General features: G+C 42.2%; 2 protein-coding genes across 2 annotated transcripts; one reads left to right on the top strand and one right to left on the bottom strand.

Annotated features, from left to right (window-relative positions):
• The first annotated feature begins 57,671 nt into the window (after positions 1 to 57,671).
• On the top strand, positions 57,672 to 140,427 carry nav2a (neuron navigator 2a). The gene is made up of 39 exons (XM_029497427.1): positions 57,672 to 57,808; positions 69,656 to 69,773; positions 72,430 to 72,482; positions 80,226 to 80,298; positions 80,962 to 81,205; positions 83,943 to 84,076; positions 90,270 to 91,527; positions 92,974 to 93,083; positions 93,166 to 93,274; positions 94,225 to 94,647; positions 100,918 to 101,040; positions 113,478 to 113,607; positions 115,677 to 115,995; positions 116,766 to 117,465; positions 118,547 to 118,766; positions 119,606 to 119,892; positions 120,991 to 121,056; positions 121,703 to 121,747; positions 122,228 to 122,388; positions 122,822 to 123,004; positions 125,811 to 125,863; positions 128,199 to 128,222; positions 128,573 to 128,647; positions 130,192 to 130,275; positions 130,366 to 130,489; positions 130,643 to 130,815; positions 132,760 to 132,932; positions 133,035 to 133,188; positions 133,333 to 133,513; positions 133,686 to 133,786; positions 133,901 to 133,996; positions 134,088 to 134,265; positions 134,428 to 134,663; positions 135,171 to 135,322; positions 135,534 to 135,605; positions 135,733 to 135,929; positions 136,010 to 136,128; positions 137,044 to 137,244; positions 137,540 to 140,427. The coding sequence occupies exons 1-39, from the start codon at positions 57,758 to 57,760 to the stop codon at positions 137,663 to 137,665; spliced, it is 7,326 nt and encodes a 2,441-aa protein (XP_029353287.1). The 5' UTR covers positions 57,672 to 57,757; the 3' UTR covers positions 137,666 to 140,427.
• Positions 140,428 to 140,896: 469 nt separating this feature from the next.
• dbx1a (developing brain homeobox 1a) lies at positions 140,897 to 143,726 on the bottom strand. Its single transcript, XM_029498898.1, has 4 exons — positions 143,314 to 143,726; positions 143,127 to 143,228; positions 141,362 to 141,564; positions 140,897 to 141,196 (listed from the first exon to the last, which is right to left on the bottom strand). The coding sequence occupies exons 1-4, from the start codon at positions 143,678 to 143,680 to the stop codon at positions 140,897 to 140,899; spliced, it is 972 nt and encodes a 323-aa protein (XP_029354758.1). The 5' UTR covers positions 143,681 to 143,726.
• Between the last annotated feature and the right edge of the window lie 453 nt (positions 143,727 to 144,179).

The following is a 144,179-nucleotide window of genomic DNA, read 5'->3' as shown; positions in this document are numbered from 1 at the left end:
GGAGGCTGTGCTTTTTTCCCTTCTGATTGGCTTTTGGAGTGGGGGGATTTTACTTCAATTGAGCTTTGCTTGAGGTGCAGCGTTTGTGTGATCTTGAATATAAATCAGTCCCCTCCCCTGTGGGGCGCCCCTTCCCTGTCCCATTCTCCACATTCTGCCTGCCTAGCTGGGACCCCTGGCAAAGCTTATAAAGAAATTCAGCATGCAAGGCAACTTCAAAGGTGAAAGTGTGCAACATGATGAGTGAATCTGAGGGTAGATAGGGCTGATAAAGTTAAAAGTGGGGGTCGCATTGAGACTTTACAAATGGGTAGCAGCAGTCACATTAATTCTGTCTGCTTTCCCTTTGTCTCTGTGTGTCGTCAGATTTCTTTGCCTAGCATCAGTGCTCTCATGTCCTCTATAAGTCACATTTGATCTTTTCAGAAAAGGAGGGGCAGTCTTTTATCTTACCCTGTTTCCGCTTTCCATTTCTTTCCTCATGCCACGCTCTCCCTGACATTCAGCCCCACGGCTGCTTCCCTGTGTAACCTCAACATCTCCTGTTGGGAGGGAGGTGTTCTCTGTGCTGTGTAGATGAAATAATGGAAGAGCATGTCTTCCTGTCTTTGTAGACTCTGCACTATTGTTGTCAAATGTCATGGGCTTGCCGACTTGGTTGTCCTTGCTTTTGGAGGGGGCAGGCGACACGTAGCTGGAGCTGTCATGTGGAACAGCCTCAGTGAAATGGTGAGGGAGACTGACTTCACTTCTTGGAATGAGGAGTCTTGACACTGCCGTTTGCTCCCACCATCCACCATCCACCCATCATCCATCAACTCTGCTTTCATCTGTCGCTCTCTTTGTGTCTCTCTTGCTTATATACCTTCTCTCTTTGTCTCTGAACACAATTTTACCAGAAAAATTAACTGTTTTATTTCCATTAAATTAATGAATTTCTCTTTTACACCAAATTTTAAGTCAAGTCATTTTGGATTAAATTTGATGGATTCATCTTTCATGGCCATGCCTATTCCAAAATTTGCTGCCTGTTGGTAATAAAAATAATATGAGAGCAAAAGAATGAATCTGAGGTTTACACTGTTAAATGTATGCATTGGATTTCAGCTAATGGTCCAACGGCTATAAACCAAAGGCCTTGAAACGTCAGGTTTTTGTGGAGTAACAGTTCAACGTTTTCCAGAATTTACAAAGGAAGGATAAGCACAGGAACGGCTCATGACACAGCATAGAAATCCTCTGTAGGCCAGACCATGTCATTTTCATTCACCCTGTTAACAGTCCCTACAGACACCTATATCCTGCAAAGGATGCAGCCCAGTTTTAGATTGTCATAAAGCTGGATTGAATCCTGAAACTTGTTGACTCAGTAATCTGACAGGATGATGGCCAAAGAAAAAAAACAAACAACCAAATTTTCCCTTTGAAGTAATCAAATGTCACAACAGACTCTTCTCCCAGCGCCTGTTGGCCATAGCAGCACAATAGCAGCTGTGTACAGTAAATGAGCTTTAGTGTTTACCCAATGTATAGTCCAATTACAGAGCCAAGACACGGCTGCCACTAAAGCTCAGATTCTTGTGCAGAAACCCTGAAAAAGAGGAAGCTCCCTGACAGTGATGCAACTGCTTCCTCTTGGCTTCTCTGCCAGCCTGTCTAACTCCTGTAACAATATAACTGCCATGGATACTTAGCTGGTTGCTTAAAGTTGATCATTAATGCCACGACAAGTGTGGAACTAGAGAGGGCAGGCAAGTAGGATACTGATGATTATATCTCCTAACAGTTACTAGATGATCTGCCGTGGTGTGTGTCTCGTGCTCCTGCAGTGTGGTGACAGTTTGCGTCTCTGCTCTCAGGGTGAAGAGGGACTAATACTGCCAGGAAGGCTTTTTTTAATAAATCCTCAATATGTCCAGAGAGCCTGGTCTCTATGGTAACTGGGGGTTGTATTGTGTATCTGTGTGTGGTAAAACTGTGCTTTGTCTTCTGTGTGTATTTTCTTGAGAGGCCTGTGTTTGAGGGATTTTTCAATACCAATTTTTGTGTGCACTGTAAATTGAGTGTTTATGCTTGAACAGAACACAGCATTACTTTGAAAATAGACATAAAAAAGAATGAAATGTTTTCATAGTAATCCAGAAATAACAAAACACATAAAATGCAGTGCAGCATTATTACTTTTTTATTCCTTCATTGCCGCGAGGTGTCTGAGTTAAACATTATTGTAATTTCATGTGCCTTCACCCCAGGAGGGGCCTTAATGGCTAATCAAAGTTCATGTGTGCTGTTTACAACACACAGCGAGCTGAAGTGTTATTCTAGGCTGTCACAAAATGCCACATTATGAACACATGAAATTAGGATGAACAGAGGTGTGAAAGCAGATCGCAGCATCAGCTTAATCTTGTTAGTGTTACTGTGAGTAAAGTGAAGAACTGCTTCCACATTCACAGCCAATACTTCAATGCCCATAATGTTGTGTTGCTAGGTGTGTAGTGATCTGTCTGAATCTGTATGAATGCAGAGGTGTTGAGTTTCATCCCTCTTGTTCTGTCATGGCTGCATTTTTTCTTGCATTTTCTTATTCATTCTTCCTTACAAGCCCAAAATATTTTTCTTGCATTGTATGTGACGTGTTAATGTCCACAAGATGATATATTTAAGTACTACAAAAATGTGGTTTCAGGTCTCCTACCTTAGATTTCTCTCTGGAGCTGTGGTAGCCACAGGTCAGTTACCCAATCAGAAGAAACTGTTTTTCTACAATATAAAATATAGCAGGATTCAGGAAATGCTCCAGCAGTTCAGCAGTATGGCTATGGGTGTAGGTGGGCTGGACTTAAGGCACGGCTGCTTGGTTGCGATGTCACGAAGTTACAGAAGCCTTGATTGCTGATTTTAAGGCTCAGTTTCTGAATAGAGCCTATAAATCTTTCTCTATGTACTGGCCACTATAATATAGAAACTAGACCTATTTTATAATGAAAAACCACGGGGACATCTCCCTTTAAGACCTTGAAGAAATTTGATCTAGTTGACTCATTCTACATTTCCTATAGCTGCTGTACCATAGAAAACATGCAGGTGGGAAGCTTTTAGTGTTAAGTACTAATGGATCCAGTTCCAAGTCAAAAGATTGACGATCGCAAAGAGAAAGTGTATGTGGCTGAGTTTTATTAATAGATCTGCCCACTGCTCAATATGATAAAAAGGGTCTGACACTTTTGATCTCAATAAAGAAATTGAAAGTTGTACAAGCGCCAAAACAGAAATCTAAGCTTTCAGGAAATAGATACAGAATCTTTGAAAAATGCTGCTTCCTTTTCAGCTCCCTGCTTGACCAAAGTTGCTGAAGCAGTTACTTTACATTTTATTCAGCTTGTTTGCAGACACACATACACACATAGCGCCATAGTCACCATGTAAACTGATGTCTATCATGCCCTATTGTAGTCCAGAAGAGGTCCAGAATTAATTAGAAGTCAATATGTTTTGACTGGGAAGGGCCACAGTTTTATTGAAAGTAATCAGTATGTATAGTGATAAACAGCGCACATACACACACAGTGATAAAGTTTTAATGCTTTTCATAAACAGGACAAAGTATGCACAGCATCAAATAAAGGACTAAATGAATGTTTAATTTACAAATGATTCCCATCTGTGCTATATATATATATATTTTTTTTTTTTATTTATTATTTATTTTTTTTAATCTCCATCATTGGAAGGAAAACCATGTGCTGTTTTCATTAATACATCACCATGAAAATACATTTCCATCGTGTTTTACACACAGTCAGAATAATGTGATACTCTGCAAAACAAACTGTCCAGTTCCAAGAGACTGGCACAAACACTGCAGGTTTTAGATCCCCTGAACATTGCTGTAATCGCTGTGAAAAAGGCCTGATTATCTCTTTGACAATAACAAAAAGAGACTACCAAATCAAATTTAAGATCAATTGTCAGCAGACATTTTGTAACTAGCTCTTTTACCCATCCATTGATGGGTAAAGTGTTTATCTGAAAATATATATATCCTTCTACATTAAAAACATACTCACCAAATGTGTATTTAAAAAATTACTTAATGTTTAAGCTTACTGGAAATTATTTTGCTAAGTCAGCACACTGGAACATGGACGGTTGTCATTTTTCTACTTGTACAGATGTGACTTTAAAAGGAGCATGCCTTTGGTTGTGTTATAAAATGAGATGAGATAAAAAAAAAACAAACAAATAAGATTAGATTACATAGGTACACTTACTCATCCCTCAAGGAGGAAATTCTGTTTATATTATTGTTATATTGTTATACCTTCCCCTAATAAACAGAATCTAAAGTAAAATGAATAAGATAAGTAAGATATAATGGCAAAATTGTATACGAAAACATCGTCATTTTGTTTTTGAGTTTTAAACTGAATTTGCATCACAAAAATAAGATGTGCACAATGTTGGGGCATGGTTTGAACTGTGCTTCACTTCCAGTTGTGGTGTATTTAATACAAAAAATACCAAATGATAAAAGCCAAAATTTAAACAGTGTGGTCAGACAGTGGCAAAGCTTTCTTTTTAAGTATGTGAATTAAGTTACACAAAAAGAAGCAGCATATCTGATCATGTGAAATCCATTTATGAAGGAGCTCGTACATCAGAGCGAGTCACATTCATCAATGAACAGTTGCAGAAATAATTGACAGGTGGCATAGCCTTTAGCTGATGTTTGTTTTGTAATTGTAAGGTAATCAGTCATTTTTCTGTTTGATGCTCCAGTGTTATCAGCCTACAGCATTCAGAATACTCACTGTTCGTTGTCAATGTCACAAAGAAAGAAACACAAGAAATGGAAATGTAAAAACTTGACAGTTCACATAATGAATAGCGAGGTGTGTCTGCTGTCGTGTCAGCTTTTTCCAAAATGTGTCACAAACCAGCAGAATGATTGCGAATCGATTGCGAATGCACTAACAATGTATTACCATTGTTCTTATAAAAAACAAATCAGTGTTTCACAAACAAACAAATCAGCAGAGACATTACAGTCTCTGCTGGTCAGACACCATACTTCCACATGCTAGCTACTTTAATAATGATCAGGATAATTTTACATTCAGGACACTCAAAGACGTGTGAGTGCAGGTTATATACAGCCAATTGCAGTGAACTATCACTGTTTGGGGCCACTGGGGCAGAGTGGATCATATGGTAATCAGGACGTCAGGAGTAGGATCAAACTGTTGCTGTTCCAGTGCATGTGTCAAAGTGTCCTTCGACATGATACCAAGACCCAAATGCCTCTTGATGTCTCTGTTCAGTTCGGCTCGAAAATCTCCATATAAGCAGCACTTCATAATGATATCAATATATTTGGCCTTATTTATTCAGAACAGGCTGTAAAACACTTGCAATTGGTTACTTAATGAAGATGCATTAAGCAAAGCAGCAGGCACATATTTTGGAGGGAGCAATCAAAGTCACATGTCATGAGTCATTTCTGGCAAGTGTTGAGTGTTGAGTGAGAGAAATTCACACACAACACCAGTGATTGAATATATGATTAGAGATTGGTACCTATACTGTACCGTCCATGACCAGCACAACTGTGAACTCACTGGCACCTCTGTTGTTTATCTAAACAAGGCTAAACAGGGCTCAGGTTCTGCCCTGATAGACATGGAAACAGTGTACCATGACGAGAAAACCACATCACATGACATGCTGGGTTCCTCTAATCCTGTAAACAGAAGTGTGTGTGTGTCCAGTGGGAGGAAGGTGCATGCAGACAGTGACTGACTCTCTGAAACCATGATGTTCTTACTGGTGTGTGACAGAGAGGGCTTGACAGACAGGACGCATCAGACTGTACACAACGTCTCAGATATGGATGAGAGCGTTGGCGCGCTGTTCTGTGTCTACACATGCACAAACACACGCACACACTTAAAGCTTTTTGTCTTTTCTTTTTTGTTTGCTCTCTTTCAGCTCCATTATCTCCCGTTTGTTCTGTGATGATGCTGTATGGCTCACAGAGATTCAAGAGGCTGAGCAGCAACAGTGATGACAGAGCAGAGCTGAATTTACTGAGGAGGACACCTCACTAGGCAGGAACTGAGGGGTATACTGTAGCTAACAGCTTTCTGCATACCAGGACCTTCAGTGTGCGAGTGTGCGTCTGTGAGGATTAATGATGATACAAGGAGGAAAAAAGAGCCATTAGTTATTGAATGTCTTCCGGTGCAGAAGCCATCGGCTCCACCCAAGGTGACTCGTCTCCTTTCAGCAGCCAGGTGATTTATCAGTGGAGGTATTAATACTTGGCTAACCCACTGCCAGCTTGAGACTCCAGCTGTAGCAGCAGTGATGTAGCCCCCTGGGTCCTCTCTGACTGGCTCTCTGCTCCCAAGGGAGCAGTGCTGTCATCAGGGTGCTGCCAGAGTGCCACCACATCTCATCCCATTTGAAGCTAATCCGTACATTATGAGGCTGTTAGTGCTGTTGTCACTGTGGCCTCTGCTCCATAAAAGCTCCATTAGTACACATGTGCCCGTTGTCTCGCAGTGCCGCCTGCCTGTCTGCATGTTTACTGCCAATTTTATTTCACTTTAGCCAATTTCAAATGTGTCCGCACTCTTTCTCCATGCACCGGCAAGGCTGCTCTGATGCACCAGTGCATCATGTAAAATGAGAAAAACCAGAGTACCTCTCAATGAAAAGTTCAGTGTGGGTGGACGGTGCACACTGTAAGAGACAGTCTTTAATGACGTGCAGCTTTTAACGCAAGAGATTTACAATAGGAAAATAGGTCACAATGTTCCTTTAAACATCTTTAGATCACCAAGACCTTGTTGCTTTTAGATCCACCCTAATTTCTCCATGATAGTTTGAGCCAGAGACATACTGTTTATGCCCATTAAATAAGGGAATTCGGACTTAAAAGACCAAATTTTTACTTCGTTCAGCAAATTCATGACGAAAATCAGGAGAGATTTGGATCAGTCCGACCCTTAAACTGGAGCATCGCTGCTTTACTTCCTGGAAGACAACAGATGGTTCAGATGGTTATCTCACAGTGCCTATTGTCACAGATGTGTCTCATCCCCGTAGTTAGAGTTAGCAAAGCACTCACTGTCTGTAGGAACCTACAGATTCATTTGTCACGCTGAACAACAGCTGTCTTCAGCGTCACTCTTTTTCATTGAGGTAGAGCATCAATGAATAATGGAATGGATCTTTCACATCTAATTTCTGGGTTGGTGCTCCCCTGAAAGTGTTGAAAGTGTTTCACTCTCCACCAGCAATCAATAAACAGCAGCTTTGACAAATTATGGTCAAATTCTTTCTTTTTTCAGTATAACTTTAAATGTTTAACGCATCCAAATGCAGACTGATAAGATGTAGCATCATTTTAGACTGCTGCAATAGATAGGACAGAGGCAAAAGTTAGGGGGCTGGAACTCAGTTTGTATTTCATGGTGTCAGAGGCAGACCTTTCATATCCAATAAAAGTGGAGATGTTGCTTTGAAGAGCATAGGGAAAAAAATTTGACTGATGTTGCAGCCAGAGAAATCTGCAATTCATTATGCATTATGTAAATTCACATTCACAGTCTGGTAAAAACACCACAGTGTTATTTTACTTGGTGTGACCACCATAAGAAGTGTCCGGGGACAACTTAGGGCAATTCAGAGGAAATAACAAGCTGAATCTGCTGTCATAACCCATTTGAATTCTCGTCTCAGCAGCGTGCTCCCGCATGTCCCTCTAAATAGACATTCCTGCTCTGACTGAGCTCAGCACATCGCCTGTGGAATGGCATCAGTGTGTTAGATCTAGCACAGCTCTCTGCCTCGGTCTAACTTCTCCTCTCGCACTTTGTTGCTCAGTCACATCGGTTCTTACCTCGTATTTCTCTTACAGATACAAAATGACAGTGGCTGCTTTCGAACAGCACTTGTCACTATTCCTGAAAGAGGTTCACTAGTGAAAGGTACAATTTTGAAGATGGCTGCCATCATTGCTTTCACCTCTTTAGGGGAGGTGGGGTGGGATAATCAAAGGCAGTGGAAGTTTCTCATTGTATAAGTTCTGGCTTGTCTGCAGAACTGCTGACAGTGCAGTCCTCAATGAGCCAGCACTTTGAGAACAATGGCTTGACCGTGTACAGTATATTAACTATTATGCTGCCTGCTTACTGTACCTTTTCAGATGGCCACCCCCCCGTTGTTCCTTTTGGCCAGTATTACTCCTTACAGATCAGCAGTGTTGTGTTTGGTTCAGCCCAAAGGGACTGTGCTGCTCTAAATGGTGCTGTGACATTAATGCCGCTTAAGGTCAGTGAGCTCAAGACTGATGTGAACTCCATGACTCGATGACTCAGATGCAGATTATTGTATAGACAGCACACACATAAACAGAATGAGCTTAAGAATGTGTGCATTTGGATCTAAAGGTTAGATTCGGTGTGAAATAAAAAACTTTTGATGGTGAAATTCATGTGAATAAACTTTTCCCTTAAATTCTTGACAGCATTTTAGCAGATTGGCAGTAGCAGGCAATTTGTGTCTCAGCCACAAATATATGGTGAACAATCAGTATTTAGTTAGTTACAGTGGTTAGTACTGGTCCAACACAAGTGTCTCTTGAATGCTTTATTACTAACCTTAATATTGATTTATCTAGCAATTTAAAAATAGTCCCAGTGGCTCACGTGGTATAATGGAGGTAGGGGTGTGCAATATTGTATCGTTCACGATTAAGCATGTATAATTTTTCATCCAGAGGCAAAATTGAATATCACTTCAATAGAAGTCAGCGATTAATGACATAACACAATTCGCAGTGCAGACATAGCAGTGCAACTGAACTACAATAAGCATGTTAGAGGGGGCCAGCAGCTCGCCTTTTCTGATAGAACTAATAATCAAACTTATATGTGTCAGGTTTTCCATCAAATTGATCAATGTGGCGTGGCTGGTAGCACATGCGACCCATAAACAGGAGGCTGCAGCGTGCTCGAATGCAACGCTGGCTCTGTTCCAGCCGGTGTTATTTGCCACATGTCATTCCCCACTCTCTCTTTCTGCCCTATTTCCTGTCACTCTTAAAGCTGTTCTAACTAATAAAGCCAGAAATCTCCCAAAAGATTTCTGGAAATTTTTGTATCACTCTTTAAGGTATTTATAAACAATTAATGCACTTAGCTGAATATTATTAGCTGAATAGTAAATAGTCAAATTGAACATTTTAAGTTTTCAATGACTGTTCATGCTCTCCTGTTTAACTAGCATGTTGTTAAAATGAATAACAATTCATTAGTAAATGAATGAAGGGTGATTCATAATGTACCCTGTAGTCTGTTTTGGTGTCCAACTCATGGCCCTTGGCTGCATGTGATCTTTTCTCTCTAATAGCCCCTGTTTTTCACTATAAAACTGTGAAAATGTCTTGTCCAGTAGCATTATTAGCAGACATGAGGGTATGATATACTGCTTAATCTCTGCATGCAATTCCTTTGTCTACAAAACAATATGATCATTTCTGCAAAGAACTACATAATTAGGTTGCATGGGTTTAAAAAATACACGTTTAAAGGCAACTTAGTTGATATCTTTACACTGGCAGAATGAATATTCACTCATTATTAGGTTTATCTTGTTTTGTCTTTTAAAAGAAAAGACAAAATGTCTGGAAATGACAAATGGCCTGAATGTCAGCCTCTGATCTTGGAGGAATGCATTGAAGCTAAAGATGTAGGCCAGGGTCATGGCCATGATATGGGTCCAACATCAGAGAGAAAGGACTTCGCTCGTTCACTTTTCTCCGCCTCTGTTTGCCCAGCTAGCTACACTCATGTGGTGAGTACTGGTGATGGTTAGTCTGGTTTTTTTTTTTGTTTGTTTGTTTGTTTTTTATTTCTGGGCTACATAGAACTCTGGCTCTGAGTGTCTGAACAATGTCCCAGCTTCCATACGTCATTGGTCTCATTGAGCTCCGCAGCCCCTACAGGTGTAAACACCCCAACTACCAGAGTGACCTCATTTGTCCTTATTATGTCCACCATCATTTCACACACATGAACCTGCACACATGCTTAGTTCACACATGTACAGATATTAAACTAGGCCAGAATATCTCAAAGGTTTTTCCTCTCTGAAGAACTTAGACTGTATGATTTCTTTCCCTTCTTTCTCTTCTTCCGCTGTTTCACTCTCCTCCAAACCTGCCGCCATCACTCCAGCTCTTCACCCTGCTCTCGCTCCTTCTACTGCCTGTTCTTGGGCCAGGCAGGGTCATCCATCTGGGGTCACTGAGTCAGTGTGGCTACTCTCCCATTTACTGCTTCTTGTGTTATTATAGCTAAATAGGCCAAAGAATCAATTGTGTGCATTTAAGGCTGGTAGACTGTCAGTGGGCTGGAGCAGGGGGAGCATGAGGTTCGAAGAGGGCTGCCCTGTCAGCTGGAGAAATTGAATTTTATTGGGATAAATTGCCAGACCGTTCACCATGAATGGGAAGAATAAGATCAGATGTCGCCACTCATAGAATTAATGACAAAAAGTAGCCAGATTAAATCAATGGGTAAGGTGTGATTGTTTTTGTGCTCGCTGTCAGGAAGCAAAAAAGGAATCCCTGCTCTATTCCAACTCTAGCAAGATTTTTTTAATACTCCACTTTTGGATGTTGTGGTATTTCCCAGAGGGGACAAGATGGGAGGATGGGTGGTAGAAGGAGACGATTGGCAGTGTGAATTTTATGTAATCCCATTTGGGATGGCAGGGAAGCTTCCAGGGAAATCCTCAATGGCATAAACAGGAACGACGTCTGCAGGGACAGCAGACAATAAGGAAGCAGCAAGTCAGAACTCTGAGAGAAGAGAAGCCTTGAGAAACAGATGGAACAAAGTGTGTCTTAACTAAAGAAAAATGAGAGAAAGGGGAAGATTTTTATTTTAATGTGCCACATATAGCCTCAGGTTCCAGCACCGCAGCAAATGTAGGGATAATATATTTTGAATTTGTTTATAGTCTGAGGTACGTAGATGTTTGTAAATGTGGATGTAGGTGTGCTTGAGGTGAATGTCCAACAAAAGATCCTCAGATAGGTCCTTTGTTGGGAATGCCGCCTTCTCTTCCCGACTGCTTGATGAGTTATTAATGAGGGCCAGGGAGGAACAGAGAACAGAGAGACTGACCAGAACAAAACCAAAAGAGGAATGAGAAAGGAGAAGATAAGGGAAGAGGTGAAAGGATTGGTGGAGTTCAAGAGAGAAGACAGGAAGAAGACAATGAAAGGGTGGGGACTGGCAAAATGAGATGACTGGGAGAGAGATTTGGTTCTTGGCTCAGAGCATCAAACTCTGATTTCTCTCCAACAAGTCACCATGAAAGCTGCGGATCTGCACCACGCCAGAATCTCTTGTGCTTTCTTTGTGGTTCCAGGTTTATTTTGTGGAACAAAAAGGCATTTCTCTGACAATCACTCCATTAACAGTTATGGAGTGGAGTTTGTATGTTCGCCCTGTGCTTTTGTGGGTCCCTTCCTGGTACACCAGCTTTTGCCACAGACCAACAGTGAGCTACTTGGGTGTAACTTGTGCAATGTCAGATCTCCTCACCCCGATGAGGATAAATGGTTTGGGTGATTTATGGATAGAATCAGAAGTGTCTGTTTGAAAGGTTTGCTACTGTCCGTTGATCTAATGTGTTCGTGAGCAATAGATTTTAGCGACAACAGACATGATTTCAGTCATGGATAATAATCATGACATCGACTAGAACTCAAATTAGATATTGTCTCAGTAAATGGCTTCAGTGAAGATGGCTGTGTATCCATATCTGCCCAGCTCATTTTCATCTTCCATTTTTTCCATCATATAATTAGCCAATAAAACTTTTCAATTAATTAATGGTCCAATAGACAAATGAGGTGCATCGCTTTCCACTTTTACAGTTCAGTTGTCTGCAAAAAAGGAAATGTAGAAGTACCTTGGTTCTGATAAATTATTTTCTCCAATGCCTACGTATACACATGCGAATAAGTGTATATAATTCACATGAGGTTAGCGTGTCTGCATTTTTCACAGATGAGCCAGGTTTTCCGTTCATACAGCTGGTATCTGCAGACGTGAACACCGTATTCTCATGGTGTGTTATTATAGTTGCAGGTGTTATGCTGTTAGAATATTACATCAAAATCAAGACATTTCATCGTGTCAGTAGTCTTTCTCTTATCTTTCCAGTCTTCATTGTTAGCAAGTTAACACTGAGAACATAAAGTAAGATGTAATGACATGTCACTGCACCTGTAAGGATCAAAGAAACATAAGCATGTTTGCTTCTTTTCTCTGGAGCTGCTTGGATAATTTTGCCATCGCATCTTACTGTGGCTCTGAATACCTGGTATCACAGATGTGTGTGTGTGTGTGTGTGTGTGCGCGTGCGGGTGCTTGTGTGTGTGTGTGCGCGTGCGGGTGCTTGTGCGTGCGTACGTGCGTCCCAGCTGTGTGCTCTGTTCACCACCGGTATGGAGCTGTCACAGCAGCCTGAGACAGCAGACAGATGGGGAAGGATCAGATGCTCAGGTGCTTCATGTAGCGGGGAGATTCTGTTGTCATGGAGGGGAATAAAAACAATACACCCAGACTAGTCGGATTTTAGTTCACAGCTCACATGAATTCTAATATGGCTCAGGTGGTCTCTGATGTTATACTTGACCTTTGCATTTACCTGTCTGGGATTTTGTGACCACTGTAAAACTGAACAAATGCACATTTATGCAGGCAACAGAACTGGAGAAGGATTATTATAATAATATTTCTACTGTTCAGTGGGCATCCTAAAGATAGTGTCTGAATCAGAGTCTGCCTGGGATTTAATCTGTCCTTTGTTGCTTTCAGGGATGTGTTGGAATTCACAGAGCATCATTTGTTCACCTGTCGACCTTCAAATATGGTTTAGATAATCCCTACCTCATACCCTATTCAGAGAGTGCTGTTATTTCATTTGTCTGATGTCCAGATACAATTTAAATGCACTTATATTTACTCTTTGTCACATCTTCCATTCATATGGTAATAAATCTTAATAGGTGTGTCTTGGGTAGGTTCTATGTCCCAGAGTGTTTCTGGTTAAAAGTCTTCTCCTGTGTTTTTATCTGGAGTGTTGATGTCGGAAGAACCAAAAACCATCTCAGCGCTGTTTCACATCTCCTTCCTCAGGCTTCCACCTGGAGCTCTACTAACAAGGGGTCATTGAGCCAATCTGAGCCTTATGGTTTTCTGAGTGATCCAATAATAATACAGCAGATTTCAGGTAATGACTCAGAGAAATCAAATCCTGCAAGATTGGATGTGGCGTCCAAATGGTCTGTGGTTGGGGCATGGCTAACTGGGGCCACTGTTTTGTTGTGACATCACAAAGTTACACAAGTCCTGCTGGCTGGTTTTAAGGGTTTTTAGTGCATTCACAAATTGTGTGTGTGTATGTATATACACACAGTATTTTGAACATTGAGTCTTCACTTACTACCCAACGTGGCACATATTTTCCATAGCGGATTTGTTTGAGCAGTCCAAGTATTTGCTAATAACACTGACAAACAACACATCTGTTCACACTGTTGAGTGTGTGATCCACAGTGACCTGTGCACTGAGGAGCTTCACTCTTCACAGGCAATGAAAAATGGGAGAGAGAGTTGAGATAAAAAGAAGAAAATGAAAAATTATAGGAATGAATTGAAGAGATGTAATGAAAGGAAAGGAAAGCACAAAACAACAGTGGAGATAAGCAGTGTAGAGAGGAGTGGATGGGGGCTTGAACGCTGAAGAAAGGGTAGTAAAAAGCTTTAATCATTAAACAATAATTTAGGCGCTCCTTTTCCAACAGTTTGGTCCCTGATTCTGAGGTACAATAAAACTTAATTATCCCTGTGTATGTGCCTGTGTATTTGGTGTTGCTCCACTACCCTGAGGCGCTGAGGGCTAGTAATAGTCTCATTAGATCAGCCTTATGTGCCTTCGTATTCCCAAAGGTGAGGCAGTAGCAGTGGTCAGCTAACCTGCTGTACTGTACTCTGCTGTTACAGCCCCCACATAAACCCCCTGTGTCTGTCCATTTCTGCAGTCATTCCTAAAATTCGACACCACTGCACTGATTTTGCAACACTAAAACGCAATACAACAGGTGATGCAAGGGTGTAAAAGTCATTAGAGTCATTTCTGGGCAGCCTGAAGCTTGACTCTTTGACACATGCAGGAGAATACTGAAAACCTAAAAATACATTTAACCTTACCCACACTGTGTGTATAAACCAGATCTGTTGAATGGCACAGGAGCCAACTGTGCATGCCTTCATGTTGTCTAGCGCCACCATAAACTCAAGGACCATGTGTTCCTGTCACAGCAGAGTAGCTGCTCTAATTTTTAACGTGACTCTTGGTCTATTAACATTCATTTGTTATCACCAGCAGTAATCACAGGTGTCATCAAATTGGGCAGGAGTACCATAACATGGGAGACATTTCCCATACACCCACCCCGAGTCCACCCCGTCATTCATGACCATTGAAAAAGGAGGCTAACAAGGGTTCACACTGAGTCATTTGGTGGTTAGTGCCCTCAGAAACCCTTCTGCCCTTCTGTCAGGTTTCCAAGACTACCTTGAATGCCCTCCCCTCCTCTGTTTCATTCTTATCTGAGCCTAGTGGTGCTAAAACATCACCCGGGCTCTTTAATTGGCCCTGCCCTGCAGAAGAAAACCGATCTATCTGTGAACACTGACACAAGAGGTGGAGGGGGCACTGGTGGGGTTGAGTACATGTCTGTGTGCATATTTTGATGAGGTAATGGGCTGCTTGAACAACTCTCCTCTGGAAGCCCTTTTTATTAGCTGTGCTTCCCACAGACCTCCTAATGGATCGAGCTATTTTTCTGTGGACTCTGCTGTCCTACTTCTCAACACAGAGAAGGACACTTCACCCTGTTCTATGGTCGCTCTGTATTTGTGTGTGTGTTTATGCTATTCAGTCCTGAGTGCCCGCTGCTTCTTCTGTGTGCTCTGCTGCTGAGGCTGGATGCTCTGAGATGTCTTGGGAGTGGGCGTGGGTTTGAGTATAGCAACCTTCTTTACTTGCTACATTGTTTGTCCCTTTTTACTACAAACGTTTACTCCACGACATTCCTCCCTGTGGTGATGCTGTGCAGAGGCAGGAGAAACAGAAGCATCTGTCCATCAGTCAGTTCTCCAACAACCCAGGCATCAGTTATGTTGCTGTTTTCTGTTTGTGTCTTTGCCGTCACTTCAATACATTCATTAACTGGAGTGAAAGTGTTTCTTTGCTTTGAGTTGCAAAAAAGGGTTATTTTCTGCTCATATTGGTTAGCTAAATGGTTACTCATGTGTCAGACTGTTGTCTTTGCTCCCACCTAGTGGTGATCTATGCTCAGCACATTTAATGTCACTGAGAGCAGGTGAACCCCCCCACCTTTTTCAAATTAAAAGCCAGATGTTCCTAATGAAGAAAATGGCTTTTTTGTTTATTTTCATAATGGGAAAGATGTCCGCAGCACATGCACAAGTTGTGTTTCTAATTCATTGTCAAATTCAGGTACTATTATTTGCGTGGTGTTTCATGATTCTTTGTGCAAGAAATTGAAATTAAGTCACCTGTGAACGTTTTTGGCGATTAGATTGTTAAAGGTGATGCTGAGACTTGATATGCTAAAAAAAGCTCATACGATTTCCCCTTTCATTTTAAGAGTCCCCACATGAAGTGTTGGTTTTGGGCCTAAGAATGTGAAAATAGCAGCGTAGTTGCTAAGTAGATATAAGATTGAAGATACAGTTGTTATTTATTTTATTTTTTTACTGAGTTTCCAGTAATTCCTGAAATGCATATAGGATATTTTGATGATGTAAATTTCTGAATGATCTTTGTTTGTTCCATCTACCTAAGGATTTAATAATGGATATAGATGTACAGCAGGCTCAGTGGATGTGTCATGTTAGGCTGTTCCATGCCTGGTCCCTGTTCAGCTCTGCTCAACGCTCTAAGCTGTTGAATTTTCTGTTTGTGCTTAGTACACCACTGAGACGAGCCTGACTTGGTTGCGTTTAATCCTTTTTGTCAGCAAAAACAATGGGTGTGAAATCACGCTGTACATGGGTGTCTTCAGGCAGACCTTAATCGTGTTATGGGCCCACATGCTCAAGGGGGAATTTGAATGCGTGTGTGCTCTGTGTGTGTCTGTGGCAGAAGATCATATTTAATGTCTTAATTAAGGGGAGATTCATGCAAATGAGGCTATTATATTCTCTTCACTACTGTATCTATTTTCCGGTAAGGCTGTTTTTCTGTCCAATCTAGGTATATGCAGAGAGATTTCAAGGCGTTTCCCAGTGAATAAAAAAAAATTAATTAGGAATTGCTGAGATAAGGGTTAAATTAATCAAAGTGGCACTCTGGGCAAGATCTACTTAAATAAGATGTGTTCTGTGTGATTGAAATCAATCTCTAGATCTGCTAATCTGCGTCTCGTCTTACATTTTTCTACATCGTCTCAGATCTTTTGATACTGCTGCCTTTCCTGTAAACTAAGAAAAGAATGGAGGGTTGTGTTGTTTTTTTTTTCAGGACTTGTTGAAAGGTCTTCTGGGAAATGTAGTAGTTTACTAATTCACATAGAGATTGATGATGCTAATGAGGTGTGAAGGGAAAATACACCCCCTCATAAATTGCAGTCGTTTTTTGCTGCTTTCTTTTCAGTCCTGACTCGTACTCATTGTAAGGTGTAGATTATATGTATTTTCTGTGAAACAACTTAATTCACAAGCTGCGAAGAGACATCTTTGTCTTTTAACTGAGAGTGCTCACAGATCTCGCTCTTTCTACCTTTTCACACACTGCATGTTGTTTCAGGGGCTGCTGGTTGTTTGAACAGCTCCAGTCAAAAGGTGAAACTCAAGCTTAAAAATTTCAGCGCTATAGACCTTCACATACTATAGATTGTTTGGTTTGGACTGTAGCTCAACCGAATCCACTCTGAGTTGGATGAAACTGGCAGAAGTCGTGTAAAACAAACAATTTTAAACATGTTTCATTCCATTATTAGTTCGTGCAGCAATTTTCAACTGATGTCCCTGGTCCATTTTCAACCTTGCATGTATAAAAGTATCTACTGTTGGATGTTTGCATGAAGCATGTGCAATTGTTTTAACTAACCACCAGAGGCCACTGCAACCCAGTTCTATTTGTCTGTTTCCCCCGACCCTCTGAGTTGGGAGGACTCATAAATGAACTGTGGCTGTTCCCAACTCAAGAGAAAATTTGGTCAAAAATGTAAACTGAAAAATCTCTTAAAACTGATGACCTTACTGAAAAGACTTTCTGGGACGTATTGCCATGATTGTTTTTGTTCAGTCTTTCTTCGATATACTGACACTTGACGTGATGGCAGTGGAAACTTTTGACCTTGTGAATGTAGAGGAGTTGTGTTTTGCTGCAATTTTTTCACAATTCCATCGATATAATCCTTAGTGCTGACTCCTTCTACTGAAGCAACTAATGTCTCTTAAGGGGCATGAGCGAGTTTACATTTTACTGAATAACTTCTGTGTGCAATGTCATCTCCAACATGACTTCTTTCCCTTTACGTGTAGCTAAAATCTAGCCCAATTCCATGTGAGCAAATTAAAGCAAGCGAATAGCATGTGAAAACACAACAGGCTGTGGATTAGAAGCCAAGGCCTTGTGATTAAACCCCCCTCCCTGGCCACTGAGAGCAGGTTAGTGTCCAAAAAAGTTTAAGGCAGAGATACAGACATGGAGGTGATTGTGTGTGTTAGTGTGTGTATCCAGGCTACCATCACACATGCTTGCTAAATCATTTCAATCTCAGGTAACGTCTTTCTCTAGAGGAACTAAAAAATAGCTCCTTTTGGTGTTTAAAGAGTGATCAAGGTCTGCTGCAGTTCATGTCTTTGAAGTAGTGAGGGAAAGAATTAGCGTGTGTGTGTGTGTGTGTGTTTGTTTATGTGGGTCTGCCTGTGAATGTGGGAGTTGAACCATCCCTGTAATTGCCAGAAAGTGGCTTAGTGGTATCTCCACCCTGTTCTTCCTGATAAGGCTGCACTCTGTCTACCGTTTCATGTAAGACTGATAAAAACGCTCTGGGTCCACCACCCGAACATAATCAGCGCAGAGCACCCAAAACAAATCACACCATCATAACAGCAAACCAGTCAATTTAGTCAAGCAAAGATAAACTTCATCTTCATCATCGACTTTATCTTTGCATTTTGCATGTCACCATAGTTTAACCTCCTTATCTCTTTTGTTGAAGCTGACAAGAAGCTTCACTAATGGAATCTGAGTTTTAGGGTAGAAAAAGAAGATGACCACACACCCACCTAAGTCCCGTCAGTATGATCTTTTTATGAAACCTGAAGAAACCATATTTCAATGAGAGGGTTGATCTGAAAAAGGGGTGGCCATTTTCCTATAGATTTCAATTCAATCTGATTTGTTTCAGTCACCAACAGACTTGCCACCTGATGGTAAATAGGTAGAATTCAGAAGAATGAGGCATTAACTTCACGTTTCAGTCTACATCAGTTTAGTTGGTTATAGCATAGTGAACGTTCCATAGTCAGGAAACTTGGCGTTGCTTAAATGTATAAACATAGCCTAGTTTAGTTGCTCATTTTTGCAGCTGAAGTTGAGTTGCATTCTTCTTTATTTAGCCTTTAAAACTTCACTCATCAACTTTATATCAACGTACATTCAAAACTTGAAATTAATAATGCAATAATGCAATGATTAATTTTCAGCTGTACTAAGCACTCTGTGCTTTCAGTCCATGACTAAAGAGCCAGATATTTTTGATGGAAACTCATCAGAGCTAAAAGGAGCGCTACACTGAGATAGTTTTAGCAGGTGGAAACAAACACGAGTCCAAGCAGAAGATAATTTCTGCCTGAAAAGCCTACTTGTCCCAAGCATGCGGGCTATAGCAGCATAGAAGTGTGTGTGTGTGTTGTCCCCCCCCCCCCCCTTTTATTTTTTCAGCTCGTCATGAAGACTGTTGATGCAGCTTTTGACATGTCCAACTCTGGACTTCTGCATCAGTCAGCCTGTGTAACTTTGCTGACTGAGACAGACTGTCATGTCCACCAGCCAACACATGCCTCATTCAAATGCTCCTCTGTCACTCTTGCTGACACTTCAGTCGCCCTGTGGGCTCCAGCTTGAACACAATTGCGTTGCAGAAGTCGAGCATGTCAGATGTGACATGGGAGTGTTCTTGCTGCAGTCTCTAATAAAAACTCTCATCTCGATTTCTGCTAATGCCCAGTCAAATTTAGTGCACTGCAGCCATTCAGGGACTTCCTGTCACCCCTGTGGTGACGCCTTTGCCTGACAGAGCCTTATATTAAAATGTATGCATTGAAATGCTAATGAATAGAGATACCATAACTCGGCTTAACCCTATTGCATCATCTTATAGTTATTTTATTTTAGTCCCTATACACAACAGACACACACAAAGATGAAGTAAACATCAATACAGGACAAAAAGGTAAAAGCTGAAGCCACAGTTTGTCATACCTGCCTTCTCTACATACTGTTACCCTCGTACTACAGGTGAAACCTTCAGTATATCACGCTCAGAGAAAGAAATGCATTGTTTATGGTCATATCTCAGTTTTATGTTTATTTATTACAGCATTTTTACCCTTATTTTTTAAATTGCTAAGTGAAGCGCACTGTTAATTTATTATCAGGTAGTCACAGGTTTACCCCTTTGACAGATGTTTTCCTATTTCAAATTTTTCTTTCTTTAATATACTTGTTCACCTAAGCTCATATCTGCCACAGATACTTTGATTTCACAGCTCTATTCAGAAATCTTCAGATCTTTTGTCTCTGAAGTTTGCCTCCCTCTCTCACCTTTCTTCATTATTCATGACCAGCTCCATCTTCTCCTCTGCACTCGTCTTTTATTTGGGTGCGCTGGCATATGTGTTGTGCAAGTCTTTGCTGGTGGTCCCAAAAACCCCCTAGGTGTCAGCCTTCATGACCTCATGTTTACCCAGTGGCCCGCCGCCCTCCACTTTTAATCAACAGGTAATGCGACAAAATGTTGCGTCCAGTACTTTTCTCACTCACTTCCTTACCGCTGCCATTTATTTGCACTTAGCCTCTCAAGTGATGACAGTTTGCCAGAGCATTAACTCTTTGTGTTGGTATATTGCTTTTGTTGGCAAGTGCAGGTAGCACTCGAACAACCAAATAAGTCTACTGCAGAATGCTGTGAAGAGCGGCAGCCGCCAAACAAAGCACGGCCTTGGATTTCATGGCAGGAGTAAGTTCTGTAGAGTAGATGTAGTTCACTGTGTTCAGTTTATGTTTTTCATTTCAGGAGAATCATGAGAGGCTCAATTTACTCAGCTTGGCTGCATACATGACACCTGACGTCCTTTTGCCGTGCCTGTCTTGTCTCTTCTGTGCCTCTTAGCCCCGATTCCTCACCCACTGCTCTATTTATACGCCTTGTTATCTGTAAGTGAAGCTTTCCCGGTAGGAGTTGCTGAGTGGTGCCAGCCCAGGAAAGAATGCCCAACCTGGGCCTCCGCGTTTACTGCCATGGCTCCTGGAAGAATCACTCAATGCCATATCTTCCACAATTGCATATGTAAGCAGCTGACACAGTGAGATGAACTGAATGTGAACACGTTGGGAAATAGAAACAGTCGAGCAGTGATCTTCATTTAGACAAGAAGATGAGCAGAAAGCTGTCGAGATTTGGCTTACGATGAACTCTGCTGGCTCCAGATTTTCCTGTTAAATGTGTGACCTGTGAACACGTGGGCCCTTTTTGAAATAAGTCCAGCCAAGTGTGAGTGGAAACCCGTGTGACGTCACCTGTTGGCTTGTGAACTGCCAATTTAAAGCCTACAGTTTGTAATTTAGCCATTGCCGTCTTGGATTTGAACATCATGTTGTACTGAAGAGGACTTGAAACTACAGACTGAGAATTCATGAGAAAACAATTACTGAGGTAATAAATGAAGTGAGAAATAGGACCATTTTCACATAGACTTTAGTACAAATGGACTTATTTTTACCAAGCAGTGCAGGTTTGACATCACTTCTCAGACCTGGAACAAGCAGCCACTTTTGAAGACAGTTACAGCTCAAGTTACATTTTTTCCCTCTCTGTCACTTTCTTATGTTTTCTATCGTGTTTGCTTTGTCGAAGAAATAGTGTTCCATTGTTCATCATCGTGGAAACTACTGTTTCACTGTCTCAGCAGCTTGAGTTCATTGAACTACATTTGTCCATATGACAACTTCTTCAAGTGATTGGGTAACTTTAGTTCTTTGCATTCACAGTAGCTTCATCAACACTGAATAAATCTCAGCGGGGATGAAAGAACGACCCCCACTGTAGTGTGTGATGTGGTCAGTACATTGTAATTGTGACTGGTGGGCATGTTGAAAATCCAACACATCCTGGAATTTCAATCACAAGAGAGCTGTGAAAAAATTTTCAGCCTGGTATGAAGTTATCTTTTTTAAAGATTCAGGCTGTAGGCGGTGCATCATTCAAATCAACAACTGCTTGGGCAGAACTCTGATTTTGAGACACTGCTTGAATCCTCCTCTGCGCAAGTGTCTCCTATACTCCACAATATACATATTCCCTCCAACCAGTCAGTGGTCTTTGTGTGTTTACTAAATTGTGGTTCACAGTGCTTTTACATAAAAATTTCCACGATAATCTTACCCTCTGAAGTCTGAGAAGAAGAACTCACATTGATGGAAACTTACTGAGAGAAGAAACTGGTTTAAGGCTTCGCTGAATCTCAGTAAGCAGGTCAGGCCGAGGGGTGAAAGAGAAACCAGAAGCTCTCCACTGCTGTCGAAGTGACATGGTGCGGGGGGAGGCAGGCTAATTGGAGGAGGATAAGGGTGTTGAACGCCAGATGTTTAGCTATATGGTGCAAACGGAAAATAGCCCAAATGGAACCAAAGCTGTGACGCTGGTTGAGTCCCTTTATGTGGCTTCCCTCCCTCCTACCTCACAGTCTTCCAGTAGAGGTTGTGGGGACATTTCACTAGGAAATTAAGACTATTTTGCGTCACGGGCACAATATAAACAAGTTACTGTCTCGGTCTCTGACTTTGCAACATCAATAGACTGCTTTGTGCGTGTGGGTGTCTGCTTTTTAGGTTTTACACTTTGTTTGATCCCATGGCACAGTTCCAGGAGCATCTTCCTCTCTGACTCAAAGCCACCGCTCCACCAATCATTGTGTCACATCTATAGTGCCAGCTGTTGTACACATATGGCTCCCTGGTGTATGATAAATGAAACAAAATGTTAATACAGTAGTAACTGACTTTCAATAAAGTGAAATAGACTATGACTAACTGCTACGAATGCACACAACACAACTCTCAAAAGTGACAGTCTTCGGTTAGACCAACAGGAATGGTTAGTTTTTAAGGAACATCAACACATTGTGTAGAAACCAAATTACATTATGAGGAAATGGAGTGAATTAAACTCTTTAATCACTTTATTCGAAACTATCGTGCCCTCTTATTCCAAGCCAATTATTTTCATTTATTTATTATTCACTAATAAACATATGGCAATACTATAACATTATAATGTATAAATATTCTAAAATAAGAAAATCTTGAAATCTAAATTATAGTTACAATTACAGAGACAAGAATCATCAATGATGGCAGTTTTGAAACATTCATTTGAAAACACGAACAGCCATTTGAACAACAAGAAAAACTTCACTGACCAAGTTCACATTAGACATTTCAACAATGTTCAATATTGAACAATTATCACCTCATACCACAACAAATACTCACAGTGTGGATAGTAGTTAACCCGAGCAATTCTAAAGTCCAGTCGCTCTGAAGAACTCCACTTCCACTATGAGCTGATGCATACACATTCACAGCATCACCCCGAGGAGGGAGTTTCCTGAAATGTTACTGGAAATATACCTGTAAAACAGAAACTGACCATCTTCCATGAAGTATGTAAATTTGTCTATATTCCAAAGCACGTTTGCTTTGGAATATGTTCATTTAAATGTTCGTTTAAATCCAGGGATTATTCTCCTCACTGAAGCATTTTAGTTTTCAGGCTTTGGGCCTTTCTTGACAGTCCAGCTGCATCCAAATCCATCAGTACCTTTGGAATAAACTCTAGGGTGTAGCGTAGCTTTGATGGGTACCTCATGCTTAAAGCATATGAGTCCAAACAGCATCGCTGCTGCGAAGGGCCACGCTCTGCAGGTCATGCAGCTCCACCAGTCGTTGCTGCTCAGTGTCTCTCTTGTTATTTAAATTCCCACAGTCATGACCTGGATGGCACTCAGAGAACTTAAAAATGGCATTTTTCAACCTCAGAACACCCACTTATAAAACTATATCAAACCTTTGACAATTATGAGAACCATCATTTGCTGTAATAGCACAGCAGCCCTTTTGTGATTTCGCTTCTTCCCTCCCCAGATGAGTGTGCCATGCTCATATTCAATGCAAAAATATGACTAAACAAAGAAATTTCTCTTTTCTTTACAGAATGTACTGTTATGAAATTGCAGATCATAGGAAGGCATACATGCTTGCAAGATAAAAAGCATGTTGAATGCAAGATTGAGTGTTAAACTCAGAGGAAGCATTTGCTCGTCCCCTTTTTAATAAATGTAATTTAATATTATCCTTAATTTTATTCGGGGACCCCTCTCTGGGATCATTGGTGGTCCCTGAACTCCCCCCTAGTCTGGCAGCTGCTGCAGCACCTCAGACCACAACATCACCAGCATGTGCGTCACTAAGCCTCTAATAAAACATGACAGCCGCTCCTTTTCTCTGTTTCTGGCCTGTGTTTGTGTCACTATGTGTGCGATTTTGTAAGAGTGAAAACTGTCAGTGCGACTGTGTTCAAGACTGTGTACCCTCGTACTGAGGGTAAAAAAAAATGCAAATATGTTATGTATGTTTTGTGTGTACATATATCTATATATATAACAGTGATAAACTTTACATGGATTATCTGATTTCTCCAAAAGACTGTGTATAAATGCAAAATAAGCTTTTCAGAAAAGGTTTTGCCTTTTTGCTGTGATCCTATTGATTCTTTGAATTTCCATAAAAAGACAGAATGACAGTTTTATTAAAAAGCCCAATTAACCCCACAAGGGGACTATGGCTGCCACTACTCATGGTAAAGCACATTTTTATTTTACATCACACCTCATTAAGGCTTCTTTCCTGTATTCTCAGAATTATTGCCATAGTCAGTATGGAAATGTGCAGGTGCAGACGTAACGGGGTGCTGTTGGAGCTGAGGTTTTGTTTTACAGCATATTTATATTTATTAGAGTATATTTCCAGTGCTGTCACTGCAGTAATTGAAGATATGACCACTGACTTTAATTACAGCGCGTTTGAGAGTTTTTACTGCAGCTTTCTGACCTGCAGTCCTGTCTGAACAGTTTTTTTTGGCGGTTGTTGCCACACTGAGCACCTAATGAGCAGAAATAGTTCTCCTTGCTATTTTCTATGCTCTTCAGCCCGTTTCATTGATACACTGTGGAGTGAGGCAGCATGTTTCCATGGAGACAGCAGGCTAAGACGATGAACAGGGGGTGGGAGCAGGAGCAAGGCCTTCCTCAAGTATTGATGTATGTGTGTTTTTGTGCATGTTTGCTTTGTGAATCTTGAGCTTCATATCACAAAAACCGAACTGATGTTTGCTCCTTTCATGAGACATGCACCTTTGAGGACGCTGGCTTTTATTTGGTGACACAATATAGAGGTAAAATATATAGCAACATTTGTGTATCAGGGCATTGCAGGACGGAACAAGCCATCCGTCAGTTTTATTCTCCTGGTGGGATGTTTTGAAAAGACCACTGCGTTTACGAGATAGGGCCATCTTATGTATGGCAGTGGTTTTCCCATCACACCGCTGACGCATTTCTCTGTTGGGCAGCAACATGTCAATGAAGACAACGCTTTGAATCTTAAAATTGTGAAAAAGCTGTTGATGGCTGTGCTTGGCAAGTCATTATTAGACTATATCCTGTCTGCTCTTAACAGGATTGATATTGCGCGACTATACTCTTGCGCTGGTGGTTTGAACATAAACACGACGCAAACATGGCATCGCAGATTTCACAACTGTAAATGCACTCTCCTCCCAATGACTTGTAAGCAATAATCCTCTGCACAATTCTAGATTATTATTTCAATCGCTGCTAATGCTTTGGCCCCTCAATACTTTGCCAGAGGGCAGAATGGGAGCTTTCTGTTCCTTGTGCAGGGAAAATGAATCACTCTATATACTGTACAAAACGCTTGTTTGTTTACTTCATTTCTACTTCTCTTCGACTAAGGGAGGAGATCCCAGGCTGTTTGGTTTGTGTGTCTAATCAGAGCACCTTTAATGTAGCCAGTGACTTCCCTTTTTTAAACTGAGACTTGAAAAGCTAATGAGTGAAAAACAGCACTGAAGGTCACATATGGATTTACTGTGTAAGACTGTCAAGTCCATTAAGAAAAGAAAAGCATATAAAATACCGATTAGGCACAGATATCTGAAAAACCTGCATGCCTGTGTGATGGCACAGTTTTGTTCAACTATTTGAATTTGGTCCAGTGATTTTTCCAAATATGGACTGTTGATGTTTCAGTCAGCAGACTGACATACATCCATTTTTGATGAAAAGATCTATCTTCCTTATTCAAACACCTCACAATAAAGCAATTCATTTCATATCATTTCATACAGTAAAAACAGTTTTCAGCATCATGTGACATATAGCAAGCGTCACAGCTGACATAGACTTCCCTACACATTAAATGTGTTTCACACGTATTACATTACCACAGGAGGTGAGGCGGAAAAATAAGTATTGTTTGATTGAAATCATCATGGTCATATCTCACATTTATGCTGCAACACTTTTTGTGTCTGAGACTTAAAAACATCAAAGCAAGATTTTCAAATTCAGACATTAACACAAGTAAAAACTGTTTGGGAAAAGATTACTTTGAGGCAATTTTTCAAAAAGAAAGAGAAATCTACAAACAAAGGCAGACACTGGGAGGTAAATGTGTGAACACGGTTTCTTCCCTGTTTTCTTTGAGTCTTCCCAATAGAAGATCATCCACTGTGGCTCCACATTCAGGCTTGGAAACTGTCGTATTTCATGTTGACGGAATTCTTCTGGAATTCTTTTTAATTGGTTCCCATCTTCAAGTTCAGTAGTTTCTCTTTATTCTGAGGCTACTGTGATCGTCTTCCCAGACAATTATCAGCAGGGGGGCCCAGAGAGGTTTGAAAGAACGACCTCACAGTCTTGTTGAAAGAAATTAATCCAATGAAGAAAAAATGGAGGCGAGAGAAGATAGTTCATGTCAAGTCAGAAGTGCAAGAGTGAAACGTCAGTGGATCCTGATCTGTTGGACCAGGTACAGATGTGCATCTTTTGCATTCTGACCAGAGAATAACTCTTTAGTCACCTGAACAGTTCACCACATCGCTGTCACCCTCTTTGTCCTCATCCTCCTCTCAGCCATGTCCTGCATGATGAAGATGCATACTGACTGCATCGTGTCAACCTGTCTCCATGTTGATCAATGTGATTGCCCTGTTCTATCTTCATGAGACCTGGCTGTAGAAGGAGATGTCAGGAGGCACGGAGCCCAGCTGATTATAATTGAATTGAGTCACGCCTCTCAGCTGTTTTAGCATGTGCCCGTTGGCCTGATGGCCACATGACACAATGGTGACATCTTGATCAAGGAGCTTTTCCGATTTGATAATCTTATTTCAATTGGGGTCGGCCTAATTGAATTTTCCAGATGGTTTCAATCGGAGGAAAAAAAAAAATTGAATATCAGGTCTGGAGTCACAGGAGCAGTTTGTAAAGTGATGGTTGATTGTTTGACCAATAAGAATATCTTTCAAGGACATTATACTGTTCAGTACACCACATTCCTTAAATGCTGCACTGTAAACTTAACTGTCTTATCTCTGTACTTTAAAGAAATATTATACAAATCTTGTTACTGGCGACCTCTTCCAATGTGAGCTGGGATTGGCTCCAGCATCCCCCCGACCTGGAAACGGATAAGTGGTGGAAGATCAATGAATGAATGAATGTTACTGACAGCAGGAGGTTAAATGTTTAAATCTGAGACCTCTTCAAGTTCAGCCCAAATTCTCTTATGTTTTCATGCAGCAGCTATAAATCAACCTCTCACTGCTGCTGTGAACTTGCTGCACAATGTGCTGCGTTTAACTCTCAGAAAGACTTCTGATTGTTTAAAATGCACAGTAGGTCCGGAGTTGGGTTTCCCCCCAACAACTGACCGTCTCCCAGCATGGACTGAATTAAAGGCAACCCTGAAGGCTTTCGGAGAGCAATTTAGTCAGCCTCCCCTGGTCTGCATCTGTGTCTGTCAGCTTTAAACGTTTTCTGTGCAACTTAGCAGAGTCCAGTGAAGCTGTGCCAGCTAAGCAGAGGTAGAGCTGGGAGGAGGCCAGCCGCAGACTGGGACCAACTCCAGAGTCGGCCATCAGACCTCCTTGAAGCTGTATGGAAACCTCCTGGTGAGCCTTGGAGCTCACACTTAACTCCTAAAGTGGATTTATCCTTTATTTTTTGATAACGTGCGTAATCTACTGTTTCCTTTAGTTATGTCATTCACAACATTTCCCACAATGCCTTTTCAGAGATTGGCTGCTGTTGATGTGTAGTGAATTGCATTCGCGCTACCCTCAAACTGCTTTGACACCACTTCCTGCTAACAATTCTCACAATGCAATCCATCACATTTCACAGATGTTAAAAGTGACATGTTGTCAAATTTGGTAAAGCAGTGAACAAGGCACTATCTTTGGTACAATTGTTTTTTTGTTTTTGTTAATTTAAACAGATGTTACCACAGATTTTAATTAATCCAGACAACAAACAAATTGTTGGCAAATTATCTGAGGTTTAACTGGAATTGTGTAATAATGATATATTGTTTGTTTATGATACCATACTGGTGAATTGAAGGATTTAGACTCTCATTAAAATTTGTAAAATATGTGAATCCAGATCGACCGTGAGAACTATAGCACCATTAGAGAATAATCTGGTGGCGTGAGCTGAAGTCATACCGTTCCACAGATGTCTATAAAAGTGAATGTAGAGATGTGAAAGCTGAAGCCAAACTTGAAGAGTCTTGAACCTTCATCCTAACTAAACACCGTAAGGGAACGACTCCACTGGCCGTAAAAGAAATCAGATTCTATTGAAGTCGATGTGAAAATCTTCCTTCTTCTCACTTGATTTATTACATCAGTTAAAGTTTTCCTAATGATAGCTAGCTCACTGACAACTGCCCACAGCACCAGCTAGCCTAATAAAATGACATCAGTTTTTGTGAAATGGTGACTAAAGAGTAACTACACATTATGTCCTTGTTTGCCAATTCAAATTGTAAAACACCACAGCAGGTCTCCTTTGCGCCTTTGTTAAATGCCAGCCAATGGTGTGTGATTCTGGTGAACTGATGCCAGAATTTTACATTCTCTCCAACAAAACATCTTCCGAGAACAATCAATAGAGGCGACAGACCATCAAGGCGCAGATTAAAGCCTCAAGTCAGCTTCTCTGTGTATCTTTGAAGTCATTCCCTTTTCTTCTTTGTGTCTCTTTGGCGATATAAAATCTCGAGGTCAGCAGAAGCAGAGGGTCACGCTGTTGTCACCCTCACTTGGCCTTAAGGCATGAGCAGAAAGATGACCCGCCTCCAGCCTGGTAGTAATATCCTGGGGTTTCCAGGGGTTAGCATGGACCAATGAGTCAACAGGATCTGCAGCATCTATACTTTATGATCTTATATACACAGAGATATATACCTGATATGGCTTCTTCCAATAGATGCGGGGTAAACTCACATTAACTCCTGTCATTTTGGATTTCCAGTCAGCAGGGCCATGCTGTCCCGAGGGCCATGTAGGTAATAAGTCTCATAACCATGAGCCGTTAACCATCCTGTGGGGCCTCACATAAACTCAGTGAGTGTAGTTTGTGTTGAGCCAGCTCAATTGTAAAGTACAATTTGACCACATTGGAGCTACAATTCATTCTTCCCTTTTTTCCACACGCTTAATCCCATTTAAGGTTATCAGAGAAAGGGGAGAGGTGTGGGGAGGCAGCTGGAGCCCATCCTAGCATGCACTAGGCAGAAGTCAGAGATACACAGCTGATAGCTTCCCAATCCATTGCATTGACCCAAAACGACAATACAATTACAGCATGCCTTTTCCCAGGTTTTAACTCCATGTAGGAAACAGTCGACAAGATGATTCTGCTGTGTGTTAAATTCATAAGACAGTTTGCCCCACTGGTTAAATAATCAACCTTTTCCATTGTAATAATCTCTCAACTTTCCAGACCTTGACAAGTGGAAAAGTTCTGAGTCTGATGAATCTTCTATCAGGAAAATATACAGAGCAAAGAGTCCTTTCCTTCCTATCAAGCCCTCTAGGAATACTCTTCTCTTCTCCAGTGAAACCAATTATTCCAGACAGCGCTGCTCAACAAGAAAAAGAGAGTGAGGGAGGGAGAGAGCATGTCCCCAGCCTCCCTTTCTTTGAATGAACCAATATCTAATTGGCCCATGTGATTTAGCCTTGTATTGAGATAGGGAAATGTTATTGTCCAAATAAATTCATTCAGGCTTCACAGGGCCAAGAATGGTTTCTCGAAAGACTTCATTTAAAACCACTGCACGCTCCTCTGCTGCTGCCACTGTTGCCAACAGATGCCAGCTGAATAGTTTCTGATGAGCTGCCTTGGGGTGACTACCAGTGGTTGTCTCAGACCACAGATAGGCATTTGACAAGGAGCAGCCCCTTTGCTGTTTCATTGAAACTATTGCAACACTCATCACAAAGTTGTGCATCGCTATGGCTGCTTGGAGTTAACTGTCTGCTCTGAATGCTACAAGGCATATCCACTTTGTGTGGTCGTACTGCTACGCCCTTGTACTGACAATGCTGCAAAAATAAGGAGTTCTTCAGATGAGCTCTTTGTCTTTGGATCAGTTCGGGCATCCATGTATCTGACAGGTTTTACTCATTCTCGTCAGACCTTTGAATGCTTTGATTATGCCATTTCACAGGCAGAATCAAATCAGCTACATTAGTTGGAAAGGTCACTATGTTTTTATGGACAGATGTTTATGTCGCAGCATATCAACAACCAGTTTAAATAAAATGCAGAATATCTATTCAGATGTTTCGATCCATACATGGTAGCATTCAAGTGCCTATGTAACATGAATTCCTATCAGAAACTAACGTGATTCAACACTATTTGGGGGGAGGGATCAGTATCTAGGATAAACTTTTACAGTGTTCCAACTTTTCACTTGCTTTCATCGAGGGCTTTAGCAGCAGGGCCTGAACGCTGATGCTTTCTGTCCCAGACCTCCTCCTGTTACTGATGTGGGGCAGGAGGATGTCAAACATTGCAGACTAAAAAATAAATTGCCATTGGACCTAATGAAGGCAGCAATTGCATTTTCGCCAAATAATAATTTTTACTGCAATGATTCACACTGCGGTTTTGAGTTCAGGCCCTGGGGCTGGAGCCTTTCTATGGGGAGTTTGCATGTCCTCCCTGTGCCTCTGGGCGCTCTGGCTTCTTCCCGCATGGTTGTTAGTCCTGTGATAAAGGCAGAATAGGCGGCCTGTCAAGCGTGAACCCTGCCCTTACCCAGTGTCAGCAGGGTTTGGCCCCGCCCCCAGTGGCTCTGTCCTTGGGAGTGGTGTGGCTAATGAATGCATTAAATTTGCTAGTTGTAGCAGTATACTCACCAGGTTAGCCTAATCTCTATCCTCTATAACCATCCTAAATCTCCCCCCAACAACAGATAGATAGTTTTCCCTTCCATTGGTTTAAGCTTAATTTATTTGCAGCTTTTGATTATGTTTTATTCCAGTTTTTTACTTTATTCTTCTCGCTAAACCGCCTGTTCTGTTTCATCATACAGCCATTTGTGGCTGTCTCTCGCAATGTGTTGAATTTGCACCGATTGTCTGCTGTAATAGAAGTGTTACTGGTTAGTGTGAAGATGATTTACTGTTCTAAAATTCTATGTGAAATAGTTCAAATGTCAAAACTCTATGATCACAACTGATGTTCACTTGACGCAGATAAAACCCCTGACATTTGATGAACACAGCTAATTTGATTTTCCTGCATTCAGCTTTGAAACCGTTACAAATCGTGACTTGCTTCCATGACCTGGAGACTCTTAGTCACTGTGTTACACTGCAGTCATTCTCAGGCATTACTTGGGTCTGCAGCTCCACTAATACGCTCCTCCTCTGGAAAGTTTAGCCCTTACTCTTAGAAAATGATGGTGGTGAACTGGGTCACACATGATACTGAAGGAGGGAGCAAGAGGGAGGAGTAGAAAGTAATGAGACGATGGTTATAGAGGGTATCAGTGACTTAATCCTCAGGGAGATCAGGGAATGCGCTACCTGTCAGTGTCTGCATCACACAAATGATTCATCCACCAGTAATGCTTACCTCCTAATAGCCCTGTTTAACATGGCTGGACTGTGTGAGTGTGTGTGTGTGAAGGGATAAAAAGGGAGATGAGTTTTGGTTTGAGGGGAGCATCTTGCAGAGACATTTTCCAAGGTTTCATTGTGCATGTGAGTCCAATGCAAATGTTTTGTGTGTTTGTATGTGGTCCGTAAGTGTGTAGGGAGAGGAAGGAGCTGGCAGCAACGCTGATGTGATCTGACACGGTTAAGGCTTGTAAAAGGGACCTCTGTGGCTCCCAGTGCAAACCAGTGAGAACGCCCCCCGTTGTTTCCTCTCTCTCTGCCTTTCCATCCTCTCCTCCTTCCCCTTGCAGCATCCTTCTGTCTGCTCTGTCCTCTCCCCCCTCTGTGTGTTTAGGCACTTTGCCTCTCAGACTTTTGCACGATCATTTCATGGCTATTTAAAGCAAAGGCCTTTATCACTTCAGACATCTGTGAGCTTTTCTCTTCTGCTGCTGACTCTGTGTTTCATGACATTGCAATGATCACACTGTGTGGCTGCCTGCCCTCTTTGACTATCAGTGGCTGAGAGCAGAGGCAAGCCAAAGATATAAACCATCAAACACATTCACATCCTCATTTTCTAGTTGCACTCTGATTTACCCAACAAATACATTTTATTTAAAGGTACATTCCACTGTTTTTGCCTTTTTAAAATGTCAACGCTTCAGCTAACGAACCCACGCGTTTCTTATTTTGGGGAAACAGTGCTAACCACTACAGTATGCTGCTGTGCAGCCCCCAGTGTAGCTGATATACTCCAGTCTGCTTTGAAAGACAGAATAACAAATGGATTTATTAAGTTTGAAACATATCCATGCTGAGATTGAATTGTTGCATAAAGGTAATATCACATACTGTTTAAAGAACAAAAATAAAAATGGGTTCCTCATTTTGCAAACCTTGCACACTGTGAAGCTCATGTTAAGTTTGGTGTTTCCGGGCTTTTGGTAAATAGGGCCCTATAAAATCAGCAATCACAGAATTAGACATTAGAAATGGAATTCATTACAAACACATAACAGAATGACAGAACTGGCTGATACTTTACATAAACGCTTTTTTGTTGGGGGTTTTTTTCCCGAAGTAAAAAGGAACATATCTGTCTGGAAAATGCTCCGAGGGAGTCGCTAATAATGCACGCCCCCCTACCCGTGAATAAATAAATAAATGAATGAATGTGGTAACGTGAGTGTTCGATTCCCAGTGGGGGCACCTAAACATGTCTAAGTTAATTGGTTAATCTGTGACGAGTAATGGACTGGGCTACAGCAAGGAATGGCGATAACCCCCCCGCTCCTAGACCAGACCAGACCAGACCAGACCAGACTAGAGATGAGACCCCTCCAGAGACCGAACCTCCCAGAAACCCTGAAGAGACTCGACCAGACCAGAGACCAGACCAGAGACCTGACCCCTGCAGAGAGTAGAGACTAGACCAGATCAGACTAGGAAAGACACCAAACCTATGTCTTTTTTTTTTTTTTTTTTTCAGAATAAAAAGGAATGTATCTGTCAAGAAAATGCATTGCGTAAAATACTAAAAACAGAATTCCCAAAAATTAAACCCCCCCCAAAAAAAACAAATATGGGAAAAATTAAAAAGAATTTGGGAAACAATAAAACAGATTTTTATAGGGCTCTAGGTAAAAACCAAAATGAGTCCAAATCTTTGCCTTCAACAAGGACGGGGCAGGTTGAAGCTCTCTTTCCTCCATTATTGTAGTTCCCTCCTTGTTTTGGTGCTGACTGCACATGTGTATGTTCCAGAACCGGCTCCGTGGTGACGTCAGGACGTCCCGCATATAAAATGAAGGCAGACAGCCTGCAGATTTGTTTGTTTTGTTTTGTTTTGTTTTTTTTTTATCGATTTTGGGACATTTTAAATCGATTCTGAATCCTGATTCTTAAATGAATTGATTTTTTTGGCACACCCCCACTTTCTAGGGTGGTAAAATTGTTCTTTCATCACCTTGTTGGTGTTGGGACATTGAAGCTCAGATCTGAATCCAAGATTACACCAAGATGTAATCTGGGGAGTTGGTTCTCCCAATTTATTCAACCTTTCTCCTTAGTTTTCGGAACTTTCTGAAAGATCCTAGTTGTAACGATTGTTTGCAAGCGGGGAACTTGTGATTATGGCTCCATAATGACAAAAATATGGATGACTACAAACTGCTTTAACTGGGGTTCAAGACATGTGGCCATTCACCAGGCTTATTTTTCTTCCAAGGGACATTATCAGGTTGTGACCATAAAGTCTAGGGTCTTAAAATTTGACCCTTACGAAGAGCAAAAATATGATAATTTCCTCCTCTCTTGGATTGATTTGTTGTAATTTTCCCGTCATTAGTACAACAAGTAAAGACTGCAACACTAAAGTGTAAAATGCTTAATGGATTAGATCAACCATTGAGTTTTACAGCAAACATAGACGAAGGGAAACGCACTGCAAAACAGGCAGTTGACGACATGAAAAAAAAAAAAAAAAACCCCTAACTGAAGTTTAAACACAAGTTTTATCTGCTCTGTGGGGTTTTATTTCAGCAATAAAAGCGAGAAACCTTGAAAACATGTTGCAACCTTCTGCATTCATTCAGAGTTCTACGGAGGGATTTTGTGCTGTCAGAAAATAAAGAATGGATGTTGCTGCTCCACTGCCTTCAGCATGTCTCTTCAGCTCATTTCTGTCCAATGCCATGTCCTTTGTTGTCATCACAAGGATAAACACACTGATCCTTTGTGTTTTGCTTTTCCCTCCCTTCCCCTGCGCCTGCTTCCTGTATCTGTGGCTGAATGTTTGGCTCTGGGTTGGCATGAATACTCTGCAGAAAACAGGATTAGCACAGAGCGCAGAGTGGGTGACGCCAAGCTGCATGCCTTCTTGACCCAGCACGCTGTCGGAGGCAGACCAGGCCCACTCACTAAGCTCTTTAAGGGATTGCTTACTGATAAAGAGCACACCTTCTAATCTGATCTCCAGATTGCTACTGTCAGAAACAGTAGATGTGCATTTCAAGTGGCATCTGCTGCCAGGTGCCACTGGCAAGCTCCACAGCAAAGGAGTTGTTATTACTATCAGCTGAATGAGTCAAGGACAACGTTGTTAGGATTTGAATGTGAATGATGCAGGGTGTGATTTTTAAATGCAATAATTCAGTTAGTCAGGTTTAGATGATTCAATTTTCATAATCTGGTTTTATGAAAATGAAAATAACTGCTGAGAGGTTTGGACATTTGGCACCAAACACATCACATTGAATAGGATTTTAGGATGAAATTCTAATCTGTATTTGATCATTTCTTAGTGTTCACACAGCATGTCACACCAATACTTTTTACCATCCCCAGTCTGTCTTGGATACAACATCAGCTCCTGGAGTTCAGTTGACTTTTTATTGTGTTAGCCGGAAAATTTTCTGTTACATAATAATTTTTTTTTTAATCTACTTTCAATCCAAAATGCTGTGGATGAAAGCAGATTTAAAGTAGACTCTTTCTGAATATATAAAAATGTATTGTATCCTATAAGAACGGGAGAGTATTTCATATTCATCTGTCATCGTCTTCATCTTCGAAATGTAAATCCTGAACAGTATCAGCATCACCAAGCTTTCATTTGAAGGCAAAGAATGTTATTTCTTTAGGTGCATGGTTGAATTAGCTTCTTGCCGCATGTGTTACTGAATAGAGCTTCCTCTGGAGTACATCAATGTGACAAAGGGTGGTGAAAAACATCCACATTGAAACGGAGTAACCTTCGCCCAGAATCCCTCACACAGCATGAGAACGGGGAGGCACATTGGGCCTCGGTCCTTCCGTGTGGAGTCGGTCTCATCACCGCCAAATTGGCTCACGTTGAGCTGTGGCGAGGATGCCGCAGACCTTTTTGCTTTTATTCCAGGGGCTTTCCGCCCCACTCCAACAGTAGAGTTTGGCCAATTAGCTGCTCCGGGTAGTGATGTCGATGCTCGAATGCCAAGTGTTGCTGTGCGTGTTTGTTTTCATTTCCATCTGAGCCCTTCGCAAACTGAACACATAGAAACACATGCAGCGACATGTGCATGCACTTAACACATGCAAACAAGAATTTGTTTCATTCTGTCCGTTGCATCAATAAAGTGTGTGTGGAGCAGTGCTTTCTTTACAAGTGTGTGAGCAGGCTGCTGCTCTTTGCTTTATTCACCAGCTTGTGGTGCAGCCTGTCTATTAGAAACATCCCTGCCAACCTCCGCCAAATTAGAGCCTTTAATTGCAATCCATTTTGTGGCTTGGCGTCCTTGTGTTTCCTTTTCCCAAGCTGTTTGACTTTGAACATTTTAAAACCCCTGCTCTCAAACTTATTTGTTTTTTTTGTTTGTTTGGTTTTGTGTGTGTGTGTGTGTCATTTGTAACCCTTGAGTTTCCATCAAAGTCTTGAGGGAGGAAATGAGACCTCACGTTCATTTCCTCTTTCTATCGCACAACTTGTCGGTTGTAAGTTTGTCCTTGTAAAAGCAGGTGTGTGAGCCCTTCACATTTCGTTTGAATTTGCCTGCTGTAAAACAGTCTTTATTGGCTTTACATCATTGTGGCAACAGCATTACATATCGAATGGGAGCTGGGAGTAAGTGGGGCAATAAGCTGGGTGGGCAGCATTTGGCAGCAAATTTCCGTCCTGACGCCCTGCAGGCAGAAACTGGCTGTAAACCTGACAGGTGGCTCCCTCAACCATTTCAGCTGGTCGAGGGCCAAACACAGCTCCTTACCTACTGATCGAAACTCTCAGGTTTGCCACCTTTCCTGTCAGTTGATGGATGAAATCAGACTTGTTTCAGCACATTGATTGCAAGCTTTTGTTTGTTCATTCAAAGTTGCGAAAGAATAGTTGTTTAAATGTGCAATTCTGCAAAATCAGACATTCTTCGTAATTGTTTTTTGGGTCTTTTTTACGTGTTTCAGTTGTTTTATGGCTTGCTTGTGCCTACATCATTAAAAGCATTTAAGGTTTAACAGGGGTATGGGAACATGAGTCGATAAAAATGTCTTATAACCGTCTCAGGTTTTTTCTGATTTCATGAGCACACTGCATTCTTTCATGAAAAGACCTTGTGTAGAGTAAAATAATGGATATTACAGATTCAAAATGTAAAATACTTTTTGGAAATAATTTGCTGTTAATATGTAAAGTGCTTCTGTATCTCTGCCTAATGCTCATGGGGTTTTTTTTCTTTTCTCCTGCTCCCATTTATCCTCCCTTTGTGGCACCGTGACCTTCTCATCACAGGTAAGAAATGTTTTTGTTTGTGTGTCTGTTTCCGTGTTGTCTCTTCAGCAGCGCACTGCTTTTTAGATTCAGCTGAGTGTGAGTTTCTGTCAAGCACTGGGTCTCTCGACAGAGCTCACATATGCATACCAGATGGAGGTTTGAGCACTGTAAGACGCTGCTGTGAGATGAATCTTAAAATGTGTGCGTGCACTGGATGTGCATGCAGAGTGATGCACTCATCTTTGTGTCTCTGTGTGGTAGAATAGCAAAGTAATTGCAAACTTAGTTTGTAAAGTCACAATCTTTGACTTTAGATTCAAGGAAGGCTAAAAATTTGGTGCAGATTTGGTGAGATCAAAATGGGCTTTAAACAATGTACATAATCTTTGTTTTGTTTATTGTGGAATATTCAAAGGTTTGCTGACAGTGAGAACAAGTTCAACAAATTCAGTTACAATCACAAACACTGTAAATCACATCCATTGTGGCCCCTCTTTAACTTTTCTGGCTTAACAATTTTAGTCTCCTTTGTGCTTTTTTGTTTTACCTCCTGCAGTTGTGGGTTTACAAAAGTGAGGTGAGCAACACTTAGCACAATGATGACAATGATCTGGATTTGACCTAAAACTTTTCAATCCTTGCAATAAGAGGCCTTGTGCTCTGCCTGGTCTGATTACCAGTCAAATCGAAGTGGTTATTACAGGGAAAACATTGGAGAGGTTCAGTGATACACGTTTGAGCCTCAGTCAGAACCAGAATCTGATCAGAACGAAGTCTGAAGTCTGTTCTTCACAAATTCAGCCACAAGCAAACAAATCAACATCTAATTTGTGTCTATTGTTCACTCTGCAGTGGAGGTTGGATTTTCTTTCCTTGACTCTCTCAAATTGGCAGGATTGGTTCTTTAGGTTTGTGACGATGAGTCCGTGGCTGCTTAAATAGATTTTTTTTTTTTTTTTTACTTTTCCTTTTTTTTTTTATTTCAATACTTAACAGTAGTTCCAAGATGGAAATACTCAGTAATGTCATTGACTGCTTAGTGCACACATTATGTGCCTTGTGTCCTATAAAAAATAACATATGGACATGATTAAAACCCAGAACCCAGAAAAAGCCATTGCCCTTTGGTCGAAACCATGAAGCACAGTGGAGTCACAGGCTTTGACAACTCAAACTAGCTTTCTCACTATGAAGCCTGTCGTCACCATGTAAGTCCCTGACAGTCAAGAGTCAGAATTTAGACAGCTGCCGGAAGCACGCTGGTTTTACACACTGTAATAAAGGACTGTCACTGTTAATCTTCTTTAAGAGACAAACTTAAAAAGAGTGCCTTGAGGTTTTATAGTGTTTGGTCATTGACACTGTGATTCAAGGTCAATTTTCAAAAGATTTACAAAGACTCACATCTGATACTGCGCATGTTGCTCGCACATTTAAGAACTGATAACTGTGGATTATAGGCACTTAAACCATACAGGAGCACGTAGTTGAGGCTAAACGAACTCCAGCTTGGTGCTGGGTTAGAACAGCCCACCTCTCCCAGTACATGCTGTGGATGCACAGCATTGCTTATCCTTTTGATCATCTTGTGTATCTCAGAACTTATGATCATTCATGAAAAGTGGATATTGGGCATGTAATTGTTAGAGCAACCATTGGCAGAGACATAAATCAGTGTCTGATCATACAGATGAAAAGTAAAGAAACCTAAGGTTGAAATGAATCCTTGATGCTGTTACGCAGGAAGAGAGTGGTCAGCACTTTCCAGGCGTTCAGTCTATTTTTTCTTTTTTCTTTTTGTTTTACTTCAAGCCCAAAGGGTACAAGTGTTTGATATTAGAAAGATTATTTGTGTAGTATAACTTCAAATTTTACTGCCCTTTTAAAACACCTCAGCTGTGAGGGAACCATTCATTCTCTTTCGCTTTATACCTGGAACAACAAAATTGGATGCATTTGTTGAATTTGACAAATGGCATTACGTTACTTTGAAAAGATAAAAATACCTGACTGCAGGCTAATGCACACAGAGCAAAATTACTTTGACATTTCAAAGGGAAAGGATAAAGCCCAGATTGTCCATAAACCGTAGAGCAATATAGCAGTCCGTGACTGCCGTAAATATGGTCAGTTATCCATTTTCTTAAATTACACACAATGGTACTTACAAATTACTTCAACTAATACTAAAGCATCTTTTCAATCGAATAAAATAAAGACCAGTACGCATGCAGCCTGACTGAGCGTTGACTCTTCTAGTAAGCAGTGGAGCAGTCATTGTGTTGCAGGGCTGAGGAATATCTTACACAAATACCAACTACTTTGGGGTGTCACATAAATAATGCATCAGTGAAAACAGTCAGCTCAATAAACCCAGATGAAATTTCCTACACTTTCTCTGGTGATTCCCTGCAGCATTTTTAATCCATGATCTCCTCTCTCCTCAGTTTGTGATTTTGGTCTGTAACCAACCTTGTGTTGCCTTTAAAAAATGAATTGAAATGCCCCATACAGTACATGGGGATTTAAAATGTTGATTTATTCTGTGCACACAGTTGTTAAAAGGTTTTCGCTTGCATGCATCAACACACATTCTATTAATAAGACTTTGTTAGGTATACTATATTAGTTCTGTCCTGCATGACTGGCCTTAATGCTTGTGTAAACTTTGGAAGCTCCAGTTTGGATCGAAGATTGTCTGCTTTATTTTTTCCATAGCCCTGCATCCAAACGGCTGCACTAATGAGCAATCCGCTACATAAATGTGATAGAGAAAGTTGGATATAGCTCAGTGTGAATGTATGGACTTCATAATTAGCTCTATATTCCTGTGTGGATACACAGGAAAGAAATGTTTTATCAAGTGGAGATACATTCTATGTCTCCTAATTGGCATTTTGTTTTTGTCAAATGGCAAATAACATATGTTTAAAAAAAAAAAAAAAAGCTGCCCTGCCCTTCCACACCCTGAGGAATACCCCGCTGTTGTCAAAACCTGTCAGCGCCCTTTTCCTTTTACATTACATTTTAATGTAGGCCATAGTTGTTTTGGACCAAAGTAACAGATCCTCATTTAATCCATGTTATCACACATCCTTTTTTTAGATAGACACCTGTCCTGACACTGAATCTATATGACACACCTGTTCCTATCCATACTATCAAACCTGGGCAGGTACACAACAGAATGACTGGCTGTATCTGTGATTCTTTTCTCTGTCATGTGTTGTTCATCTCCTCCTCTTCCATCTTTTTTTTTTTTTTAATCATTTCTGAAATCATCTACATCTCTAATTCTTTTCCCCCATCTCAATTACTTTTCTTTCTCAAAACCATTCTGCCCTCATCTGTCTTCCTTTTCTGTCCTATTTCCTCACAGAGACAAAAAAACAGTAAGTGGATTTGAGTCACAGCAGTTGTGGGATAATTGCTATTAAAGACTCAGGGCTCACATTGCACCACCTGGTTTATTGCAGCTCTGCTTACGTGATGCAATTTTTAAAATCTCACATCACATCATTGATTTTTCTCTTTTGATATTGCTGAATGTCACTTGAAAACTGCAATTTTTTTCTATATATATGTCTGCATTTAGGTTGTGCACCAGGATATTTTCTGAAGACTGGAAGGCATAAAGGAGATCATGTCAGCTAATATTGATTCGTGATAAACATAAAACTTATTTTTCTAACGTCAGCCTTGCTTCAAGGCTCTAATTTATGCTCTCAGACATTGAGCATCCTCTCCCTCCCCCGCCTTCATTCATTAAATATTCACTGCCGTCTCCTCTGTCAAGTAAGCATGGTTAAAATTGTGCCAAAGTGTTGACATGAAATAGAAAGATTATTAGAAGTCATAGCTGTTGATTAATCAATAATAATAAAAGAAAACATGTCCAGGAAAGTGTTTTGACATGTGACTCCACTTTTAGCTAAAAGGTTCTAAATGAGTTGTTACAGTCTAATTAGTGCTGTTTAATTATGCAAACTTCATTAAAGAAGGGAGTGAGGAGAGAAATTCATTGGATTTATATTATCACATTTTCACATTTTTTTCACATGGGCAGCAATCCCATGTTCACATACAGATAAATAAACTATGGAGCTGTGTCTGTGCCTTATCTGTCACTTCTGTGCACTGCAGGGAGACTGTTGTTTGGGTGCTGCCGTCTCCCCGTCTCGCCCTTTTTTTTTTTTTTTTGTCTGACACTGTGTGTGTCTGTGTGTGCACGTGTGTGCATGCATGTGTGTAATTTCCATAAGACTCCTTGTCGTCTTTACTTCATGCTATGCAGGTTATGTTTTCGGGGGGGGGGGGGGGTTTCTGCCTGTGTTTGTTCTTGTCCTTCTATCTTTGCAAGGACCAATTTGGGTTTCCACCTTGAGGAAAGAGGACAGTGTTGGACTGGGCTGACATAAGCCCCGAGGACCACTGAGGTGATATAATTTAGGTTAAGGCGAGGTTAAGGGGTGGCAGTCTGGCATGTGGGTGTGATGGTGTTGGTTAAGATAAGGCAAATGCTTTATTGCAGTGATAGTCTTGACTGTAATGAGATATCTTGGATGTATTCAATTTATGTTTTATCTCCAGATAAAGGGGTATAGGTAATCTTTACATCTGCCTCTCTTTGTCTGCTGCTGTTTCCATGGTGATCACAATGTTATTATTACAAAACTATGACAATCGGATCTGTGATGAACTCATATTTTTCATTAAATCTAGTATGAGCTCGTGAGATGAATGTTATTTGTAGTATGTGTGTGTGTGTGTGTGTGTGTGTGTGTGTGTGTGTGTACCAACAGCGATGACCTGTTGGTGAGACATTTGAGAAAAAAGTGACAGGCTGACCCCACCCACAACTGGCCCAGAGACCGTATTTAGTTCACATGCACATCTACCCACGCACATACAAATGCACACATGTGTCACAGCTGAGGCAGGGCAAGAGTACAAACACACTCAGTGGGAACCAAACTGACTCAGTCTCATTTCATATTTCATAAACTCCGCCTGTGTCTCCTCCTTCCACTCACTCTCCTGGGTGGATCTGTGTTGAACGTGTAGTAGGTGTGTTGTTGTGTTGTGTGTTTGCCCTGACATTGTGTGTTGTTTAGCCCACTGTGACTTGAGCCATGCCAGAGCCCTGCCGTGCTCCGTGGGCTCGGCTGCAATCCAGCCTCACAGCACTGCCACTGCTCATTACTGTAACTAGCCCGCGTGTGTGTTTGTGTTTTTGTGTGTATGAGGAAATGGCCCAGTGTGTAGGTCAAGTTGTGGATCCTCTGCTGTCATGGTGGAAATGTCAGGCCATTGCTCCTGTTAGTGCAGCTCTTGTTAGTGAGAGCCCACTTGTTCTGCTCCGCTAACTTGGCTAATGAAAACCAGAAGCAAAAGGGAACTGTGTGTGTGTGTGTGTGTGTGTTTCACACTCATATTAGTCAGATGAATTAAAAAAAAGATGAATCAAGCAAGATAAGAGGATTATTACTGATTTGCTTCTTTATTTTTTAATCTGTACCTTTATTCAGACCAAACTCTCTAAACTCTAAAAATTTGGCAAAGCACAAAAACTGGCCAAGGCTATGAGCCAAAACATTAGAAGTTATTCTGCACTAAGCTGCTGATAACTCGGGGTTCTGGTCCCATGGGGCAACTTTCCACCAGATAAAAACAACAACAACCAAACAGACAAATGGAAGCATCACATCCTTGGAAGGGATACTGTAAATATTTGTCCAGTGTTCAGACCAACAAAAGCTGTCCCTTTAGTCATTTCAGTGTGAAAGCAGTGTTTTTACTCAGCGGGGGTGCTTGGCACTGAAAGGTGTGGAACGAAAAATGCTGCTTGTTTCAACCAGAAATTTTGCCACAACATGATACAGTGTGACCTGGCTTTGCATTTCGATATTCAGTCTGTGCTGTGATGTCAGGCCCTTCACACTCGCAGATCCGCTGATTTTTGCCTTAACCAAAGTGTCAGACTGTGAATTCGTAGCCCCATAGCCCGTCAGATATTGATAATTTGGTACTTCTGTGCAGTTCATATCTCCATAGCTACGGAGCTCCCCGGCAGCAGCCACCGCCCACCACACACCACTGTTTATTATTCATCTTCAAAGGTTGCCATATAAATCACATATGGCAGGATTTTAGCTTTTTGTTTTTTGTTTTTTGTTTTTTTTTTCTTTCTGTGAAGTGCTGCGTTGTAATATGTCTGGGACATGTTTACCATCACAGTCGAGGACAGAAGGAAAATAATGAAAGTTTCCCTTGTTATTCTACTCTCTGTTTGTTTTTCCTCCCTTTTTTCCCATTTTTTTAAATTACAGAATGACATGCGAGGCCAGTGGAGTGGAGTTTATGTATTTTCCTATACTTTTCAGTCAAACAGCTTTGGTGGGTTTTCGTGTCAGGATGAGGGTGTTTTCACTCAGGGAGGTAAATCTGCCGTGATTAGTAGTTTATGACAATTACAGTTGTTGTTTTGCTTTTTTTTTTTTTTATTCGGTTAATGCCTTTTTCACAGCAGCTTTATGTGTGAGCTTGAGTCCAGTATTACCATCACCATTTAACTTTCACAGTTACAAAACATTTAAAGAAAAAACATCCCTGCATTGCATCAAATGTAGCTGATCTAGGTTTCAGTCTAAAGATTTATATCTTTAGCAAGTGGACATTAAAATTTTCAGTGACTCCATTCTCTGCTCTTCCGCTCCCCCTCTTTCTCTCTCTCCACCACACACAGAGACAAAAGGACACTAAATCATAATCAGATATTAGATTTACATAATTTGGGATTAATGTAACAGGATTAAAATTAACATACTAAACACACCTCTCCTAGATAAAAAAAAAAACTCGCTGTCTGTGTGTGCGTGCGTGCACATGTCACTGCATCCCTCTCTGTATCCTTCAAACTCTTCTGATTAGCCGCAATTTGTACTTCGATGATCTTTTCACTCTGAAGTTGCACACTGAGCAGAGGTGTACTCCGTTCTTGGCGTCTTAGTATTTGCCATTTCTTTAATACTTGTTCATTTGTTTGGTACAGATTGTGCTGCGCAGCTACATTAACATGCTTTGTGTTATTTTTAAAGTTTCTAGAGTAAATCGTGTGCAGTGATGAGTTTTTTCCAGCTATTCAGTTTGTAGCCTGAAAACTGACATTCAAGCTCCACAAAGGATACATCCTGACGATCTTCGTCTGAGGGCAGCTGGTCATAGGCTTCACAAAGCCCATCGAATATCTCAGCACTTATGTTATCTCTTGGTTTTGATGGTTTGGGATAAATTGTGGCACAAACATTTATCATCCCTACACTAGATAGTTGATGATTCTCCCACCTTCATTCGGCTGACATTTGTGCTTTTAAGCGAAATATCTTCCCGGCTATCTGACAGCTCAACTACTATACAGAGGTATTTATGGAACAGATATGGTGGTAGCAAACCTGAAACCCGAGTGTCTTTTAGTTTAGTGTAGGACAAAAGATTTGATTGACGATGTCACCACAGCAGGGCACTGTGCATATTTGACCCTTTTCTGACATTTAAAGTGATTTTGTTTTTATCAGAGAAAACTGTGCTGAAAAAGCCACAGTATGATGAACTTACTGTACTGTACATTAATTTCTTCGGGATTATACTCTATTTTTTGTTAGAAGATGCTTCAGACTCAAGTTTCTATCTCACTAATGATTAGTGTCTTCATTTGGTCAAATTAACTGAAGGAGTTAAAGTGGAGATAATGTTAAACTGCTGCAAACCTACTGTGCCCAAAGGCTTCCATCTGTCTTTATTATACACTTATCTGTTTACAAATCTGTATTTAAATCTATATCTGTATGCAAATTCTTAAATTAACATATGGTGTAAGAGAAGGAGAGGAGAAAATGCAAATCTCTGTCTCCTCTCTTCTGCCTTTTTTTCAGTGGTTCTGCAGCATAATTTGAGTCAATGCCTTGGCAGCCTTCACAGAGCCTGCTGGGAGTTAGGCTAATCCAACACTGGTCCACTAATTGGCCAACCTCATATTTAAGAAGGGGGACACTTCATAAGTGAGAAAGAGGGAGTGGTGAAAAGACTCAATTAAATACATCTTCAGTGACAGTACCTGTGATATTATCCTGATACCTCCTGAAAATCAGGCAGCAGTACTTGACTTGGTCTAGTTATTCCAATGGGCTATTAAATATTTGTCAATTAATTGGTTGGTAGATCTAAAAATTGTTGTCTCTGTAGCCTTAAATGTGATCACAGACATTTGTAGCTCTGTTTGGTGCTTCGCTCTAGTGTAGTATTAAAGGTCAGAATGGAAAACAGTGTCTAATTTAGGCATTAGACCACCTTCTGATGCGTCTGGATCTAATTTTAACATTCCATTATTTTTGGGTGAGACTTCAGAAAACTCAGTTGTCATCTTTTCCCTTTCTACTCTCAAACCACACTCGGATGCTCATGCTTTCATCCATCCATCATACATTGAAATTACATGTATTTTATTCAGCTGTCAGGCTAACTAAACCGAAGAAGCACTGTCAGTGCTTCTTTGAGACAATGCCTCAAAGAAAGCATAATCTTTCTTCAGCATGCTAACATTTTCACAACTGTTAATATAGACAAAGTAAAGCAGAGGCTGATGGGAATGTCTTATTTTTTTGTAGGTTGGTCATGAACTAAAGTATTGCTTTTATCTTGATCACCAAGGTCATTAAAATTCTCCCTGAGAGGAACAAAATTTCACAGTAAATTTCTCCATTGCTTTAGTCATAATCTTCCATGGTTAAGACATTGCACTTCAAACAACAACATAAACCAACATCAACTTCATAGTGAAGCTAGAGGAGATGTCATGGGTCCACTAAATCATCTGGAAACCACGAATGTCAGCACAAATTTGTTTTTGATAATCCACCTGGTTGAATTTGTCACCGGTCAAGTGAAAACCTTGAAAAGTGAGATGAGACCAGAGTCACTCGGGATCATTCTCTGGTGAACATGAATATGAACATTTTATTGCAGTCCGTGGAATAATTATTGAGATATTTCAGTCTGGTCTAAAATGGTGGACCAAACGAAGCCTGGATGTCCCTAAAGTCAAACAGCTGATGTCTTACTGATATCAAAACGTGTTTGGAAACTCTTTTCTTTTCTTGTGCATTTAATGAAAACATAAACATAAAAAAAATAGAGAAATGGGGAGAGACAGGCTGCAGGACCATGCTGAGTGGATGTGTTGAGCTTTTCTCCACATATGTCAGTCTTGATCTAAGCCACACCTGCTGCTAACCACGACTTAGCACAGAGAGAGAGGGAGAGAGGGAGAGGGGCAGCAGAGTGCAGCGTGTTTCTCGCTGCACAGTCACAGGCTGAGCAGTCGCTGGAGTGATCGGTCGCCGTGTCGCTGCTGTATTTGCTTTTTCTCCCTCCATCTCTCAATCTCTGCTCCTCACTCTCTCCCCTCTCCTCATCTGAGCTGATCTTTTTCTCTCATCAACCTGAAGCAATGGTGTAGTTAAAAGGGCACTGCTGGAGTGAAACCGCTCTGCTTCCTAGAGGATCCTTTGGCCAAATGCTGAACCTGGAAACATATTGAAAGACACATTTGCTCTGCCTCCAGGCAACTGGGGATGCCTCTTTGTGGGAAGTAGATTTTTTTTGTTTGTTTTTGGACTTTGAGGACTGGGTTTTTTCATTTCCATCTGGACACATTTATAACAGAGCCCTCTGAGAAGGCTTTTGGGTTTTCTACATGAAGAGCTAAATCTACTTGGTAGCAGGAAACAGGTGGGATCAGTGGATTTCAAACCCCTTCACTGCACGTTGGGGAGCTCAGCATTCCCCCCCGCTGAGACTTAGCGCCCGGACAATCACAGATCAGATCCCTGGACCACATGAGAGTTAGAGATTTCCTGATTGGTAGCAGGACCTCCATCTCAGCGTGACGGGGAGGGGTGTGCGCGGTCATCAGGCAGCTGGGGAGAAGATGCCAGCCATCCTCGTGGCGTCAAAGATGAAGTCAGGACTACCCAAACCCAAACCAGTGCACAGTGCCCTGCCCATCCCCCAGACTCCCAGCAGGCCATCAGCTCTTGCTCTGCCTTCAGCACCCATCAAGAGCCACATCCGCTTACTGGGCCAGCAGGTGGGCTCAGGACCCCCAAGAAGCAACACTTCAGGGTCAGAGACCGGAGAGAACGCCCAGGTATACTCATGACTGAATACTGCTTCCTCATAAATCTAGATACAACTGCTCTAGATGCTGCTCAAATAGGAAGTTCAGTTGGTCAATCCAGTTCAGTAAAATAAACCTAGTTTTCTTAAGACACTGGTTTCTTTCATAGCCCCCAGCTTCCTCTGCAGACCGGCATCTGGGTCCACATTGATTCATTAGGAACATTAATTACATATTATCCGTTTGTAGTTTGTGATTGAAAAACTGTAAAGACTCCCCAGTAACAGCTTGGGATTTAGTGCCTTTATGGAGAACATGCTGTGTGAAGGTTGGATAAGGATTAGAAGTTGGCATGATGTTTAGGCATGGACATGTAAATATGTTTAACGTTGGCATGAAGCCACTTCATAACTGCATGTGATCTCTGTACCTCCTCAGCAGTCACTGTTGGCTCATTAAATGATGCTTTTACTTGGTGAATCAATACAGAGAATTTCAGAACCACCACATCTATAGGGCTCTTTTTACAGACACTTGAAGCCAAGTTCCTGAAATGAGGCAGAGCAGGCTGTGCCTCTGCTGTCCAGGATGGCAGTGCAGCAGGATATCAGCACGGCTGTTTCACTGTGTTTGTAAAATACTGGCTGTGCTTAGCAACCCCAGACAAACAGCTACAATGTCAAAGAGGGATCGTTTTAACGCCATGTAAGGCAGCAAGGGGAAGGAGGTGTCTGAATATGTGTGTATTACAGAGCCAGCAAGTGCACGCTTGGCATCTGTCTTTACAGTAAGCGTGACTCGGGGCCAATGAGGCGTGCAAGAGATGGATCTGAATCCAGCACAATGATGGTGATCGCGTGAGGGGAGGATGCGGGAGGCCAGTGGCGTCGGACACGGTACAAGTCCGCTGCTGGTGTGGTTTGTTCAGTGGCTAATCACGTTTTGTCACTGACCTACTTCCTGTGACTTTCCGTCCTCCTTGTCCCCCTTTTTCCTCTCCTGCTCTCCATCCCTTCAGTGCTGATGAAGCAGCCGTCCTCACCCTCAGTGGGGTTAACCCTCGACCTTCCTGACCAGCAGCAGTGACGTCAGTCTTACAGTCATGAGGTGAAACCAATCATTTCTGCCTCTGTGTGTACTGTACGTGGAGTGTTTTATGAAGAGGGCTCACCTTACAGCTGCTGCTTTACTGTGGGAGGAAATTACTGTGCAAGAGGTCAGCTCAGTTTATCAGGCAATAATATGTTGTCCAATGGCGGTTTAATGGAAGAAGGCAGGAACAACACAAATCGGTTGAAAGGAATAGATTGGCATTTCAATCAACTCAGTGTGGTCACAGATGAAATTTCCTTTGTGTATGTCTGGTACTACATCTGCGTCATGGTGATGCTGACAAGATAATAATAATAAAGCTTACATTTCTAATTTTCTCCAAGATGTAATCAGAGTCCTTCACAAAGAGATGAAAAATGGAAAAATTAGACAGCAACTTTAAAAGAATAGAAGCATTCAAAACAATCCAAATATCCATCCAGTCAACTATTATCTACAGCGCTTATCCACACATGGCCAATCCCAGCTGACATTGGACAGGTTGACATACAGAGACAAACAATAATTCACACACAAAAACCAGCAGGAACAGAGAGAACATGCAAACTTCACAGATAACCCAGAACCATGAACCCACATACCAAACAAAAGTGAGAAATTTAAGATGAAGATAAAAGTGAATAAAAAACAGCCAAGTTTAAAGATGCAATAATAGTAAACGACCATGGGCTGCTTAATTTACTGGAATCTGAGTTTGTTTTGTGCTATTATTTTTGTGATCAGTTGTTTCATAGCTCAGTTGTATTGTCCTAATTTCTGTGCTTGTGTCTGCTGGGCTTCACCACAGGCACCTTGAGAACTGGAGGAAGTGCTGGTGCAGACTTGAATGCTCCATGCTGCATCACAGTCAGAGCAGGGTCCAACCCTCAGTGGATTTCATGCATAGACGCCATTGGTAGACAGTGTTGAACCCAATCAGCTCTAAGGGCAGAGCGAGATGAGTCGGGGCTCTCTTGAGATGTGGAAGAGGCTTTATGTTCCTTTTGTTGGTGGTTGCTGGAAAGAGGGGCAGACGCTATGTAAAAACGCTTTCTCAGACTGAGATAATCAGGAAAAATCTATCATCCAAAAGCAACTTGGCAGTTCTTAAAATGGCCTTGTTTCTGTACCAGCACCAGCTTTCAACAATCGTACAGAGAGAAAATCCATTCCAGAGGGGCGGAGAGCAGAGTTTGAGTTTGTACAGAAGCAGCAAATAGACTTTGGTGCTGTACAGTCACATCGGAGTGGGTTGAGAACTCCCTCTCTTATTCCTGCTGTTTCTATTGCTGTCAGTCTTTATATTTAGTTGAACCATATTTAACCTGAATGGTCATTTTTTCTGAGTGCATCCATAACCATAACTCTGTATTTACACTACGGCTGGATCCGGACATGTTGTCTGTCGTATGCATCGGAGATAATAGAGACAGCTGGAGGAATTAGAAGTAAAAAGAGCCATTTGAGGACAAATGTCAATAACACAGAATCTGACCTACGAACTACAAACAGCACGTGTTACTAGCTCTTTGAGTGATTAGCAGAGTCATGGCAGAGTGTAATCAAGGCTCAGGCTCTTCCTCTTTACAGATATACGGTTGGATGGCCCAGTTGGCGCTAAACACATACACATGTTTTGTAAACCTGTAATGATGAGTTAATCCATAATGTAGCACCAGCTGCAGGAGGCTGAGACATCTGAGCTCTTTTTGCAGACTGTGTGTGTGTGTGTGTGTGTCCTTTCCCTCTCATGTGTTAAAAACCAACTGAAAAGGCAAGCTGGTCTGACCTTTAGCCTTCTGCCATACAGAGACAAAGCTCTGCACAGATACTCTGCTTCCCCCTAGTGGACGGTTTATGTTGTGCATCTCATTCCATTCATAAACTGTGTGTGTTATGTCATTCAAAGTTACTGTCTCTATTCACTTTGAATGCCTGTTTTTTTATTTGTTTGTTTGTTTGTGTTTTGTTTTGGTTTTTTTTACTCTGCCTGACTACAGTTAGGTCCAAAAATACTTGTGGCCTACAGCAACGTGGAATTAAATTGTCAAATTTGCAATTGAAGTGCAGATTTTTGAGTTTCATTTGAGAGTATTCCCAAAGTTGGAGGGAGGGTTTATGAAGAATTTTCATCCATAGGTCCCTCATTTCAAGGGACCTAAAGTAATTGCACCAATGACTCAGAAGCTGTTTCATGAGCAGTCCCTCATGATTTCCTCATCAGTTGAGCATGTAAAAAGTCTGGAGTTGATTTCAAGTGTTACATTTTTATCTGGAGGCTGAACATCAAATAGTCAAATGAGCTCTCACTGCAAGTGAAACATCACATTCTTAGGCTGAGTGTGTTTGATACATTCATGCACACACACACACACACACACACACACACACACACACAGGAGAGCTTGGCAACACAATAAGGCCAGGACGTCCATGCAATACAAAAGCAGTTGATGATTGCAGGATTCTCTCCATTGTGTAGAAGAAGGCATTCACAACATTTAGTGAGGAGAAGAAGACTCTCCAGGAAGTAGCTGTATCATTATCCAAGTCTGCCATAAAGAGAAGACTTGAGGAGAGCAAATACAGAAAGTTCACAACAAGGTGCAAACCATTCACAAGCCTCAACAATGGAAAGGCCGAGTTAGTTTGGCAAAACACATCCAATAAAGCCAGTCTAGTTCAGATAAAAACATGGAGAAGGCTGGGAGTGGTTCATAATCTCCAGCACACCACGTCATCTGTGAAACGGGGAGGATCGGTTGATGATGTGGGCATGCATGACTTCCAGTGGCAGTAGGTCACTAGTGTTTGTTGAAAGGAGCAGCAATATTAATCCTGAAGTCCACAGGAACATTCTGCCAGCTCACATTCAGCCAAAGTTTTTCAGGGCAAGTTTTTCAGGGCAAACAGGTGGAATATTCTACAATGGCCAAGTCGATCCCTGATCTCAATCTGATTGAGCATTAATTCCACCTGCTTAAACCAAAACTTGAACGAGAAAGACCTGCTGACGAACATTTGTCCAATTACTTTAGGTCCCCTGAAATTAAGGGTGTATATAAAGGTCTATGTAAAAATTGTTGCAGTTCCTAAACTCTTTCTCCAGTTTTGATGTTGATAACCTCAAATTAAAGTTGAAAATCTGCACTTCATTTGCATTTTGATTGTTTAATTTCAAACCCATTATGGCAATGCAAAGGGACACAATTATGAAAATGTGTCACAGTGGAAATATTTACAGATCCAACTGTTTTTTTTGTTTTTTTTTGTTTTTTTTTGCTCTCTCTGTTTTCTTTCTGTCTCATCCACTCCTCTCACCATTTCAGTCTCTCTCTCTTTTCTCCTTTGTAATCCAAGAGTTTGTTTTTGCCCGCTCATTATTTTGTAAAGATAGTTTTGAAAGAAAATTTCATACTAAGATTCTTCAAAAGCCACATTAAGAGCATCGGACCATGAAAAATAAATTCTTATGCTTTGTGGATGTGCACAAGTCATGTACAACACACACACACACACACACACACACACACACAAAGTAACATGCTCATTCACACATGAGCGCACAGCCACAGAGAGCGATTTTGTCTGTGTGTCATTGTGATAAGGAGCTCCTATCTTAATAAGTATCTCTCCAGATAGAGATAGAGAAGGCTTAAATCAGGCTCTGAGTAAAGACTGGCTTTATTAGACTCATTATGGAAACTCATCTCAGCCTGGTAGCTCAATCCCAATCACATAAAACATGATGTGACCAGAGAAGAGGGCCATCAGCCACCTCAGATATTATTTACCAAGATGATCGGGTTTATAAATAAACCAGAATCCACAATTTTGACAAACCCTGCATCTGGAACAGAGGAGCTCAGTTTTGATATTTAATTATCATTGTTTAATTACCTTTGTTTGATAGATCACTGATGTTCAGCCCCATTAATTCAACTGAAATATGTGTAATTGCCTGAGATTATGATTTCCTTGGTTTGAATTATTTAAATTGGGTTCAATTTTATTCCCCAATATAGGTTGACTGACAACTAACTGCTTCAGGATATGAGTGAACTCATTTAATTATTATAGATTCTGGGATAATTAAATATGGCAAGCAATTGGTCAACGATGGAGGGGAGAGATGCGTTTGGTAAACAGGTAGGAAGATTTGCTTTTACACATTTATAGCCTAAGGAGTAACCGTTAATTTACTCCCCTTGTTTCTAATATTGCTATAAATCTATTTTTTATAGCATCAAGATCTTTCCACAAAGGAGCTTGTGGAGGAGGAGAAGGATCTAGAGAAACACAAACACCAATCGTAGCTATAGAACTAATAAAAAATCAAATACATTGAATGATAGTGAAATTTTTCCTTATATCAGCACCTTAAGCATATAAATGTCAGCGTGACCCTTTTCAGCATATCTCACCGACCCTATCTCCCTCATTCCCTCCACCCCTCCCCCTCAGCACTGTCCTCTAAAGAAACTAATTACTATTTTATGGCTTTTACATTCAGCCCGAGTGTCATGAAGACACAGCTTGGCAGGTGAGAGTGAAAGGCCCAGCAATGTTGTGCTGTGCATTTGATTGCTAATGTACTGCCCATCCAGAGGAGAACAGACTGGATGGAGATGGGTGGCGGTGGGGGGGGGGGTGCTCTGGGTGGCTATATTGCTACTTTTTTTAGATTACCATGACAAAGGACCACACATAGACATATGTCTCTTTAGGAGGTGCTGCAAGTTAAAGCTGGATTTAATGGATGTTTTGGTGTTTCATTGTTGGAGAGTTCATTATTCAATGGAATAAGCAAGGTTTTAACAGACTGGAGGAGTTCAGACAAAGAGCGCGGGATGTCAGGTCAGGTCTATGAGAGATCCTCATGTTCTTTCAGTGTGTGGTTGTATTTACTCCTGTCCTTTTTTCTTTGTCATGTGAGAGCGTCATTTTCAAACCGGAAAGCTGTCAGAAATTGTCAGAAAGTCAGTTTTTGTGAAGGTGAAATTTGAAAGCTGGTTTTGTTCATTTCTGAAAGGCTGACACTTTGGAGATAAGAGATTTTCATCTGACAGTGAGCACATATGCACTACTATCAGCATCAGGCAGGAGGAAGCTTATGTTGTCTGTTGATAAGAGAGACAACACAGCGGTGTGTCCTCTCTAACAAAGATGGTCATCCTGCAGTTTCATCGGGCGGTGGTGGAGTGGGAGGGCACACCAGCTCAGGTGACAGATTCTGCTGCTGTAGTCTCAAATGTGCACGTGATTTGATTATCATTATTTTTTTAATTAACATTAATTAACTTGTTGATCAGAAAACTCCCTGTGATGAGAAAGGTCTGGCCTGAATGATTCAGGGGTACACAATCTTCAATTTTCATCATCCTCATCCATAAAGAAAAAACTGTTTAGATATAGCTATGTTGGATAAGATTGTTATTCCAAAACCTCGAACATCGAAGATTGTTCTTTTGTTGTTTTGTTTGTTTGTTTTGGCCACCCTATGTGTTTTCCATAAGATGTCTTCCCCTTAAAAAAAAATTCAAGAGAAAGGTTACATTATAATTTAATTTGAGCAGAAACACAGTTGTTTTTAAGGTTATGCCGGATCATATAGCAGTTGGCTCCGTTAGTAATGACCTCATCTAAGCCTAATGTGTCTCGATCAGATTCCACTTCCTGTGCAGTTGTCCTGTCGCCTTCCTGTGTGAGGTCAGGGCTGAGGACATAACCATATTAATTAAGGTCGGGCATCTGTCTGCCCTGAGTCAACATCCTTCGATTGATTTCCTCGGCTTCTTTCCTTCTCAGCTCTCCTTGTGTTGGTTGTCACAGTGAGCTCTATGGTGCAGACAAACGGATCATTGTGAGCGGCGTCCTCTTGGGGAAATTGGTGCTGCAGAGGCAGTTAGACTAACACAATCAGCTCCATCGCTGTCTGGAAACAGGAGTCAGCGTGGAAAAAGGAGGCCAGGCCAGGAGGTAGAGGTCAGCAAAGCTGAAGTCACCTTCCCCAGGGACCCGTGTCCGGGGTCACACAGGACGGGTTGAATGCGTGAAGGCATGAATACAGTTATGAAATATTAGTTAGGCTTTCTGTCAGCACTGTCTGTTTCTGAATGGATATTCACATCTCTCCATTCAACTCTCTTCACCTGCAGCTTTAGGGGATTTCCCAAGCTGTTTAATCCTCTGATTTCAGCCTGAATGGAATCACAATCAGTGTGTGCTGAGTGTGCGTGCATGCCTATCTGTGCATGTGTGTTTTCAACGTTCTGCTTGTCTGCACTTGCTCAGCTGACACAGTCGTTCTCTCAGCTTCTCTGATGAAATGCTGAATCCTAAAATGTGTTTGTAAAGCTGCCATTCAAGAAGCTTCTAACATGACACACATTGCATTTGAAAGAAAGCTCATTAATTTATATAAAAAAATATATATATTCTTGCCGCCTGAGGAATCAACCTGCGTTATCAATGCAGGATGGATTAAATGCTTCTCTGTAGAAGATTTTACAGCACAACATAAACACAATTTAGAAACTAATAAATTAGCAGAGGCAGATGCTGTACTAAAATATGTCTAAAATGTTGATTAAAAATAACGCTGAGGAATTGTTAGCTTACTTTTGTTTTGTTTTGAAAAGACACATTCTGTGGAATCGTGTTCAGTTGTGTCCCACCGTCACTGTGTTTTTAAGGTTCAGCCACATATTCCACAAATTTTATACATTTCAGTATTATTACCTTTGTTTCATATTTTGTAATAATAATAGTAATAATAATAAAGTAAAAATATAGGAAGTACAAATGAGAAGATATTATTAATAATTAGCTGAAATCTTTAATAACTTAATTTGTGGCAAACCACAAAAGAAGAGCATGTGTACTGTTCTGCTGAAGGTTGTATCTGCTCAGATGACGCTGTCAGAACTGTCTAATGTCACTTTTCTAAGGGATATATTTATATTTACATTCACGTCACCCACCTAGTTCACATTTTAACTCAATGTGAAACAGACCTAACACTGTTCCATGTGTATTTTGGCTATCCCAAAATATACACACAACAACTTTAATGCAACCAATTTAACTTTTTTTTTTTTTAACTAATTTCATCCCATACAATATTGTGGACAAAAAATTCAGCAGTTTAAAAGAAAAGAAGTCAATAAATGACAAATAATGTAGTCAGTTTCAGATTTCCATTACCCTCTTTTGTGTGCGTGTCTTTACTCCCAGCGAGTCCATATGTCCCTCATCCCCCAGCGTGGAACAGCCATGCAGCAGAGCCGACCCGATCTCTGACACCACCGCCCAAATCTTTCTCCCCACCTCAAGAACACCAAGCTGGGGGTCTCTCAAAACAAAGACCCATCCCTGGCAGGGTTATCCCCCCATTGTGCCTGACACACTGAAGTTTATCTGTGGCTGTGAAAGAAACCACACTCAGCCCATTCACTGCAGCTGCACTTAATGAGCTTGTTTGAGGCCTGTAGTAAAACTGTTGAACAGAAGCACTAAATGCTGACATATTCTCTTCTTGTGGAGGCACAATGTCATTAATTCAATGCTGGTTAGGAGCAATAGGGAACTGATGTGTTAGTTGTGTGGTGGGATAAGTAGCATTGTGGTGTCTTAGCTTAGACATTGATGAAATGCAGTAACAATTGCAGTATCAATGCCTGGTGGCATTCATGGTCCCCAGAGGATGCATCCTCCTGACTTTGGTGACTTGGGATTTTATTTAACCAAGAGGTTTGCAGTTTTCACTTAGCGCCAGTGAAATAAGTTGTTTGGTGCAGAAGTAACACAGCAAAGTGTGTCATATTTAATGGACAGAAGATGATTTGACATCATCAGATAGGCTGACATCAAAGTTGATACAAAAATGTGGTGGGTCAAATGTTTAATTTGTAGTGTCATTCTCATCAGCTTCAGCTTCGTGCTGAAGGACCAATATTAGCATGCTAACGCACTAAACAGATCATGATTGAAAAGCTGATGTTAAGATTTAGCTCATAGCGCTCTTAGGCCATCTGATCAAGTTCAATAGTGGTTCAGTTGTGGACAGTGGGGCCACCTTTCACTGACTCATTCATTCATTCATTCATCTGCAACGGCTGGGTTGCGAGGTCATTGACTAATTTAAAGAGAGAGAGAGAAAAAAAAAAACTATCCAAAGCTTAGCTCCCTTGATTTGCTTTATTTGTGGCTACTTGTTTTTATGTTGTTAAGAAAATTTGATTTTTCAATGAAGACTTGCAGATTTCGTTCCATTTCAGCTGTACATGTCAGTTATTTCTGTTTTGCACAAACAGAAATGGATGATTTCCCACCAGACATTGAGTTGGATCTGCCATAAATGGTTGAAAGTTTCATTCCTGTTACATTTTACTACATGGCAGTAGAAGAGCAAGACAGGCAATTATTTCTCACAGGTCATTACTTTATTCCGTCTGCACGTCTTCAGTATTATTGTTATTTCATGGAACTTAAAGTATTTTAGTACAGCCTGCTGGAAGTGATCAGGCACCCCCACTACTGTGGGAACTTTCTATAAATCTTGGGCCTTTCCCAAATTTTAAATTCAGCTTGTAATTTGTGGTTGGTGGTGGGGTGTGTTGCACAGGGGATTGGTTGGGCTCAAACAGAGGGCATCCTGTGCAGTGGACTCTCCTACAAACACACACACAAACACACACCACACACTGACACATATATAAATGCTTAGGTTATGAACCCATTTTACAGATGCAGACAAATACACACATGCAGCTGCTGCAATGTGATGTGGGTGACGGCTGATCAGAGACCAGACTCTTTAGTTGTCAAAAATAAAACTTGGCTTTTTTTGACAGACAGCTGGTTAAAGAAATAATAAATACAAATGGGCTGGTTAGCTTTGAGTTCTGTGTGGTTTGGCCCCCGAGCTCTGCACTTCCTACTGCGTAGTCCCTCTGTTGTTATCGACGGTGCACCAATCATCTCTCTTTTGTCCTTTTTCCTCACTGTTTTTGTCATACAGGGGTTTAACTGTCGGGGGAAGGGTGATAGAAGGTTAAGAGGTCTGTCCTTTTCTCTTTCTTTCTCCTCCCCATTTGACCGATGTGGTCCATTGAAGAGCAATGGCATAATGTGTTGCCGTGGGCAAGGGAGGAGGGGAAGTGGGGATCCACTCCTCCTACTCCTCGCAGTGCGTTTGGTTTGGCTGCTTCTCAGGGCTGCAGAGGCCTTGGTGTCCTGCGTTTATTTTTCCCTCCTCCATGTCTCAGAGTGGGTGGAGGCTGGAGGCTCCAAGCTTCCCCCCCTCTTGCATCTCAGGCACACAGAGACCTGCTGGGGCTCAACCAAGCAACAGCTATACCATTTCCTCTGGATCTACATGCTGCACTTACTCAGACTGCAGCTACTTCTCCTTTCTTTGTGAATTTTCATACATTCTTTCAACTCTGTCTCTTGGGTCCAGATTTGTCTAGACCTTATTCTGATGGCTTATATTTTGGCCTGGCTGGCCAACTGGCAGGTATCCTCACTGTGAGGCAGGTGCCTGAGGAAGGAAACTGCAAGAAGCAATATGAGTTTGATGCTGTGTCGCTGGGAGCAGAACAATTTCTCCATGAAACTGGTAGGCTGAACACTTCCAGGTCACCACAGAGGTCAGACACTAGGGGGCTGTTAAAAACTGGTTCATTTCAATTCTTTTCCACGTTAAAATAAAATATGAAGTGACATCTCTACAGGCTTTTTATCCGTTTTTCACAGTCCTTATATCATTACAATGTTTCAATTTTTTATCCTGCTTTTCTTTGCTGACGCTGCAGCTTTTGGACATGTTTCTCCTAGATTTATGTTTTTTTCCACTGTGTGTTTATGTATCAGTTAAAATGCTTGTCTCATCATCCTAAAGCCGAACACTAACTGTGGTGTTGGATTTCAGGCATGCAATGGATTAACAGCAGTAGTTTTAATATCAGAGGAAAGTGCTGAAGGCGAGCATCCTGGTTTTTCCCCTCACCTGATACTCGATTCACTTTGATGTCTGCATGGAAAGTTAAAATAGGCTTAGCAGGGACACAAGGCAGAGTTTTGCCACACATCTGTGTGTCTGTACGTGTGTGTGTTTGTATTCGCCTTCCACGCAATTTTAAGAAAAGGAGAGTCTGTGGTGTTGCTTTGCTGCCCACTGTTTGCCGTGATGTGCTGCAAGTACAATGCTGCAGGGATGGTAAATATTCAACAGGATCTGGGACTCTGTGATTAAAAAAAAAAAAAAAAAAAACTGTGTGGGTCAGGTGCATTGAGACCATGTGGTGCAAACAAATGAGAAAAAGGATCTTTGTAATAGCTGATGTGTATGATAAAAGGAGGAAGCAGTAGATTTAATAAAAGTCATTTTGTATAATGAGCACCCTGTTGCGTTTACACATAACACAGGTGGATGGGATACTCTCTCTTTCTCTCCCTTGGCCTCTTTCTCTCAACCATGGTTCTTATCTGGATCTGCTATAAGCACACAGAGGAAAGGGAGATGGAAGCAAAGGAGGTTATTACCAGAGTCTAGAGATGAGACGATAAGGAGGCTAGTTTAATTACGCACTGCTAACCTCAACGCGGCATGACTGACAAGAGGCCGATGGGTCATGGGGTCAGTGTGTGTCTGTGCTTGCGTGTGTGGGAGAGAGAGACGGGGGGGTGTAGGCAGGCACATTCGAACATGTGTGCACACTTCAAGAAATTAAAGTGACCTTCATTTTTTATTATGAAGTGTAGTCAATTCCCACAATCCTCTCTGCTCTAATATATGTCTATTGATTATTAGATTGTCACGGTCCTTATGTCAACATGTGGCCTGTGCAGCATAAATCAGAATGTATGATTTATGTGTTTAATCCTGCTCAGAGAAGTGCATTACACAAAGCAGAGGGAGGAATGAATGGAACTGTGACTGTCTTACTGAGACAAATGTGGTGTGTGTGTATGTGTGCAGTCATAACAGATGACTACGACACATAGTAGCCACAGCAGGCATTTAACATCTGTTTTGTTTTGGTTTGTTTGGTTGTGTGTGAAAAGTTCACTTCAGGTTTAAGTACATTTTTTTGAAATGGCGTGGAGTGATCAAAGACAACAAGATGTCGCAGGAACATGCGACAGCTTGACTACCTCTGAAACTTTGGCAAACAAAAAGAGGAGATTAGATGCAACAACAGTCTGTGGCCAGATTCTAACTAGAAATTCAGGAGGTGTGTTTGATTCCTCTAACCCCCTAGAAAGGGGATGTTTTGTGTTTGGATTCTGGTCATCTTTGGGTGTTGGATACTGCGATTTGAAAGTAATCATAACATGCAGGTCTGGAGCTCAGCAATAAACAGAAGACTTTATTAGGAGTAAAGTCAAGCATATTGTGTGATTACACTATAGTGTGAAAGTCATTGGTGGTGCAGTCCTACACAGAGAGCTGATTTTTATAGAGCAGCATCCTGAGGGAATCCAGTTTTGATCACTGCATATGGCATGTTCTTTCATAAAGTCAAGCTAAGGCTTCTTTAATAACTCTTGCAGTGCTGATGTGCCGTCATGTGCATCAGACTCCAGGTGTCAGGATCTGCTCTGATCAGATATTGCATGCCATTTCAAGTCCACAGCAACAGAAGTACCAAATAGGGGATTTTGCAGTCTTGTATTTGTGACTTAATATTCTCATTTGCCGGATTAGCCTCTGAATACTTGGGCATTGTCGGGAAGTCAGCGTAAGTAGCTTACACAATCATTATAAAAACAACCTTTACTGGGTGCAATTTGAGGATCAAGTAGGTTGATGTATCACAATGGGAACGGGCCGCACAGTCTCTTGGCTTCCTGATGGATGTCGCTATTTCCTATACACTCAACAGCAGATGTCTGGCCAAGTCATTTTGTCTACCATGTGCCTGGTATGGCCCCAATGCCTCGCAAAGCCACACGTCTTTCATGTGCCAAAGCAGAGCAAGCAGAGACATGAGGGCTCATTTAGAGCTGGTCTGTTTCAGCTTTCTGCGGGCAAAAGCCACTTGAGAGGTTGGTGTGTGTACAACAGAGAGCAGAAAGGGGTGGATAGGGTGTAGCTGCCAGGGGCCCCAAACACCAAAAACCATCCTTGGTTCCTCCTGCTGGGGGCAGACAAGAAGGAGAAGCGGCTGCAGCTGCAGTGGTGATGGAGAGGAGAGAGTAGGGGAACGGCAAATGACTGTTTGTGGCTCCATAAGATTAGCATAGGAAGAACACGCAGCTTATGTGTTTACACATAAATTCATTTCAAATTTTTTTTGTCTCACGCTTGATAACAGAACAGTGGCTGATGGCCCCTGGATCTCCACAGCACACACTCAACTCAGGAATTACATCTACAGACACAAGTTCTGCTTGTGCTTTCACTCATCTCCTCTTGAATGGGGAATTAGTTCATGAAATTACATTTGTTTACAGATCAACAGGGATACTTAATACTAAATCAAACACTGGAGTGGAGAAATGAATTAGATAAAATAAGACTATGGAAAAAAGCATCACACAAAAAAAACTAACACCATTGGACCTTCTAGTATCCTGATGCAATTGTGTCTTGTATTAAGAAGCACAGCAGCTGGCAGAGCAGACGGATGTTGTCATATCATACCAACCAGGGACACTGATTTCCCAGAAGCCATCTGTCTGTCTGCTCGTGTTCAGAGACCTGGGCAGATGACGATGTTGACTTATTCTAACTGATATTTCCTGCATTCACAGTTAATTTCTTGGTTCACGCTACATGTCAGGCGTAGCAAAGAGATGCAACATACTCTGACAAGCAGGAGATTATCACCCATCACACCTATTTACCACTATTCTATATACTATTATCTATTGTGCCAGTGCATACATCTGTCCATCCATCATTCTCCCACCAGCCATCTGTTAGCCAGCCCAGACTGGGTCAGAGGGGGTGTGTTGCCACATGTCAGCCCTCAGCCAGCAGCAGCAGCATGGAGTGCTGCTGAGTCCTTATTGACGTGACTGAGCAACGGTCCTGCTGCAGGAGTGGTCACCTACAACGCACACACACTTAAACACCAATTGTTAAAACAGACACAAAGGCCAAATCCTTTGGATGCATAGGCTCAACACACCACTCCAGTCTTGCTTTACTATGTTGAGTAAAGGCGTAAAATGCAACAAAAGATCATTTTAAGAACCAGGGTCGGCCTCCATGTAGGAAAATTTTAAAATGTCATGGCAAATGGCTTAGAAAAGTTGAGACTTAATAGGATTTGTTATCCGTTATCAAGGTGCAGAAATTCTTTAACAAGCGCAAGGACGAACTATGCAACAGTATCACACAATGGGGAGATAGCACACGATGATGGTTATACTATTTAAAGCTTTGTCAGCCATTTAACAAACTATTAAAAAGGATACTGCAAGTTCAAGCACTTTGTGTCACACTGAAATTACTGCCCCCTTTTTGTTTTAACCCCAGTCCCTTACAAAATATATATATATATACTGTCACTGCTTGTAATTTTTTTCACATCTGCTGTCATATTCTTGATATGTACCTCTTCAACAGAGTACCACTGATGCTGAAGTGCAGCTTTGTTCCCATGTGAGAATTTACAGTACATCAGCCTGTAAACACGATGCAGCATAGTTTCTGATTCAGCAAATTACTGTACCAGCCAGGAATAAGTGAAGGTGGCTCAATTCAACCCTGCAAGGCAGATCTGAGACCTCCCGGGTGTCAGTGTGTGTGGGCATGCTCTCTAATGTACAGCGCCAGGTGTGTTGCAGGAAAAAGACACTGTAGCGTTCTGTCAGTCACAGCAGGAACACACAGGAGAGACATCCATCACATTTATCCTGTGTCTTGGAAAAAGGGGGTGGCTACCAGCTGTGGGAAATAATGTTTTGGTTACTTGAAAACTTGTGTATTTCTCCCTCTTGGCAACTGACTCTACAGGCTGACTGTGCTACAATGCAGATCAGCAACATTGCTTAGAGCAGTTATCTCCAATTGTGAAGCTACAATGAGCGGTACAGTAAAGACAGTTGTCTGTTTGCTTCATGTGCTTAATTACAGTTCACTAAAACATGGAGAGGCCCATTCATGTTGGTGGTCTATACTAGCAGAAGAAGTAACTGACTCCGGTTGTCTGACTCAGAGTGAATGACATCCAGAGAGAAAGAGAGAGAGAGACAGAGATTGGGGGGGCTAAAGTGCATAAGAATGTCTGAGGCTTCACTATGAAGCAGTCTGAAGGGGAGAGGTGAGAGAGGGACATGCCCTGGTCATACAGACGAGAAGACAGGCAGACACAGAGAGCTGTTCCAGAGGTGTGACCGGACAGGAGGATCATCAAATAGCTCCCCACTTGTCTTTTGTATTTCTGGATGTTTCTGGACTCGCAGTTGTTTGATTCATCAGTAAATTATCTTCATTGAGCTGATAAGCATGGAGCACGGGGTGCTCAGGGTGCCGGCCAGGAGCTACAGCCGCTTCTCTTGCAAGAACTACAAAGTGGTAAGAACCTAGATAAGGCCTGTCAACCTGCTGATGAACTAAGAGAGATTTTACTTTGCAGTAATTTGAAAAAAGATAATTTCCCTTTTCATCTTGAAACTGGACAGCAGCCTTGATGTGAATAGACCAACTACAGTGAAGATAAAAACATTTGTATCTACACCAGGTGTTAACCGAAGGGACATGGTAGTTATGAAAGAAGCAGACTTAAGAGGAAAGGTCAGCCTGAAATAGAAATATCTTGGTTAGAGTCAGCTCGGCAAGAACAGCCAGGAATTATTTTAGATCCCTCCCTCTACCCAGCCAACAGAAGCAGGTAACAGACAGAGCGAGCTCAACCGATGAATTGGATCTGACTTTTGGGATTTTGCTCTACCTCATAAATGCCTTGATGTCCGAAACACGGGGCCTTCATCTTAACTGGCTCTGTGCTTAATGTTCAAAGGTAGATTTCCTTGAAAAGGTAGAAGAAAGCCCTGTTATTGGAGCATGCCTTTTGTAGACTCAGCATTCGGTTCGGTGCCAGTACCTGAATTATAATGAGAGTTATTTAAGTTCTGGCTCGCTCTAAACGCTTATCGTGAGAGATAGCACTTTATAGCAGCTTTGGTCTTTCTGCTTTCTGTTTATAGTTCTTATTGATGTCAGTAGATTGGTTCGTAATAGTGTGTTAAGTGCAGCATGTTTTAGGTTGCTTACTGAACCCTGGAAGTAATAAGGGTAATAGTCCTTATGTTATCAACATAATTGTTTTTGAACAGCCCTTTGCTCTCAATGTATATGAGAACTGTATTTCAAAAAAAAGACCTGAGACGCTGTGTATTGAGCCCCTGCCTTGTGGTTTTATGCTTGAAGCTCAGATTGTCCTCAACATAAAATAATAAAATAAAATGGCAATTCACCATTGTCAATCTGTCGATAGGTAGACAGATCAAATGCACCGTTTCCTTTTTCTAATTGTGTTTCGTTATTGTAATGTGTCGCCAAATTTCACTCAGTTGAGGTAGTTGTCAGAGCAAATGTGCTTGTTTAAGATCTTGAGGAGTTATTCCATTAAGTTTGAAAAGGCTTGTATGTATTTTGTGTTATTTACAAAAAAATCTTAATCTTTTAAATCTTGTCAATCATCACAAGGTACAGTAGGTGGTCTGAGTTTGGAAATTTCATAGGACTCTTCTGTTTATGGACATCTGGATCCAGCTGAGCATAAAGCTGCAAAACCAAAAACTGAGCTCAGGTATCAGATGAGAAAATGGCCATTTGGGGGAGCCTGAGGGCAAGTGTTGCATGACAGGACCAGAAACTCAAACACTCATCACATTTACAACAAACTTGTAAATAGGAAACAAATGGGATTATCTTATTTTAAAAGAGGATAACGCCTTGAATGTTGTGCCACAGTGTGGGCCAACCAAAATAAAGGACCCATCACCATTAGTTCTCAGTCGAGAGCTTTGGCTGAGGACCTCAGGCTGTAACCAGGTTCGCATGGTGACAGAGGAGCTTAGATGTACCTTGGTACCCATCCAGAGGGGGGCTTCAAATTCAAAGATGATAGGCCAATCAGGAGATGGTCTTTTTTTTTTTTCCTTCTTCTTCTCAGCTGCAATAAACAAAAGTGAAGAACTCATGTATCCATTCAAGTTGAGCCGGTTACCAAAGGTGACGGCAATACCAGTGTTGGAGATGTCCCAATAAAACAGAAAGATTAACAGCATTGATATTTTCTACAATTAGCAGCAAACCAGCAGATCATTTATCACAAGAATCCAGTTTCTCCACTGTGGTTTGCCCTGAATCTAAACTGGAATGTCTGAGTCTGTTTAATTTGAAAGAAACTAAATAAATAAATAAATTCAGTCAATTTCCTTAAAACCTTTGAGGCAGTTTGGAAATTGGTTCTAAAATTATCCCGTAGACTCCTGTGTTCTTAAAATAAGGAGAAATGCAGTTCCTCGGTTATGAAGAGAATATATGAGCTGACAACTCCATGTACGTCTTTGAAAAAGCATCCAGGCATGATGCTGAGAGCACATGAAGTGGGCTTTATTTTCTTAATCACCTCCGTGGGAATGATGGAGTGGTTGTGTATTTATATATGTCCAGATACAGCTTTGAAAGAAATGGCTGTGTCCTGTACAGGCCATTTCTGAAACTCTGTTGATGAAGGTTAAAAAGTCTTTGAATTTCTCTGGGAAAGAGACTATTGATGTTTCTCTGAGCCACTGTAGTGAGGTTAATACATTTTTTTTCACCTGGCATTTATCCTTGTCCTTCCATTAATCAAGGTGCACTCTCTTAATGTGGGGATTTTGAAGGAAAACTTGAGATTTACAAAGTCAAAGTAATCCAAAACCTTTAACTTTTTAAATGTTTCACCCAACAACAATTGTGTGTACGCGTACGTTAGCATCCCTGTGCTGTTTGATTACTGAGCAGGTTGTCATTTAAAAAGTCAACATTGGCGCAAACAACAGAGATAAAACAGCAAAGTCTAAAAAATTTCAAGTGGTTGCTTTAGCTGAGTGACAGATTGACAGATACACAAACACATGCAGTCACAAAAAGTAATAAACAACATCTGTTTTGCTCCTCCTACGCTATAATCAGCGTCCGTCATAATATGCTGTGACATTTGTTCAACTTGTGCTTCTGCATCTGCAGCTGAGACGTCCTGCCAAAACAGAAAAGCCACTATTCACTCCACCCTTCAGCTCAAGGGCATTCTCAGTATGATGCCCTGGCTGTCCTCACCCTCTCTCCGCACAGGCCGACCCAGCACTGCAGGGATGGCGTGTGTGCGTCATGCCCTTCTACAGGCATCACACACCAGCCTGGTGACTCAGCAGTCAGAGGCAACGGGGATGCTGGATGTTGAGCAGACGTGTGTGTTCATGTGATGGGAAAAACAGACACAGCTGTTTGAACGAGTGACTCATCACCCAGTGTTACACACTTTGAGGAAATGATCCTTTTTCAAAGGCTTAAATTGGACATTTGGTGAATATGCACATGGCTCCAGGGTTCCAAAGGGTATTTGGGAAGTGACAAAGTATTGTCGTTTGTTTGCAGGGTCTTTGTGTTGATCAAATGTCAACATGTCGGTTTGCACTGACTGCTCTATTAGAACAAGTGCTGACCATCCTTTCCCTTCATTGGCTAATCCAAACAACAACAGAATTGCAGTTCATGTTTAGTGTTAAAACCCAATTGTGAATTTTTTCATACATGTCCAAAGACATGACAGATGGCACATGACATTTTCCATAAAGCCCTCACACTGTCAATGAGTCAGTGTCATGCTGCCCTGTTTGTGACGGGAATGTCCCTGACTCGAGCACCAATTCGTAGCTCCAGAAAAAGACCCCTAACACCCGGGAGGAGAGGGTCGGAGTTTCTGGAAGCGGAGGGATTTTCCCTCTTGAAAAACATTTCCCCTTAATGCATTTGCATCCTGTTAGGGATCCCTGATTCTCTCAGTGTTGATGTGAATGTAGTGGCTCGCAGAGAGTGACCCCAGTGCTGCAGACACATTTGATGTGATGGATGAAGTGGGGTTCACTGCACCCAGAAGAAGGCCAGAAATGAAACAGCTTGGAGCGACTGGGAGGTATCAGTGTGAGCCACTCAGTCTCTATGCTATACAGAGTTTCTGTCCAGTATGCAGGCGGCTTCCTCTGATGAGGCTTGGCTGGGGTTACTAACATCTTATTCCAGTCTGACACTGGGACAAAATGGACAAAAGTACTCCTCTTCAGTGACAATCCAGCTTATTAAAACATCTGAGTAAATTAAAAGCCTGTTTCTCATCATCATCCACTTGTCCTTCGTTTTTTCTTCCAGCCCTGAAAGCAATTTTCAGATCCTGGAAGCCTCAAAAGATCTGTGGTTAAACACGTATGATTCAGATTAATGCATTCCTTGTGCTTTTTTTGGCCTTTCATTAATTAACATGACCTTTTCATGTCTGAATCATGTTGCAACATTTGCTCTGTTGTGGGGTGGATCTTGGTACGGGTTATTTGTTGTTGTGGCCACAAGCAATTGATTCCCATATTTTGCACCCACATTTTAGGCATCTTGCTGCCGCTTATTTTGCCCCCCTTGATTAAGGAGAGTACATATTCTTGTTTCATGTAGTGTATGATATACAGTACGAGCGTTCATGTTGTTTTGTCTTTCTCTTCAACTGATGAAACTGTGGAACTGAAGTCTGACATTTAATTACTTTGCATCACAGTTTTGGTCTCCAGCTTTCAACTCCAGCAAAAAAATATCTGGCTCTTTAGATGCAAGATTTTTAACACTCATGTGAGTCGCTGACAGTCTGTCGGTTGACTGTTTGCAGTGTACAGTATAAACGGGTTTATCAGCACTTGTTTGGTGGACACAGCTGCTGCCAGTGAGCTTGCTGACTGACATGAGACATGACCATACAGTAAATGAGCCATACCAAAGGAAGGAAAGCCTCAATCACTTAAATTGTGTTTTGAACGTAGACGGATATAGTGATGTGTTAGATTTTGTAAGGATTGGCGACAACAGTCAAATTAAAAGTTTTTCAGTCCGCAGCTGGGATATTTTGTCATTGAGTTTTGTCCACACATTTACTCAACCACTGTATTTAAGCACTCAAATCATGGTCGTGTCCTTCACTTGAGTATGTCTATTTCATGTTTCTTTATGTTTCTGCTGACTTTCATTTCAGAGGAACATGCAGTACTTTTAACTCCACTGGATTTATTTGGCAGCAGTTACTTCTAGCTTTGCAGATATAGGTTGTAAATACAGAATATCATCAACTAATGAATGGTAAATGATGCTATCTGGCAGTCCATAAAGAAAGATGAATGAATACATCATTAAGAATTGAAGGCCGTTTCTTTTTTTTTTTTTCTCTTCTTCAAGTTCACAGGGCTAAAATGTGTTCAAGATTAAGCAAGCGATACCTGAGGTATCACATTTCGACTTTCGTCTGATGTTTTGGCTGAGAAAACAGGAGCAGTGACACAGAGCTTGTTTTAAAGAGTTACATTTTTTGGACTTAGAAGTGACCTGTTGTGACGTGCCCATCTCTGTCTTCATTCTCACAGCCTGTCTATATCCCCCGCAGTCCCTTGAGCTTTTTGACACCCCTTCCCATGGTTCTCAGTTCAGTGACTGACAGCTACCCATTTCACCTCACTTTTAATTACACTGCAAGCCCTCAATTTACCTGCACAAACTGCTTCAAAGAAGTCCTTGACACACACACACACACACAAAACCTGCTGAAAATTGCACTTCCTTTTCTCCACGAGTAGCTGGGAGTGTGAATTGAAAGCTCAGAGGCTAATCCTGATGCTTGAAGGCTTATTTAACTCAAGACTCATTTTATAACAGTGCATCTCTGTTTCAGCATTGCTGCGAGGCTCCTTGTGTATAACTTGTGGTCGCGTACTCTCATAAACCTTTTGCATTTGAGCTTGTGCGTGAAGATGTATAAATGTGCGTGCCTTTGAAGTGTGCACACCTGTTGTGCGCCGTCACAAGACCAATGATTCATCTGATGAGTACCATGGCTGAAAAGTTGGAGATCCATTTACAGTGCAAACACAAAGAAACAAGGGTGACAACTGTGTCACACACCTCATCCTTTGTGTTAAAATTTTAGCTATAACTGGACCTTATACCTGCCCTCATACAGCACTAATAGATGTACTCAAATTCCAGAGTAATGAGACAAAGGTAGCTATTCTCGTTTCCACTTTGTTATAAGAAGGTTTATAAGAAAGAAACAACTGGATCCAAAGTTGGGATCATTTGCCGCATCTCAATTAAAAGATGTCTACATATTTTGAATGATCTGTCTTATAACATAATTAAGTGGTAGGGGTAATTACCAGACGGAAAGCAGACAGCCAATGTAAGCATGCACATATCGAAACAGTCCCCAATTACCCTCCAAAAAATTAAACCCATTAACATCTCCAAGAATTCTGTGCGAGAGAAATCTTGCTCGAGATTTCAGGCTAATGTTTTGCTTCATCAGTGAAGTCACATTTCCTTTTCTGGTTTATGTAACACATAAGGGAAATGAGACTGCGGCAGAAAGCCCACAGTAACCCGGTTACTTAAATGTACTGATTGTCTCTCTTGTGTCCTCTTTTCACCAGGCTGGCATGCAGTAACAGTTTCTGAGTTTGTGTGAAACACAGAGGGAGAAGTATCTTTATTTAGCCAAAGCTGTTGCACACGTTTCACATCCCTGCAGGGGGTGAAGCTGTTCTAAAGTTGCACTTGTCAGAATAAGTCTGTGTAGTTTAAACACAAAATGGCATAAAGCTGCAGATCAAGATAGACATGAGGCATCTGCTCCTTAAAAATAGCTCATTTTTTATTAGTAATGAATTCCTCAGCAACTTCTCTTCAAACTTTATCTGACCCTTTTTAAAACTCCTCAGAAATGGAAACTCACTTCTCTTGATGAGGGAGAGAAGGAGTGAAAGAGAGAGTTTGGCAACTAATTATGAAGGCAGCTATTCAGATTATTCAGATGCTTGCTCTGCTCCCCCTCTTCTTCTTCCCCCAGGCAGTGAAGGGTCTTTTCTGTCCCCAGAGAGTGATGTCAGCATGGCCCATTGAAAACAGCCGCCGTGCGCTCTGAGATGAATGCCCCGGCTGAACACAATGGCCTCAATTTGAATGCCACGCGGATATATGCCAGATCGGAGCCCCAACAAAAGAAAGAGGGCTACTCTGCTACCATTCAACCATGTTGTTATTTTATTAGATTCGTAAATTTGCTTCAACCATTTATAGCTTTTGTAGTTTTCAAGTGTTTATGGAGTTTGAAACACGTGGACTACCTGATGGGGGTGCCCCTATTTTGGATTGGATTTAATTTTCAGTTGGCTCATGACTGAACGCCACGGCTGTGTTTGTGTCTGACTGCAGATCTACACGGACTGGGCCAACCATTACCTTGCCAAGTCAGGACACAAACGTCTGATCAAGGACCTGCAAACAGACGTCACGGATGGAGTGCTGCTGGCTGAGATCATACAGGTTGTAGGTAAGAAAAACACTCATTTGACTCCAAAGTCTGCAAAGTTTAGATCACTTGGTTGCTGAAAAAATGCAGAACATGTCACTAGTTACGTTTATAGGTCTGACTGACCTTTACCAAACAAATAGCTGCAAGTACTTTTCAAAGCAAAGACATAGTCATGGAATAACAAGCTTTGTCTCTGAAGGATGGACTTAAAGGAAACTACTTTCTATACTTTCTCTATTATCTGATGTAGCAATGTCAGTTTCAGTATGAATCATGCTTATAGAGTCAAGAAAAAACCTAAAACCTAAAAACCTTAAATGCTTGTTTGCTCCGAAAAATCTCCAGAAATCAAGAAAACCTTAAAGGGATATGAAGTGAGGAAAGATTTAGACTTTAGAAGTTGTGTGATTCTTAAAGTTATAGCCTGAAATGTTACTGTCACCATTAAATGAAGTGAATGCAGACCAGAAGACAGAAATATGGTACGGTATAATATACACCTAAATAAGCAGTGCTGATGATAATAGAGCTAAATTCTGAAATCTGTCTTTTCTGCTCATTGTTAATGATACAGTCCCTCTGTTTTTGACACACACACCGTACATGTCAGTCGGTTCTCCAGGAGCATGCTATAACCTGTCTCATTTTGTCACTGACAAACACGGTTTAAAATGTATAGTCTCGTGGCTCTAAATGGATAAAGAAAGTTAAGTCATTCTTTAGCAGTTAAACAGTAAATCATGTTTGCCTCACAGCAGGACTATGAAGATGTTCAGACTGATGTAGGCTGTGACAGTGCGCTGTCCCTCTCTGTCTTGGACTCTTGTCCTTGTACATATCATCATCATCAGTCTGTGGAGCCTTTCATTTTGTCTTCTGACGGCCTGGAGGCTGAGGCGGGCCGACACCAACTGACCGGTGACTCAGCACTGGCTCTCAGCTCAACCCCCACGTCTTTTACCCTCATCATCCTTCACATGCTATGAAAAGTCTCACTGTTCTCATACTGCAAGTGTTTCATGTGATTTATTTATTTATTTATTTATTTTTTTCCCCAGTTAGATCTGACACCATAGGGCATGTTATCAAAGTGAAATGCACTGAAATTATATTTACATCACATGCATGAAGGCGTAAGGTACACAATGATAGTCAGCATACAGAAGCAGCTGCGGGGTTTAAAGAGATGAGAAAACAACACTGATAACTTCGGTGGCGTTTGAAGGGATGCCTGGAAGGAGATGTCAAGATGCAGACAGGAAAATTGAAAACATAAACGTCCAAATGTGTTTAAGTTAAATGTGCTGATACTGAAAATAAACTACACATGAGACACCTCTGTTTTTTTTTTTTTTTTTTGCCTGTGCTCTTGCCACAGCATAATTCCCCGAATCCAGACCTTTTTCTCTTTTCAGCATCTCATCCCAATGTAATGCATACACTCCTACAGCTGATTAGTACTTTCACGTTAAAACAACACAAACCACAACCCTCTATGTACCTTCTCTGGCCTGACTGGTGCCTCTTCTCCATGGTGGAAACCTCACACAACACATTGTCCAGTGAAACCAGAGCAGCCGGCTGGTGTCAGGACAGGATATGTCACCTGTTGGATATGGCACCTGTTAACTGTTTGACCCTTTTACACTAAAGGTCAAGATATTGAAGGAGAAAAGGCTCCAGATTGAGGTCATCATCACATTATCCTGAATGGCCTTTGGATAATATATAACAATCTAGCCTTGAGACAGTCTGGCTGTTGGTTTTAAATTTTCCCAAAATGTGTCTGGATGTTGCTTCTTTTTATTTATTTTGGGAACCTTTATTCAATTTGGAATTCAAATGTGTTTCTTAAAATTACACAGTAGCTGTCTCTTGTGGGCGTCGCTGACCACAGTGTGCAGTTTTTGAGGAAGCATGCCCACCGTGTCGAACAGCAGTGTCGTTCATTTCGTTATGTAACCACTTTTGATTCGGCCCATTTCACACATATGAAATGCTAATTGCTATTCTGCTAAATTTATCAGACATTATTCAAATCAGCAAGCTCCTATGGGGGGTAGAGTATTTCACTGATGTCCCAGTGAAGTGGAAGGTTTCCAGGGTAAGTAGCATCCTATATAACCCTGCAATGAGCGATCACAAACCCACTTTGGGTACGTTTGATTTATACGCGATGGGAGGTTGTAATGTGGGTGAAATATGTGGTCCTGAGGTGGAGCTGCATTATGGGCCCCTCTGAGCCTCCTGATGCAGGTGGCCATGCTGGCACAGTTGTCAGCTGTGAGCTGATGGTAGTGTCTCAGCTGCTGTTGGCTGGGCCTCTAATGAACAGGAGGAATCCCTGACACCAAACACACACACACACACACACACACAACATGCCCCCTTTGAAAAGAAGCAGCACAACGCTCCTATCCCAGTTGGGCCCCCAGCGGCCCCGTCCCCGTCCCCATTTGCTGTGACCAGATAGTGTTTCATGTCTCAGTGGGAGGAGAGAGGAAGGGGGGGGGTCAGAGTCAGTGGCATGAACTGTCTGGGACACAAACACACCAGGATCTGTAGAGGGAATAGAGAAAATGAAAGGATTACGTTAGACAAGCATAAGTGACAAGAGTTCTCATCCTGGTCTTTTGCCTCTCTGTCTCTGCCTCCTCTTTGTGTCTTTCTTCAGCCAATGAGAAGATTGACGATATCAATGGCTGTCCCAAGAGCCGTTCTCAGATGGTAAGTGACCTTCCAGGTTTGTTTTGGCAGAACACTGTGAAATTTACCTCTTTTTGTGTGTCTGTGTGATGAAGCGCACTTCCCCACATCCCGTCCAACTTCTTCATGTGGCCCTCCCCCGGAGCTGCGTTGCAGAAGTTACTGGTGAGCGGTTGTAGGTGGAGATGGTTAGCCCATTTATTTTTACTCTTGTGGTCATGCGGGCTGCTGTTCGCGAAACCTCTGGCCCAGACTCTCCTGCAGTTGGCGCTGAGTTGAAAGGGTTGCAGGCTTTGGTTTTTGGGGCCAGCTTTGCCTCATCTTATTACACAGCATTCCCAAGTGAGAGCATCAGGGAAAAAAAAAAATTCTTGCAGCCAGTTAAATGCGCTATTGTCTACAGTGACATTTAGCAGGTATGTAAGTGGGATTTCCTTCCTAATGCCACTGGTGGGATTTTAGTGTTGTGTTTTCTGTGGGAAGTCAGCCGACAGGCCCTCAGCTGGACTGCCCTCAGCTGAATGTGAGCCGTCATAAATTGGGCCAGTGTGCCAGCTGAGGGGGCTATTTTTGGCCACCTGCCAGACGACAGAATCCTTTCAAAGTGCCAGAAAGAGAGAGAGAGACATACACACCCATAGCTAACAATTGAAGAGGAGGTCTACGTCTGATGAATGTTGATTCTTTTCACAGATTGCCACAGACTGAAATACACTAATTGACATACTTGAAATTGCTCACCTCTCCCTCCATTTACTGTCCTGCTCAGTATCAATTACTCCTCACCTATGAGCTCCATTTACAGCCCCCAGTCAGAAGTGGTTGAGCCTTTTCCAACCTTTGCTCTTATCACCATCTCTTTTAGCTTCTTTTAAATTCAATCAATCAATCAATTTCTTTTAAAGACAAGGAAATTGGGGGACATGTCTGAGTCAAATCAAGTGTTTCCAAACATGTAGCACGTCTCTGTCTATGGGCTGAAACACAAGAGATGGTGACTGGAGATTAGTGTTCATTTGAGCCGTGAGATATTGTTTGTTGAATAGTGGCTATCAAAATATCAAACCCAAATCTTTCTTTTTACATGAATAAGTTGGGACGTTGCAGAGTGTGTTTGAGCATGTATGACTATTTTTTGATAGCTGTGTATCATTTCAGTAAGCCTGTCAGCTTTATAGCTAATTCTGAATCAGTCAAGCACAACTAAGGGCAGGTGCAACTGCAGCCATTATGCAAATGTGTGCTTTGTAGTACTGTCAAAACAAACACATGCAGGTCCTGAGTGTGGAGTCGGCAGCTGGGAGGAAGAACTACGAGTGCCCACTTCTGCTGCACTTGATTTCATTTATTTTAATCCCCCCAAAGCTTCCAGAGCTTCTGCCAATTACTGCCACTTAACTTAACCCCCGTCTTTAAGCAAATAAACATGGAAATAGGTTCCACTGCAATAGAGTGTGGCATTCTCACCACACGTTCACACTAACTGATCAGCATGCAGGCTCCATAGCCCAAAAGTGAGTGGCTGTCACATCCTTGTTATATGGATCCCCATCATTGGCTCATTCCTTTGCCACCCAGTCAGACAGGCTGTCTGCGGGTCAATGTGTGTCTGTCTTCATGGGTTCAGGACAACTTTAGTGTTGATTTGTGACTACACACCTCCTAGTGTTGCTGTGCTTGGCTCTATTCAGTGCAGACAGAACCTAGAGTGGTGCAATAGATGGTTGCAGTTCAACGCGGACACATTTTGTATTTTTGAAGATGGTGAAGCTCTACATGGATAAGAAGCACAAGTCCGAAACCATGTCTTATCAATGATTTAACAGGGAGGTGAATGTTTGATCAAAGGGAGTGTTTTGTGTTTGCATGTGAGAGTGTGAGAGAGAGAGAGAGAGAAATCCCTGTCTGTGTCAGCTGGTCAGAACTGAATCACAGTTGTCCGCTGTTTCCAAGAAACCAAATATGCCAAATAACCCCAAGTCTTTGTTTGAGAATGCTGCAGTCTTTTATTGCTCATCAGTCATATGAGGGCCAGTCGAACCATGTGCAGCAACAGGGGTGGGCAAAATTATAAAAACACTTGACAGAAAGATCTAGTCCAATGTGAGCTTTGTAAAGGATATGATGTGTCTTGATAGGGAGGTAAGCACATGATGCACAGCAATGCTAGCTGGCCCACTCCTCGTGTATACACACACTGCAACATGGTCACCATGCTAAATCATCTGTTGCAACAGTTAGTCCATTCATGAGAACCATGAGCCAACAGCTTGTAAATTACACAAAACAATCATTTCATTACAAAAAGGTTTAATTACATGGCCTTTTCTATTAATAGAATAATAAATAAAAACAATTGTCTTCTTTACAAGCAAAGACAAACCCAGAGTTGTTCTTCATAAAGCTGGTTCTTTAATCATCCTGTGCACAGTTCAGCATGTAACATTGCTGCAGCCAGAGGATATTTTAGTTTTTGTTTGGGTGTTAACCTGTGAGTAAAAACTGAACACTTAGTAAGGACAGTACATCCTGTAAAGAGATCCCAATAACAGACATCTTAAGTGCCCAAGAATAAAATGATTGCAGACAAACAGTACCAAGTCTGTAAACATGCATTATAGTAGCAATAAGAGAGTATGCTGCTGGAGGTGTTTGGTTTGTGCATCATTGTGTGCCTGCATCATATTATCACTTAACAGTAAGATTCAGCACTTCTGTTAGATGTGGAAACGTCTGCATTTATTTGCCAATAAAATAAGAACTGCTTAAGTGAATGATGCATTTGCTGGTTGCTATGATCTGTGAAACCTCCTGTGTGGCTGGAAGTTTGTGTGGAAAGATTGAGACAGATTTAATCAGACAGTGAGACAAGCATATCTACAGATACACACATACTCACACAACACATTGTCTCAAAGCCATGTTTGCATGACTGATCTAACAAGACCCAACAACTGGAACGTCACATGAGAAGTGCTTTGTTGTTTAGCACCTTCTAAAGACAATCTAACAAAGATATTTTTAGATACTTATTTTTGATTTTCAGGTGCGTCTTCCATAACTCAATCCATTCTGTGCTAACTTGTACAAAAGGACAATGCCGTATCATGGACCAGATGTTTCAGTTTGCTGATTGATAATTGAAACAAATTGGTTATCAGTAATAATAGTTAATTTGACTGCCAGACATCCATTATTCGTCCAATGAGTGACTTCTGGCTCATCTTTGTGTTTCCACACTTTACCTGCTCAGTGAGAGTCATTCCTAGATAATTTTGGGTGAACCGTGTTTAAAATCCTGCCTGACTGTGTGACTGCTTCAGTTTCTTGTCATAAGACTGCTGCCATGTTCCCAGACCAACAACAGTCTCTTTAGGCCAATTATGAAACAAAACCCCAAGCTGCAATAAATTAGAGTTATCATTTATATGGCAGATAAAAATATCAAAGATATCAAATGGCGGTGGTGGCATGAGAAAGACTTCTTTAGCACTTCAAGTATTACAAATGTCAGAGCTATGTTTATATGTCAGTATCCCAGACATTTTCTTTATGATTTTCACAGATCCAGAACAACAGCAATCAGTAACTGTAGGTAGAGACTTTGATGCTCATGGTGCTGAAAATTAATTCGGATAAGACAATTTGGCAAAATCACTAATTAATTCTACTATTTTGACATGAAAACAGTTAAATTGAAATACAGAAAACAGTTGTCTGTCTGCAACTTGGGTTTAAAAATATCAGCCTTAATACCAATCTTCAAAAACCCCTATCTGTCATATCCTATTTCAGACAGACAGACAACTCTCATGGTCAACCCCCCACCCTCCTCTCCAGCTCTCTCTCACTGCTTCTTTCTCACACACCCACAATAATAGTATCCCTGAGATTGGAGGTAGTGTTTGTTCAGAGGGCTGTGTGACTGGTTGGACGGCCCCATGCTGCTGCCGGGAGCAGAGCGGGAGGTGACAGGCAGAGCAGTCCTGCTTCAGGAACAGATCTTACATCCAGGCAGGTAGGAGCTTCCATACTGGTCCAGCCATATAAAGCAGCAGTGGTGCTGTGGCGCGGGGGCTATTTATCATGTGTGAGAATTTCTCTCTGGCATTGCTTAGAGGTATTTTATAATTTGGTGGTCAGGATCTGTCTCTGTTTTGGCTGTGTATTGAAACTCCCATTTGAAGTTTGTGGAGAGGAGAAGAGTGATGAACTTAAAGTTAGAGTGATAAGGTTTTATTATCCCTTTTGGTTGCTGTACAGCATGTGACTAAAATGTGACGTAAAATATGGACTTTTCATTTTACTTTGGCTTCCACAAAGAGAGAGGACGACTTGTAACAGATCCTTTGGCAGACTCCGGAAAGTTGTGATCACATGGATGCCAGCTTCCACTCTGAGGCTATAAGGACGCCCCTGCCAAACAACACAATTATAACCTTTGATCGTAAACTAACTAATGGAACGTATTTTCTCTAACAAGACAGACGAGTGCTGTGCTTTTCAAGGATACATCAAAATCTGGATAACTTGTATATTGATCTTTCTATTTAAACTGCGCCTGATTAAGATCTCTTGCCCTGGGGGTGATGGTAGATTGTGACAGAATAGTGTTACTCTGGCTTTTCTTAGCACTGGTTTCGACAGGTTTTAAATAGTGGGAGGTTTCAGTATTTATACTTCCTGAAAGATGGGGCTGGTGGTGCAGCTCAGGCCAGGCATTTGTGGCGGGGTATCTTAATGAAGCATATATTCATCTGCTATTTGAGTAACAACTGTACCAGGGAATTTGGGGCAGTAGTGGAAGGGGCTTCAGTCGCTCAGATGAATATTGGCCCTCGGGGTGGTTAAACACAGACTTTCGGTATGTCAGAGGTTTATTTTTAAAGTGTTCTTGGTATTCAGGACCATAATCTGCATTGCTCCCATTCCCATGTTTTCTGCTGTATCACCTCCAAGGGCAGCATGTGTCAGCCGCTCTAACAGCTGTTTCTGGGGTCAGAGGTCACGGAAGTGACAGCATGGGGCAGCACTGCTGTGTCAACTCAATCAGTGACTAGCTCAGGCAGTTAGTGGCACACTTTGAACCGGGAGGTGATATATTTATTGGAATCATGTAGTAAATTGATCAATGGTCCCAATACTAGCATTTTATTCCAGATTCAAATATCAATTATATTATTAAGTATTATGCTAATATATGAGCTAATACTTTGCCCTTGAGCGGACTCCACTAGTAGTGGCCGTAGTTATTAATAATCTAGTATTGGGTGTCATTAAATCTTGGAGTGTTGTAATTATTATTATTATGGTCTGGTGGTGAATATAGTTATAATCTGGTTATTAGTTCTGGATGTCACTATTACTGAGATGATGAAAATGAAGCTATGAATGTTTCAGCATTGAGTGGAAGTAATACATGTTGAGTAGTAGCTGCAATTAATAGTAATGAGGTAGTGACTGAAACTATAAATTATGAATGAATTATGCATTTATGGTGTTGGATGTAACTAGCAAATAGGAGTGCGTGCATCTCATGGCATTTTGTCAAAAAGTATATCCTAGAAACGCTTTTAATGGGCTCAGCTGATAAATTATCTTGCTGTAACTACTGGTGCCATGCAAGGGGATATAACGAAACAAATGTGGGAAATGTCATAGTAATCTGAGGAGCCGTAACTCAGCAGTACAGCAGTGGATATAAACAATAGCAGTGGATTTTATAACAGTGGTTGTAGGAGGCAACTGTGGCTTTATTTGTCTGGATGTGTTGATTTATAGCAAGAATCTGACCCACAGTCTGAAGACATTAGCCTAGTTTGATAGAGGCCTGTGTAAATGAGCTTCGACTTGAGCTTCTATCCTCACAGCTGGATATTTCCCACCAGGAGAATCACAGTGGGGAGCTGTAGGTCAGACTATATTTAGTTGCTGCAGATTAAGTGTAATCATGTCATTAATCTTATGAGAGCAGGACCCTCCCGACTGCAGCCCACACCCAGGCTCATTTACAAAGAACACAGTTCAAATGTATTTTAGTTTAGAAACCACACACAAATGGACTATCGCTGCTCTGTACCTTTACTCCTTAAGACGGTTAGATGGCATTGAGTCAGTTATACTGGGTTATCTGTGTATGCTGTTGAGAAGTAGCCTGGATGTGCTATAAATCTACTTTCCTTTGCAATAAATGTCACACTAAAGAAGATGTAACACCTCCTTAACCTTTGTACATACTGTAAAATGCTTTTAAACATCTGTTTTCCAGTCGCTTTTTTTGTTAATTGCCCTGCCTACAGTATCACCTTATTGCCACCATGGCGTGTAATCTGAGGGACAAACAGCCATGGCACACTGATATCATACCTGGTGTATTTGCTCATTGGAAACAACAGTTGATAAACTTTGATCGCACCACCATTCATCTACAGTGACTCTGCGTGATGACTTGTTTTATGTGGTTTACTTTGTGATTACATGGGCCAGCCAGCATTCTCTGTGTATAATGGTCCACATGGGCTCTGAACAAAGCCTGTCTGCCTGTCAAATCCTCTTGTGGTCCAGTGACAGCTCAGCACTCTTTTTCAGGTTTCCAAAGCTGCTGTCATAGCAACTGAGTCAGTCTACTGTCGTTGGTTTGCCTCCCTGTAGCTCTGCAGGGAACATCTGCTTGATTTGAATCTTGCTTTGACTATGTCACCATGTGGTCAATACTTTCCGAGTTTGGCACAGCACAATATGAGCAGGCACACTAAAGTTGTTCTACAACCTGATGTCTCAAAAACTAACACACACATAAATCAAAATGTTTAGAATTTCCCCTACAAGTCACAGAACGTTTGGATGAATTTGGAAAATAATTTTGATTTGTTTTATGTTACTTTATCCCATACCAGTTCAGTGTTATTTTATGCAGCCAATTTCACGCATCTGCTTGGAACACTTGAGAAAGCCATTCAATGAAGTACATTTTTGTGTAGTTCCAAATCACTGCGATAACAATCTCATGGTACTTTCCAAATAAAGCACTATCTACACTGTATCTTTATAATATTAATAACAGAGATCCAGCAAAGCCCACTAAGAGCAAGCACTTGGCAAGAGTCCTGAAGCAAAATCTCTTTTAAGAAACAAAAAGTAGAATCACACTCAGGCTAATAGGGAAATAATGTCCAAGAACATTCAATTACGATAATATTAGCAGCAGTAATTGAAAAACAACGTTAATGGCAACTGTAATGTTTCTTCAGAAAGTATAGTAAAAATGGTAGCTAATAACAGCACAAGTTATTATTATTAATGTGACTAAAAGACAGCAGGTGAGAAGGATTATGGGGCATTCATCGATTTAGACTGACTCAGTCCACAACATGATAAGTCTGACTCACTTAATATATGCTTTTCACTTGTAACTATTTAGTAAAATTATAGTGGCACTATTCAATAAAAGATCATAGATTGTGTTTCCTATCATAGCAGCCTAGTTTTCACTGGCCCTGAATATTGAAACATACATCATCTGTAATCCCTGCAGGTCTTTATTGTCAATATTGACGTCTAGCACGTCTTTTCTAAAATTTCTAACAGATTAGTACATTTTGTGCTGCCAGTTTCCCTTTCTACATAGACTTGTAGATGTTCACTTTCAGTTTTCCCATTATGCTCGAAGGAAAAGCGCTTCCTCACATTATACAAAAATGCAAATCTGAATGGAAATGTGCAGGATGTAGTGTTTTACAGTTGTGTCTGTGTCTCTCTGTCCAGATTGAGAACATTGATGCCTGTCTTAGTTTCCTGGCAGCCAAAGGAGTCAACATCCAGGGTCTGTCTGCAGAAGGTAAGCTGGACCCCTGCATTCTTTGGAACAGAGGTAGGAGACCCAGACCAGACCTGGACAGGACAGGACAGGACAGGACAGGACAGGACAGGGGGGACTCAGGGGAGTCAGGCTGCTCAGCTAAATTCCCAATGAGTGGCGGCTTGTCATAGAGGCGTTTATACTGGCAGACTGTTTCGTCAGGACACACTAGATTAATAGCAGACTGTAAACTTTAGACTTGCTAGAGACTGATTATATCATACATTGAATTAATGTACCAGAAAAGTGCAAAACTGTGTTAATATGTAGACTAAAAATTTATTTTATTTTATTATTTATGTTGGCCTCAGTCTTTACATTACACAGGGAAACTATGAACATCAATAGTAACTGTATTAATGCTAATAGGGAAATAATGTCCAAGAACATTCAATTTGGATAAATTTGGGAACTAAATGCAGTCAGGAAATCAGTTTGAATTTTGTGAATATTTGTTTTCAAGATGATGTTATACACTGACATCAACTCTTTGTCTGTTCACTTAACTGTATCAATGGCAGATGAAGGCGCCAGTAAATCAAATTATGGCTTGCATGCTCTTTTGAACAAGTTAAAATGAAAATATGCAACAGCAAGTGGTCCTCTCTAATACTCCATCCTGTCCTCCTCTCTGACCCACAGAGATTCGTAATGGGAATCTGAAAGCTATCCTTGGCCTGTTCTTCAGCTTGTCCCGCTACAAACAGCAGCAGCAGCAGGCCCAACGGCAGAACTCCCAGCCCTCTCTGCCTCCCACCACCCAGTCCCAGAACGCACACCCTCCTCTGAGCCAGCAGAGCAGCGCTCCGGCCCAGCTCAGCCACTCTCCGCATGGGACTCCTGCCCTTACAGCCCAGAAAGCAGCACAGGCCGAGATGCAGTCCAGGTGAGCCTCTGTGGTTCATGTATGAAAACTATTATGACACTAGAAATGTGACCTGAAACTGGGTCAATGGGTTTTACTGTGTTTTTTGCTTTCCTGCTGTTTCTGCTGTTCTAATCCATCATTTTGTCATCTCTATCTTCCTCTTCATATATCCTGTCATTTGTAACTGTAAACCTGATCTCGCTGTCTCCGCCATGTTCCATATCTCTCTTCTCTTCTCTTCTCCTCCAGGGATGGGTCTCAGAGTAAACTACTCAAGTTTTCCCTTGGTCAGAAAAAGACCTCTAGGTCAGCTTCCTCTGCATTTCTGTTTTCTTGCTCTTGCTCTCTTTCTTCCATCTCACCTTCTGTCTCATCCCATTCCAGGAAATAGGAAGGTAGAAATTGCCCCTAATCAAGGATAATATTTCTTTTGTACCGCAGTTAGTCTTGTGTTGTTTCTTTGTCTGTGATTAAGGGCAGTCTCTACTACAAGCACTATCTAATATGCATGAGCGGTAGTGTTGAGGCGATAGGGACCAAACCTCCAGGCTCCATTTTCGGACAGCCCTGTCTGTCTGGCAGCACGCCTCACTTGGCAAGCTTGCTAAATGGGCTGTGAAAGACCTTTAGATAACCCTTAAGTAAGTGTGTGTACTTGTGTGTGTGGGGGGTTGCTTGACAAGCACATCCCCACATATAACATGACATTCATTATTAACACAGGAGGATTCTGTGTGTGGAATGTATATCTACAGTACGACAATACGTTGTGTTGTTGAGATTTAGCTCCGGTCTGCATTTGCTGTGATGCCCTCAAGTCGGATTGCATTCATGTTTACCTCCTCTTGAGCATGCGGTGTCACATTCTGTAATGATGCACCTTGAAATTGGATTTAAGATGCGGTTTTGCATGCTGCCCATCCCAGATTCTGCTTGCGTTGCACCTGCCCCTACACCAGCTGCTCCCCAGAGCAATGCAATGGCCCCATCTTTTGGCCAGCACGTGTAAAGACAGGATGAGGAGCTGATGGTGGTCATATGTTGCTCCCCACTCCTTTTTCCCCACTGTTCTGTTTTAATGGTCCTTTATTTCAAATAATTTAAAATCCTCATCAAATGTGCTTAGCTGTCAACATGGAACAGTATGTAAGGGCTGCAAAGTTAACTGTAATATAATTGTAAAATACAATATCCAAATTACATGAACTCCATTTTTTTAAATGTCTTTAAAAAAACAAAACAACAAAAAGCACGCACATCCCTAATCTCAAACATGTGATTAAATGTGCCATAATATTGTCGTGCATTATTTCAACCTTAAGCATCGTGGTTCTATGGAGACGCCCTGATTTACAAATCATGTTCTCCCAATGTAAAGCGGCATGCTGCTTCCCTTAAGACTCAGTAAAAATGATTCCAATGTTTGTTTCACCTTAAATTATAATCATGCAGCTCCAGAGGAAAACTTTTAAAGGTTTATCCTTTATCAGTTCAGTACATTTATCAGTAATGAATGTACAAGCAAATTAAGTTGGATGATCTCCATTCATGGGAGGTCAGAATCATAATGTTCCTGCAGCACATTGAATATGCACAAGTCTACAAGTGGGAGTGTGAGCAGCTCATCTCACACATGCTTTAAATTACCAATATTTCAGTAGACTGACTGGTCCTGCCGTAATTGAAAGTCAAATTAGCCTGTTCTCGGCTAAATGATATAGTAAAACCTGTTACCATGCATGGTAGATAATTGATGTTCAGTCAAAGTGAATGGCATGCAGGAAATGAGAGTTTCCATAATGTATACAAGAGCTGAAAGAGAGCGCTGTAATCTGCTTATCAGCATCCACCTCGCAGTCCCAGGACAGTGATGATGTCACTGCTGGTGAATTAGCATTTCATTAGCAGTGCCTGTGCCACGGCCCGGTTAGATTACAGCTCGGCTCTCAAGATCAATTTACAATATGTATCAAGGTGTCATAAATTTCACGAGGCTTAGAGTTTATTCATTACTGGTTCATCCTGTCTAATCCTTGTGGAGAAATAAAGGTGCATGATGTGTAATCTGAGGCTCCTGAGCTCATAGCTCCCGTAGGACCTGGATCCTGTCAGACTGTCCAGCCTTCTTATGCACACCCATGCTGCCGTGAGCTCATCTGTCTCCATTAGATTACCATAGGTGTTCACAGAGGAGGGAGGGGGCCAACTGGAGCAAACAACAGCTGAGTTTGCATTTATGAAACTGAGTTTCCTCCCATCTGAGCCACAGAGTGAAGATTAACAAGATGTAAACATTTGTCTTGTTACCAAAGAGTCTAAAATAGTTTGCAGCTGTGCGACTGTGTGGTGAGTGTAGTCCTCTATTTCAAGTGGACTTGACCTCGCTGCCTAACCAGAGGACAATTCTTCTCTCTCAGAAATCAATAAAGAAGGTCAAAAAAGACATGAATGAATTCAGACACAGCCTGGATCAGTTCTTTTGGCATGACTTTAGGTCACAACAAATAGTGTTTGACAGTGTCTCCATGTCCCTGGAACTCTAAAACATATGAACCTATACCATCCTGTATGAGTGCAGACGCTCAAGGCTAGAGGTTTGACATGTGGTAGCCTGATATGTTTTCATGTACAATCTTTATACCACATATGTCCCCTCTAATCTCATCACCTATCCAGACTAATGAACAAACTACATTTTTTGGCCTGTTTATGCCCTCCTTCTTTCCCTCTGTCTGTCTTCCTGTCGCTCCATCAGACTTCCTGGCCCCACAGCGAGGGTGTCCACTGCTGGCAGTGATGCCCCTCCAAGAGGCTCGGTCAGTGCTGCTGGAAACAGACGCAGCCAGGGCTTCAGTGACAAGACCAAAGCCAACATCCACCTGAACAAAGGTACACACACAAATGCTGTCATCAGATCATAACACTGAGGCATTCTGAGGATCTTATAATGATAACGGCTGTAGTGAGTGAAATCAGAAAAGAGACTTTTAGTCTGGATCATTTAAAGGTGAATTATGAATCCTCTGGGTGCTTATTTTTTCATATGATTAATATAACACAATAAAATGAAGTTTGTTTTGATGCTTGGAGACCAAGAGAAAGTATTAAAAAACTGAAAATAAATCTTAGCCCTCAGCATGCTCTGCAGTTGTGAATAGCCTAAAAGAAAGAATTCTTTCTGTGAATAATTGCTCACTGGCCTCTTTGTAATGTTTACCAGGGTCAAGTGCAGTTCAGATAATTTTAAGCACAAAGTGAGGCTTATTATTTCACCGAACCAGGACAGAATATTAACCGTTGTGTTACAGATAAGCTGCTATATAAAGGTCTCACAAGTCCAAACTCACAAGTCCAAGCACACAGACACAGAAAGTTGTGCGCTCTGAGCTGGAGGGGTCAGCTGTGGTGTGCAACGCAGTTATAATCTTTATGAATGAATGTTACCCAGGGTAACATTCGGGTTAACATTCATTGAGGTGCATTCTGGGTACATTTTTATACCCTCTAGTTTGTAGTTTTTGACTTTAAACCAAAGAACTGGATGTTGTCTGACATAGCTGCTCATCTATTGTGCACAGGTTCACTCCCTTTTAAATCAATACATTGTTTTAACTGCCCGTCACAAAATATCAGCCGTGTGGGAAGCTTTGCTACATATTTCATGCTCAATAGCTAATTGCCCCAGTTTCATCTGAGACAATTTGATTTAAACGTGTCTCTTTGAGAATAGACCTGTTTTCAGTCACGTGTTTGTACGAGACTCAGAACTTTCACACGTTTCTTCCAAACTGCTTTGACCCAGTTTAATTCAGTGTGCTTTGTATTACTGCCTTGCAGAGTACATGCCGAGTGTGTTTGGCTGTATATTCGGTTAAACCAGTGTTGAAACAATCTCTGTCATCGCTCAGTGAGCCAAGGCTTTATATAGACTGTGTTAGTGTTCACAGTCTAAACTCACTACCCAGCTTTAGACAGAAAACTCTGACCGCCCAGAGAGACAGTGAGACTGAGAGAAGCGGAGAGCGAGATAAAGAGTGTGTTATGTGGCGTTTCAACTGTGACAAATTAACTGGCACCAACAACAAAGCTTTGGCAAAGTGGGGCATTTATTCTGTTATTTCTGGGCCAGTATTCATACCAGTGGGTTCATGAACATGTGTGTGTAACAGATGAACAAATATCTGATGGAAGAAAATACCAAAGGATTTCTACACTGGTGAAATCATGCACAGTATTTGTATTAGTTAAAGTAGTGGCAGTAGTTGGTGATAAAGGAAGAGTTTGACATTATAGGAAATGTGCTTATTTCACTTTCTTGATGCTAAATATGAAGCTGCTTATAGCTACTTGTTAGCTAAGGTGTGTCCTGTGTGTTTAATCCACAGAGAAAAACTATGGAAACAAAAGGTTTGGTTTTCAGTTTCTTCACCCTGTAACAACCGTCATGGGGGGGACGTTGCTGGTTGGAGATTGTATTGAAATCTATAAGATGTCCCTATCTCTCACTTAATTACCTCTTGTCTCACTCTCATTATGAGATGATGATGATCCCATTTATAGGAAAATAGCCCACAGTGAGAGGTGAGGAGGGGGTGATGTCCTGGTGCATTGACATTTGGTTCATACTGATGGTGCAGACATGAGATGGCGTCATCAGCTCAACCCTGGAGTGGACACATATTTATCATGTTTGCTGAAACATCCTGCTGTAATGAAAGTAGTGATCGGAGTGATAAAGGTGGTAAAATTAGCAGAGGGGGTTAATCGCTAGTTTAGTGTCTCAGACAAATACTCAGACACCTGATCAGAAATGACTTTTTAACAAAGTTTATTTCCTGTCCCAGCGTGCAGATGTTTTACATTTTTAAATAATTTGGAGCAGCAGGCCTTATAATTGACAGCAGGATGTGAATCACTGGTCGACCCCTTCCATTTTACCATGCTGTTGACATACAGCCAAGCCCCTCCTCCCCTGCCACAGCACTATAGTGCACTCCTCCTTCTCCTCCACCTCCTGCCCTCCCTGGACTGCTGGTCCATGGTTTGGGACTCTTCCCTCCCTGTCCATCTCCTCCTCTCTTCTCTTCATTCTCTGTCCTGCCTGGATATCTGCAACAACCATGAGGTTTGTCACCTTGCCCTTGTAGATCACCAATAGAGCCACTGTAGGTCATAGTTCCAGATGAGTAGTTTGAATTTTAACACTTGAAAACATGGCTGCAGTTTTAGTCTGGTGGTCTGGTTTTGCTGCTGAGAGAAGAGGAGGCATTGGTAATCCTGTAGACAATACTTTTTTTGTAAGTTGGGCAAAAGTTTACGATTTGAGAAGAGCTAGAGAAGTACAATTTCTTGCACCAATTTAGAATTTCCATGTCTGTCTGATATTAAACTAAAATGCATGTTGGAACTTATTTTCTGCACATTATGCTTATTATGAGAGTGTGTTGCTGCAGGTTGAGATAGTTTAAAAGACACCTGCAGCCTCTATTGTGAGGCCAGATCTGCTGTGTGTCAATGGCTGTGACACCAGAATGAAGTCACATTGTACAGTAAGGACACAGACCTGAATCTTGTCCTCTGCTCTGTGTTAACAGAAGGTGACAGCCTCAGGTTGTGTCCACCAATTGACAGAGAGCAGAGAGCAGAGGGGAATCTGTATGTGTGTGTTTGTGCACATGTTGCTCTGTTACAAATGGATCTGTGTGTGTGTGTGTGTTTTTGTATGCCAGTGCTCTCACTGAATGAATAGCCTTCTGATCAGCTGTAGCGTCACTGTTTAAGTGTATTCATGTGGAGAAACTTTAAAACGTTTCGGTCTCCGCACAAAAGCTGGCTGTCCCTCCCACTTTTTGCAGCACAATGAGTGAGGAGAGAGCGAGAGAGACAGAGAGCTTTTGAATCAGAAGATGATGACTAAGCAAAGACCCGCAGCCTCAAACTTTGTCACAGTCAGATATAATTGGGACAGATTAAAAAATAAAATTATCTGTAAATTAAATTAATCTTACCAGGGAAAACTGTTTTCTCTGCATGGCACATGTGAACTCACCGTGGATAACATGTTTTCAGTGACTTGAAAGGCGTTTTCAGGTCAGCAATTTGATTGCTGACTGACAAGGTTTAGCTTTGTGTCCTGTGACCAGTGGTTGGTGGACTTTTGTTTGTTTTCTTCCTTTCTTTGATTTGCACATGCACCTACAGATATGAGCACACACAGGGAGTCGACACTGGTGTGAATTTATGACACAGGAACATACACACAAGGTACATGAGCGTGAGAATCCATGACCAAAGCTTTGAATCTGCTGTTTGCCAAAATTCATTGATATTATCAGTCTACTCTGAGATGAGGAGGCAGCTGGACAGATTTCTGATCCAGGTTTCTTTTTTCCTTTTTTCGAGACATGAGGTTAAGGGTGGTCACTGATTCTCCTCTGCTATTTATTTTCATCTCTAATTACCACAGTAACGAAAATTCTTTCAGCATGTTTCCTGAACTTCAACCAGAGTAGTGAACAGACAGGCACTGAGCCGTTTAAGTCCAGGATTTGGCCCAAGGCTGAACAGGGTCATTAGGTCAGTGACCCATTCTCAGACCATGCTCAGACAATTATTTGTTTATTTTTGAAGCGGGAGTGCGGGAGTGCTTCCAAGACTGCAGTTTAGGGTTCTACCTAAAAGCTGGTTTCTCCAAAGGCAGCAAGAAAAAGTTAGTTTCATCTGGTGATCTTATTTGATTATTCATCGTCAGAATATAAATAAGAAATCCATTCTTGGATTCTTGGAGTTTGCTGTGCACTATTAAAGAGCTTGTTCCACTTTCAAATGGGAACTTTTCTTGCTGCACCTCGTGCAATGACTGTGAACATGAAGGTCACATGCTGCAGTTTTTCCACTAATTGAAGTGTTTACTCCACCTTGCAGTCACTTCATTAAATATGCAAATGAAAAGGTCAGTATTAGATCAGAAAACTAAAGGCAGACTGAATCAGATAGTGGAATATGTTTCATTTGTGGCAGATTTAGATTTTGAAGGGTTAAACTGTGGCTCTGTCTCTGAGTTTATGAGGCAGCAGTGTCCAAGTCCATCACTTTACTGTCACTTTTGACCCAGCAGGTTGAAGATTGACCATTTTCCTTCACCCCTGGCAACCTAACTAGAGCGTGTCCGTCCCAGTCACCGGGTCCGCTCATGACAACAACCAGACTTCCCAGTGTCCAGGGCCTCTCCATGTCCTGCTTCACCTCCTCAGTTTCTTTCTGACCTGAAATCCATGCTGATCCTATTCAGGGGCAGCACAGACCATCCTGCTGGCCCACATCAAAACCTCACTCATCACAGCAGGTTCCCCCTTCTATTCAGGCGGCTCCAGTAGGAAGCCAGCTATTAGGAACCTGACCCACTTTTCCGATTGCTAACTGCTAGCACAGCTAATTGGGCTCTAATTACTTCCTAATGGCTGCATTGTTTCAGGCTGCTCTTACTAAATGCCAAACAGGGAGAGAAATGAGAGGCGAAGAGAGGGTGCCTATTTCCAATTAGAGCGTGAAAGCAACTATAAAAATGAAATAAAGTTGTGAGATGAGAAAAGCAGTAAACAGGGCCAGTGTTTAATATTCCTTGTAAATGCTTGCTTAATCAGACCACATATAAATATGTATTGAATGTAGCTGGTTAGAAGCACTGTGAAAGAAAGATTTTCATGTTGGGACCATGAGACCACAAGAAATGACACAGGACTCTTTATGAAACATGTTCACACCAAGTTCTTAATTTCCTTAAAAAAAAAAAAAAAACCATGAACCCATGAGATGAGATAATTCATTCTTTTTTTTTTTTCAGATGCAAATCCATTTTCTCACATCTATTTTCTTCATTAGTCTTCATGCAGTTTTGTGCTTGACAAGACACTGTGATATTGGAACAGCTTGATTTGAACTGAGAAATGTTGCTGAAGAACTAAAAAACTCCTCGACAGTGTTGATGAGGTGTATTCACAACTTGTTTTGGTACTCAGACACTCATCGAGTTTCTGCTGAAACTCATACAAACAAAAGCTAACAGGCTGTATATCTTTAGATATCCTGGTCAAAAGTAAAGAGATCAGGCGTCTTCTCTTAGGAAGAAAAGACTTTGGGGTGCTCCAGTTGCTCACTTGCTAGATTGTGTTCCATTAAGGCTCAGGCCTTTGATGCAAGCCATCCTGATGTGTACCCAACTTTCAGTCTCTCTCTTGAGAGTATAATATAGTGGTAATATATATAATATTTTTATTGTTACATCAATAATAATAATGATAATATATGCCCCCACAAAAATTTGAAAAAAAAAAAAAAGATTTTCAAACCAGTAAAAACTGGTCTAAGGTGACAATAGCTGTATACGAAGGAACAAACAGCAGCAGTGGTAACTAAGAGGTCTGTGAGAGAGAGAGAGAAAAAAAGTGAGTGAGTCTGTGTGTGTGTGTGTGTGTGTGTTCCCAATGTGAGAGCAGTACGTTGCAGTAGAACTGCTATGATTCATTCCCCCCCAAGTTCAATTCCAGGAATTTCATTTCTTCTTTCACTCATTCAGTTCTTCATTCACTCATCTCTGAGTTAAACTGTATTTTTATCCAGATTATGAATCAAACTCATGAGCGACCACACACACAACCAGTTGTAACCAGACAATGCTTCTTTGTAGGGGGATGCTGAACAAGAACAGTGCATATAAGTCCAAGCCATATAAGTGCAGTAGCACTGTGTCTTGACTTGGCCTGCTTGGCAAGACTTAAAAGTACTTGAGCCTGCTCCTCGTTGTTTTTATAAACAGCTGGTGATGGGCTCCTCTCATTGTTAGTGCTAAGGGGTTTTTAACAGTTTTGGTGGCGAGCCCGAAGGAAAGTAATGGCACATTTGGCTGTATCAACACAGGCCACATCCAGGGCCTTATAAGGCGACTTTGTGTGGGGTCAAAGAAGACTCACCCTCAGCATGTGGTTTCTCTTGTTTCCCCTGGATCCTCCCTCTCCTAGACTTACTGTCTTCATCTGCATCTTCCTATCTCGTTTTGTAATAAAATGTCTCTATTCTGGTGTAGATTCCTCAGAAGGCATGAACTCACAGCCTTCGGTGATGCCTGAGAATGTTCCATCATCTGTAGTGACCGTCAACTCCTCCACCAGCATCCCTGCGGCTACCTCCACCTTAATTCCCCCTTCATCCTCTTCATCATCATCCTCGTCCTCCTCTTCCACAGCCATCCCTCAGCCAAACAGCAACGGCAAGCCCTGGAGGAGCAAGTCCATGAGCTCCAAACACACCCCATCTCCTTCTCCCTCCACCACCACCCTCTCCTCAGCCATGCAGTCCGTCAAGCAGGAGAAAGATTCCTCCAAAGCTGCTCCAGCTGCTGAAGCTCCTTCTAAAGTCGTCACTCAGAAGTCAATGCTGGAGAAGCTGAAGCTCTTCAATAGCAAAGGAGGCACCAAATCTTCCACCTCTTCCTCCAATGGAGTAGGGGCACAGACTGACAATGCTGCCCCAGTCAGGCACTTTGGAACAGGGCAGGTGGAGAAAACTGAGACCGGCTCCAACACCGACTTCCTGGAGGATGATGATGGCAACGTCCGCCCAGGAATGAATGGGACCAGCAATGGTACAGCATCTGGAGCAGCACCTTCAACAGGTACTACTGTTGCTACCACTGCCAGCAGCCCCAAAATTGCCCTGAGGGGTATCGCTCAGCGCACTTTTAGCAGAGCCCTGACTGCCAAGAAGGGCTCTGTCAAAGGCCCAGAGAAAGACAAGGACAAGGAAAAGGGGAAGGAGAAAGAAAAGGAAAAAGGGAAAGAGGTGGGGAAACGCATCTCAGTTCCCGACAGGACAGAACTTAGGGGGGAGGAGCCTAAAGAGGAAGTATTGTCCACGGCTGTAGACATAGAAAACTCAAACAAAAGGACCTCTAAAATTGCCAGTTTCATTCCCAAGGGGGGTAAAGTGGCCAAAAAAGAGAGTTCCACACCTGCACACAGCGGAATACCAAAGCCAGGAGGCAAAGCTCCAGGAGCCGGAGGGAAAGCTTCCTCAGTGAAGGAGGCAGGGGAGAGGTCTCGGAACACGCGGTTAGGAGGAGGTCTTGCCATGCACCGCAGCCCTCTGGACAGAGACAGGGACAGCAGACACTCCAGCTCTACCTCTAGCCTGGCCTCCACAGAGGGGAAGACCAGCAATGCCCCTGTAGCAGGAGGAGGCACTACACAGAGCACAGCCAGCAACACGGTCAGTGTGCAGCTACCTCAGACTCAACAGCACCATAGCCATCCCAACATGGCCACCGTCGCACCTTTCATGTACAGGTGAGATTGTGCTTTATGATCACTAATTTATATATTTATGAAAGTAAGCACAAACAGCAGTATATTAAAAACAATATGCATAAAAACATATTAAAACACAAAGCAACGTGGAAGATTAAAATACCAATCAGACAGAAAACGTTCCCTGAATGAAGGCCAGTTTCCTAGACGTGGATTATCAGTAAGTAACTAAAAAAGGGAACTCCAACAATTTTATCAATCAAAGTCTATATAAAAGTCTGAGCTAACATCTTCAGAATGTGCTACATAACATCTAATGTGCTTCATGTGATGCCACTTAAATTTCTTAACGATTGAGATTGAGAAAACAGAAGTGAAACCAGGTCCTTAAATCAAGTCATCTTCCTCATTCAGCACCAGCACCAGCACCATTTCCCTGGATCGATAAGGTTGAACTTTTCAGTGACTTCTGACAGATGTTAACTGGAGTCTGTTTGTCCAGTCATTTCCCTGATAAGACTTCTGAGGAAACTATGACTTGACTATCTGGGTTTCAGCCGCTTGTTTTATAACCTTGTCCATAAGAACATTTGTCAGGTCATCACACATATGATACTTTGTTTTTCTGACAACATCTGAAAGTAGAAAATTGCCATCTGTGAATTGTTAACCAGGAATATCACATCTTTGTGTGTGTGCGTGCGTGCGTGTGTGAGTGAGGAGTATATAGTCTGTTCAAGTGCGCACAGTATCTGGGCAAATGCATGTGGATGTTATATGTGGATGCGGTGTGCCCCTGACCTCTGTCCTGGCCCCAGTGTGATAAGGAAGGAGCTCCCTCTGGCTCTCAATGGCTCCTTTCTAGCCACCACTCATTAGTCTCCTGACACTTTCAGCCCCCAACACTCCCCAGCCATGTCCTGACCGATGGCAAAACACCCCCACTGCCATAAAACACCCCTAAGCTCAGAGCTCTATACTTGTCAAATGCAGCGAGCATGTTTAATAGGACATAAAAGAAAATGTATACCATGATATACCATGAGGAAAACCACTGCTGGGCGTCAGGAAGTTCAAATGTATTTCAAGCACTGTCAAGTCAGTTATTTGTGTTGGGCAGGCTGTGGCTTTGACTGGCTCACATTCAGAGTGTGTACAGTCCTTGAACAGGACAAACTCTGGGATCAGGCAAAGACCAAAGGCTGCACATAGCCATGGCTTTCAAACATCAACGCCTCAAAAGACTACCAGCTGGCTCAGTGGCTACACTGCATTGATTTTATCCTTCAAAGATAAACTTTACAGGCATTTGGGGCTTAGAAGGCGTTCATTTTGGATCCTGGTCACAAGACCTGAAGCATAGAAGATTTAATTCCTAATCAGGCTTAGCCTTCTTTCGTGAAAATTTGCTGAATATATGGTTCCCACTAAATACACCGTAATACAGAATCGATCTTTGATCCCCCGCACAAATTGTTTTCCCAGATCCCAAACAGACGGCGAGGGAACAGCAGACACTGAGACTGGCTCAGGAGGAGGAGGTGGAGACACGTCCCTTACCAAGAACAGCCAGACCTCTATTGAGGACCTTTCAGGTGGGCAGTCTCAAAGAGATCCTACGATCTGTTTCAGGGTCACTGTAGCACTCCTGAAATAAATTTTGATTGTCTCACTCAGGTGAGGACGCCGAGACAAGGCGGTTGAGAACAGTCAAAAATATAGCAGACCTGCGGCAAAACCTGGAGGAAACCATGTCCAGCCTGCGAGGGACTCAGGTCACGCACAGGTAAAAATAAATTATGCCATCAAGTACTTCTATGAAAATGGGACAAATTGAGCTTGACAGTAAATCGATTCATTTCAGTCCCTGAATTACATAAAATAGAACAGTAGAAAAACATGATACATAAAAGCTATAGATCCTAGAAGTTTTATTTGCTGCACACTGAAATGTTTTCAACTGAGTGGATCTTCTAAAATTCCACAGAGTGAACAGAGCTTCATTGGTAATGTATCAAAATGGATGAAAAAAAAAAAAGAAGTTAAATGATTTTTCTGGCAACACCTTACAACGATATGTATAAGATTTGTTGTAGTGTTTTCTATGTAAATCTCTGGTGAATATCAAAGTAAACTACCCCACAATAGCTGCTACGGCTGAGCGGTAAACAGGCTAAATCAGACTGATGGTGGGGATTTGATTCAGTGGCTGAACTGCCTTGTGGGCAGCAGACTGTGTCTGTCTAGGTTTACAGGTATTACCTTTTTTCTTTTTTTTTTTTCCTTTTGAGGGAACTCTTCCTTTGATCGCAGGGCATGGTGTCTTTCATGTTGTCTTTGATTCAGGTTCAGCTCTAATCGTGGTTCCTCTGCCAGATCCCTGACCTCTGCCCCAGCCTCACATATCAGCGCTGACCCAGCTGTCTAGATTTAGTTTAGTCTCATTCTGGAAGTTATGCAGTTTGCCTATACGGACCTTGGCAATTTCTTTTTCAGTACTATATTCCATTCAGAAATCATTAAGTCAGCTATGGCGAGAGGTGGTTTTTTTGGCTCAATTGTGGCTTGTAAATGACGAGGTTTTATTAAAAACCATGATGTTGATGTTTTTAAATAAAACCTGTCGATGTAATGGTTGTATGGTGTCACCTTGGGCTTTTGGATGATGGCTTGATTTTAGCTGTGAATCCCAGTCTGCTCTTCATCTTGAATATTTTTCTTCCTCCACCTGCTCAGCACCTTGGAAACCACCTTTGATGGCAGCGTCACCACAGACATCAGCAGTGGCAGTGGTGGCGGCAGTGGTACCAATAGCAGCAGTGGGGGGCGGACCATCCTCAGCCTCACCTCTACCCGTCCCTCCCTGTCGTCATGGCGACTGGGACAGTCCAGCCCTCGTCTGCAGGCAGGCGATGCCCCCTCATTGGGGAATGGCTACAGTGGCCGAGTGGTTGGCGGCCAGGGAGGACGCTACCTGTACCCTGGGCACCTCCGACGACAGCTGGCCGGCAGGGGGGGAGCCCTCTGTAGCGTGGACCTCGGAGACAGAGCCGGAGAGGACATTGACCTGGATGGCATGGCCATGGAGGTCACTGGATACATGAGCGATGGAGATGTGCTGAGTAAGAATGCTGCGCGCACTGATGATGTCACCAGCGGGTAAGTGAAGACATTTTTTGTAATCAAGCAAACGTTGAGAAAAAATACCAAATATTTGTTGGGGCCAGCTTCTCCTATGTGATGATATACAAGCAATTTGTAGATAACACTTTAGTCTCTGACATGTTTTATAGTTTTCAGATTTTTAAAGAGAAAATAATTAATTCATTAAACAAGCATATTATTAGATTTATCAATAATAAACAATTTCTTCCAAGTTTTCTATTAAGTCACCAGAAATGTGCTAAGTAACACACCTACTGATGTAATAAATGTATATATGTAATTTTGACCAGTAAAAAGTGATTGGTGGATAGGGACAGGGGCAGGGAAAGCACAATTCCCATGAAAGGTTTGATTCTTCTAGTGCTGACTTTCGTTGAATGCTTGGTTGTGTTTTGTGGGCAGTGTCATTTCCGACAATATATGCTGAGCCCACCTGCCAAATACATCACCAAAGTTTGGGCAGCATGTGATGCATAGCTATGCCTGCAATATTCAGGTTTACACAGGAAAATCTCCTGAGGAAGCACCTGAAAAAATGAGAGCACAAGGGGTGTGCTTGGCATGGCAGAAGGGCCGCATTATCCTAACATTATATGTGATCATTTTTTCACATCTTACGCCCTGGGTGAAGAACCAAACATCTCAAATGGTACAAACCATAAGCACGTAACGCGACAGGTGCCAGGTTTTTCCCGCCCAAAATCATCATCAATCATCATCAGGGAAGGCAGCGGCATAGCGGTTAGACTGTTGACTCACTGTTGTGGGTTTGATTCCCTGGCCTGGAGCCTGCGGAGTTTGCATGTTCTCCTCGTGCTGGCCTGGGTTTCCTCCAGGTACTCTGGTTTCTTCCCACCGTCCAAAGACATGCATGTCTAGGTCGATAGGTGACTCTAAATTGTCGGTATATAAATATGTTACTAAAAAAGGAAATAAAAACAATAAACATAAGTAAATGAAAGGTCATGGGGTCACCAAAACCAATAGGGTTCATCCTTTTGTGGTCATTCATGTGGTCAGTAAATTTGAAAAGATTCCAACGAAAACTTTTCAAGATACCCTATTTTTACTTTGAACATTTGGCCAGATGGTGGTGCTGCAGGAAATTTGCTAATAAGTATCATTATCAAGGGATTATTTATGTATTCAATGAATAAACAAAGTGTCTGATACTTTGATTTAATTCATTTTCTGGAGGCAGATATGTGTTGTTATATTTGAGGATAACAGGAGGGTTAACTGTAAAGTTGCTTTGGTTGCCTTGTGCGTTTCATTAGAATTTGCTAGTAAACTGTTTTATAGTTGATGAATTTAAACTGAGCATGAATGAGTATACAACAGCAAAGAAAAGAACAATACTTTACTTTACAATACTAAAGTGATTCATTTGCCTCCAGTTTTCCTGAAGGCCACTTTACCAGGAGAGGGCAGCAGTGTTTCTTGATCACAGAGAGACAAGAGACAGATGATATCCCTCAGTCTGTCCTCTGTGGCATAGGTACATTTATTCTGTCCAGCTCAGATCCCACAGGTATCCCATCTCTGGGTCTGCAGTGGCTGAGACACTGATAAGGTGATAACCTGTTTATTTGCCTTTTTCTCAAAGCCAGTGTCCATGTTGTAACAGGCCCCCCTGCATACCTTGGCTATCACACTGTGCTCTCTTCGTTATTATCAGATGAGGATGTTAGCGGCGCCAACTCGCCTTCAGATGGTGTCAGAATTCCAGAGACAGAGAGACCAGGATCTGGTTCTGGTCCTTGTGCTGCTTCACTGATCAGTTTAAGTAAAAGTGAAAAAGGTTCCATGAACTCAGCGAAGTAAAGCACACACACACACACACACACACACGCACCACCCCAATCTCTCTCTCACTTCCTGTGACTCCCAATGCATGTGTGCTGATTCATCAGCCCCGGGGCAGCTGTATAAGCTAAGTGTTCTTAAAGGACTGGATGTGTCTCAATCTGTGGTTGAACTGGCAAAGGTCAAGCCTCAGCCACACCTGCGCAGGTGAACAAGTGCGGATTCATTCGCTTCCTCGGAAAGCTTGAATCACCAACTGGAATGGAGAATGACAAAACCGAAGGAAATTCTTTCCTTATTTCCTCGTGATCTTATATAATAGGCTCCTGATTCATTTATTTTTTCTTCAATAATTTAAAAACTGTGACAAATGCCAATGACAGTTCTGCAGGACCGACCTCTTGAAAATCAAAAATGCTTACAGGTATGAACAAACAAAAGCCTCCAATTTGAGAAGCTGAAACCAGCAGGTTCACTTGATCATTTAATTAAATGATCAGTAAATTATAAAATATGTCAATTAATCTTCTGCTTTTGATCAGAAATAGCGGTTTTATATGATGCTGATTTGGATCTGAACAGCATAACAGATTGCTGTATGAGTGTAGTTATCAGTGTGTCTACATGTTTTCTTTGTGTGATGCAAAGTAAATGCTTAGTGTGTGTGTGTGTGTGTGTGTGTGTGTGTGTGTGTGTGTGTGTGTGTGTGTGTGTGTGTGTGTGTGTTCGATGCTGTCAGCTGGACCCAAGACATGAGGAAATGGATGAATTTAGCTTTTATTCAGATGAGAACAGGTTGACTCAGTTAGGCTCTGGATGTTGAAGACGCAATGTTTGTTTGTGTGAGGCAGTGTATGTGTGTGTGTGTGTGTGTGTGTGTGTGTAAGGTTAGAAGCTTGTGGATGTGTGTGTGGTGGGTGGAGTCGCCCTGTGGCTTAACAATTTAAAACAGATACAGGCTGATGACCTCCCCCTCTTCCCCACATCCTCAGGCCATTGAGCAGTCGGCTTCTCCCATGCTGAGTTGGGATGTTTACTCCGGTGTAACCAGTGTATTCTTGCTTCTCAACCCCTGCAGAGTCAGACACATTTCAGAAATTGGTATCTGACCATACACATAGTTTGGATTTCAAGATCCTGGCTTTCAGCACAGTGTAATGTGAAGTGGCATGATCTAAAATCGATAGAATCAGCTTTCTCCTGCAGACGGAAAAGATAAGTTGTGTTGATAGATTTTCAATGAGAAAAGCATCACACATCAAACGTGCATTTCCTCAAGATCAGTCGATGAATCGTGAAGTCAGTTGAAATAAAGCAATCAACCATTTTTAAGCCCTTAAATTTGAAACGTTACGGATTTAAAATCATGGTTGGTTGGATCAGTTTGAAGATGTAATTTTACAGATTAACAGTCCAATCAATGATTTGATTGAAGCAACAACTGAGCAGTATTTTATAATTTCTTTACAATTTCCAACATTAATTTATTCAGATTTCATTTGTATTGTATCCTTTGTGTCCTGCATCAGTTAGTATTACCGATGACTACGTTTAGTATCTGCAGAGGGTTTCTGTCTCCATCCCCCTCCTCTGTTTTTCCTTTTGGCTCTTCTGGTCTGTGGAGACCAGGACCCCCCTCCCTCCCCACCTCCTTGGCTTCGGTGTTTGTTGCCCAATCTACCCCTCTGCCTCCCCTTCTCCTCCCTTCCTTCCTCCTCCACCTTTCGCAGACAGACCCAGCCTCCAGCCAGGAGGGAAGAGCATGTGGAGCTGAGCAGAGAGGCTGCATACCAACACTGGGCTGCTACAGAGCAACCCACACGTACATATACACAGACACACACACACACATTCAGGCTGCACATGGACACGTACACTGTACACGGAGAGTTCGCTGATAGTGTGCAGTCATTTGTGATATCATGGTCACGCAGTCTCACCTGGTGATACCGCTCACAGGTTCAGAAGTGATCACAGACAGTAGCTAGACGGTTGAAGGTTTTAAAAACAAAACAAAACTAAACACTGCCTTGGAGATTTTTATCAACAGGGATCGACCCTCACCTGGACCTGTTTATTTTTGCGTTGGACAAACTGATACCATGTTTGAGGCAGAAAGGTATGTCTGATTCTTTCAAAACATCAACAGCAGCTCTCGAGACGAATGGATAGTTTTTTTTGTTTGTTTGTTTTCAAGGCTGTGGCTCTTTGTGAATTTTTTCCTGTCAGTGCCACTGCGCGCACACACACTCTTTGCAAGTCAAATACTTCTGCAGTTTGGTTCGAGTTTGGCCTCTGTTAAAGTGCACGGCTGTGTAAAGCTGCTCAGTTTCAGCTCATAAAATGTCTTGTTTGAACACGTTTCTCCTGCTGCAGAAGGTTACAGGTTAAGAGGCTCTGAAGCAGTAAGACTGGGAGGCTCAGTTAGTCATTAGTGCGAATGAGTGATACGTGTGTGTGTGCTCGTCTGTTTCTGTCTGCGTGAGATTGCCAGGCCATCTTCAAGGTGACCTTCCATTGGGATGATGGATGCGTCCCACAAAGGACAATTCATCCTCCTCAAAGTGGACCCTCTGCCAAAGGATCGCAGCATTTTCAACTGTCTTCATTGCCTATTGTTTCACTTGCTGTGATGTCCCACACATGTCTTATATCAGCGATTGAAGCCTTATCTGTCTGACTGACTGTGATTCCTTAAAAAAATGGTAGAACTTGGTAATTGATCCCACAGTATCAAGACTCAGCATGAGGCAAATTAAATTGCTTGATCCAAGCTCTTCAGTGTGTGGTTGAAAAACACTCCGGCTGGATCTGTTGGAAATGATTAGCAGACTGCTACCAGATGACCTGAGAGAGTGGCCAGTCATTCATATTCTGGTGAGAACGTAAAACATCTGCTACTTCTCAGCTCAAACTGTTTTTCCTGGCTAGAACAAATCAGCCCCAAAAGGAAAACACGAGAGAAAAATAATCATTCATTGAAATATTTAGTAAGTAGGAAATGGCGACCAATTCCTGGTCTCAGCCCATCAGGTGTGTGTATGCTGCTTTCTTTGTTCTAAATTACCACTAGGGATTGTTCCCTAATGCTGCCACCCCCCCTCAGATGTTCAGAGCTGTTAAGCCTGCTTCAGCTCATTGTTTAAATCCAGCAGCTAAACAATGGATATTTTCCCTCAGAAAGATGGTGAAGACAAAGCCCGAGGGAAAAGGATTTATCTTTATCAGGTGGACCCAAGTTAATGCTAATATTGCCCTGTATGTGCTGGGTTTAGGGTTAGAGTGGTGATGTGTCGTCATGGTGTTTTCAGCTTGTTGAAAAGGAAGCTCTTTCCACTTGTGGTGTTTGACTGCAGCTGTAAACGTTACAAAGGCTGCAGTTTGTTCAGCATCTGCATGGGTTTGCTCTTTGCTTAGTCACTTCTTCTTGCTGTGTCACAGCTTAAATGTTGATCTACTTGACTGCAAGCGACATAAAGACACTCTGTCTGTAGGAAACACTGTACTGTGTGTATGCTGTATATACATGTAGGTATAAGTTTGTGTGTGTGTGTGTGTGTGTGTGTGTGTGTGTGTGTGTGGTGCTGGACTCCCTCCTTCTGCGTTGCACACAGAGATAATGCAGAAAGTGTCTTAGTGTTTGGACTCGCTGGGCTTATTTTTCTTTTCTGTTAACTGTAAAAACTGAGTCATCAGTCCCACACAGAGAGCATTCAGTCAGCCTCTGCATTAAAGCAACAAACATTTCATAAAATTTCACCTGGACTATATGAGCCAATATTTAGTTCCATTAGGAGTCTCCTCCTCTATGGGTAAATATTTGGAGAATTAGTTAGTGTTGTTTTAGTTTGAATGGGAATGTTTGTCTTTGTGTTGAGGGCTTCGGCATGGACTTCAGACTGTAACTGCTGCTAACAGTCACTCTCAGACTCCAACAACCAATAAATCAACTCCCTTTAAATGTAATGTTCAATTACGAAAGGAATGACCTACTTATCCTCTGCTTGGGTATACTGTATATTTTTAGCCTCCTAATGTTCATCTACTGACTCAATCATGGTTTCCCAGCCTGACTTGGTGTTGGTGATGAATAGCGACATCCTTCCAGTAGGAGTTATGAACAGTCTCATCCTTTGTAAAACTGAGCTGCCACTGCTGCTGACTGCTGGCCACATGAGTGAAACGTGTCCTCAGTCAGACGGTTTGGTGTCTTTTGTGTTTGCCCTTCATTTAGACCTGATAGATGAAAGCTGGAGAGGTAGATGGATGTGTGGCGCCTGCCTACACAACAGAAGCTCTGACGAGAGGAAGTGAGGGTGTCAGCCCTGCCCTGAGCAGATTCTTAAAACAAAGTGTGGTGGTACATGGCTTCAAATTAACTGCTCTGTGCCCTTTAACTGTCAGTGTCAGACATGCTTTACAGTGCCCGAGTATAATGGCCCTTGTTGTGTTTCGCAGCTATATGACCGACGGAGGATTGGGTCTGTACACACGGCGCCTGAACCGCCTGCCTGACAGCATGACTGCTGTCCGAGAGACACTCCATCGAAACACATCATCAGGACAGGGAGACGCTGACAGGTAGGTCCGAAAAAAAATTTTTGACTTGACTCTTGTTTTCTTACACTTGGTGTGAAAGAAGTAATGAATCTAACTTCACTGATTCAAACTTCCCCATGTGAACCAGTTTAGCTGTTTAATTAAAAAATTTAATTAAGTGAAATGCACTGTGGAAATAAGCTTAAGCACAGTAATCTGTCAGTTTACTGGACTCCTCTTGAAGACATTGAACTTTTTTCCCAGTCGTCTCAAGCCGCCTCTTGTTTCCTTCCTGCCTTTTCCTGATTTTATCATATTGTTGTTTTGTATCCTCAGAAAAGCTATAAATTCTCCTTTTTGGTGTCATCTAAGAAATTGCTCCTCCAGAGGGTTTTAACTGCAGGATTTACACATGAAGATGGGAAACATCCAAAAATGTGGATTATCTTACATTTGTGAAAAACAGAGTAGAAACACAAGCTGATAAGGAGTCAGCGCAGTGATGGTTGGTTAAAAAAGCACCACTGAAAAACATCTTGAACATAATCATAGCCTGCTTTTTTCTCATTGCTAACAAATGATCATACTGAAAACCAAATGAATGAATTAAGGCAGCCCTTTGTGCGTTGCTCTGGCTCTGACTCCATCTCTTTGTTTTTATGATAAGAAATATCTCCACTCCTCAGAATGACACAGCTCAGGTTTTGCACAGACTTGCACCTGAACACAGCTGGGCTCCGGCCCGTACAGCACGCCTCTGACGTACAAACTGATCCCACAGCAGCATTGAAACACGTGTTTCTTGGGGTGTTATCAGGATGAGTAGGTTACAACTTGTGGCGAAGAGTCTGAGTGTCTGAGGGACTTCATGTCGCTGCCGTCTTTGTCCTGTCATGGAGATGGAGAGGGATTTGTGACAGGCGGAAATGGATGAAGGCCAAGTCGCAAGATGAGACGATGGGGATGGGTGCAGAGAGGCAGAGTAGGGGGGGGGGCAGGTTTGATGATAAAATGGTCCTCAGAATGGATGATGGAGGGTACAAGACTAAATTAGTTTTATTTAAAATATGTTAATCATCTTTCTTCTATTTCACAACATTTAATATCAGCAGGAAAAACTTTGAAGTTATTTGAATAAAGTGATGTGTTACATAGACAGATGTGCTTGAGTAGTTTCAAGTACTTCAAGCAGCCTTTCTCCCCTAAATCCCCAGGTGTGGCTAATTTCCTGTTTTCCAGACTTTTGACCTTCGCCCTCTTGCTGGCATTTATTGTGCATGCATGCACACACACACACACACACACACACACACACAAACGTATACATTCAGTCCATCACAATAAACCCTTCTGGTTCTCAGATGGAGCTAATCACAAACTGTCCTTCCCCTCACCTTTCATCTCTCCTCTCTCCTCTCATTTCTACACTCCCCTACCTTACTTGATTAGAGCGTGCAGAAAATAGAAGAAAGAAATTAAACAGAAAACAGATTAAATGCTAAAACTTTGGGGATTTCTGTTTTTTTATTATTTGCATTTGATTTTGTGCCTTCATGTTCCTTCCGAGGTTTAATAAGTGCAATCGGAAGGTGAAGCTTCCCTGTGAATTTCTTATTTCTCCTTTCAGGGTCCTATGACAGATTCATTAGCGCTCTCATGCAATTAGAGAGAAGGCCAGGGAGTGACTTTCAAAATGAAGAGGGGATGAGGCGGCTCCCTCTCCTCCCCCCTCCTGAAGGAATTTCTGATAAATGTGCTTACTGCTTTTAGTTTGGGATTAATTAGAAAAGCTGCAGCAGTGGCAGATAAAAGGCATTAGCATAATAAACTGGAGGGAGCTGGAAGGTAGAGGAGGATCACTGGTTTTCTTTTGTAAAAGATGAAGCTAATTTAATACATGAGAGGGGCTGTAATGGGGCAGGCTGCAGGTGGAGGGGAGCAAGCAATATTCAGTGTATGTGCTTTCGACATTTTGTAGTGTCAGAGGTGTGTGCAGTCTGCTCACCAGGTGTGTGAGCCATCTATAAATCTGATTTGAAATGCGTTTCCCGTGATCTCTGCTTTAAGATTCAGCCGGTGAGGAAGTGGGGGTAGGGAAAGGTGTTGGGTGAACGAGGGGGTCAGGAACTTCAAAGGGGCGAGGTTCACAGTAGGGAGCTTTGGAAAAAAATATTTAAGTCTTCACACTAAACTGCCTGCAGATCAGATTGACTCCAGACTAACAAGGCACGTGAATGGCGCAGCCAGGAAAACGCGTCACTAGGTGTCTCATTCAGACATCAGGAAAGCACTCCAAGCATTCATGTCACTATGAGCTGACAGGCACAGCAAAGAAAATGCAAAGTTTTACTAACTGTCAACTGTGTGCAAAAAGCAGGTCACATTGAGTCACGGGACAACAGGACCTGCAAGGCCGAGTAAAAAAAGGCAGAGACAATATAGCGTGTGTGTGAGAGAGAATGTGAGCATGCTTATCCCTGTCATTTATCTCTGTGGCAGGAGAAAAAGGAAGCTATCTATAATGGCCTGCCTTGTGATTTGAATTCTCTTTGTTAAAGCAGACAAAGAGAAGGTCTTTGTGGTGTGAAGCCACTGTAGCTGAGTGTTAGTGAGATCCCAGCCCCTCCCCTTCTTGCTCAGGCGTTGGAGATATAATTTCACACAAAGAATAGAGAAGACAGTGCTGCAATTCTGATGACTGATGCTTTCACATGAAAAAAGTATAGAAATCCTACAGTATAATAAGGTGGCAGGGTGTTTGAAGGAGTCTACTTTTCTCTGAATGGTCTATCTCCCCCTTCTAGTTCTGTCTAGGTGGAGTCTGCACAACACACTGTATGTGCATTATGGAGAAAAAATTACCAGTAACTGCAAGTTCATCTGCAACAAAACAGATAGTCTTCATTTCATTTGGTCAATGTGAAGGAAGTGTCATGACTTAGCCCGCCATGTCAAGGAGATCAGTGCTTTAAATAAAACTGCTTACTCTCATGTGTGGCAAAGGCTAGTTGGGATCTTTTTCAAGAAGTCAGACTGGACGCTCAATGTGAGAAGGCTTAAATCAACATGAGGCGCCTAACGGAGCTGAGAGATCAGGTGATCTACAACTGAGCTGTAGGTAAACCAGATTAAAAAGGTGGAAAAGCAGAAATTCTTGACATTATTAACCAGTTTGGAAAACAGACAGTGCATTAGCAAACATTAACAGTTGCCACATGCTGGAATAAGCTACAGGGATAATGTACGCCTATTTCACTGCCGCTCTGCTTCTTACACAACTAACTGCATGTTCCACCTCCCATTTCCTCCCATCAACACCTACAGCCATCACTCACCCTGACACCTTTATTGTCCTCTGGATCTTTTAAACTACTTTGAGTTATATTTCAAAGGCAGTGTCCAAATAAAACCGTCTTGCCTTCTTTTGTCTGCCTCACACTCTGCCTTATAAGTCTGTGGCCAACATGCCGTCTGAGGTCTGTGTTTGAATTGGTTTCATCAATGCTCTGGCAAAGACACGGCAGGTAAACCTGGGTCAACTTTTACCCAATGCAATGTGACATCATCTGGCAGGACGCAGCATTGGCCAATCAAATACATTTAAGCCAAAATTCCTGGCAGGTTACCTCCACCCAGCAAGTTGTGCAATGCGACTGTGTTATAAAAATCATCAAATTCATTAACATTAACATTAAATCAAGCTCAGGATGCTGAGCACTCTCACTAACTGTATGCAGGGAAGTGACGGTCTCAGGAGGGATTTTACTTTGAAGGGGCTTCAAAGTCAAAGCCCTTTTTGATTAAATGTTGTCATTATTATGATACAAATAATTTTGTCTGCCCCCACCATGTGAATACAGCGTTTGTTCATGGTCCATTGTTGGAAGCTCTGTGTGTGTGTGTGTGTGTGAGCTCCTCTTAGCAGAGTTTTAATCCCACCTGCAACAGAGCTGCAGTCGTTCACAACACAATATACCACTCATGGACACAATACATACACAAACAACATTCATCAGAGACACATTGCCTGTAACACAACATGCTCCGAGTTCTACTGAGTTATTTCTTCTGTCTGGACTTGAGCAGGTTTGCTGCTGGCCTGAGGGAGGGAGGGAGGGAGGGAGGGAGGGAGAGAGAGAGAGAGAGAGAGAGAGAGAGCGAGCTTCACCCTCCTTTATCAGCCCTTCTCCTCAGCTCCCAAAAACAACACCTGGCTCCCACCTGTCTCCCCCTCTCCCCATCTATCTGTCTATCGTTGTCTGTCTGTCTGTGTAACCCCACCTCCACCTGCTCCTCCAGTTCAGCTGAGTGAGCACTGCGGTTCGCCCCCAGGCTCCCACTATAATAATAATCACTGGATTGGTTTCCTCCTCGTCCTTCCCATGTTTCTGTATTTTCCCTGTTCCCAGTGGAGCTGGGGGTCTATTTGTATGATAATCACAGGAGCACAGCTTTACCTGGACTTTTTAAACCTCTCCCCCACCTAAAACCTCTCTTATGGTCCTGATCAACCTGTCAGTGCAGATCACAGCTGCTGTTTCTCAACTTCCCCAACACAGATCCTGCCCAGTAACATCTCTGGTCTCCACTCCACACTAGAAAATCAAGAGCGTTTGGTTAATGATAGAAGAGTGCAGACCATCTTAGTGGAACCAGGGCAAACAATAAAGACACTTACATCATCTGGAGTTTACACAGTTTTTCTTTCTCGTTATTTTTTGTAAGAAAACAGAAATCTTAGGGCTGGAGTGAGTTTTGTTACTCCAATATTTTTTCTAATAGTTTGCTAGGCGTCTTAAGCAGAGTAGTGTGTCAGAGGGCAAAGAACCTGGCTCTTGAGGAAGAAGAAAAGTCCCCCACATTTTTTGTCAATGCATCTTATTAGCTTTGTAGTTATTATTACGTGATTTGCCTTGGTTAATGAGATTCACAATAATAATCCAGAAATGAAATCACTATCTAGAACTGGGATTTTTCCCCTTTGTTTTCAGGTCAGACCATATGAATACCATATAAATCCCAGGTCAGAGAGGAGACGAAGAAACCTCTCAGTCTACAAACTTAAAATAAACTGCTAGAGCTTCCTGAGTCAAAAAAATTGCAGTGACGTCTTTAAGCTGCAGCAGACTCATGCTGTCTACCTTGTGTGTTTTGAGAAAAGAAATTCAATATATTTGCCAAATTCACATGTTCAAACAGAGGAAAATATCTAAATTCACTGGCTTGTGATACTCTGTTTGCTCTCTCCATCTCTCCTGCACACACACACACACACACACATCTCAAACAAATACTTTACCACAGCTATCTTGACTCTCACATGGCCTCACCTCAAATATTAAACCCCATAAATGCCCCCATTCAAGCGGAAAACTACATTCTGCGTCAACACAATATGTATTTGTGTGTGTGTGTGTGTGTGTGTGTGTGTGTGTGTGTTATTGTAGACAGCATGTGCCAGAAAGGGGACACTGGAGCAGTCTGACCCACAGTGTAAGCTGTGAGGCCAAATGTTTCCAAGTTAATGAAGCTCCCATAATCAGCCAGCTGCTGCAGAGTGCTCCTCTACCTACACAGCTTCAGTCTTCGTTCCTTTAAAAAGAGAAAAACTGGAAAACAGTCTGTGCAATGAGACCATTTGAACCTTCCATAGCAACATTTTTTTATTTACATTTTTTTCCATCTACAGTTTTATTTAACTATGCATTTAAGCTGGCAAATTTTGGCAGAGAAATTTATTTTGTGAAGTATCTGGAAAGCCGTAAAGTCCAAAGTTTTTGGCCTCTCTCTGTCAGAAGATAAAGAAAAGAAGAATAGCTCGCCAACATGGTTTAATAAAACATGAATGACTTTGGAGTAAATGGTTTGTGTTTATTATTGTCCTGTTAGCAGCTAGGTTTTGGACCAGGACACATTCCCTTTGAAAATACGTTTTGGTTTGGGATGATCTCACTGCAGAAGCACATCTGGCTTCAGCAGAGAGGTTTTCACCCAGGTTAAAAAAAAAAGGTTCATCTCCCACACATCCCAAACATTTCAGCTCTAAGCTCATGGTCTTTGTGATCACTATTATTTGTTGAAGGCTGTTTTTCTCTTGGTGCGCAGTATCTTTGTTTTGCTAGTCATATGAAAGCAGTGAGATGTAGATGTTACCCACAGAGAGGAAAATGAGCGTTTTGATTGCACGGCCACAAAGCCAGCAGCTTTCCAGGGGAAGCACAGAGGTCAGAGATTTTGTCCAAAGTCTCATGTCTGGTCTGCAGTCTGAATGGGCCACTTGGAGGGAACAGTAGATGGAAAAAGTAGAGCAGAGGAGCAAAGCATGCTGGACTTAAATTCATTCATGGTGAGTGGTTTGCGGAGCCCCCAGCACAGGGTAAGTTTTAACCCCACACTCCTCCCCGGACTGATATTGAGGTTGAGTACAGGTGTGGAGTCAGAGAGTCAGCAGGTTTGAGCAGGTTGCAGCTATAAAGTAACTGGATAATGTTGATAATCCACATTTCACCAAGTGAGCTGTAGGAAAAGCTCCAGGACAGAAGTCTGCATGCCAGAACTTTTGTGTCATGGACTCTTGAAACAGGCTGCGAAACAATATATTGTAAAGATTTTGTCCCAAGAGCCCATGAGGCAAAACTCATGTGTGAATATTAATATTTAATTTCTGATGTTAACCCTTTTTAATGCCCAGTTTCCCCTTTTTATTTCTCCTTAAATAGCTCAGAAGGTTGTGAAAACCTTCGTATTTCAAACCTTCTGACAGGGTTGTGATGATCTATTACAACATATTTTTCCAGCTGTATTATAGCTGACTGATGTTTGCCATGAATTTTTATTATTATCCTTTATTTTACCAGGATGTCTCATTGAGATAAAAAAAAAAAAACAGAATCTCCTTTGCAAGAGACCAGGCCAGCATAAATGCCAGATATTCATACAAACATAAATTACCACATGACAGCGATTGGAGCTGAAGTACACGTCTCATTTAACACTTTATTTATGATGCACTTCAAAGATAAAGGTTTTCTAATTTTAGGTCTTTTGAAATGTGAGATTAAAAACACATGTCTCAAATTCATCCTGGCATATTTTAATATCTAGTTTAAAGTTTGTGACCTTTTTTTTTTGTCCTTTCCAGTTATGTGCTTTAACTATGTTTGGAGTTGATAATACAAGTCAGGTCTATATATATATATTTATTTATTTTTTTATTTATTTTTTTTTTCTTTAATCTGCTGTTTCCATATGGAGAAAACGGCTCTTTGGTTTTGAAGTTATTGGAGAGTTGTTTTTTTTTTTTTTGTTTGCTTTTTTTTTTTTTTTTTCCAGAATTTTAAATAGGCGTTTTTATTTAATGCACATTTTGCACTGTGACACAAAAAATTAAGATCAGCTGGTGAAGTAACTGAGAGCATGGTGAGGAAAAGAGCGAGGAATGCATTTTATTTCATCATGTGTCATCTGGAGACACTTTGAAAAAGTTTTCAAACCAGATGAGCCTGAAAAAGTACAGATTCTGGGCAAAGTTTGCCTTAAGTTGTCTAATGTTTAGGTCCCTGGGCTCCCATGATCCCACTGCGGTGTGGAGACAGTTACCGCATATGCTTCATTCTAGCATGGAGGCGGCATTAGTTTGATTTGTATGCACTGTTTGTTTCAGCAGTGTGTCGCACACGTGAGAAATTCCAGTAGCAAATAAAAATTTTTGCTCTCCTGCCGCACAAGAGGATGCAGCGTGGAGCAGATATATGCCTGTGCTTGGTCACAAATGACACATGTTCACACCCTTTGGTGTGTTTTTACCACAGATCCAGATCAGCCGGTGGAGTCTACAGGAGTGTGTGTTTACATATCAAACAAAGAGAGGGAGAGAATTAGGGAAGGAGGAGAGTCAAAGGAAATGTGTGTGAAAGAGATCTAAATGCTTTGATAGGTTCTCTGAGTGTAGATAGCAAATGTTTTCCTAAGACAGGAAACAATAGGACCAGACACGGGAGAGAGAAAGAGAGAAAGAATGAGACAGGGAGAGCTAGAGACATTCCAGTGTGTGTTGTCCGTCTGTTCAGTTCTGTCATTTCTCGTCACTGCGGGGACAGCTGTGTCATTTTCGTACCATGCGGCTCCTGGGCTCCGGCCCGGAATGTGTCGGGTCCCGTCCTGACGGCCCCTTCACCGCTTCACCTCTGCCTCACACTGGGCCCTTTCAGTCAACAACCTTTAAAAACCACACTTTGGATGGTTTTGGCTGCAGCCAGTTAGAATCAATAATACTGTTTCTTTAGTTTCCAACATTTTCTTATTTCCCAGTTGCAGAAAATAAACATTTTTGAGAGTAATACAAATGTAGTCAATCAGTTTACTGATGGGGGTGATGTCATAAGTACAGGCGAGAGCCTGCTCACAGAAATAAGCCTGAACCCCAAGGTAAAGAGCAGCACCAAACTGAGATACTGATGTGAGAAAGTGTTTTCCCGTACCACTATAAAACTGGCAGGACAACTTTCCAGAAGTGGAGGCAACAGCAACCTGCTGTTGTATTGTTGTTGTTGTTGTGTTTTTTTATATATTTTAATTTAACACTTTTCCTCTGCCTGCAGCCTCATTTCCATTTCCATGAACCAGAATTTGTCTCTGTGTCTGTGATCTGCATGACTTGTTTGATTGCCTCCTGGAAGTTAAAGTGTGAAATATAATACTGAGAAGAAAAGTGATTTTAAGATAAGCAAAAGAAAATCACCAATGACAAACAGCACAGTGAAGAAAAGTAGACACAGACAACCTTACTGAGTGTTAAGCTTAAAATCAGAATCACAATAAAGAAAACCTATTTTCTTCTTTGTTTTACACTTTGCATTCATCCAGCTCTGTTTGTGTTTGAGCTTCTGTATAGGCAAGATCTGAATTGAATAAATTTGGCTTGTTTTGTTTTATTCCTCGAACTATTGATCACAATGATATGATTCCAGTGAAAACTGATAAGCAGTTGTGCTGTGTCGGGTCCAAAACTTGTTCTCATGTCATGCTGTTATGGAAATGATAGGAATAAAGTGTGTGATGGTGCTGATATGTCTGGGATGACGCCAGAGCATTGGTTCCTCTTTTCTGATGTTTTCACTTATTAACTTGTCCGTGGTGTCATCTGCACTTCATCTAGCCCCGAGGGCTGTAAGTCAAAGTGCACCCCCCCACCCACTATCCCACCTCCTGTCTGTCTGTCTGTCTGTGTGGACAAAGATTTGGGGTTATATGATCCAGACGCAGCATGAAGACCAGTCATCTCCCCCCAAACACAGGAAATCCCCTTACTTCTGCTTTGTGGCTCTGTTATGGCCGCATGTCTGTGTGTATGTTTCTGCGGCACGGAGCCTATGTGCATGTGCCAGAGTCGGACGGGGTTTTTCAGGAGGGTGGGGGTTACAGTACTGCAGGGCCGACCAAAAGACCGGCTGACCACAGTCCCCGAGGACACACACAAGAGAAGTTAAACAAACAACCGCAGCCTCTTTCTCAGGACACCACCAGTCACTCTGATTGGCTGACCCACTGGGCAGCGCTTTTTTTGTAATGCCCCCCTCCTTCTCCACTCTGCTCTTCTCCTAAGGAAAGTTTGAAAGTTTGGCCTCTGATCTCTGACCCGTATGGGAAAGCAGAGGTCTCTCTGGAGGGACCTGGCAAGAGGAGAAGTTTCTCTCTGGTATGTCTTTATTTGGATCACTCTCCCTCCTCCACTACTGTCCTCTGTCAAGATGGTACGAGGATGAATGGAACCGCAGTCTCCTGCTGAGTTTAAGGGTCATTTCACATCAAAGCCAGTCGAAGGCTGAAGACCGATCTACTTGGCTAAATAATGTTAGCTGCACTGGAGTGACCCTGGAACAGGAACAGCAAGAGCACCTCTTTTTCTCTGTGTGATCATCTATTAGACGCCGGCTCTGCTGGCCAGCGTTTGGCACCATTTCCTCGTTTGGGGCAGCATGTGGTTAATGTCCTCGTCTCCTGTGATTGGCCGTCAAAGGCCTGGGGGTTGTTAACTGGTAGGTTGCCGTGCCAGCAGGAGGCTGTGGGCTGGGCCATGCCGCTTGGCCTGATCTCTAATTAGCACTGGCTTGTCAGCTAGTCAGGGTGGATCTGTCTAGGAAATTGTAGTCTTGCACACGCAGACACACATGGACATAAACCATAGCTGGGAAGCACACAGTAAAGAAACAGTGGGATAAGGATTGTCCTTGAGTTTCACAGAGTCTGCCTGTGATCATGTGGGTTCGACTAGTGTTACCATTTGATTCTTGTAGGGCTGAAGAGGTTTATTTAGGACTCGGGGTGTGTTTGTGTGTGTTTCAGTGTGCGCTATTAGTGGCAGGGCAGCAGCAGTGAAGTGGTTAACAGTCCCAAGGGAGGCTCATGTTACCGGCAGTAGGGCAGGTCCCCCCCCCCCCCCCCACCTCAGTGTCTGTGTCTGCTCGTCCAGAGAGAGACCAACAGTGCCCGGGGGATGAAGCATCAGTGCAACCAGTGACAAAGGAGCTCGATCTAGGAAGACTGCCAGAGAGAGAGAGAGAGAGAGAGAGAGAGAGACGCTGAAAAAGCTCTGAGAGGCAGTCTGAGAGGGAGAGAGATTTGTCCGTGTGAACTCTCTCAGTGGCATGGAGTCATGAAGCTTTCTGTTCAGCTTAGTATTTACCCGCACTCTGGTTCCCACGGCAACCCAGGCACCCTGACCAGGTAGATGTATGTGTGTGCCCATGTGTCTTTGTGTGTCAGGGTGTGTAAAGGAGTAATGATGTCTTTGATTGAGACCGTGCTCAGAAAGTATTGAGATCTTTGTGTGTTTGCATGTGTCTGTTTCTCCTTGGATTCATTTTCTCTGCGTATTTCTGTGTGTGTGTGTGTGTGTGTGTCTGTGTGTGTGAGGAGGGGGGGGGGATTTCCCCGGTGGGTGTATGAAGGAGTAGAGACAGTTTTGGTCACTCTAAATCTCAGAGCCCTTCTCAGCTCCACGGATGCTTTCACCTCTTTGCCTCGGTGCTCTGCTGCTGGTTAACATGTTTGGCTCAGTTTCTGCTGAGCACCAGTTGATTAGATTCTGATGGTAATCTGAATCTGGGATTTCAGCCACTGAATGGCCTTTGTTTATGTTTAGGTTTTTTTCTGTTGTTGTTGTTTTTTTAAAGCCATAATTTTGATGTTGTGTTCAAATGCTGGTGGGAAACCTTCAGGACTGAGCAGCACTGCCTTGACTTGCTTTTTTGTCAGAAAATCTATCTTGACAGGTGAATGACGAATGAGATCTGATATGGGCACTTTTTTAAATTGCTCCTGTGTCATAAAGTATAAAAACAGTGGCTATACAGAGCAACACTGAGTTAGATGCTTTTGTTTTCAACTTTTGTTAAACTGTGCTTAACAGGGTAGTTGTAAAGTTAAGTTTATGATTTTATTAGTTTATTAGTTTTGGTTGAGAAAAGTGTCAAACACTTTGTTTTCAGCCCCAAATGTGAGGATTTTTTGCTTCCTTCTGTTTTGTTTTTTTGTGACTGAGTATCATTTTGTTTGGGACTGTTGGCAGAGACTTTGAGTGTGATGATCATTTTGTACATAAAAAAATCATCAGTTTATTGGCAAAGCAAATGATTTACAGCTAAATCAATGTAGACTCTCAGCAGCCCTGATTGTTGTTTTAGTTTATTGTTGTAGAAAAGACTTTCTCAACAGGTTTTCATGTTTCATTTGTCTGAAAATTAATGACAGGAAAAGTACAGATAGGTTGACAACACTAACTGTGTGTGTTTGTTTGAGATTGTGTATGTGTGGTGCAGCCAACCCTCCACTGGCCATCACCATCAGCCTCCCTCTGGCTCTTTCACAGTGATGTTTGCCAACTGGCCAGGCTTCCTGTCCCCCACAGACTCCCAATAGACACACACACACATATTTACAAATACCCCGCATTAACTCCCAGCATGTTTGCTCTGTTCAGATGGATCTGTTTGAACAACTCACAGAACCACAAACACGCACCATGATGTCACCCCTCCATCGAGCCTTTGTTCATATGATAGACAACCCCATTCAGCCTGTGTGTGTGAAGTTGGTTCAGACGGAGAGCAGAGGAAGAGAAGCACCAGGCTGCCGCAGACTCCGGAACCTTGTTTGTTCTTTATCATTTGCATTAGTATTATCACTGCAATTAAAAGACTTACTCTTTGTTTTTTCATAGAAAGGCACTGGCTAATCAGAATTTTAACTCTGTTCTGATTTGTGTACTGATTCGAAGATAGAAAGTTTAACTCTGATTTATCAGAATTGAAACTCATGACTGCTGCTCCAAAAAGCATCTTTGTCTGTAAATGAGTTCAGCTGACTGGTGCAGAGCCAATTGATCCCCCCCCCCTCCTCCACTCCTCCACCCCCCTTTTCTCCACTTGGATAGAGTAAAATGAAGTCAACGTCTCTGCCTTCCGTCTGTGTGTGTTCAGTTGGGATGACAGCAGCTCTGTGAGCAGTGGCATCAGCGACAACATAGATACCGATGACATCAACACCAGCTCCTCCATCTCCTCCTATGCCAACACGCCTGCTTCACGGCGCAAGGGCCTCAGCACTCAGGTAAGTCTGCACACATACACACTGGTCAGGTTGAGGTAGTCGTTTTCCTTCCATTATTCATTAAGAAGAGCATTCGGTGGTCATGTATAACATGCCTGACCAAACCTGAGCAGTCGTTTTTTTGATGTTGGTGTGAGGAGCTGAGTCTTAATAGATTAGGTTAAAGACGGAAAAGGATTTGGTCCCAGTAAGCTGATTTGATTCTGCATTCAGATTTGATGAAATTCTTTTAGAAGCCTTGTGCCGGGTTCAGGTCACCTTCTGTTTGCAAACAGAGTATCAGCTCCTCACTGAACTATAATCATCAGTTAATTTGCACACCAACTGGATAGGAGCATTTTTTTAACTGTAGTTTTACTCTTGTGGTGGGAAAATGTTTTTTTTAAAAATGCTCCTGAACATGACATTAAAATGTGTGATAATGGCATCCATTTGAATGCAGCAGGAGTCTTCTTGGCCAATGGTTAACTTTGAGTCAAGTGTTTAATGATGAAATGATGTTGGCGCCTCTGCAAAGAAGAATATTGTCTAATTTACTACTTGTAACTGCTAATGAATGTGTTATTTTATTAGGCTATTTAGTGCTCAATTGATCATTTGGCTACAAGTGAGTGTGCCAGCGACAGCTCTCTGCTTGGCTGTTGTCCAAAGCAAAACTTTAACCATAAGAATCCCAATAATTACTGTGCCAAACAAAAGCGCTCTCTCAGTCTTCCTACTTTGGTTGTGCAGTGGTAGGTGCAAGTAATCTGTGACGTAAATCAAGCCCTCTTTATTTGAGAGAGTGAACAATCACAAATCAATTATGAAATTAACATTTACAAATACTGCATGTGTAAATCTAAAAGTGTAACCCTCTGTTGGTGTTGTTCCACGTCATTTTCATCTTTGATAGTTTAATAGTGCTATGAAGGATCCATTCGCTGGAACCTTAATTTCTCAGGAAAAGGGCACATTTATCAGCTGCATATACATGAGCTTTCACATTGGTGCAGTCCAATCGTACTGATTGTCTTCCACTGTGCCTTCGGAGGCTGTAGTCCCTGAGTTGTTTGAGAACTGTTGCAAACTCTTATTTCATGCATCAATATGGTCAACCCTCTACTTTGCCTCATTTTCCAAAAGCCGGTCTTTCCCTGCATTCCTCTGCATTCACAAAGCTAAAGCTGGTGTTGACTTACGCCTCAAATCACTAAACACTGATTAGGAGCCACCACGGTTCAGTAAGGTGATCGAGGAGACAATATTGAGACAATATTGTCAGCTGACTGACTTGAGTTCAGCACACACACAGTGCATTGTGGCTGATGTGGAGCCAGTCATCACGTGATATGTGTGTATTACAGCTGCAGAGGTCAAGGTGTGAAAGAAAAAACAAAGGAACGTACAAAGGAGTCTTTCTCTCAGTGCAGCAGCTCTGACACTCAGCCGCTTAATAAGGTCTGGCTCGTCTTTCCTCTGGTAATAACATGCGTCAGCTGGACCGTGCTGCACTTTTGGCAAATGTTGCCTGTATGACTGCAGGATTCAAAAGCAGCCGTCATCCCTTCAACAACTGTAATTTACTCTGATAGTTGAATGAAGGCTATGGCAAACTAGCTACGTTAGATTTCTATTTTAAACAGTAAAACTTTCAAAAAAAAGTTAGAACTTTACTAAACCCCATTCAGAGTGTTGTGTATTTTAAAGGCACGTATCTATAAAACTGATACTACTATTTGACGTCCTTCTAATTTTTATTTTGCTGTGCCAAAGATTCAAAAGGAAAATGTGTCTCTAGCCAATTCAATCCCAAAGTGTAAAGAAAGTAAGTCAGCATCAAGAGTTCCTTTTTCTTCCACGTTTGACTAAACAGTAAAGACGCCATCTGTGACGTCACGCTCAGTGTGGTTCTCTGTAATGCAGTCAAACTGCTTCCTGACATACTGCTCAGGTGATGGTTGCTGGTTGGATTACCCAGCAGGATGCTTGTGATCATATAATTGAGTGTTTTTTTAAAGCAACTTGGCAATGTGTGATGAGAGACTTTTTTTCAGTAGTAATATATTTGTGCGTGTGTGTGTTCTCAGCCTGTGACAGATGCAGAGAAGCACTCAGCGTCCACAGCATTGCACCAGGTTTGGTCAGGGGACGAGCTGAAGAGGCCAGACGGCGGGTCAGACAGCGGGGTCAGGATGGAACCGGGCTCCAAGTGGAGCCGCCGTAACCCCTCCGACATCTCCGATGAGTCTGACAAGGGCGGCTCAGTGAGAAAGACGACCTCTGTGTCACACACAGGCTCCTGGAGGAGGGGCATGAGCACTCAGGTTGGGGTGACGTCCCCCCGGACTAAAAGCACCAGTAGCACGGGCTCCACGGGCTCCATCAGCCTCAAGACCCACAGCTCAGGTAACACACACATTGGTACCACTTTGCCATAAAGATTACCTTAAATATATCATTGGGATTAATAAAGCCTTTATAATTAGAATTTTTAATTCAATTAACTCTTTACAAATCATTAAAAAAATATAAAAAACAAGTTATACACAGCATTCAGACATTAATACAGACTCAATATTGGCAAGATCGAGTCAGTGTTTTCAAGTTTAGTTTACTAATCAGTTACTTTCATGTATAACTGATAAAAAGGAGCCTTTTTGTAAAGTGAGAAACTCATCGCCACTTGATGAAGACTGACTATACATTTTTATTGTATAATCTTTTTAGCACCCATAAATAATATTTGTGGTTCACCTTTCACATGATGGCTCCCATTTATAGATTTTTGTAAATGGCTGTAAAAAAGAAATGGCTAGAAATATGAAGATGGATGGAGGGAGAATCACTCAGTGATTATGTCCTATAGAAGATAACCAGCAAAAATCATCTCCATTTCTTTTATCCCCTGTGCGTTACAGCCTCATAGCATATGTCACATCAACACCTGTGATTCTAAATTAGTGTAACTGCTGATCGCATACCAAATAAATCAAGTTATAAAGTTGTTGAAGGAAAACATGAATAAGGGAATGAATACATGATAAGAAAATAAATTCTGTAGTGTTCTCTGGGTTAAGGACAAACTTAAATGGATCATCTGTGAACAAAAAACAAGGCTCCGTGTGATCTGAGAATGACATAACGCCCCAACATGCGCTGTCTTCTGTGTCCTGCAGGCAAGACAGATGATGTCAAAGTGTCGGAGAAAGGACGTGTCTCTCCTCGTCCAAATGGCCTTCATCGCTCGCCCTCAGACGCAGGCCGCAGCAGCGGTGATGAGGCAAAGAAGCATTCGATCTCCACTGGCCGCACGCCTACAACAAGCACCCTCACACACACAGTGTCAGACCCGCACTCACAGTCACACACACTCACCTCACGCACCCCAACCAGCACCTTTGGCTTCAAAAAGCAGGGCCCTGGGATGGTAACCATGGTAACAGCCAGTGGTGCCACCATCACCAGTGGTTCAGCCACCTTGGGGAAGATGCCCAAATCTGGGGCACGCTCACTTGCAGGAGGCCTGAAAGGGCAAGATGGAGGCTCAGCAGTGGGTCACCATGATGATGGCTTCCTCCCAATGAGTGCACGCTCCACGCTGCAGTACCGCAGCCTGCCAAGACCAAGCCGCTCAGGAGCTGCCGCCCGCAACGGCAACCGCTGTTCCACCAGCAGCATCGACGCTGCCATACTCTCTGTAACGTCTCATGGCAAAAACTCAGTCAGCATCGCCAAGGGCAACAGCCCAGGAGGTCTGCTGGCCAATCAGACGGATCGGGAGAAAGGCGTCTCTGAGATGGACAATCTGAGGAGTGGAGGAGCAGCGACTGTTCCCATGACAGGAAGACAACAAGTTTCTTCACCTACACTACGAAGGTGAACACGCTCACACACAACCATACACACACACACAAACATATACAGACTCACTCACACAGAACATAGTTTAAAATGTCAGTAAAGCTGTATACATAGTGACGGCTGACAGACGAGCTATGCTGAGTGGGCATCTCCTGTTTGGGCTTGACTTTACCAACAAAGAGTACACACACACACACACACACACACACGTACATGCACATAAGCACACAGAACCAGACCATTTTGGAAGACAGTAATCATGTAGTCAGAGTAAATGCAGTAAATGATAAGAAGTGGTGAGTAAGATCACACGTGTGGGCTTGTTTCTCACACACACACGTGCACAGCGAGGTTAAATCGGGCCATTGTGAATGCAGACCTTGAGCTGGGCTGATCAGCTGCCAAGCCTCAGCCTTGGTGGTGTGGGGTGGGGGAGGGTGTGGTACAAGGTAATGGGAGCTGAGTCTTACCTCAGCGCTCTGCCCTCATTAATGTGGGGGAGTGATAACTCTTCAAAGAGGCTGTGTGCTGTCATTATCATCCACCACGGCTCCTACGGCCATCACAGTCTGCCTTTTAACTCAGGATCAGCACAGAACTAGAGGGGAGCACTTTCCTTCTCCCTTTCTCTGTCTCTCGGTCTGTGACTTAGCCTTCGTGAACTAAGCAGCAGGCCTGCTGCCTCCTTCCTTGTTCCATGCAAAGAAACACTCACTTCAGAGCTTTGATCCAGGAAAGTCATGAATATTTAGATGTAATTTGTTGTTAAATTTGCGGTTAGCACTGAAAGTCCCTGGAGGGAGATATTTAATGGTTTCAGTGACCCCACCCCCAATTATATGAATTTCCATTGACTCAAAAAGAAGCATTAGTTCCAACAGGAAAAATATATATAAAAACAGAAAATTAATTAGTTGCATTAGAAAGACTGAATATTGACTGCACACGTCTTTGTCTGCATTAATTCAAATTTATTAATGCATTAATTGGCATTATTTTATTTTGGAAAAATGTGTAGTAAATTTGTCCTGACTCACAAATGCAACCATCTTCACCTCCATTTCTCAACCTTCAACTTCTCTTTGATTTTCTCCAGGTTGTTTGGTGGGAAGCCCGGTAAACAGGCTCCGGTTACCACGGCTGAAAACATGAAAAACTCCACCATTATCTCCAACCCGCACGCCACCATGACCCACGTAGCCACAGTGCTGGAGTCTCCCGACGCAGGACTGGGGGGCGGAGACAGTGAGACCAGCAGCCCCCTGTTCATAGGACGAGCTATGGGATTAGGGATGGGGACGCTGGGCAGTGAGCAGGTGAGGATGGCTGAAGAAGCTGGGTGTATTTTTAAGACTAAGTCATAAGAGAAGTCGTTTGTTGTCGTTTGTTATGCTGCCAAGATTTTCCAACTGCCTGCCACCCGTAGATCTACCATGAGAAGAGGGAAAGTGCTTTTTCTTTGTTTATTTTGGAGTTTTGTGTGAGTTCTATTTAAATGTACTCTTTCTCTCCATTCACCAATTTGGTCCAGGCAGAGTTATCTTTTGGAGGGAACTGAAATTAATGATTTCAAATAGTCTATTCCATGTATCCATGTGGTAAGGTGATACGTCTGGCTCAGAGTGTACTAAATAGTAAAATATTTTCCCATGAACTCTGATTCAGAACTTTATCAGGAAGAACTGTAATCGTGTGGGAAGGTGTTTGCAGAGCTAATGAATTAGTAGTGCATTTGTTTTAGTATCAGTTGGTTGCACACTAAAGCAGAGCAGAAAGTTGTGAGCATGCTCAGTCATGAACCCTTTGTCTTGTTCTCACATGATTCATCAAGATTTTTCAGACAATTTATGAATCATAAGCACCTTGGCTCTCTCCCAAGTCAGTTGTCAGTCATTTCAAAGTAAACCGATCATTAGAGTAATCAGGACTACAGCTGATGATTATTTTCACTCTTAACTAATCTATGTCTGCATGATAATTAATGTTCTCTTTGTCACAAAATTGTAAAAAAAAATAAAAAATAAAGCAGATTGGAATTCCAGAGAGCATGAAATAATTTCAAATTTATAATATAATGAGGGAAAAAAGTGGGAAATATACTGTATACTTTCAAGTGAGCTCTAAAAGCTGTAACATCTCCCTGGCACGTTCACAGGCCTCCAGCCCTGGTTCAGTCTACTCCTCCACTGGCCCCTCCAACAGCCTGACATGGGGCACCACCTTCAGCAGCTCCTCGGCCCAGAGCAGGGAGGGCACGCTGGGCGGGCATGGCGGGGCGGGTAGCGGGGGCTACCCCTCCGTTAGCAGTATGCACACCAGCAGCGAGTCCATCGACATGAGCCTGGGCAGCGCTGGAGGAGGTGGCAGCCATGGGACCCATAGAGAGGACACCTTGTCTGCACTGGGCCGCACTGGCAGCGTCAAGACCGGCATGTCTGAGAGGTGAGGCCACACAACAGTGGGGAGTTCTGGGGTGTCCATCGTTTCATCTTCTCCAGTTGTGTCTTACCTTCACCAATCTGACACTCTCTGATACTCTCTGATACAGAGTTACAGGTCCTTTACCCACAGTCTGTGTCATTCATGAACCAGTAGGTCCAAAAGTCACAAAAAGTGAATAGACCTGTGCGGCACTGACATACTTGTAGTGGTGCTCAGCTTGGTCTACACATTCCAATACATTTTCAAGAAGAACTAGATTTAAAGTAGAAATAAAAATAGGTTGATCACAACTTAACAATGATTTGTATAGTTGTGTCTATAATTGAATATGTAATAATAATAATAATACCTTAGCTGCAATTACTTTTATTATGTTATTATTATGTCTTTAATTTGTCCTAGTCATACTTTATAATTCCCACACATCTGCTTGCATAATTCCCTTCAAAATCAACCTAGATAAGCTGAGACATGAAGTTACTTACTGTTATGACATTAAGAATTTTTTTGAGAATGGAATGGCTAACTTAAAAGAAGCTAAAGTTAACTTCATTTGAACACGCAAAAAGACAATTGCTACGTATCCAGTTTCTGCACCCAGGAGTTGTAAACTTTTACTCTAAGTAAATGTTGAATGCTTGACATTCTACCTTCTGAGGATTTCACAAAAAGTTCGAAATACCGACCCTGACAAAAACCTGACATGAATGCGTTTTGAAGGATCGAGAATGGCAATGGTACACCAAGCTTTGGTTACGGCGAGGTCACCACTTGTTAGCTGTCCTGACTGCACTCAAGCACCGACACAAAATCCCACAGCATCCTAGTCTGTTATACAGTAATTGTGGTCATTGTAGCAGATTCCATCCTGACAGGTTGACTGTGTAATGTGACAAGAATGTCTCAGGGGGAACTTAATTGCATCTGGAGCCAAAGCTTTGAGGCTATGACATCACCCTCCCACACTGAGTTTTCTCATTAAGTGCATTAGTGAAGAATCTCGCTGTTGACCTCAGTTCTGTAGCATTTCTTCTCTAAAACTTTCTCTCTTTGTGTGTTGTGTGTCTGTTGTCCGTTTTCCTTCCTGTCTCCAATCAGTCCCCTCTCCTCTCCCTCTGCTAGCCCTATATTCAGCCGAAACACGTTGCCTCGGAAGCAGGACAGGTAAATGTACCTGTGTGCAGTGTTAGGCTTCTGGTGAACACAAATGTAGAGTTTCCTACTAAACCACCACCTGCTGCCACACACAAAGCACCATGGAGGAGCACTGGGGAGCTCTGTGTACCATCTTATTTGGTATTTTGTGTCTCTTTGCATGCTGGTGTTTTGCTCTGTGTGGTAGTTTGTGGTTATTTTTGTAGGACCTCTTGCTCCTGGATGAATGAGAGAGTGGAAGTATGAGGTTTTGTGTGTATGCAGGCAGCTCCAGTGCTTTAGTTCTGTTGTCCACTCCAGTCACTGTGACAGACTGCCACCTTGTGGTAGAGTTTATATGTGTGCAATTACCCAATAGCCTGAGCCTAGGATGTTTTTTTGTGGATTTTACACTGTAAAAGTCTCAATCTTAAAGAATGTTTTGCTTCTTCTGACCCATAAAAGTTTCATTTTAAGAAAAGTAAATGTAAAAAAGGTGTCATTATTTCCATCTGCATCTGATTGGAGATTTTTTGCAGTGTGTATGTCAGGATGTACTTGTGTGAATAAAATAAAAATTTTTTAGTGGTAGGTAGTCCTTGAGTAGTACAGCCACATGTTTCTTTGCCGCCTTGCTTCCTTTACTTTGCTCCTCTGAAGTGTTTCTCTCCCACAGCGGGCCACATTGTGGTAGAAACACTCTGCCTAAGAAGGGACTCAGGTACTGACTTCACTTCCTGCTGGACATGTCTTGTTTTTCTTTTTGTTTCTGAATCTACATCCACTCTTCAAAGCTTGCGGCCACGCTTTCCAAAATGCTTTTGATGTTTTTGTTTGGCACTTGGCACGTGTTGTTGTGTTGTGCTTCCGTGAGGAGATGTCGCTTTGTTGTCGTACAGAGCTCTCAGTCTTATGCTGTAGCAGGCTTGATTTCTGGGACTTGCTTTGGCTTCTGTTCTGCTTGTGTTGCTCACAGCTGAGAATCAGTCTGTGTTCACGCTGCTGTAATTTCGTGTTCTAGCATTTGATTTTTCATCTGATTTTAGATCCCAGCTACTAATCTGGCTGCTTATAAGAAAAAATTCAAAAGTCAGATCAATCTGAATCCAGACCACCTTGTCCTGTAATACTATTGAAGTCAACACTGCACCTGTTTCTATGTCCTGAGATGCACTTTAATCTCCTCTTTGACTTCTTGTAGGTATGGCCCATCGCCCCAGCTGCGGAGCCACGAGGAGGCCCGTGATTGGCTGCGCTCTCACTCAACCAGCGGGCTGCAGGAGTCTGCCAGTAATTCCCCGTTCTCCCCAGGCTCCAGCCTCACCTCCCCCTCTGGCACTCGCTTCAACTTTGGACAGCTCGGTATGCCGCACACACGACCAATCCCAGCACGGCACATTTATTTCCCTGGGATTCACGGAATTTGGTGCAGAACTCAGGCGAAGTTTATCACACCTTTCTAAAACCATTGACCCAAGGTTGTTGTTTTTACTTCGATAAGTTGATGATTTGGAGAGAAATAATCACAAGCTAGTGTATTTAGTGTAGTAAAAACATGGTTCTAGTTACCTATCGGGTATTTATCAAGAAAAAATGCCAAACATAGTTTGGTTCCAGCATCCATAGCTCTTTCTCCATTTCTTGTATGATTGTATATAGATGCATATCTTTATATCAGGATGCTCCTGTGGGCTTTTGATTTTCTTACATTTTTTATACTAAACTTATAATATAAACACAAGTAATAATCGCAGTCATGTCGCAGCTTATACTATTCCGGGTGTCACTTTTACAGCATCCAGCCCAACATCTGCAGCTCAGATCAACCTTGCTGGGATGCGCAACAACAGCTTGACAAATCAGGACGTCCCCTTTGACCCTTGCAGCGACAATCGACTGAGAAACTCATGCATGTCTCTTGATGAGAAGACTCGCACCATGAGCCGGTCAGGCTCCTTCAGGGACGGCTTTGAGGAAGGTAAGAGGAGACAAAAAATGGATGGATGCAGTTGTTGGAAACATGGTCGGCAGCACTGTGTGAGTCCTGGCCATGTTTTCTTCAGACCTTTGGCAAAATCTGTAATTAGGTGTAATCCCTTTCTGAGAGCCGCATGCTCCCATTTCTCCAGAACACCGAAGCCTTCCCTTCCTTTTTCCACAATACCATGCCAAAAGAGTTATTATTCCATTTGTTTAGAGAACATTTACACGGATTACAGCTGCTCCTCAAAGAAAAGCTCTCTATCCCCTTAGAAATCTATAATCAGCTTTAGTGTGGCTTTGTTTTTTTTTTTTTATATGCATGCTTATTGGGAAAAGTAGCCAGCATTGCTTTTCCCACCAGCAGACAGACTCCCTGCTCAGGAGAGATCACACCACTGGAGTCTGTTCAATCCCCACAGCCAAAGAAATGCACTGCTTGGATTTGGACTGGGAGAGAGGAAGGACCATGATGTACTGTGCTGAAAATGTCTCTCTTCTGGAAAAATCCACCCTTAAAAACTTCAGTGATGTATGTTGCCAAATGTAAACACTGAGCCACGACATAATGTGGCCACAAGACATGTCTGTGCAAAGTTAAGTCAGCATTTTTCCTGATAACAAGAGAATCAGTAGGTGAATTCAAAATCCCTTCAACATCGTCTGACCAGGCAGCCGAAGTAAAACAAGATTACACATCAGTTTTGCACTTGACAATGTGAGGGGATGTAAAGGTAGTGTTTGTGCTGCAGAGTTGAATGGGAGATGAACAAAGACATGGGGATCAAATCCAGTGGCAATGAAACTGGCTCCGTCAAGGCGCCTTGGGGGAATCAATGGGAGTGTGTTTCTTTGGGAAACCTGGGAAGTTCAGCACAGTGTTTTATTTTATTGAATTTTTTTTACCCCAGATTGTGAAAAATGTCTTTTTTCACAATTCACAATTTCACAATTGTGAAAAATGTCTTTTTTCACAATCTCAGTCAGTTTTACCAGATAATTGTCTATGTCACTGTTTTGGGCTTGTTTCCTTCTTCAGAATAAAAGCCTGTTTTTATCCCGGTATACACAAGAGGTTTTTAAAATTACAGCTTACTCAGGATAAACACACCATGAAGTCCATAAATAGGCCATTTATATTCTAAGAAAATACCAATTACAGAAATGCAGAGTAATATCACAAACCATCTAGAGTCACCTCTTTTGGATGTTAAACTTATTCTGAAATTGATTCGAGGCTTTTTTCCCCAGTTAAAACAGATTATGGCCCACTGAGCTGCCTGTTTGTTTCATCGTGTCTAGAAAAGTTAATTAGAAAGGAGACTGTTGAAATTGATATGTGGCCGAGTTGATACTGTGCTGTGCTGCCACAAAAATATATATGTGCAAGAAACAGTGCAAAAACAGTTACAATTCATTCAGACCAGATTCAGAGCAGAAGACATCAGTGCAGTAAACAGTCTTTCAGTGTGGCGCAGACCACCTCTGAATGTGATCCAAGTCATCTGATGCAAAAAGCTTCTTGGGTGCATTCACACCTGAACATGAGGACCTGAACAGAAGCTAAGAAAGACGTTTGTCTGAAGCCAACACCTTCTTTGCCTCTATACAAATATACAGGCAACACACACACAATTATAGGGTCTCAAACTTCTTATTATTGCCCCCCCCCCTCCCCCTCCCCCACACGAGTGTACTTATATATCTGTGTTGCTGCTTCCCAGCCCCACAAGCCTGTCTTCCCTTTCAGTGGGGGAGATAATTACAGGGATCACAATGAGAGGCGTGAGAGAGAGGTGATGACATACATGAAACTTCCAACACAACTTTCTTTGTCATTCTGCATGAGTGTGTATGTGTTGGGTCGCAGTGTGTAGTTCTGCCAGAACCTGCTATTTGCGTGCACATTCACGTGTTGCTGAAGGGTAGAGTTACCTGCCCGTGGTTTGATTGACAGGACAAAAGTCTCATCACCCACCCAACACTTTGTCTTTCTTGTCCTGATGGAGAGCTACACCACTACACACTGTCGCCTCAAACTGTCCCACCTGTGCAGAATTGAAGTCTTCGAGGATTTTTGTTCTGCCTTACAATCTTTCACAGCCTACATGGACTGATCAGGAGGATAAATAGGAACCGTCTGCTTTAGCCTTATTTTATGTGTCATCTCAGTGCTGCATTTCACAAAGACGGGGTATAAATACTGATTTACATCTCACAGCTGTGTTCTATTCAGCTCTTAAAAGAGTCTACTTTAAAAGATCCTGGAACAGATGACCTTCAGTCTGCAGAATTCCTCCCCTAATGTGTCTCTTAGCTCACACTGCCATCTAGATCAAACTAGAATAAAAGAACCACTCCTCAATAAAATCTTGTCTGCCCCCTTGTGAGGTAATACAAAGAATTTGCTGAGATCAGCTTGACCTTTGATTACTTTATACTCCTGATCCTCTCTGATCTGCCCCAGGGCAGGAAACAGCAGTGGCGTTGTGTCCTGGGCCTCTGATGTGTGATTAGCAGCTGAGTCATTAGCAAAGTTTTGCGCAGGCTGTCATTAGCTGCTCCGCAGTGCGACTGCAGCATGTAGGAGTTTTATCTTAATGACCACACAGCTGCAGTCATCATGTCCATGAGGAGTTGGACAAGGTGGGAGGGAGAGTGCTGGGTGGGCCAGGTTGAATCAAGGTGGGTGGTTCTTGTGTGTGTGTATGTTGGGGGGGGGGTTCTGTTGATAATTATAGTACTGTTGTGTGTACAAGTGTACTTTCTAATCTCCACTTTTACTTGTGGTTTTGTCTCCCCAGTTCATGGATCATCCCTCTCTCTGGTCTCCAGCACCTCCTCCATTTACTCCACAGTGAGTTCACCAAACCCACATTATTTTGTACTGAATATAATCTGTATTATTTGTGTTCCACACATTCAATGCTTAGACACTATAGAAGCAGTGCTTTTTTGTTTTTCATACTTTTTCATATTTTTAGCCTCCGTTCCACCCTTTGTCAACTAGACACTGACAAATGTTAAATCCCTTTAGGGGACATATTCGGGTCATAACATTTTAATAACCAAAGGACTGCTAATTAAGAATTTGCCTCTCAGTACTTTATGATGTCAAAGTGATAAAGGCTCAAAAGACTTCACTTCAAAGTCTTCAATTCAGTTCTCACTGGGATGAAGTGTGGAAAAACATTAAAGAACACAAAAAACGACTAAAAAAAGTTTAATCACAAATTAAAATTTTATTCTGAACCTCAAATATCAATATCAATATCAGCCACAAAAACATATACTGTGTCATCTGGCTCTGTTTCGAGGTATAAAATTAACCATGATACAAAAACATCATTATAACAATATCACATGTTTGTAGACTATTGGTATCAACAGAAAAAAACTAAACTAAACAAGGCTGACAATAATTAATGCTGAGGGAAAGGGTACAGCAAACAGCCTTTATTGTTGTGGCATCTAAATGGCATCTTTGTCAAGCAGTTAGGGATCTGCACGTTAACAGGTCACAACCAGAGCAGTCAGTTTCTGCTTGTGTCTGCAGAATTACGGAATATTCAGTATTTGAGTTGGCAAATATGCTGTTACGCATTCACTCCATCCAGAGATCTGACTCACACATCCTGTGAGAAAATAGGTCTGACTGTAGGCAATCACAGTGTAGCTCCTCCCACCCAGTGGGCTGGTTTACTCACCTGAGCAGGTGTAGCAGAGAAACTCCCTGACACCGGATCCATGCTCGGATCTGGCTGGTCCTTCAATTCAGAGAGTCAGAGGTTGGAAATCTGAGGGGAGAAGACAGTGGAGGCAAAATGATGGCAACTTTATCCCTGACGAGCACGGTCACATCCTGGCAGCAGACGGTATGGAGGGATAGGGAAGTCGAGGGCTATTGGCTGCAGGAGTACTTGCTTCTGGTTTCTTTTGGCTCCCTGTTGGAGTTTAATGCAGCCGTGAGCCAAGGGTACCATTACACAGAACTTATATCTACAATTGGCTTGCAAATAACCCTGTTTATTCATTAGAAAAATAGAGTAAATTTGCCTTGTGTGTTTTCATGGGCTATAAGCTTCACACATGAAAAACTAATCTGATGTTTGAATATTTCACATCAACACAATAAAAAATCTTCTGCAGCCAAGTTAGCATTTTCAGTTCCTCTATTCATTTTTGTCACAGCTTGTCTTTCCGCCAAAATGCTCTAAATGTTTTCTTCTATGATGCTGGTAGCTCTTGGGACCATTTGTCTTTTTGTCGGGGACTGGTTGTGTAGACCATGTAGGTGCCACTTGTTGAACCACTTTGTTATAACACATGTATCTTCACGCTGCTGTACATGTACAGACACACTATGCTGTTGAAACCTGCTTTAGCTATTAATGGTTTGTAGCGAGAACCACATGAAACATCATTGCCAGCTATTCGGATTCATTGCTTTTGTTTCTATTTTTGCTCAGGCTGTAAAAAATAACTGCCAAAAATTATTGAACAAAACCAAAGCACTTCTAAGTAAAGATAAAATCAAGGATGTGTTTATTCAGAGGTAAATATTAACAAGTTCATTGAACCATTTACTTCTCACAATATTAAAAATGAAAATAAAAAGCATCTAAGCCTAAACCAAAAAATAACCCCTAAACATGGTGTGAGGAAAAGACAGTTGTTTGTTTTCAGTAATTACAAAATTAATCAATTACCAGCCTCTTTAAAATATTTAAAAGATAAACAAGCTGTTAAAACAGTTCTCGTCATGTTAGGAAAAACATTTCAAGCTTCAGTTTCTGTTCACGGTGTAGCATGTTGATATATAAATATGGTTGTTGTATGCTTCATTGTTGTGGTGATCCGCAGCAGGAGGGTGTGTGGGTGTGTGTGCGTGCTAGCATTTGTGTTGCGTGTTCTCTGTATGTGTGCCTTTACTATTGTTCTGTGTGCAGTCACCAGAGACAAAGGGACTCACACACTCTCAGTGAAATGCCTTTTGGAGGAAAGCTCTGCTTTCCCAGACATATTACACCAAATACAGAAATCTCCTCCAAAGTTTATAAAGCTCATCTCCAAGGAGCTAACAAATCAAATCAGGAGTCAGACGTGCAGCTTGAGCTGAGATTCATTCATGTCAGGATTCAGTCAGTGTGTCCTTTAATGGCTTTCTCTTCTTCTGATGTTTGTCTTTACAGAATGAGGAGAAGTCTCAGTCGGAGGTGAGTGTCAACCCGCCCACAGCACTTCAGTCCTCTTTAATTTTCTGTGTAGTGGCTGGACTTGTTAGAACACGGGGTTGTTTTCACAGTTGTATCCAGTTACATGTGTAACTGTATTGTGAGTGACCCTGTAACAGGCTTTTGTTCCTTTCTAGCACCTGTGTATGCTTGAATGTTGTCCTTTATGCATCTGCTGCATTTCATCTCTTAATCTGAACGTATCACAGCTCAAATCTGGGAGCCTCCCTCGTTTGTTGCTGCAGTATTTTGTGTGTGTGTGCGTTTGGTATTGAATGCTTTTGTGGTTTTGTCTTGGTGCTTTTTGATGTCGTGCTTTTTTACGTCTTCAGATCCGCAAGCTGCGGCGGGAACTTGATGCTTCCCAGGAGAAGGTTTCCGCCCTGACGACACAGCTGAGTGCTAACGTAAGTGCATACGCACTCAAAGTAACACAAACATACGCACACTTCTATTTGAACATGAATACAGTTTCCTTTTAATGTTGAGTAAATAGATTTTAATCCCTGATATATAGCTTGGTTTCTTTTCTTCTAACGTTAAAATACAATTCACACATATCTATGTAGGAATTGTATTTTTGTGTATCTGAAAATGTGATTTTCTTTGTATATAAATCTGAGTGAGGAATATAAAGGGAAAAGATTTACAATAAAACATCAACAGTTTGAAAAGCAAAGTCCAACTGTCATATAATTAAGAGCTGAAGGAGGAAGTGAGAAGAACTGAACTCATTTATATACATTTATATAAGATCCAAAATGTAGTTGATATGACTGGATGTGAAGCTGGTGTGAGTTTGTGATCCTTCCTCTCTACTTAGGGAAATTATGTGGAACACAAAGATTTCCACAATATTCATTAAAAGTTGAACAGATTTTACTCACAGACAGTATAATTTTCCATCTGGCAGAACCATCAGAAAATCTCTTTGAGCATTTCCAGACAAGATCCTTTCTGCTACCCTAGCTTCTATATTGCGTAAGTCTCACCACGCTTCGCCTGTAATCTGCTGTCTGAGTCACAGCACGCCGGCAGTTTGACTGTGGATTAGAGATATGGAGGGAAGGCAAAGGTGTTAGATTACAGCGGGGAGTCAGGTCTCGGTACACTGCTGAGTGCCTGTGCCAGATGTGGACAGAAGATTTACTGCTAATGATGCCTGGATACAAGGAGGAGGGGGTGAAGGTGTTGAAAGAAGAACATGGATAGAGAGCAGTGAGGTTCGATGGTGTTTGGGCCAAGGGAGGGTTTTACGTTCAAACATTTGATTACATGCCGCAGACGGATGGTGAATTATCTGAACACACCTCGAAGCCCCCGGAGGCCGTGAATCTAAGAACATCTCCTCCTGTGAAAAGTCACGACTTGAATCGCACTTCAGTCAGCACCTTATTCAGCTCTCACACACACTTTCCTGCAGGCAAAAGCACACTTTTTATATTGGTGGTCCAAAGCCCCATGCAGTACATTGAAGGATGATCTGGTGCATTTAAACCAGCTCGTCAACATAAGGCATTGGAGATAGAATGCTTCATTGTCATACTGAAGATATATGTTAAGGACGTATACTCTAGGATGACTTTGTGTTATCAGGATATAAGGATCTAGCACCAAGCACTGTTTTCAGTGAAGATGATCAGATTTGTGTTTGCAGCATGGCAGCCTGTTGAAGGCCCATTGACCCATGGGAGAGTTTATGATCAATTTTGCACAATTATTTGGAATTGGTCATGTTTTCATTGCTTGGCATTCAAGTTGGTGTTCTTGTGGCAATGCCGAAGCTGTTGTGGTTAGATTTGATAGAGAATGAGCTTTTCTTTAGTTGTAACTAACTTGCAGTGTTATATAATGTTTAGACTTTCCCTCATTTGGAACAGCATTGAATGGATGTATTTGTTCATCTGGGACTTCTGTCATACATTTTTTAATCTGTCTCTCTCTCCCACAGGCACACCTGGTGGCAGCATTTGAACAGAGTCTGGGCAACATGACTATTAGACTGAAGAGTCTCACCTTGACAGCAGAGCAGAAGGTGAAAACATGTTGCTTTGTATAAAAAAAAAAAAAACTTGCTCGTTGTCACTGCAGTCAACCTGATCTTCCTGTCATTCTCTCTGTGTAGGACTCTGAGCTTAATGAGCTGAGGAAGACCATCGAGCTGCTGAAGAGGCAGAACGCTGTGGCTCAGGCTGCCATCAATGGAGTCATCAACACGCCTGAACTCGCAACTAAAGGAGAAAGGACAGGTACGAACCTTGGCAGTGTGCAAAGCAAAGGATGCTATACGTTATCAACTGGACTGACTTTTTTTGATCAAACTTTACTTTTATTTCCTCATGAAAGACTTATTTCATCCTAATCCATAAAAAAATCATGTGCTTTTTCCCCTCTGTCCTCAGCCGGCACTAACGGAAGTCCGCAGCAGCAGCAGAATCAGCAGCCAGACCTGCGCATCAGGAGGCAGCACTCCTCCGACAGCGTCAGCAGCGTTGCCAGCGCAACCAGTCATTCAAGTGTGGGCTCCAACATGGACGCTGACGCCAAGAACAAGAAGAAGAACAAGAAGAACTGGGTAAGACAGAAGAAAATGGAAAATGATAAAACTATGTGAGATATGATTTCAGTTTGTGATAAGCAGACAACCAGATGGTTTGTTGTTTTCATCTTTGTCTCTGTCTTTTTTTTTTTTTTTTATTGTTATTATCTCCGTGTGTTGGTGTTACATGTTTGGGTTTCTGCCCCTTCAGGCATCTTTTACTGGAGAAAAGGTGAATACACTGAAGATTTTCATACACTCCTGTCCTGTTAAACATCGTAATGACTGATTTGGTGAATATCAAAAGCACGTATGCTGGGATTGGCTCCAGCTATCCCAAGCCCCTGATGGATGAGTGGTATCGAAAATGAAATAATGAATGGGTTAGAAATTGACTGAATGTGGTTGTATTTTAGTCCATGTCCCATCTATCACCAAATCAGTATTACTGGATAGTGATGCAGCCCTAATGTCAGTTCATCCATTGTTTTCATCTTACATACTTTCACTTACAACTTTAAAGACAACAACTTTTCCTTTCTTGTTGTTGAAAGACTTTTCTGTGCACCGGAGGACAAGTCAGAGAAAACGACGTAGGCAGCTTTTTTCTCTCTGTCATCCCGTAGACTACAGTATCATGTTGTCCTCTGTGATGCTGGTGTTGTTGAAATTTTTTGGGAAGAACAGTGTGTTGGTGTCTGATAGCTGTTCAGCAGTCTCCTGCTTTAAGTCTTTGTGATAGTAAACGAGCCTCCCAAATGTGTGTGTGTGGAGATGTGTTTCCAGCTGTCAGTCTTCGTGTAGATCAGACCCCACAGACGGCTGCACTGAGCAGGTGCTGCTCTCTCAGTGTGTGATATTGAGTGTATAGGGGTTGTGTGGGGAGTCTATAATGGATCATGAAAGAGTCTCCGTTTCATGGTGGTTGTGATGTAGAATTAGTTTGCAGCTGCCTGGAATTCAAATAACGTCAGCTCTGGTCTTGTAAGGGTCTTGAGTTTAGTCTCTATCCCTCCATAACACATTAACACATCAAATCCCATATGAACATGTACTGTTTTGTCTCTGTGTCTTCCTCTGCTTCGCTTCGTGTGGCAGGTCTATGAGGTAAGAGTGTTATGCTGCCTGAAATGGAACAAAAGAACCTGCCTAACCACTGCACCTCTTCTAGGTTACTAACCTCTGTCCTTCTCCTCCTCTTCGCTCACCCCTGCTGCCACTGTAGTGCCTTCCTTCCCATTTTCAACACTGCTGCTCCCTGAAATCTGCTCTTATGACACTTGAGCCAGCTCTTAGAAAGAAAACTCCACCATAAAATATTTGAACACAGTGAGGAAAAATAATAATATGGATACAGCTGGTACATCTAGATCCCTCTTTATACAACTGCACAAGCACTATTGCCATGAGCCAAAGCTGAGATATTTTATAACACAGTTACACTTTGCTTCAGGTCCCTCACAATCACAGAAGCTTCTTTTTAAAGTCACCAAAAAATAACAAAAATAGGAAGTAATTATGGTGGATTTGTGCTTTAAACGCAATTTATAAGAATTACAATTTAGGTTTGGCTAAACTCAGCTTAGAAAATATGACCTTTTTTTGGGTATAAAAATTATGTTATGAGTCATAGCTTCTCTATTTAGGTGTAAAAGTCATCAAAGGTTAACCAACACTGGATACTAATAAACCTCTCTCTGTTTGTTTTTGAATACAAAAGAAAACAAAAGAAAGACCCCAAAACTAAAAACCACATTACACACTCTGTGTAATGTGTTTGTGTTCACAGCTGGAGCTCAAGTCATAAGACAGCCCACCCACCTTTCCTTTTCTACCTTTGATTCACTTTTTCACAGCTGTTTTCCTCCACTTCCTCTTCCTCCAGCACACTCCTCCTTTCCCTCTCAGCCTTATGGATTTGGGAGTTAGTCCATCATTTGCTCACCATCTTTCTTTCTTTCTCTCTGTTTTCGTCCACAGCTTCGAAGCTCCTTCAAACAAGCATTCAGCAAGAAGAAATCTCCCAAGTCAGCCTCCTCTCATTCTGACATTGAAGAGATGACCGACTCGTCTCTGCCATCCTCCCCCAAACTGCCTCATAATGGCACATCAGCCACTAGCCACATGCTCAGGAACACACACTCCAACACACTGTATGTACACATCATCATCAGGCCTGAACGTAACATTTTCAAACTAACAAATGCTGCTTAAAGAACTACATTTCATAAAAGTGAGTGTGTATGTGTGTACAGATTGTCAGAGTGTATGGACAGCGAGGCGGAGACAGTGATGCAGTTGCGGAGTGAGCTCAGGGAGAAAGAGATGAAGCTGACTGACATTCGCCTGGAAGCACTCAGCTCCGCCCATCAGCTGGACCAGCTCCGGGAGGCCATGAACCGCATGCAGGTCTGCAGAAATGAACACAATCACACACACTGACAATCTAATTGATTGCTCTGGCTTCTGGCCTACCTGTGGTGTCAGTTTGAGGGGTGGTGCCTATGCATGAAATCATTTTTACCTCTCTTTTTCCTTTGTGTGTTTCTGCAGCTGGAGATTGAGAAACTGAAGGCAGAGAATGACCGTCTAAAGTTGGAGAACCAGGGCAGCAGGACAGGCTCCCAGGCCTCAATCTCATCATCTCCGCCCCCTCCCACAAACAACCAGGCCCCAGGACCTGGACTGTCCCAGCAGAGCCTCAATCTCACAACCAGTGAATCCACCAGCCTCGGTAAGATACTTACAACATGCCATGCTTTCTGTCAGGTATTCAGCAGCAACACACAGTTGATTCCAGTCAACCAGCAATTGAAATATTTAACTTTAGGCATCATTAACTAATAAATATGGTACTGGAAAAGATAGAAAAACGATTCAGAGAAGACTCTCTTTCCTCCTGTCAGACATGCTGCTAGATGACACCGGTGGAGAAGGAGGGGTGAGGAAGGAGGGGAGACACGTCAAGATTGTTGTCAGCCTGGACGAAGACAGCAAGTGGGGAGAGGTGAGTCCAGTTTCCAACATAAACTGTTTTATTGCTTGGTCTTAATCTTTTATATGTTATGATTGTGTAACCTGATGACTTTCTAGTATCTAAAACCATGATTTCCCTTCACAGGAGGGCCGGCCTCGCCCTTTCCTGATCGGCTGTATTGGCGTTAGTGGTAAAACCAAGTGGGACGTGCTGGATGGTGTGGTCTGTCGCCTCTTCAAGGTAAATGAAGGAGAATCACAATCAGATAACAGAACTATGTCAACTTGAACCATTTAAACAGCTTTGAAATATTGAAACTTGTATCTGGCAGGAGTACATTACCCATGTGGACCCTGCGGGCCAGCTGGGCCTGAGCTCAGACAGTGTTGAGGGATACAATATTGGAGAAATCCACCGGCACAGCAGCCTCAGCACTGCACACACGCCCGAGCTGCTGCCCTGTGGCTACCTGGTGGGAGACAACAACACCATCAGCATCCAACTCAAAGGTACTGGGGCCTCATAAAGTCCAACAGGTCATCTGAGAACTTAATACAAACAGAATAAAAACAAATTAAAGGTCTATTAGATATCTGCAGAAACTCACCAATGATCCACTTTTGTCCGCTGACATGAATTTCCTGTGCGTGTGTGTTTGCGTTTGCGTCCAGGTGTGACCAGTGAGAACGTGGACTCCCTGGTGTTCGACACTTTGATCCCAAAGCCAATGCTTCAGCGCTACGTCTCCCTGCTGAAGGAGCACAGACGAGTCATCCTGTCGGGCCCCAGCGGGACAGGAAAGACCTACCTGGCCAATCAGCTGTCTCGACACCTGTTGCTGCTGGCGGGCCGACCTCTTACCCCGCGCGCTGTTGTTACATTCAATGTGGACCACAAGTCCAGCAAGGTAGATATGCAATCAAATTCCATATTCTGTGTGCACAGAGATATAAAGACAGAAACGTTAGCAGCAACAAATGGGAAGGTTTGTGTTCCAAGCACATTTCTGATAAATTCCAAATTCAACACTTGAGCTTTAAATGAGGGTTGAACGACTGGGAGCAAAAAGACATTCAAAACCAACTAAGACCCTGATAAATGAAAGGCTAAATGCTTGGTAGGTTTTAAAAGCAGTATAATTCTTGTATGATTATAAATTAATTGCTATCGCAAAGCTTCAAAAGTTTGCCAAAGCGACGTGGCATAAAAGAGCAGCACGTTCTGTGAGATCTGAAAAATTTATTGAATACAAAGTGAAATAATATGGAAAAGCATCTCACTTTGGCATTCATAATATTTTGGTGATTAATTTAACAAATCAGAAAATTTATCTTTACCTTACATCTGTTAAGTTTCTGATTGAAGCTCAAGGAAAAAATGGCTGATGTTTACATGATTCAAATTGTCTCTGTAGGAACTGCGTCAGTACCTGTCCGGTTTGGCTGAGCAGTGCAGTGGGGTCCCAGGAGTAGAGAGCCCCCTGGTGGTCATCCTTGACAACCTGCACCACGTCAGCTCCCTAGGAGAGATTTTCAATGGCCTCTTCAACTGCAACTATCAGCACTGGTCAGTTCACTCCCACAAACAATCATGTTAAAGAAGAGCATCTAAATTTATATAAGAATATATGCTGTTGGAGTTTTATGGCACGAAAGAAAACAGAGCAAAACTCTAAACATCAGTTCACACTGACATATGAATTTGGACAGGAATGATTTTCTTTTTTTTTTTTTAAATCAATGAAACAGTAATAATCAGTGCTTTTCTCTCCATGTAGCCCGTACATTATTGGCACCATGAGCCAAGCCACATCATCTGCTCCAAACCTGCAGCTTCACTACAACTTCAGGTAAACTGCTGCTAATCTTCTCCTCCCAGCTGGATACGGGTTGACGTGTCTTTACAAAATGTCAAATTTGAAAATATCTTTGGGTTTTAATGTTTTGTATGATATATGACATGCTTTATATGATCAGGTGGGTGCTGTGTGCCAACCACATGGAGCCAGTCAAGGGCTTCCTCGGCCGCTACCTGAGGAGGAAGCTGATCGAGACAGAGATCGGCAGCCGGACGCGCAACATGGAGCTGGTGAAGATCATAGACTGGATCCCGCGGGTGTGGCACCACCTCAACCGCTTCTTGGAGACACACAGCTCCTCTGACGTCACCATTGGTAAGAGGACACTGCATGATCGATGAAGGATCAGTTAATAAAGCGACCGGCATCTCACCTCTCTGCTTTGTGCGTCACAGGACCTCGTCTCTTCCTGTCATGTCCCATGGATGTAGAGGGATCAAGGGTTTGGTTCACGGATCTCTGGAACTACTCCATCATCCCCTACATGCTGGAGGCCGTACGGGAAGGACTGCAGGTAAGAAATCACACACAGTTAATTTGTCTTCCCAAAGCGGAGCTCAGTGGTTAAGATGTGGAATGCTCACAATATGTCTTAGAGGTGACAATAAAGCAAATTAATACGGAAGCTTAATTTGACATCCTGGGGGGATGTTAAAATATCCATCTGCATTAAGTAGAAGTGTAATGAGTGAGAGAGGGCAAATAGAACAACTCTATCTTTCTCAGAGGACTGAGGTTATGTTCATCAAAGTGAAATGGATTCAATTTGTACTCATAATCTGTATGTAATTAGCATCTGATTCAATTAGGCAGAGGCTAATTACCAGTGTGAGTGGGAGTGAAGGGGATTCTGGATGGCTGGGTTCAGTAGACTAATTCCTCTCTCATCAGCCTAGAGGAGAAACTGCACTGTAGTGACACTGAAATTCACTGAGTAAAAAATCTCCACCTCAGAAAATATTAGTTATTTATGTTTTGTGAAATAGATGCAAATGTTTAAGGATTCACAACAGAAATCACTAAATGACACTAGAAAATACAGCAAATGCCTTATCAAAAGACTGCAGTCAACAGATATCTCAATGGTCTCAGTGGATATTAATGAAGTCCCAACTCTGAATCCTCCCCTTGTTTGATTATGAAATACTCAGAAACTGAATACATTTTTTATTGCTTCTGCTTTTTACCCATTTCTTTTATTTATTTATTTTTTTTTTAAACAGCTTTTACGTAATCTTTTAATGAACAGATTCAGTGCAGCAGTTTTTCCTTCAATCTATATGTGAGAAAATTTGCTGCACATAAGCGGCAAAGACAGAGCCCTCTTCTGAGTGATTTCTCACAGAGTGAACTTCAGACATTAAGCAGCTTCTGAAACTGAATCTGTAGGAATTAGTATTTTTCAGTGTTGCCCTCTCTGTCCCTGTAGCTGTATGGACGCAGAGCGGCGTGGGAGGACCCGGCTGCTTGGGTGATTGACACCTACCCATGGTCAGCCACGCCCACTCCAGCTGACTGGCCCCCACTGCTGCAGCTCCGCCCAGAGGACGTGGGGTTTGATGGCTACTCCACCCCAAGAGAAGGAGTCAGGAAGGAGCCCCCACAGAGTGACAGCGATGCAGACCCACTGGTGAGCAAACATACACATGAAGAACACGCTACTGAGCATTTGAACTAGGCAGGTTCAATTTGCATAATACATAGTCACTCTCTCAACATTGAAATGAACTGTTGTATGTGTTATATTCATATACTTAACACATTACATTTGTTGGGTGGATGGTCCTTCCTCATCGTCCCGGCTTGCAATCTCAAGAACTTTAGTTAATTCATTTATCTTTGAAGCCGTTCACATTTGAATGGAAGATGGAGAGAACTGAATATAAAACCTCCAGAATTCAAACTGACTCTTATTTTACCAACAGATGAATATGCTGATGCGTCTGAAAGAGGCGGCAACGTCGTCGAGCCCACAGAGCTACGACAGTGACTCCAACAGCAACAGTCACCAGGACGACATCTTGGACTCGTCGCTGGAGTCAACCCTGTGATGCCGTCAAACCACAACAGTGGGATCCTCTTTCAGGGGAAACTTTTTACAAGAAAACACTCTTGCTCTGAGAAAATCTTGTTGAGAGCAGCATTTAATGCCACAAAATCTGGCCACCTTAATTTGGGTGCAGGTAACCCAAATATTTAAAAGGAAAAAAAAAAGTCGAATTGCATTTCAGAAGACAGGCAACAAAAGTTTTTACTGCACTGCACTGTTTTGTTTTGGGGTTTTTTTTTCACCGCTGTGGCCCACGGCTCTTTGTCAGGAGCCTGACATCTACTTCAGACAGACAAAATAAAAGCACACAGCCTCTCACTATTAGTGAGGCACCATTATTACCATCGTCACCATCGTCATCATCATCCAGCCATCAGCATAAACAAACACCAGCCAGGAGTCAGCCACAGCTTCAGCTCAGGCTCATGGGGCTGAGATATTCTTCGTCCTGCCCAGCTGCAGGGTACCTGTGCTGCCTGCAGATGGCAGTACAGGCCAATGTCTCTGGAGCATCGGTGAGCCTGAGAGATTTGGAGGGATGGATGCATGAACAGCCAGCCACTTCCTGCTTCACCTTCTCTTCAGCTGACTTTGCTTGAGAGGACACGGAGCCAAAGTGAATGTTAAATCCAGCAGAGTCCCCACTCTCTCTCTCTCTTTCACCTCCCACACCATAAGGAAGAGGAGTATCCTCAAATCCGAAGGCGTGCACCAGTTAGGGGTGACCTGATGGCTGAAGGGTTAGTTTTCTTTTTGCATGCAGGCCTCTGGTACAACTTTGCTGCATGACTTCCCTTCCCATTTGTCCCATCTGCTGTCTAGCTACACTATCCAATAGGAGCACACAATGCTCCCCAAAAAAAACTTCAAAGAGCTTAATCATAAAAAATTGTTCCTGTGAGTTAAATATCTGCCTTCATAGCCCTAAATGGATTCCATTGATGACCAGCGTGTCCATGGTTACAAACATTTCGAACAGAGTCAAACTTTGTGAAAAAGGTGCCCAAACTAAGGCGTCAAAGCAAGAGATTTAGGTAAACCTAAAAAAAAACTTACCACAATCCTGCGGACAGACATTTCGTGGGGACAGTAAGGCACATTTTCTCAGCTAAAAGCACAACCATGAACATAAACAGCAGCCATACCTACTAGAAATAAAAAAAACTTTTAAAAAAATTATGAAGCAAAACAAGAAGAAAATCTTCTTCACAGAATCCCTTTGAAAACCTGGTTTTCACTGAAATTTCCTGGAGGAAATGGTGCTGAGTGAGAAATTAATATTCACCGTGGCTCGACTTTTCACTTGAGCAATGTTTGCGAAAATGTCTGTGCGTGGTGTATCTTTGTGTAGTTGTTGCTTTAACCTCCTTATTGTACTTTGAGATCCCCATGCACACTGGCCCAGGCAGGCTGTTGTAGCACAACTCTCTTTTGGTGCTGGACTGAATCCTAACAAAGAATGCCTTACTCTTTTCGAACAGACTATGTGCATTAGCCAATCCTTTATTTGTCTAAATGGCTGTACACTTAACAGGGCTCCCACCCCCCTTGAGACCCCTTGGGTGTCGAGGAGCGGCATTGACCTCACATCATATCAAAACACCAATGGCCGTGGGACTAAAAGAAACGTGAATGAGATGTAGTAATTTTGGTTTTTGAAAATAAAGTTGTATGCATGTGTGACCCGGTGCTGAGACACTGGTGTAAATATTTGAAAACTAAAAGGAAAAAAAATGTGTCGATGTTCTTTGGTGCTTGAAATCAGGAGGTTTTGCAGGTTGATTGGGTGAAGGAAGTTTAAAATGTGTTGATTTTATACCTCATCCCCATCCTTCAACCATGCTTTAGCCACGATCTCTGTCTGTTCGGATTATGTGATTTGTGATGAACAAAAGTGTCATAACATGTCAAATGAATTAAGTGAAATCTATTGTATATGCTGCTTTGTTTATATTGAGATAATTAATTGGAGGTTAAGAGCTATAAAGGTACTTGTGGTTGAATGATAATGTAAAACAGTTTAAGCACCATTTCTATTGCTTAAAACAAAATAAAGTTATTGTACTTTTTTTTTTCCTTTGGTGTAAACGCCCCAGCCTGCCTTCTGGGAAGGGCAGGCAGATTGTTCAAGCCGGAGTCACGTTGTACAACGTGGCCTCCATCACGTTCAGTGTTTCAGTGTCACCGATGCTATGCAACATTTATTCTGATCTACAAACGAAAGCCAAAAGCTCGACGTACCCCCCACCCACCCACACACAAAGTAGAGTTCAGCACTGCCGAGACCTAAAGCATGGAACCGGAGTTGTGAAGACTTTTTCAGATTTGTGACAAACGTTCCTCATCCATGTGTGCGTCTGTGAGATTTGTAGAGGCTCTACTGCTGCAGCACAAAGAGGCTGACTCTGTTTGTGTTGTGAAAAGCCTGCTCTGAGAGGTGTGGATGTTGTTGAAGCGTTTGACCAGTCTGTCTTTTTATTACTCACAAAGTCAATGAATGTTTAGCCTTCTTTGCTATGTACATTTTTATATGTATCATACCCGTGTAAATAGCTGGTTATCTTGCAAGATTTTGATGACTTTTCTAGCTGATTTGTTACAGTTACTTGAAAAGGAGTATTTTGTGTACAGTCTCTTTACATCAGAGCAGATTGATGTTTGTCATCACTGGTCTGTCCAGGGCTCGAAGAATTAAATCTGATATCACTGTACTAGTCTTAAGTTATTGTGATTCAATAAAATTAATGATTATTTATGATTTAATTTGGTGAAACTGTTGCCTTTTTGTTCAACACAACAATGCAATAACATCCCTTGGACTTGTTTACAATTTTATTTGGTGTTTTATACAAAAAAATGTGAAATAAACATATATACAGCGCATAATACAACATACTTTAAAACATTAAACAGATTCATATAAATTATTAACGAAATAGCTACATTTTTCAATAAACAACTCTATTCAAGGTCAAAAGTAACTCAATATTCTTGGCATAAAATTTCCATACAAAATTGTACAAAATACTGTACAATTTAACAAAGCTGTGCAAAACAGCAAATTGTATCTCAGAAGCAGATCCTGATGAAGCAACAAACTGGAGTGTAACTTTTTTTTTTTTTTTTGCTGAACAATGACATTTATGGGGTTTGTTTCTTACAAATCTGGTCACAGTCTCGGATAAAAACAACAGGTTATATCTCTATATTGGCTTTTTTTTTTTATAATAAATTAAGATACTGTTATTTCTTCTTCATCTGACTCTGAGAAGTCTGAGTGCTTACTGGAGAAGGAAGGAGAAGAGATGCTGGATCCTGCCGACCTCACCCTCTGGCTCCTGAACTCTTCCTCCTCATCCTCCTCCTCTTCCTCATCGTCCTCTGCTGAGGACTTCTTGCCCACGTCGCTGAGGTCCGGGTGGGGGTTGGCTTTGGTGGGCAGTGTCTGCTCCCTGCAGCCGCCGGACGACAGCAGCTCTCTCTCCTTGGAGTTTCTCCACTTCATCCGCCGGTTCTGGAACCAGATTTTCACCTGCAGACAGAAACGCAAGGTGAGTGGACCGGCTCTGAGCCTGCTGATGGGGAATGCGCAACAGGTCGACGCTTTATGAGCAAATTGCGCATGTCTGAAACTTTTCAAAGCCATGTGAGCACTTTCATATAGATATATAGCACTTTTATAGATTTTTTTTTTTACCTGTGAGTCTTTGAGGCCCAGCTTGGACGCCAGTTTCTTCCTGTCGGGCTTGCTGATGTATTTCTGTTTCTGGAACATTTTCTCTAAGGCCTTGCGCTGCACGTCGGAGAACACCGCCCTCCTCAGCATCCCTCTGCGGGGTTTGCCCCTGGCGGCCAGGGGCCACGAAAACGTCCCGGGTATGGGGACAACGGAGGAGGATGCTGCAACACAAACAGAGGAGAAAGGACCCTTAACTTTGTTTACTTAGACGAATCTCCGAAGAACGCAGGGCAGCATTGATCCTTGGAGCTACTTCAATCCCCCTGGCCCAACTTTAGAAGCCCAAACCTGAAACCACTGAGGCGTCAGAGAGGATCTATATGACCATCGTGATTTCTGTCAGGACATACTTTTATTATTGGAAGTTTTCCCCCATGGGACTGTGCAATGCTTCTTTGTTTCGACTGAAATGGCACGAGGTGACTAATTAGCACATTGGCCGGTCCCCAACCGCATTGGTATGGTAAAGAGGTAGCATATCCTTTAAGGAACCCTGTGAGGGCGGATAGAGGAGTTAATAAACCGTGAACGGTAATTGTGTAGTAATGAACTAACGCAGAAAAGACTCTGGACAGGCGGCGAAGGGCATATATTATGGCAACAAAAGGAGATTTACACTTTCAAACTAAACACAACTGCATACCAGAATACTGATGCCGGGGGGGGGGGGGGGGTGAAGAGTGGAGGGGAATGGCGCTTTTTTTTTTTTTCTTCATGCCCTCAAATCATTTTCATTAAATGAACACGAAAAGCTATTCAGGACGTTGGAGTTGTTTTGTGGGGGCATTCAGCTGAGCGCATGAAAAGACTTCATCTCCATTATGGTTTGTCTGAATGAAAGCAGAGACTAGCGACTTTATAGACTTTTCTAAGAGATTATTCTTTATCTCAACTCGTCGACTGGCCCGGGTTGAGAATAGAGGAGCGTTTAGGGCACAGAGAGGCTGGGGGGATTGGAGGTCAGTGGCGGCCTATCCTATGGGCCGGCCAGCACGCAGGGGGAAAAAACCTTCCCCCAGCTGGAGCATTTTTGGATGCAGTTGGGCTTTCATACGTCGGCTTTAGTCAGAGATCCCACCGCGGAGAGCAGCTCTCCTCCGCCCGGACTTCCTCCGGACTGTAGCTGTCCTGTGGTCGCGGCAGAATCGGGAACAACAACGCGCTATGTGGTCTTGTGAGAATATTGAAAACTCTCAATAGCAGCCTAATAGGGAAATTAGTGCATGACTGGTTCACGCCTTTGGCCCGCCTGGTAAAAGTCACTCTCCTGGGTGTGTGGGTGGTTCGCCCGGTGGGAGCTGACCAAATTGGTCACGATGTTGAAGGCTTTGTTACCCGCCACAGCGGCCGGGTGGCCCCCTGGGCGCTGTGGGAAAACGTGGGCCCGGAAAATGCCTCAACGCCCCAAATGGGAAGGAGGAGGGGGTCTATAACTCGCCACCCCGCCTCAAATTTAGAGCGTGACGATTTGGGATAATTGGTTAATTAGGGGGAGGGTGGGTGGGTCAGGCCCGAGGCCAGATCCTGCGCTCCCCGTTAATAGGACAGGGATTTCTTCTTTTTCTGCCCGTTTGTCTCTTTTCTGCTTCTATTCCGGCTAAAATGTGCGCCAGGAGTTCAAAGTGTGTTACATTTAAATACAATAAATACAAATACAATGAGTTCTGACTTAAAAAATGAGGGACGGATCTATGGAAGCCAAAAGCATAAAAATTGCGCCTACCTGGTAAATAAGGCGTCCTGAATATTGGGTGAAAGGTTCCCTCGAAGCAGGGGAAGGGGAAGGTCTTGGGGTGCAGGCTTTGGACTGTGGGGGGGGGCGACGCTGTGGAGGAGCAACACACATGTAAGCATCACACTCCTGTAAAGAGACACACACGACTGAAGGTGGAGACAGTCTGTCTACTCACCGGTCTTTGGTGAAGGTGCGAGGATTGCACTCACTCCAAACTTTAGAAAAGTCGGGTCCTTGCCGCTTGGCAGCGACGTTTTTGGCGAGCACGACTCGCGCGTCACCGCGGTCGTGGCCACGGCGCGCTCCGCGGGCGCGCAGCTGAAGGACACGGTCGTGGTGGGAGTGAGCAGGGAGGCGCTTGCTGACGGGACAGTCCGGTTAATGAAGGCGGCGGGCCGACCCATACGCAGCAGGTCCTCCACTAGAAAGCTGGAATGGGTCGGGAAGGCGGACGGCAGGGTCTGGTGCAGTGGCAGAGCCGCGGCGGGTCGGTACAGACCCGGGTAGAGGGCGGGTGGCGCGATGACGCTTGGGATCATCATGGTCCCGGCTTAAAGAACTGTGTGTGAAATCTGAAATACTCCTCGTGTCAGCTGGGGAAGATTCAGTCGTGTGAATGGCTGCTAACTCCTCTGGTTTCCTCACTCTAGGGAGAGGAGTTTTATAGCTGCTTGCCCCCCCCCCCTCCGGCCCTCCTCTTAGGGCTGACAGCCCCACAATGGGGCTCAACAAAGTTCTCCACATGGGTCGCTTTCATGCCCTCTCCCCCGGGCCGCTGATTGGCCGGAGGACGCAATTTATGATTGCATTAGACTTCATAAGCAAGCAACACACAATGTAGCGACCACAAAAGAAGCTCAGTCATCAATTTTGCATGTTGACCACTTTCCTTTCACTTTGTTTTGTTTGGCAGAGCCAAGCAGCCTAATTAAAGAGTAATCTTTGCAGATTCATTCATTATCGGGGATTTTTAATGACCACTTTAAGAAAGATACCTTATTCTTTTCCTTTCAATGAACCCTTCTGTTATGCAGGAAATAA

The sequence above is a fragment of the Echeneis naucrates genome, chromosome 3 (assembly GCF_900963305.1).
Source record: "Echeneis naucrates chromosome 3, fEcheNa1.1, whole genome shotgun sequence".
Lineage (NCBI taxonomy): Eukaryota > Metazoa > Chordata > Actinopteri > Carangiformes > Echeneidae > Echeneis > Echeneis naucrates.
The sequence above is the reverse complement of the archived record's forward strand: the minus strand, read 5'-3'. Positions and strand labels throughout refer to the sequence as shown.

Bases quoted from the DNA above. Each gene is read 5' to 3' on its own strand.
- nav2a (XM_029497427.1), top strand. From the start codon at position 57,758: ATGAGTTTGATGCTGTGTCGCTGGGAGCAGAACAATTTCTCCATGAAA. The intron at 125,864-128,198 runs GTGAGTTCACCA...TTGTCTTTACAG, and splicing joins CCTCCTCCATTTACTCCACA to AATGAGGAGAAGTCTCAGTC. The intron at 128,648-130,191 runs GTAAGTGCATAC...TCTCTCCCACAG, and splicing joins CGACACAGCTGAGTGCTAAC to GCACACCTGGTGGCAGCATT.
- dbx1a (XM_029498898.1), bottom strand. From the start codon at position 143,680: ATGATGATCCCAAGCGTCATCGCGCCACCCGCCCTCTACCCGGGTCTG. The intron at 143,229-143,313 runs GTGAGTAGACAG...GCTCCTCCACAG, and splicing joins CGCACCTTCACCAAAGACCG to CGTCGCCCCCCCCCACAGTC. The intron at 141,197-141,361 runs GTAAAAAAAAAA...TTCTGTCTGCAG, and splicing joins TGGGCCTCAAAGACTCACAG to GTGAAAATCTGGTTCCAGAA.